The 144179-nt window shown below is 46.8% G+C and overlaps 1 protein-coding gene and 1 pseudogene across 2 annotated transcripts; both read left to right on the top strand.

Moving 5' to 3' along the window:
* The first annotated feature begins 37500 nt into the window (after positions 1 to 37500).
* Positions 37501 to 135401, top strand: LOC147669884 (uncharacterized). The gene is made up of 6 exons (XM_086948176.1): positions 37501 to 37672; positions 54308 to 54420; positions 60019 to 60131; positions 130215 to 130282; positions 131365 to 131418; positions 131962 to 135401. Exon 6 carries the CDS (start codon positions 132907 to 132909, stop codon positions 134557 to 134559), a length of 1653 nt encoding a protein of 550 aa, XP_086804302.1. The 5' UTR covers positions 37501 to 37672; positions 54308 to 54420; positions 60019 to 60131; positions 130215 to 130282; positions 131365 to 131418; positions 131962 to 132906; the 3' UTR covers positions 134560 to 135401.
* LOC147669885 (uncharacterized) lies at positions 48473 to 51763 on the top strand (annotated as a pseudogene). Its single transcript, XR_015303729.1, has one exon. The product of XR_015303729.1 is annotated as an uncharacterized LOC147669885 (transcript).
* Positions 135402 to 144179: the final 8778 nt, after the last annotated feature.

Below are 144179 nucleotides of genomic sequence, written 5' to 3'. Positions count from 1 at the left end.
AACTCTGGATGATGTTGAGATGGCTCCATTGATGGGACGCAGTAGGGAGCACGAAGATCACCATGTCCAACATGCATACAATCAGGGTACCCGCTAAAACGCTAAACGCTATAGTGCTGCAGGCGGGAGTAAAGACTTGATTGGGTCCTGTTGGACCACAGGAGACTTACTACTAACGATGCTGCAGCATCGTAGACAATTTGGACTATTTCCTAGGAGTCAGAGTAGACTCTTCAGTAAGGCCTACTAGTGAGCATTCCTGGATGCGGCTATTTGTGAATAGGGAGTAACCTAACCACATTTCAAGGAAGAGGGTGGAACAGTGATTCGCCAAATAAAAACTAGAACCTTGAACTTAGGGGGATTGTGTTATTGCTTACGAATGTCATAATACTTCTTTGAATGTGTAGAATTAAAAACAAAATACAACTTTATCATATCAAAATGAGTGTTGTACTGGACATTAACTTATTGACCTTACTGAGTGCGCTTTGAGTGATGAGTTGTGTTCTCTAACCTGTATCTACACCCGGAGGGTGACTTTGACTGCTCGCTCACAGCTCCCACTAAGAGTGAAGTGCAGTTGCTCAGTAGGTTGGGCCCCATGACAACATGAGTAAAAGGTCTCAATCACCATGATTGGCCCCACTAACCACTGCATGGCCTTTGGCCTCTGAAAGGGGTGTCGACAACATGTAACCACGCAAATTCTATCAACTGTGCCTTTTTACGTCTCGCCTATGCAGCGCGCATGCGGTACATAGGCAAAAAGACCTTTAGCTATCGCTTTGGCTTTTCAGCCAAAAACGTGCACGCGGTCCATTGGCTTCAATAGCAAAGCGTGCATGTCTGGCGATTCACTTGCGGGAGCGAGTGCCGCCATATGGATGCAATTATCGCTCTCGCAAGGAAATCGCGCAGCCCCCCTCCTCCTCCCTGCTGCCGCTTGTACTTGTTTTTTTAACTGCTCAACATGCACCAAATAGATGGAAGGTTACCCGCAGCCCCCCTCGTCCCCCCCTGCTGCCGCACACGCATGCCTCCCCCTACTGCCACTTGTGCTTGTTTATCTTTCTCCTTACAAGCCCCAGTGCATTCTACCAGCCCATGATCTATGGCACTTGTCTCAAACTGGGAAATGCCAATAATGTCAGAGAGGCCTCGCTCTGTAGGCACAAACCATATCCTATTCTGTTTGACGATGGCCCTGATTCCTGCACTGTCCACAAACCGTAAAACGGGCGGCACTGTCAGCACAGTGGGTGGCTGGGGCTCTGTGCTGTCTGCAGTCCTCTCCCTTTGTTGGTTTTCAAAGAAGAGCAGCGCTGCACTTCTCCCCAGGGCTGTCAAGAGTGTGCACGTTGACACCGAGTGGTTTAACAGGTGTTCTGGATTTTCTGGGGCAGTCCTAGATTTTCCCCCACCTGAAATTACATTTTTTTTAAACAAAATCAACACTTTTCTGTTTTTCGAGGATAAACTGAACACCATGGTTAACAACTTTTCATTTGTTCCAGCATTGGATTTGTTGTCAACCCATTATAGAAAGCAAAGTAATTAACACAGATGGGTTAAAAGTTGCGTTTAATTAAACTATCTGCCTCTTTGTTTTCTATGTTGGTGAACGATAGCAATTGTCATTCTGTGCCCTTTGGTTGATGTAAAATTGTACTTATACCTCTGTTTGTAGAATGTCACAGGTCTTGGTTTTCAAAATTGAGTTATTCTAGCCTGTGAGGTGGTCACTGGATACCTAAATGTGTGACATTTCTATTTCTGCAATGTGTTACATTTGCGGACTTCAAGTGTGACGCTTTGAGTGACACTATCGCAAGGTCAGTGATTAATAGTTAGACTAGAGGGTGCAGTGCAGGTGTGTTCTTGTGTACTAAAGACCAGGGCTCGAGTCGGGGAACCACGCGGATGGACGGTTTTCCCCCACTTATTTTACCAGGAGCTCGATAACTGAAGCAAATGGAGACACACATTCACTCTTTGGTCTCTCTGGGGCGAGATCGAAGCTCTTTCAGAACGCTGCTCATGCGCCGGCTTCTCTGATGCAATTGCATCTAAAGGGTGAGGGAGGGGAGGCAATGAGTCTGATGGGTCAAGCCACCTTTTGTGACGTCACTTCCTGTCGTGATGTCAGCGTCCCCCCACTTCTTTTTTTAGGATTTGTGCCCTGCTAAAGACCATGTAATGAGGACAGTGCTGGCAAATCAGCATAGCAAGACCCGTGCCACATTCTTAATTTGTCTCAAAACAGAGCCTGCTCACAATTGATAAGAGTTGAACACGCCATCCAGTGGTAACGTTGGCGCCAGAGTAGGGAGCGCTTCCTGCCTGGGATGGTTGCCCCATTCTCCGCCCTGCACCTGGCTCCGGCCCCGCCTCTAAAGACAGGGGCGGGGCCCCAGGAGCGCGGGCCCCTTTGCAATTGCCACCCGGCACAATCTTTAAGCGAGGTCAGGAGCTGGCATCCTCCACTGCGTGGTGTAGTGTTGCGGTCTAGTTGTTACGGGGCTGCATAACAACGTGTGGCGTAGCCGCCATTTTGTGCGGCACTGAGCGCGCGGCTAGGCGAAAACACGGACGTGTCTCCCAGCCCTCTTCTGTATATCACGTAATAAACCTGTGTATACTTACCCAGCCTCCTGTAATCCCTGGGGGATAAGCGAACGACATTACAGTGGCGACAAGGGTGGGATTCGGCAGTGGATTGGAAAAACAAACAAAACAGGCACCCAACCACCGAGTACCGAACCCCAACACCCGACAAGGATTGAGACCATTATCCAGGTTAGAGGCGGATATACAGGGAGAGCACGGCAGTGGAGAGTCCCACGGTCTGTAGCACAGACCCATGCCCATTCACAGCTACGAACGATGGGGCAAGCTTGGCCGACAAGGAGGGAAGGACAGGAACTGCCCACCGTAAGTACCAAGGCATAAAGCGCAGCGAGGAAAATATAGAGGGCTACCCTCGGCGGCCAACTGCAGGCCCCAAGACCGCACAGCCAAGCATCAGGGGCACTGGCGGAACACGCTCTGCAAAGAGAAGGGGGCGCATCCAGCACTCAGCCAGACCGTGCACACCAGAGTGGGTTGGGTGCGCCTGGCAGTCCAAGGGGGGAAGAGGAGCGACCTGAAAGGCGAGCAGAGATGAGTGCCCAAAGCTCGTCACTCACGACGCCGATTCCATTCCTTCCCAAGCCGGGTGATCCCGTGATGAAATGGGAAGACTGGAGGGAATACTTTAAGAACTACTTGGAAGCGCTAGAAGATGAAAATGGGGAAGAATTTCCAAGCAAAAGAAGAAGGAGGATATTGCTCCACAACCTAGGCTCAGAAGGCATTAGCGTGTTTCAGAAGCTAGTCCCAGCACCACAAAAAGATGGCGATGACGACGTCTTTCAGCACGCGATAGAGGCCCTGAACAACAACTACAGGCCAGCGGTGTGAACATTCATAGACCGATATAATTTCCAACAAAGGAAACAAGCGGTAGGAGAGTCCATCGAATAGTTATGCACACGACGAATTTGGCCGTCCAAGACAAGTTGTGGGCTAATGGAGACGCCACGCTGAAGGAAGTAATCGCCATGGTGAAGAAGACGGAATTATCCAAGAGGTGCGCGGAGGCGGCAAAAAGAGACGCAACAACCAAGCCTATGGTCAACAGGATCACCGATGCGGAACCACCTGAGAGGGATAAAGTAGCTTCTGTGGAAGGGAAGCCGCAACCCAAAGGGACACCCCGGGCAGAATATGGAAGAAGTCAAACCAAAGAGAATAAGAAGGAGTGCTACCGATGTGGCAGCTCTTCCCATGCAACATATGACAAACGCTGCCCGGCCTTCTGTGCCAAATGCATGTTCTGTGGAATTGTGGGGCATTATCAGAAGGTGTGTCGTCGCAAGAAGCAGAGACCGACAATCAAGTACGTAGCTCGGGAGTCACAGGCAGAAGGAGAAGAAGAAGAGGACAGCAAATTTGGCGAGCCCTGACAAGTGAAGGAAGTGTACAATAGGGCTGCGCTGCTGAGCGTTGAAAAAACGTGGTCCCAAGTTAGGATGTCTAAATGCAACAAGATATTGCAGTGGGCCGAGAGGAAGTGCAACATCAAGGAAGCCAGAATCGACAGGAGGACAGCATACCGTCAACGGGAAGTGAAGAGAACTCAAGGACAAGGGAAGAGGAAGAAGTTATGGAAGAAGCATATGACCCAGGTAGTGAGGAGCACCAGGGCAGCCCCGGCCAAGCTATGGCCAGAGAAACTCCAGTGGCAGCCAGAAGAAGGACAACAACCGCTGGAGAAGAGAGTTCGGAGAGTCATCCAACCACACCGGTGAGACGCACCTGCTCAGGGAGGACTGTGGTAAGACCAGCAAGGTACAGGGACTATGAGATGAATGGAGGTGAACAACCCGAGGGCTGACAGACTGTAAGACTTGTGTGCACCAGTGTAAAAATATAAAAGAGGGAGATATGTAGTGTTGCGGTCTTGTGTCTCCCAGCGCTCTTCTGTATATCACATAATAAACCTGTGTATACTTACAGAGCCTCCTGTAATCTTTGGGGGATAAAAGAACGACATTACACGTGGCTGAGTTACCCTGACGGGACCGTCTTTCTATTTCAGGCTCAGAGGGCAGGGTAGGCTCCCCGGGCAGCAGTCTGTCGAAGGGATTTGTTAGGAAGAAGCGGGGAACTGTCCTTAAGCTCTTCTTTCTGCCTTGCTTCGTAGTTCTCGTGTCTCGAGTATGCCGGGCCCCGGGGAAAGCAGAGTCGCAGACTAGTCTTTCCCCGGGGTCTTTCGCGCAGGGGATAGTCCAGGCAGGGAAGGGGAGGAGTTAGGGGGTGGGTACTTAAGCGCGGGGGAGGAAGGGAGCTTCCTCTTTTCTGAGCCTGGCACCATCGGGAGGGAGCTCGAAAGGAGTTGTAGTTAGTGCGTAGTTTGAGGCCTAGTGCTACTTTTTTGATTGTGCTCGGAGCTGTTCTACGGCAGCTGGGGTTTATCTTGTCCTCCTGTTCTTGTTTTTTGGCTCGGGTAGGATGTCTGGTGTGTCTGCGGAACAGGTCCGTGAGGCCTTGTTACTGCTTGCTAGGGCCGGCCGCGAGGACCTGATTAGGCCCGGGGTCATGGACCAGGCCTGGGTGGGGGCCACCAGGGGCACGAGGGCTGCCTCGGCCGGGGTGCATGCGGCGGTTTTCGCCTGCTTGGAGGATGACCAGGTTCTGGAGGGTGGGCCTGAGGTCAGGAGGGGGGGGGTGTTCCCAAGGATACGGCGCGGGGCGGGAAACGCAGGACAACCTCCGCGCGCCCCTTCCCCCCGTTGGATTTTTTGCCTGGGGCCTCGGGGGCGGCCGTGAGGGCCGCGCCTGCTGCGCTTCCGCTCCGCGGGCCCCTGTTGGCGCCGGCCGGCGCCACGCAGGGGGAGGAGCTAGAAGACGCCCAGGCCGGGCCCGCTTTGGGCCTGATTGGGTCGGTGGGTGGCGGCGGGGCCTCTGGGCCCGTGGCCCGCTTGGAGGAAGCCTCTTTTAGTGGGGATGGGCCTGGGCTTGAGCTGCGGGAGTCGGGGGAGGGGTCTTGGGGGGCTACTATTGACTTGTCCAGGGGCTCCAGGACGGGCACCCCGGCAGTAGTGCGGCCATTGGTGCCTGGGTTTACGGTAGGCCGGAGCGCTTCTCCCGCTCTGGTCCCTATTGGCGGCCCGGGTTGGGTGCAGGGTTTCCAACAGGTGGGTTTCTTCCCCCGTGGGGGCGAATTCTTTGGCCACGGCCCACCCCTTCCCCCCCGATTTGGGGTTCCGTTTCCTGGGAGGAGTTGGAAGAGGGGGAGGTGCGGGATGACCTGGAAGGCGTAGGCCGCGCGGCGGGAGATGACGACCTTGGTGTGTTACAGGTCGACCCCGGGACGAGGAAGAAGACTGGAACTGGGAAGGCCCGTGGAAAGGAGTCCAGAGGACGGCCCCGGGAGCGGACGGAGGCACTAACAGGTGAGAGTGCCTGGTGGGCGGTTTGGGAAGACGCGCCCCGGGGTGGGGAAGGGAGGAAGCGGGCCTGGAGGTCGGTGGGTGTGGGGGGTGGGTCTGTGAGGGAGGGGGGGGCACCTTCGGGCGGTCCACCTGCGGATGGTAAGAAGGTGGATGGTAAGTCGGTGACTTTGGGGGTGCAAACTGACAAAAGTGATGGGAAAGATGAAAAGGGGGTGAAGGTCCCGAAGAAAATGCCTTATATGGGACTGGCGATGCCTTTGGGGTCGCATTTGTCGGAGAAAATGAGGGACAAGATTTGGACACATGAGTTTGTGGATGTGTTTAAGTTGCTGCACCGGGAGGTTCAGGCGAAGGAGGGTTCCAAGGAGGAGGAGTGGGAGCTGACGAGGCGGCCTAGGGTGCCGATCACTATGGAGAATTGGACTTCGGCCTTTTTGATCTATGCTAGCGTGTATTGTCAGAAGTATCTGGACCGGGCGATTGCGCTATTCAAATACATGGATATCATTCGTAAGGCCCAGATGCAGTTTGGTGGGTTTGCGTGGCTGAGCTATGATGAGGAGTTTCGGGCCCGGGTCAGCGCCGATCCGGAAAAGAGCTGGGGGGAGGTGGATCAGGAGCTTTGGATGCAGTGGATGGCGTCTTCGCACTCGTCAGCCTCTACACATACGGCCAGCGGTTTACCGGTGTTGTATCGGTCTTTTCCGACGCGTCCCACCCAGGGCGGGGCGGGGGGCGGAACTGTGCCCAACACCATTGTGTCCGGTCAGCCGCCCAAACCGGCAGGGGCCACTACGGGGGTGTGTTGGAGCTACAGTAGGGGTTTCTGCTCCAGGTACCCTTGCAAGTTCAAGCATGAGTGCTCAAAGTGCGGCGGGAAGCACCCCATTACTCAATGCCTCTCGCTCGCCACCCCCTCTGAACAGTGGAGGAACGCTAGGGGCCGGGGGCAGCCTGGCCCGAAGGGCGCCTACTCCGGTTAAGGTGGAGGCGATGGCCCCGTGGCTCGCGTGCTATCCTGATCGCGAGTCCGCGGCGCTGCTCTTTTGGGGTTTCACCGAAGGCTTTCGGGTGGGTTACCAAGGTCCCAGGGAGCGTCGGTGGGCGTAAAATTTAAGGTCGGCGAAGGAACTGCCGGGAGTGGTGGCTGCGAAGTTGGAGAAGGAGGTGGCGGAGGGGAGAGTTGCAGGGCCGTTTGATGACTGGCCGCTGCCGGACCTGATCATTTCTCCGTTGGGGGTGGTGCCGAAGAAGGAGGAGGGGGAGTTCAGGATGATTCACCATTTGTCGTGGCCGGAGGGTCGATCTGTGAATGACTTTATTGCGGAAGTGGACTCGAGGGTGCTGTATGCGTCAGTGGACGATGCGGTTCGGATGGTGCGGTTGTGTGGTCCCGGTGCGGAGCTGGCGAAGTGTGACATTAAGTCGGCTTTCCGGCTCCTGCCTATTCACCCGGCTGATTTTGGGCTCTTGGGCATGCAGTTCGGGGGTGCCATCTATGTCGACAAAGTCCTTCCCATGGGTTGTGCCATCTCCTGTGCGTTGTTTGAGCTTTTTAGCACGTTTCTGCAATGGGTCATGGTGCGGGTGAGTGGGTGCCGCGAGGTCACTCACTATCTGGACGACTTCCTTTTTCTGGGCCGGGCGGGGTCGGGGGATTGCGGCAGGGCCCTGTAGCGTTTCCAGGCCTTGGCTGTGCATTTTGGGATGCCTCTAGCGCCTGAGAAGACGGATGGTCCCAGCTGTTGCCTCACGTTTTTGGGGATTGAATTGGACTCGGTGGAGTGGTTGGCGCGCCTGCCGGCAGCTAAGGTGAAGGAGATTCTGGCGTGTCTGGAGTGGGCTGTGGGGGAACGGCGGATCCCTTTGCGGGCGGTTCAGAAGCTTCTGGGTTTCCTTAACTTTGCATGCAGGGTGGTGCGGGCAGGGCGCACGTTCTGTCGGCGGCTCGGCATGGCCATGTCGGGGGCAGTGCTTCCGCATCACAGGGTGAGGATCTCTCTGGGGGTGAGGACGTATTTGAGGACTTGGATTACTTTCCTGCAGGATTTCAATGGGGTGCCTTTGGAGTTTGATGAGGAGAGGGCAGTGTGGCAATGCCAGATTTTCTCTGGCGCGGCTGGGTCAGCGGGGTTTGGGGTCTTTTGGGATGGTCGGTGGTGTGCGGAGAGCTGGCCGGCCTCCTGGATCAAGCAAGGCAGGAGCATTGCGTTTTTGGAGTTCTTCCCTTTGTTGGTGGCTCTGGTGGTGTGGGGGGATGACTTTCGGGACAGGACAGTGCTTTTTCACGTTGATAACATGACGGTGGTGGACCTTGTTAATAACCAGAGTGCGAGGGGCCTGCGAGTGCTGCGGCTGTTGCGTAGCTTCATGTTGGCGTGCCTGCAGTTGAATGTGGTGTTTCGGGCCAAGCATGTCCCTGGGGCGAATAATGACATTGCGGATGCGTTGTCTCGTTCGCAGTGGCAGCGGTTCCGACACCTGGCGCCGGGAGCGGACGCCTGCAAGACCGAGCTGCTGGCCGGCATCTGGGCCTTGGGGGAGTGAGGATGATTGGTCTGGTGGAGGGTTCGTTGGCTCCGTCCACGAGGAGGACATATCGACTGGCATGGTCTGAATTTAGTTCTTTTATGGGCTGGACGGTGGATGGTGTGGTGAGTGGGGAGTCGGAGGTGCTGGAGGGTTTGAGGGGCTATGTGCTCTCCTGTATGGACCGTGGCCTGACTGCTGCTACGATTTCTGGAAAATTGGTGGGCATTTCCTTTTATTGTGTCCTGTTTTTGGGTTTCGACCCCACCAAGGATGTGGTGCTGGCTCGCATGTTGCGGGGTGGGGCCGGGAGATGGGCGCCGGGAGGGGGCGCCTACGGGAGGCAGTGACGTTTGACTTGTTGGTCCGGCTGGTTGGGGTGTTGCCGGGGTGTTGCTATGACAGGGCCGAGGTGGGCCTGTTTCGTCTGTGCATGGTGTGGATGTTCTTTGGGGCGTTTCGGATGTCTGAATTGCTGGGCACGAGGCGGGGAGCTGGCAGGTTGTTTGAGGATGTGAGGGTTGATGCGGGGCATTTGGGGATATGGCTGGGCCGCTCGAAAACTGATCAGGTGGGACGTGGTACATGGGTGTGGTTGAATGAGTCTGGTGGGGCGGTCTGCCCAGGGCTGGAGTGGCGCTCTTTCTGCGGGTCGGGTGGCCCGGGGGGGTGAGATTTTTTGCCATGCCTCTGGTGCGAGAGTGTCGGCTGGCCAGTTGTTGGCGGTGTTGCGTATGGCTTTGGGACGCCTGGGGATTGATGGAACTGGTTTCGGTACTCATTCTTTTCGCATTGGGGCTGCGACTGCGGCGGCCCGGCTGGGTTGGTCCTGGGACAGGATTAAGAGGATTGGGCGTTGGAAGTCGCGCTGTTGCGAGCGGTATGTGAGGAAATAGTTGGGGTCCCAGGCAGGTTTGTTGGTGTTGCACTGTTTTTTGGTTTGCCTGTTCTAACATCTTTTTCTTCGTAGGTTGCGTGGGTGGCTCGGGCGGTAAGACGGTGACTTGGATCGTTGGGCACTCATTTGTGCACTGGGCGTCCAAATACGCTGACCAGCAGGTTTACGGCCGTAACCTGGGACTGAAAGGACAATTGCACGAGGTGAAATGATGGGGAAAGAGCGGAATGCGATGGGGGCACTACTGCCCTGGCTCGCGAAGATGGTCCCACAGAGGGGATGCCCGGATTTGTTGATCATTCATTTGGGCGAGAACGACCTGGTGCAATTGTCTGAACTGGCTCTGTTGCAACTCATGCAGAGGGACTTGGATGTGTTGAAGTCAAGGATGGCGGGGGCCTGCATTGCCTGGACGGAGCTGGTCCCCCGGAAAGTTTGGAGGGGGGCCATGAAACACGGGGCTATCGAGAAGGCCCGGAGGAAACTGAATCGGGCAATGCGGCTGTACTGTGTGGACAGGGGTGTAAAGGTCATTTCGCATCCTGGGGTTCGACTGGAGGAGCCTTTAGCGTTTAGGGAGGACGGTGTGCATCTGTCTCGACTGGGGAATGCGTAGTATATGATGGAGTTGCGGGATGTGGTGAGCAGGTTGTGGAACGAGTCAATTTGGTGCCGGAGGGAGTGACTTTGCAGTGACGGACGGACGGCCCCGTAGTGGGGGGGTGGGGCAGTGTACCGCCCTACAGGGGGTCCACTGGGTGGCAGGTTTCGAAGGGACAGGGGGTCAAGAGCGGGCATACCCATCCCTTGGGGGGGACTTGGCACAGGACGGACCGAAGTTTGATTGGAAGTTTGCAATGACTGGGGGCTGGAAGACGGTGATTGACGGACAAGAGAAGGGTGTTTGGAGCCGCTAGGGCTTAGTGATGACGTGGATGAATGAAACGAATGGGGGGGGAAGTGTGAATGGGGGTTTGCTGTTACTGTTATTGTTGATTTATTGTTATGCGCAGTTCTGGTCTAATAAAATGGCCTTTTACGCTGACACTGCGTGGTCTGTTTATTGCGCGATGCCGGGCCCCGGGGAAAGCAGAGTCGCAGACTAGTCTTTCCCCGGGGTCTTTCGCGCAGGGGATAGTCCAGGCAGGGAAGGGGAGGAGTTAGGGGGTGGGTACTTAAGCGTGGGGGATGAAGGGATCTTCCTCTTTTCTGCGCCTGGCACCATCGGGAGGGAGCTCGAAAGGCCGCCCACCCACCCGGCTAATGGAGGTGGTTCTTGGGCTGGTCTGTTGCGTTGCCAGTTTAGGCCAGAGCTGCGGTAGGCAGGTTTCGAAGGGACAGGGGGTCAAGAGCGGGCATACCCATCCCTTGGGGGGGGACTTGGCACAGGACGGACCGAAGTTTGATTGGAAGTTTGCAATGACTGCGGGCTGGAAGACGGTGATTGACGGACAAGAGAAGGGTGTTTGGAGCCGCTAGGGCTTAGTGATGACATGGATGAATGAAACAAATGGGGGGGGGAAGTGTGAATGGGGGTTTGCTGTTACTGTTATTGTTGATTTATTGTTATGCGCAGTTCTGGTCTAATAAAATGGCCTTTTACGCTGACACTGCGTGGTCTGTTTATTGCGCGATGGGGTCTGCCCACTTCCTAAGCAACTTCAGCCCAGTGGAGAAGTTTCTGTATGCAACACATTTAAAAGCAGCCCTTCCACTCTGTAGCACGCGCAAATCCACTTCAGGGTATTTATTTTAACCTATCTGGACAGGTGCATCATGCTTTCCAGCCATTAACACACGGAGGGGCAGATTTACAAGCACCTTGCGTCACTTTTGTCATGTTAAAATTATGCAAAGTGGCTCAAGGGGCTTGTAAATCTGCCCCAGAGAGTTTTAAACTTTGCAGAAGAGACTTTCTTTACAGAAAACCCGTTCTCACATTGAATCACAGTACTCTGTCCTAAACTTGAAGCATATGTCAGAACTGTGTGTTTACCCTGGAGTTCAGGAAGTTATTCGTGCTTTATTTCTGTGTTAGTATTTGGAGTCAGTCACAAAGGGTGATGCAATCGGTGCCCCTGACCCCACGCACTGTAGATCATTAAATCACTCTGGCAAAACAGGGTCAAGGATGCTCCGCCCACGCTTGGGAAACGCAATCAAACCATGACCTTTGAACTTTGAAATTGTTCATGCTTCTCGTAGGCACATTTTGTCAGTCGAATATCTTTAGGGGACGAAACCCAGACAGGCTCAAAACAAAGAGAACACACTGCCAGTCGCAAACTGCAAACGTTGTAGCGTGCGACGCGTGGGAATAAAGCGCTATCTAAATGTACATAAAATGCATCTACACAGTGCTTGAAATGGAAAAATAGAAGTGCAGATCTGTACCAGAGTACCTGCTGTACTCTACAATTAAAAGTATTACGTCTCTCTTGGGAAGTGCTGGTACTCCGTACTGGACAGTACCGGCCCATTTAAAGCACTGCATATAAATAAAATGCAATTCGCCGTTTTTAAAAGTCAAAAGTCATCCTGATATATTGTTTTATTTGTCCCAACTGGACAGGAAATACGTATAGAAAATAAGTTACAATGTTATGACTGTAAGCATGGTGATCTATTTTATCTATCTATATCAATAGGCAAACAAGCATTGGTATAGCCATAAGGTCTCGCCTTTCGGACCTTATAAGTGCTTAACCATGCAACAGTTCATGTTGTTGCACCAAGGATATTGTGCTGGATAATTAAACACTTATAAGGCCCCAAAGGCAAGACCTATTGTCTATGCCAATGCTTGTTTATGTTTAAATTGACCAAAGCTGATGCAGACCTGCATTTTAAAATGGCTAACGTTTGGATACTATCTTGTTTCATGATGCATGTGCATTTTATTTCTGGGAGAAGTTGAAGTACAAATTAACATGATGTGTCTCTGATTTCTTCTCATGTGAACTATTTCCTTTAGTGCTATCTGAGGAATGTTCTAATTAGTTGCATCAGTACACCCGGAGAGTCTAGACTGGTCCAATGTAACTTGTGTGTTGGAGATAGCTACGTTTGAAGGGCACTTCGAGAAGCTGTATTTGTAGAGTGTCCTGAGAAATGAATGAGCTCTAAGATGTATCTTTTTGGTTTGACCCGATTGGAGCATTTTGTGGAATCCACATGTAGGTAGAATGAATGTTAGAATTGTGTGATTTAAGCTTGTGCAAGTAGAGAGGTCAGAATTTGTTTCCAGGGCTTACTGCAGAGTAACGTCCTCTCTTTTTTTTTCAGTAATTTTTTATTGAAAAGAAAGTTTATATATACAAGGTACAGTATACAGGGGTACGTTCTGTTTTTGAGGTAGCCAACCTGCGAGCAATGTATGAGTTTGGGTAGGAATGTGTTCAGTCTGGTCTCTAGTATCTTCGCATAGATTTTGCAGTCTACATTTATCAGGAAAATTGGCCTGTAGTTCTTGGGATATTGTGTGTCCTTCCCCTCTTTTGGGATTACTATGATGTTGGCTTCCGCCATTGTGGATGTCATGCAGCCTTTTTGGACACAGCTTGTGAAGACTTCTGTCATTGTGGGTCTGAGTAGGGGTAGGAATTGCTTATAGAATCTCGCTATGTACCTGTCCAGACCTGGGGCTTTGTTTTCTTTGAGGCTTCCCACTGCCTTTTCTATTTCGTCACCTGTGATGTCTGATTCTAGCGTCTCCCTTTGTTTGTCTGTAAGTGTGGGCATTGGGATCTTATCTAGGAGAGCTGCTCCGCCGTCCTTGCTTAAGGTCTGGTCCTCCTTATAGAGCTGCTCGTAGAAGATCTTGAACACTTTGAGGATTTCTTTGTTAGCGGTCTGTGATTTGTCTTTGGCGTCTGTCACGGCTGCTACTGCGTGTTGCCTTTGCTTGCTTTTTAGGTATGAGGCAAGTGCTTTCCCTGCTTTGTTAGCGGTGCATAGGTTAATGGCTTTGTATTTGTTTAGCCATGTTCCCGCTCTTTCGCTGAGAATCTTATTTAGGTCATACTTCTTTTTCGTTAGTGTTGTGAGGGTGTTCCTGTCTCTTAGGTTGGCTATGTGGCCCGTCTCTAGGCCTTTTATTTCCTTTTCCAGGTTGGAAATCTTATTGTTCCTCTCTTTGTTTATTCGCCCTTTGATGTAGAGTATTTTACCCCTGATCGTTGCTTTTAGGGCATCCCACAGGGTACTTCTATCAGTTTCTGGGTTGTCATTGAGTTCCAGGTACTCTCTTATGGCATCTTCTATTTCTGCCGTTGCGGTTAAGTTCTTGAGGAGGTCATCATCAAACCTCCATCTTCGTGTTCTTCTTTCGTTATGTCTGCCTGATAGGGTCAGACTGATGTGAGAGTGGTCTCAGATGGTCCTCGGGGCTATTTCTGTTTGGTCTATGAGGTGGGTGTGTGAGTCTGAGATTAAAATGTAGTCAATTCTGCTGTAGGAGTTATGGGGGTGTGAATAGAAAGTGTACTCTCTGCCGTCCGGATTTTGGAGTCTCCAGGGATCTTTGAGTTTAAGTCTAGCGCACATGTTTTTCAGAGTGTTCCCTCTTTGTGTGCTTTGGCTCTGTCTTAGTGGGTGTCTGTCTATGGCCTGGTCAAAGACCTGGTTTAGATTGCCCGCCACTATTAGAAGGTCATATTGCGGCAGTGTGCTCAGTTGTGCTTCTACCCTCTCCTAGAAGTGTTTGTCATCCGTGTTTGGCCCATATATATTGGCTATGTGTATTGTCTCCTCTCCCCTGGATAGACTGATTATCAGGACGCTCCCTTCGTCGTCTGCGTGTGAGTATTTAATTGCTAGCTTAGCCTTCTTGTTAATTAGTGTAATGAGTCCGCTTTTTTTGTTGTACGCTGGTGAGCCTATTACCTCCCCTATCCAGTTAGCTTTGAGACGGCCTATGTCGTCCGCAGAGAGTTTTGTCTCTTGAAGGACGTACACATCACTTTTAAGTTTGGCAAGGTACTCAAGGACCTTCCTTCTTTTTACCGGATGGTTGAGACCCTTAACATTGAGGGACACCACTTTGATGTTGGCTGAGAGGTGGCATTGCTGGTTGTGTGTCATTCTTTGTGGTGTGGCTCTCGCCCTATGCTTGGTGATCTGTTAGTGGTGTTGTTGGTATGTCTCGTGTGGATATCTCTGTCTGTCCTGGTGTCTACGCCTCTGTTACAGTGTTGCCTGCCTGTGCTTGTCAGTAGTGGCTTGTGCATTCCCCTAGGTGGAGAGTAGTGGTCAAAGAGTGAAGAAAATTTAAAGAAGGAGAAAGAGTAAAAAATATAAGGAACCCCATAACACTGCTCCCGACCTTCCCCCCGACCTCCCTGCCCCCCTCCTTCCCCTCCCCCCTCCCCGTCACTTGCTGAGTGGGTGTGTGACAGCAAAGTTCCCTTGCTCCATAGGAGTCCCGAGGCTTAGTGTTAAGTTCTTCCCACTTGTGTACCAGAGTGCCTCTTTAGTGATGGCGGGTGTAAACATAAAGGATATGGTAGGTGTTCTGGTTGCTTCCCGCGGCTGGTTGTCTTCCGCTGCTTGTTCGTTGATCGTCATTTTAGGCACCATGGTGTATTTGACTTAGCTTGTTGTGATCAGAGATTCACCTGTGCACATAGATTAGTGTGTCTCGAGGAAGGAGACTGTAAACGATATTAAGGTTGAGGTAGATAGTCACTGAGGTAGCAATGTTGTTCGGATGCTTGCTACATAGCAAGCGTGTACCCAGTTCTAGTCTGACTTCTCTGCGCTGTACGGTGAGGCGCTTCTCTTAGCTGCTCCTGGGCTCTTGGTTACCATGTCCTCTGCCAGTGGTCCTTGTAGGTATCTTCTTAGGTCGTCCGGGTCATCAAAAAACTGTGTCTTCCAGTTGTCTGTGACTTTGAAGCGTGCAGGGCCTGCAAAGCTGAAGGTGAGGTTCTTCCTGCGTAAAGCGTCTCTTAGCGATAGAAAACCTTTCCTGGTTTCTACTGTTTGTTTCGAGAAGTCCTGTGTGAGGATTATGTTGTTGCTTCCCCACTTTAGATTTTGGTTTCTCCGGGCGAAGGTGAAAATGGCGTCTGTGTGGTTTGATCTGAGCGGGCAGCAGATTATTGGTCTTGGACCCTTGCCTTGTTGTGGTTTTACGGCTGGCACTCGATAGGCCTTGTCGACCTCGAACTGCCTGTCAAAATTCAGGCCAGTCAGCTGTGGCAGCAATTCCTCTAGCATGGCCATTAATGTGCCAGCTTTGTCCTCAGCGCCCTTTGGGATCCCCAGTATTCGGATGTTCCCCTTCTAGCCCGATCGTCTTGTTCAGCCATCTGTTTTTGTAGTGCTCTTATGATTCTGGAGATTTCTGTTAGGGCTTTGTTGTTCTTGCTGGTTACATCTTTGATATCGCTTATTCGTGCCTCTGCTGCTTCTATTCTGGTGTTCGTGCTGTGTAGGTCTGCTCTTATTGCTGTTAGTTCCAGCTGCATGTTGTCTATTGTTAATTTTGTTTGTTTGGCCACTGCGTTACCTTCATTTACCCTTTTTAGGATCGTCTCTAGGGTGGTTGTTTCATTTTTTTGCTTTAGTGGTGACTCCGGCGATTCTTTTCTATGTTTTTCAGGTCGTTATTGGGTTTTCCTTCGTGGCCTGCCATTGTGCCGATACCTCTTCTGGATTGGAAGCTGCCTAGTCTGCCCTCTTTTTGGATTGATACTAGGGCCTTGGCTGGCACAGTCTTGGGTGCGGGGACTGTGGGGTGCGTCCTGTATCTGCTGGGTTCTCTGATGTTCCTCGTCCTCGTTTTCACTTGTGCTCCTGCCAGCGCTTTTATTGTGGTGCCCCTTTTTTCCCTTTTGTTGTGGTTACTGGCTTGTTTGCTTGTGGCCGGCGGGGTGCTGAGGTTGCAGATGTCCCACTCCCTTGGCGCTTCCTCGTGTTGTTAGCCCTTTCCGTTTCGTGCGCTCCCGCTTGTTGCGTTGCCCCTCTGTTGGTATTTATTTTTCCACTTTACAGCTCCACTTATTCCACTTTAAAGATGGCCGTGCTTGTTTTAATATTGGTTTCGTTTCTTAGCTTGTCGAGGCTCGTTTGCTCTCCGCTGGGATCGCGTGCCGGTTATGCCGGTTGCTGTCGCAAGATGAGGGTGGTGGGCTTTTACTCTCTGGGTTCGTGCAGTCTCTTAAATCTCTCTCACTCGCACTTGCCGTCCCTTGTTTGCTGCCAGCCCTCTTCCCCCCTTGATCTTTTTGGCTCCAAAATGGCCGCTTCCAACGTTAGGTTTCGGTTACGTTTAGCTCCTGTACCCCGGTGTTGTCCGCCAACTGCGGGTGCTAGTTTGAGCGCTCCCTCTGGGATCTCGTGTAGGTCACTGACTTGTGCGGGCCTTTGCTGGAGGTTTCAAAGGGGTTGCAGGGTTCTTTTCGCCGGGGCTGCGCTCACCTCTTCGCTTCTCTACTCACGCTTGCCGTCCGCCATCTTGTCTGGGCTTCCGACTCCTTTGCTTCCGCTGGGATCGCGTGCCGATTGTGCCGGTAGCCATCGCCAGATGGGCGGTGGGTGGCTTTTATTCTCTGGGTTCGTGCAGCCTCTTAAAACTCTCCCACTCGCCGTCCCTTGTTTGCTGCCAGCCCTCTTCCACCCCTCGATCTTTTTGGCTTCAAAATGGCCACGCCCAACGTTAGGTTTCGGTTTCGTTTAGCTCCTGTATCCCTGTGTGGTCCGGCAGCTGCCGGAGCTACTCTGAGCACTCTCGCTGGGGTCTCGTGTAGGTCGCTGCCTTGTGTGGGCCTTCGCTGGCAGTTTAGGAGGGGTTGTGGGGATCTTTTCGCCTGGGCTGCGCTTACCTCTTCACCTTTCTATTCGCGCTTGCCGTCCGCCATCTTGTCTGGCTTCTGACCCCTTTGCTTCTGGAGGGGTAGTTTCAGATTTTGCGTCTTTGGCTACTTGTCCGGGAATTTTTCTGGGCTCATTGCCTTCCCGTGATGTTCCGATTTCTTTTTCTGTGCTTCTTGTTCCAGGATGAACTTGTTTGGCTGTCTATATTCGTGGCTGAAAACCTCGGGGCTCTGGAGGCATCGGAGCTAGACGTCCGTCCGCATTGCCGTCCAAAGCCACGCCCCCAGTAACGTCCTCTCTTTACGGTAGAACTGATTTTACTTTCCTCTTTCATTGAGGAGACTTTATAATAATTTGTGCTCTTGCTTATATGACTATAACTTTAAATTGAATAATGCATTCATGTTTTGCTTATTGATTTGACACAGATTTGATGATTTTGTGTATATAAACAATGTTATCCTTTAAGAAACTTCTATGGTTTAAAAACTTAACCATTCTCTGTCTCTCTTGAGGACCCTTAAGTGCTTCACGATATTTAAAATGTATTGATAGGATGACTAACCTAGCTGTGAATTTCGCATAACTAGATGGCTTTTGATGGGCCCAAAATTTGCACAAAGGAAAACGCTAACAAAATTGGAAGCAGAAAACGGTTCACACGGAGGCTAGAAGGATTTAAAATTTGCCCCTGAGAGTCAAAGTTTGCCCTGACTCTATCTGTATTCCTGAGTTTGCATGGTCCTGTTTGGATTAATAATGGCGATCCAGCGTTCCTGATGAGGTTGCGGTATCCCAGGAGTGTAAATATAAGTGGGGTAATGCAATTTTGATTGTGAGTTGACAAGAGTTGCAATGTTTACAGTGCTTGATGATCTATCATGTTCTGAGTTGTCGTGTCAAATATGGGTCCAAGAGGGCTCTCGTTTTAGATACAGAGATATATAAAGTGATATTTGACTTGAGGTGCCATCAGCCGCACCAAGATAGGGACTTATTAAAATTCTGTTGTGAGGTTGTACTGATGGCGATTGGTGTTCAGTTCATTCTTCTCATGCACTTAGAATAATCTGAGCATGTTCCCGCTAGTCGAGGACTCATTTTGCGCATTTGTAAGCAGTATTTAGATTTTTTAGCTTATGCAAAGTTTATCAGAGCCAGGTGAGAGGCGCTGTTTGGTACTGCAAGTTACATCATTAGGTGTCACGCTATAATTGGTTGTTCTGCTTGTGTGCCATGCTGCGATTGGTTGTCAAGTCACTGGGTGCAGCGCTGAGAGTGGTAGGTTCAGTAGTGTTTTGCTAGGATTGGATGTTTGGGTCGTTGAAGATTGCGTTGTGACTGGTTGGGAACTGCTGGTTATTTCAATTTGGGATTTACAAATTCTGTGTTGCTTTGTGAAAGGAGCAAAGATTCAGGGGCAGATTTACAACCCCATTGCGTAATTTTTGTGCCGTCGTTGCATCCCTTTTGTGACGCAGTGGCGGCGTAAAAGTTGCAGCCCATTTACAACGTGACGCATCCAAGGAGATGCTTCACGTTGTAAAGCCCTGCGTGACAATATACCTGCGTCAGGTAGAATGTATGCAGGGTAGGTTTTCCCACGCAGGAAAGCCTCATAAAAGTGATGCTGTGAAATCTACAAGATTTCACTGGGTGACTTTTAGGACGCCACTGCGTCAAAACCTTACGCCTGCTTGAAGCAGGCGTAAGGAGTGATGCAGTATATTGGGAATAGGCCACAACACGCATTGCTGGAGTTGCGTCGTGCTTGCGACACAACTCCAGCGATGCGTGACTTTTCTGTAAACAGATGCGTCAGAATTTCTGACGCATCTGTGAATCCTTGCACCATGGTGTGCCGTATTGTAAATACGGCGCATCCATGGTGGCGCAGGGAAAGTTGAATTCAGTAGAGAGAGACCCCCTCAACCAGGGGAATAGGGTACTTATCAACAGTAGAGTAAAAGTTTTCCTTGGCAGGATTATTAGCTAATCAAGCCCAAATGTTAATATTGGACATTTACATTGGACAAATATGGCAAAACCATATATGTATAAAAAACTTATATCAAATTTATTATTTTGTTAAAAACATAAAAAAATTCACACAATAAATCACACAATAAAAACAATTGTACTTAATCAAAGTTTGTGCTAACTAAAATTTTCACAGTTCTAAGTCACACGAGATTTATCAACATAAGATACTAATCTTAAAACACAACAGACAGTGCCATATAATTCATCAATTATTTCAATTTCAAGCAACCAATTCTGTGCACATTTGAATCTTGCAACATGCAGGATTGGCACGATTACTCAATTATGCAAAAAGATGCCATACAATTTGCATAATTGAGTAATCGTGCCAATCCTGCATGTTGCAAGATTCAAATGTGCACAGGATTGGTTGCTTGAAATTGAAATACTCGATGTGCTAAGTCTCAATGACAAATGATATTGTCTTTTTGTCTGTCTCTCCCTTGTGTTGTGTTTTTTAATTGATGAATTATATGGCACTGTCTGTTGTGTTTTAAGATTAGTATCTTATGTTGATAAATCTTGTGTGACTTAGAACTGTGAACATTTTAGTTAGCACAAACTTTGATTAAGTACAATTGTTTTTATTGTGTGATTTATTGTGTGAATTATTTTTATGTTTTTAACAAAATAATAAATTTGATATAAGTTTTTTATACATATGTTTTTGTCATATTTGTCCAATGTAAGTGTCCAATATTAACATTTGGGCTTGATTAGCTAATAATCCTGCCAAGGGAAACTTTTACTCTACAGACGCAGGGAAAGTGACACATCTCTACAGATGCGTCACTTTCTTGTAAATCTGCCCCTCAATTCTTTAAGAAAACAAAACCTATGTTGAGAAATGACGTGAGCTTTCCTGTTCGTGAGGTTGAGAAGGCTCCTCCAGAGCGCACACCTGCACATGATCTAGCTACTAAAGTCAGTTTACCCACTTGCGTTTGGATCAAATATTGGAATAAGATTACAGAGGAGGATAGGTGCTTGCTAGCAATCTCCCAAGAATGCCACCTTGAATGTGCAGAAAATTGAAAATCTCAGATGAGTGATGTGATGTAAGGAAATGGGTTGTTTTATATGGTGTGGTTTTCAGACCTCACTTCAGGACCAGTCAGGTTTCGGTTGTTAAACCTTAGCTCAACCTTGGGTAGCTTTGGCTCTGACCAGTCAGGATTACACAAAGGAACAAACGTAATGTATTTAAACAACACCAAAACAATTGAAGAAGGAAGAAGCAGAAACAGAAAATAATTACACTTAACCTTCCAGGCGCCACATCCTCCTAGCTCAGGTCTCCATGAGGTAGGCTCCAACGCGGGACGGAGGAAACTGCACTGAAGACTCCTGGCTTTGCTCTCATACCATCATCGTAATCATTCCCAGAATTTCGGTTGGCTGCTTGATGATTAACTCTGTTTCCTACCATGCCCATCACCGAAGCACCTTGAAATGTAGAGGAACTCAGAACACATTGTTGAGCGGATTCACCTATCTTCTGCACAGTGCGTCTGGTCATCAGCGTTGCAGCATCAGTAAGCACCGAGGCGCATAACAGCAAGACAATTATTGCCGCGTTAGCGGCCGTTTTCAGCCGGAAAGCGGCAATAATTGTATCGCCCTATTAGCAAGGTCACGCTATCGCGTTAATCTTTGCCTCAGCGCCCTTTCCCTAAATGCCCAGATTTGCATCTCTAATGAGATGCAAAGTGGGCGTTTCTCCCCAGAATAATGACAGAAATGTCGCTAAGTGACATTTCTCCTATTATCAAGCCTCAAGCTAACCTGCAGAGCAATAAGAAAAGTAGCGCTAACCTAGGTTAGCGTTACTTTACTCATGCCTGCTTTTCATCTGACTTAGCCATGATATCCAATGGAAGGTGGATATCATGGCTAAGTATGCCCTGTCCTATCACCAATGTAGCAGCAAACGTTATGCGATTATCACTGGAATCCCAGCGATAACTGCACATTTGGCAGCTAACTCGGTTGTTTTTATCGCTCCGGAGATAAACGTCGCTGATAGCGCGATATCTCCGCTATAAAAACAAACGATAACTGGCGATAATTATCCTAGCTCTTAGTGCGCTTAGCGATAATTATCGCCAGTTGTTGGTGATATGCCCCCAAGTCATTTACTAACTTAGATGGCACCCTGCCTGGTAGGTGGTTTATTATGTAGGAAGGAAATAAAGCAGTGATTGAAGGTTAAAGTAAGTAATTATCAAATATAGGCTAAAAGCCTTCTAAATGTCTCAATATGCATGGGATTTTGTTTATGGCATATGCTCTTCAAAGACGTGCGTAGTGGTTACAAGGTTTTTACTTTGTGTTGACTTTTATAAAACAGGCCACATGCACCTTTCATGAAGTTATTCGAGAGTAGTTTGCTGAATGAGGCAATGTGCTAATCTTATATAAAATGGTTATTAAAGAAACCCCTGCAATCCGTATTGTGCAAGAACTAAGGGCAGCTTTATGGTGTTGCTTACTATAGATTCAGTATTATTATGTCACTTCTGACTGATTAAATGATCATAACCACTTTCACTCACTGTAAGGTGCACTCAAAATGTCACACGTGCAATGAAATGTCAATCATCGACACACTGAAATAATGGAAAGCTATGTCAGTGTACAGTTAAAATAGCATATATAAGAGGAAATTTCCTTAAAATGTGTTTTAGACCTGCCGTAATCACCCCTGATGGATAGCTAAACAAAGCAGCAAAGCCATAATAAAAATGAATACAAACAATTTTATAAAAAGTATTTTTGAAGAATCATGTCTAGGCCTTTGCAAAATCTTAAAACAGGAGCAAAAGGTGGTAACCCTAATAAGAGCCTGTATGAAGGAGTCTGACATTTCCTAGTGGTGAAGTAACTCTTTCGGCCTTTAGGTCCGGCACCGGTCTCTCATTTTCATACCATTCACTGACTGAGAAATCTGTGTGTGGGTCAAGCCTGATGGTTCCGTCTCATACATTTATTGTGATTACAATCTACTTCTTTCTGGCTTTTTAGGTCGAGCCCTGAGCCAGCGCGCAAGCGCTGATCTGGGGTTGATATGAGGTAGCTGACTACGCAAGGGAAGCCCCGCCTACTCCCGCCCATCTTTTTCATTGGCTTGTGTCTTTGTCCTTCCTAAATGCTGGCTTCTGATTACGAAATCGGCTTGTTAGTCCCTCCTTAGTACGACCGAGTGGTCATTTGTAACCTCCCATGGCTACTGGCCCCTTTACTTGGTTATTACACGGGAATGTGTTATTTACTCTTGTAAGCAATATTTTCGCCTTTGAGTTTCTCCTACTTCAGGTAGGACGATGTTTGAACTCATGCTCTGTGCTTTACCACACACCATAGCAGCCACGCTTCGACACAGTACCTGTAGCGTCTTGCACCTATGACATGAAAGGCCCCTCCCCACAGCCCCAGCTTTTGAATGGCCTCTGCAAAACTCCTCAGCAGGCAGGGCGCAAACAAAACAAGGTCACCCCTCTGATGCTCACAAACCTGGCGAGGCTGCTGACTCGCGCTCTTGTCCGCTGGGGGTCTTGAGACTGCAAGGAAGCTCGAACCAAAGGTGCGGAGCCACCACCTAGTTTACTTCCACATCTGCACTGTAGTCTTTCTTGTTTTTGATGATTTCAATCATTGTAACTTGCTACCAGGCACTTAGCCCCAAGTCCTGAAAAATTGCTCAAACCAGGATGTCTTCTAAGAAGGTGTTTTGACTATTTGTGTGTGACTGGTATGAGAGCTTCATTAAGCTTTAGACATAATTGCTGCGGAGGAACTGCTATAATTGCACTGTTGTGCTGTGTAAACCGAGGGCGGTTCAATATCCTAGCTTGTATGGCTGCTTTCGGCAATCAACTTGTTTCCCTGTGCAGTGACGAGAGATGGCCTGTGACTCTGGCAGGATTTTGCTAGTATAGGTAAGTTTCGAAATCCCCCAGCAGCCCTCCTCGTCCCTGTTTCCGCTATATTGCAGGAACGGTGGGTAGCATGCCTTGTTCTGGCCTACTTAACATCGGCAGTGGCCTTTCAGTTTTATTTTGTTGTGTCTTCTGTAACACGTTGGCTACTTAGAGGTGATATTTATTTTCACTCACTGACTCCTCCAGTTTCTTTTCTAAGTGGTTAACAATTTCGATAGAGAACATTCACACCTGCGAGCGCTATGTGGCGTTTTTAGCAGCAGTTAACACAATATTGGCGGCCCCCCAAGAGGGCTTACACCGTACGTTTACACAAGTTATTTGTCTGGAACATTACAGTTTTTTGAGAGTTGTGAAAAAGCAGAACATTTGGGGGTGGGCGGGCGAGCTTACGTTAGACGCAAAAGGCAAAAACAGGTGAAACCTTTATTTTAGGCCTTCATGACAAAGCATTTTTTTTCTGTCGCCACAAAACAAAATACATTTGCTAGCCACAGCACCGCCACACCCATTCAATGCCGGGTGGTTACGTGCATACATCCAATCCTGGGACTTTTACAAATGTGTGCCCTTCAGCATTTGCAGAACAAATGTTCTTCAAATGACACAAGATAAAAGCCTCGGGGACCCTGATAGGTGTATATGCCATGCCCTTAGCCCCTTTCACTGGAAGATGAAGAAACATGTGTTTTCCCTGTTAGCTGGATGATTATACTTCGCAGAGTTTTGGGCTGTACAGGTTAAATCATTCCCTTGGGATTGTGGTGTCTCAGTGTCTGACAGGCTGTTACCGTTAGGTTCTGGCCTCGCATCATGTGAGCCAACAGCACCTCTACCTCTGCATATCTGGTGCTGTCAAATCCATTCACTGAATTTGAAGTGTATAGCGTATTTTCCATAGAAGCACTAGGGGGCATATTCTCAAGGACTTATCACCGAGTTATCTGCACTTTAGCGCAGTAAAAGTGCTGAAAGAATAATCGCCCCATTCTCAAGCTGGTGCAAACTGCCGATATCGCCAGTTTTCCAGCAATAGCTTCCGCAAAAAACATTGCAGCGGATGAGAGCGACAACTAACGCTAATGATATGCAGAATAGGCGTTCCCATGCAAAAACACCAGAAAACACAATTTCTCGATATTCTCAATGACCAGTCAGACCTGGATGCGATCCAAAAACAGGCGATAAGGTGCGTTAGCAGCAGGGATTCAACACCTGCCTTTTACTGGTTTAAAGCAGGACAACTACCTGCAGTATGAAAGGGAGCCCAGCCCAGAGCCACATCTGAAGACCAACACATGTCATGGAGCTACAGATCATGCAGCTCGGAGACCCAAGAGGTCCACAGCACCAACCACCACCACCCCCATGGCCCTCCGGACCACCCCCAACCCCGACTACCACTGAGGCAGCGCAGAACAGGACAGCTGACCTTCAAACAACGGCATGGCCCCTCAGCCACACAATAGCAGAATGTGGGGATAGGTAGAAACCAAGTGGTGGTGATGTGCTGGACAGACCTCAGTATGCAGAGCACACACCTGTCCATGTGGACATATACATTCTGTTGTTTGTAGTGTTGTGGACAGTGGACGCAACCATGTTACCTCAGGCAGTGGGGAAGACCTCAGTCATGTAGGTGTGTCGTCCTCCCCTGTAAGTGTAAGCAGAGTGGGCTGGTCCGGCGTACGCCAGTCCAGCGTAGGAGTGTGAATAAATAGGCCGGGGCTCTGGGAGTGGTTCACTTCCGGGATGGCCAACGTGTCTGCCAGGGAGTCCCACGCTGTGACTGCCGGCCTCCTCAGCCGATCGCTGGCATCCGCGACACAGGCCCCCAGTGGCACAGCACAGCGGAGTTGTGTCTGTGCTGACTATTGCCTTCGACCTACACTGTGGTCAGCAGGGCTCACAATTCAGATCGAGTCACGATTGCAGATAACACAGTCCAGTAGACAACATACATTGCTACCAGTGCGGCCTGCCAGGACAACGCATCATCACAGGCTGTGCACACGCTGAGCGCTACAGGTGCCACTAACTCTGTGCACCACAAGTCAACGCCACGTGGCTGTGGACCCCTGCTGACCTCTGCCTCCGGCCTACACTGTGGTCAGCAGGGCTCACACACATCAAATCCATTCCTGACCTTCACAGACGATGCATCATCGGAGGTTGCACACCCGCTGGGCACGTAGAGAAGTGTGGCTCAATGGTTAGAGCGGCAGACCCTGATGCAGTAGTCTGGCCGGGACCAGGGTTCAATTCCCGCCTCGGTGGGTCTCGGGCTCAATTTCCTCGGACCTGATAATTCTCGCTTTGGTGCCTATTCTAATCATGAGTCCCACTCTGCACCTCTGGGCAATAGCTTTCTTAATCTCTACAACGGCCCTAACAACGCTGAGGATGCCTGACTTCACCTTGGGGATGCCCAGGAGTGGGCTCCTCACAGGGAAAGGCCAGGAAGGGTTCCTCGGCGGTATTCGTACAAGCGCTGAGATGCCTACGGGTAGTCGTGCGCTATACAAGTGCGTAATCATTTCATTTCATTTCATTTCAGCACCACAGGTGCCACTAACTCTGTGCACCACAATTCATGGACACTTTGGGCCTGATTCACAGAACTAACTTAAGACAACATCCTAAACTTACTACTTTTGGTATTCACAGAAGTTAGGACTTTGTCTTAAGTTTGTCTTAAGACAAACTTAAGACAGACTTAAGTTAGGATTTTGTCTTAAGTCTGTCTTAAGTTTGTCTTAAGACAAACTTAAGACAAAATCCTAACTTCTGTGAATACCAAAAGCAGTAAGTTTAGGATTTTGTCGTAAGTTAATTCTGTGAATCGGCCCCTTTATGATTGAGTTGCGTGCTGTGGACTGTGGACGCAACAATGCCACCTCAAGCCGTGTGGAAGACCTGGGACGATGATGATGAAGACGAGGCAGGTGTAACACACCCCGCTGCAGCAATAATATCCCAAAGGGACACAATCATTGACAATTTCTTCATATGAGAACGCTTAGTTCAGGTGCCCCAACCTCAGTGCACCACAAGTCATGGCCCCTTCTGATTGAATATTGGGTGACCTCTGTACTTGCTCCGGCTATCTCCATGATGCTTCGCAGTTGTTTGTGTTATGTTGGTGTTTTTTGTTTCTGCTTTAATAGTGATCACTGTTCAAGTTGTTGCCAGCACCAACCACTCCCTGAGGGCTGGCTCACAGTCACCCACCCCATACCCATCCAGCACAGGCGTCACTGGATATGTGATGCTGGCAATAAAAAGGGGCCGGGCGCACGTACCCGTAGCCAGTTCCACTATCTATCCAAATGTGTCCGTATGATTATTATGTATGAATGAGGGCCCTGGGCCCTACCACATTACATTGTGCTGTCGACAGCGGACGCAACTATGTCACCTCAGGCAGTGGGTAAGAGCTTGGACATGTAGCTAAGTCCCCCCCCTGTAAGGGACAATGTTGCGATGTAGCATGCACCCCTGAGGGCGGGCGCGCAAGAACGGATTAATGAAGGAGCCCAAGACCGCTCAGGGTCCAGGATCATACATGCCAAGTGTTGTGTGTATCTGTATTGACGCAGCATGAGACAAATGCCTAGACATATTAGCAGAGCGAATTCAGCCAGGCTGACTCTACATCTGTGTCCGCCCTATCCTTACCATCGGCCTACACTCACGTGGCCCACCACCTTCAACGGCCAACATCACAGTGTCGATGTCAGGCTTGTGGACATGTGCAGACAGGCATGACAATACTGTGCCGTAGGAGTGCAAGTGATGTAATCATGCAGCGCACATAAGTAAATGGGTTCGGGGGAGGGAGGAGCAGCTGTGAGGCAACATAACACACAGTGATGTCGCTCATATGCCACATGCAGGGCATGTCAAAAATGAATCCCAAAGTCGCACTCATCCTACCCCACCCCCAACAAGCCACTTCACATTTCATGAATGCAAGCAGATTACAAACTCACATTAGGGGTGAATGCTCTTTTGTCTGAACTACCAGGCGGAAGAACATCTGCACATCCGAATTTGAAATTGCATGTGGCCAACACTCCCTGACAGATACGATAGCAGCCGAGGACGACTCCCACACTTTGCACAGTCTGACAACAGACCACCGTATACACACCCCACACACAGAAGTCCTTGCTAGGAGTCATCTTGCATGGAATGGCCTTCACGCTTACTCCCACACCATCCCAGGCGTACAACTGTTGCACCATTAAAACGACTCATTGATCCGAGCTGTGGCATTTCCTCCACAGAACTGGCGCAGGTCTGAACAGTGCCGCTTTAACCAGAGCCAATAACTCATGGGCAGAACATCCCGACCAAATGCACAACCTTGGTCACGTGGAACTGTACCGTGCACATATGCTGCATTTACTGAGGGCACTGCTATTGGCAGTGCTGTGGATAAGTTACCGACTAAGCCTCCGCCTATCCAACTTCACCTGCGTTAAGCCTGTGTTGCATTGTCGATCATGCATATTCGAGTGGTCCACGGCTGTCTGCCTTTCCAACAGGATGGTAGCTGAACTGGATTTTGACATGTGTGTGCGCCCCTTGTTGGACCACTACCAGAAGTGTCACAGTGTTTCCTGTTTATGGGACGCCTGGATACTTGTCATACATGCTGGCAGATGGAGCTGGGGGATTGCACAACTCCTCGTGTACAGTGACCACATTGAACCACTCCCCTATTTAGCTGTCATGCTAATTGGTGAAAGGGGGTGGACGCAGCACATCTCTCCGGACCTGCTAATGGATTACCTCTCCGTCCTGTTTGATGAAGTTGTCAACAACCTCATGTTGTAAATGATGGCCTACGAAGCTACAATCGCTTTCATGGATGAGTAACTACGTACCTGCAGCCACAACAGATTGGAACCCATTGCAAATGTACCAACACCTTCTTGCATCTATGAGATCTGGTCACATGTCCCATGACAATAGTGGACATGGCTGCATTCACCTGGACTCAGAATGCATGAGCGGACAACAACGCAGGCTAACACACACCTGTGAAAGGTGAGGCCCTCCCCCAAAGTGGACAGGGGTGCTTGGCAACGTTCCCCATTCGGACATTCTGCTGCATTGGTCTGCATGTTGTGGCACTTGTGTTGACCGTACTGACACACATTTGTTAATAAAGTCTACACACCTTCACTTCTATTCTACTGTGATGAGTGTTGATTTGAATGACAATGTGTGTCTCACTGCCTGTCAGGGTCACGGTCATACATGCACATTGATAGCATTACCCAGGGAGTATCTTTCTGTGGAATCACTGTCTCTACGTTCATCCATACTTAATCCTAGCCATGACACATCTGTGTGTATTAGAATGCTTTATTCGCATTCAGTGGAGTGTTGGAGCTGGACCAGTACAGGGCCATGCAAACCCCACTTTACATTGTTGGCTCATAGAGGGCCAGCCACAGTCCTTTAGGGATTGACAAGTTCATCGGTAGAGGAAGACTTCAGTCCGCAGTGTGATTGCTGTCATTGGTAACAAAACAAAATATGGCAATCCATGTCGAGGTCCAAGGTGAGAGTCGTTGATCATATCAAGGGACAGTGGAAGGTGATATTCCAAGGCATGAATCAGAGGGCAGAAGCAAGCAGAAACAGGCCATATGGTGGAGATGAATGCTACAACTTCATTCTTTTTTTTTTTTTAATTTTTGGAAGACCTTTATTGATAAAAAAAAGGCAATTACAAGTCAACAGGAGCCCTGGGGCTCACACATACGGTACATTATAACTTACTGAAAGCACAGAGGATTCATTACAGAAGGACTGAGGTCTAGTTTTAAAGTTTTCCTTGTAGGATAGACATAAGCAGGATATCGTAGCACAGCAAGTCAATACTGGTGTAGGACAATCAGGATAGACAATCTTGTAACATAAGAGAACACCAGAGTTGCTGCGCAGCACCCAGAAAAGAAACGTCTAAACCCCAGGGAAGGAAAAAAGGGGAAAAGAATAGAAGGCCCATAGAACAAAAAAGAAAAACAAAAAGAAAGCAGCCCCACCCCCCAAGTACCCCCCACCCTGCACCCCTGCAGCTGGCTACGGCCTGTCCCCCCCTAGCAGTGTGCCTGTCGCCCAAGAAAAGGAGTTCCGAAATATAGAGAGTAAGAAAAGGATAGAATCCTAAAACTCTCATAAAATAAAGAAGGGTGGGGAGGAGCCCACTATCCGTCCCCCAGCTCCGCCATCTCGTACCAATAGTATCAGCAGTAGTCTGACGCCCAATAATGGTAACATGCCCAATATGCAGAGAAAACTGGAGTCGCAGCAGCAGCGCACAGTGTATGTAAGGCAGCAACACCCAACCCAAGCGTAGGCCCCCGCTATAGTCTTCTAGCACCACCGATACATTTCCGGGTCACTCAAAGAAACTAGGTCCCCCGCTGTCCCACCCACAAGAACGGTGCAAGAGCAGGAGTTAGTAGCCTGATGGCCATAAAACGGTCCCAGAGCACAGATTGGAGCACAGCGGCAATATCAATAAAACAGATTACCGACAACATGTCCCCCTCCGTCACAATCAGTAACCAGAAATCCACCAGTTCGATAAGGGAAGTGTCTATCCTTGTCCCGTTTTCTCCTTACCACCGCAGACCCGTATGGTTGATGTAGGTGAAGACGGCAGTCCAGGGAAATAACCGCGGTGCAGGTGACTCGGTGCATACAGGGCAGTTAAATCCAGGAGTCCCAAAGAAAGCGCCGAGCACGCCATCTCAAACTCCCCGGGTATAGCCAGGGCAGGGAGGGAGATCTCTGCGTCCATCACCTCTCGGGGCGAGTCTCGGGGATCCGCGAACATGGCGAGGAGGGAGGGCTCACGTCGTGGCGGAGGCTCCGGAGGGGTATACGATTTCGGGAGCCAATCTCCCGCGACTGATGGTAGTGACAGGCTTGGGGTCACGAGGGTGCCACCGACCCCAGTGGACGCCATCGTAGCACAGGTGAAGGTGGAACAAAGAGCGGCGCCGAGACCCTGCAAGTCGGCCATCTTGGGGCGAGTCGAAGCACTGAGGATGTTCTCCATCTTGTCCAACAGGGCGCAGCCAAAGCGTAGAGCCTCAGATCGGAAGGAGAGGACCACTTCCAATATACTCCCATAGCTGTGAGAGGTAGCACACAGTATATCAGGCATGTCTTTCCACTCAGTGGGTCCAGAAACACCAATCACAGCCAACCCGTCAGGATACATAACAGCATGTCCACCATAGCGTCAGGCAGGGATTCCCCGGGTAGGAACAGGCTGCGCACCCTAGGAGAACAACTGGGCGTGCTGCGAAGGCAGATGTATGGGCCTGGGTGCAGACAATAATTCAGTCCGTCCAATACGTCGCCCCGCTTAGTTCCGAGTACCTGGCCAGGTCGGAAGCCCATCACCAATAGCGGGACGAAATGCAGGCAATAAGCACACAAACAGCAGTGCAAGTGCCCGTAGCATTACAGTTGTAGCCTGGTGGAATTGTCGCAGCGCCAACAGTGCAGCGGGACATGGGTGCAGGGTCCGCTGTCCGACGATAGCTGCCAATCGGGACCTCACAGTCACCAAGCCCGGGAGCGCGCGTCTGACGACCGGCCTCGATAGACACACGAGGTCCCGGTCTTTATGCCGATGCGGGCCGCCAAATGTGTCCAAGCGTTTCTTTAACTTGCCGAAGAGCAAATACTTCAGGATTTCGTGGCGGGTCGGCGGAGTGCGTCTGCTGTCGAAATCAGCCACTTCGGTACAGGATATCTGGCAGGAGAGGCTCGAAGGCGGAGACGGTCCCCGGAGCCGAGGGACTACACGTCCGATCCGAGCGCCATTTTGGCTCCTCCCCCCTACAACGTCATTCTTATTTCATAAAACAATGGTCCTAAGCATAGAAGGGATAATCACAAACGTTTTTATAGACTTCAATAAGCACTATAAAGTTGATTCTTGTGTCCAGCCGGACATGGAATGTTTATTAAATCAATATATAGATACGAAAAAATTAAACCACAAACAAATACAGTAGGGCACAGTCCTGTACCCAACATGAGGGAAAGAAAATAAAGGAAAAGGTAGGAATCAAACAAAATATCAGGCAATAACTTTGAAGCCAAACGTGGCTTGCACCTCATTACGTAATACGGCAAGCTCTAACTGACAGTAACCACAATACATAAACACAATGGTTAATTTGCAGCACAGTTTGTGAAAGTCGACGTTTTGATCCCAAGCTCCTACATTAACGGGATCATCATCAGGACTATTAATATAATTACCTGGTTGTAAACATTTTGGCCTGTTGGAATAAGGGGAGAGAGAAAACAGATAGTGACCCAGGAGAATCACCTAAAGTTCAAGTTCAAGCATGTCAACAACAATTGGCTGATCCTCCATGTGGCTTGTGGGGTTCTGGTTGTCTTCTGTACTTGCTCCGGCTACCTCCATGGTGCTTCACAGTTTTTTGTGTTTTGTATGTGTATTTTTTTGCCGCTTTTATAATGAATTTTGCAACCTGACTTGTTGGAATTGCAGGCCTAGCGCTGCTTATCGCTGACTTTTTTATCGCAGATGGGCCCATCACAACTTTTTTCATGTTTGGGTTTGGATTTTTATCGCCATCCCGGTAATGTTATCGCGGACATTTGATGCCTTATCGGGTAACTAGAGCATGTTACCAACGTGTTGTGAATGTGACGTTAAGACGGAGTTATTTTCCTGCGATAGACGGCGATATAAAAAATTGCGTTCGTATTTTTTAGCGATGATTATCGCATGTTCTTGAGAATATGCCCCTATGTGTAAATGTATTATGTGCCATCTTGAATATCATTGTGTATAGAACCACAAACGAGTGCTATTTTTTAACATTAACACGTTTTTTTCAGTCTGCAGTTGTTTATGGACCAAATAAACATTGTACTACTGTGTGAGCAAGTGGCACCCAGTTAGCCATTATGTTTCGCACTTGTGCTCTAGTTTTGTAACTACTTCTAATCTTGTGCATTAGCCATAGTTCATCATAGGGGGGCCGATATGACAACTTCTAGAGTGCTGCAGATTTTTTAAAACTGCGCTGGTGACAGCTTTTTGCCATCCTCTCTCCTAGTTTGTAATATGCTGTATCAGCCTGATATGAATGTTTACAGGGCTTCGAAGAAACGTGTGCTTTATTATGCAACCTTGAATGAAAACCACTATTTTCTAGCTTCTGACGTATTACTAAATCAGTACCTTGTTCCGATGTCTCCAAAGCCACCTTCCGCATATTGGTATCTTATGGAAAATGTGCAAGTTTTGGATACATGATAATAGACCCAAGTTAGACTGGAGACTGTTAATCTTTTAACCAAAAAGTGCTTTATTTTGGAATCCACCCCTTCAAATTGCCTCTGCTTCAGTAGTCAGTGGGGGAAATGCATTATCCCAATTCGTTATCCTTCTTTCCTCTATTAAAATATTCACATGTTTGGTTATGTGTGCCAATTTTGAAATTCGTTTCACTCTTGATGCTCACCAGTGCTTACGTGCTTAACCAGAGAACCGTCGGCATGTGATTATTTTTTTTACTTTTGTTTTACACCTTGATATGTAAACCATTTGAAAAACAGTTGAATTAATTGTGTTTATGTCCATTGGTCTTTCTCACATTACTTTAATATGGAAGGGCTGAAGAACCGGGCCTTTGGGCCTGGCGGCGCAGGGCACGCCTGAAATCTTCGAGTTCACCTGCCTTGTTGCACAGAGACACAGAATACTCTGTTGGCGTAGAAAGACCAAGTTTATTAGCTGCTGCTAAGCACAGTTGTCCAAGAAGTACATCAAGTAGGTTCTCAGGAGACTGCCACTTTACTCCGTGGCTCACAAACTTTTATATCCAAAATACATCTGTACAAACATACACCCAATGCACAAAGTTTTAGCCAATCAGAAGAGTTTAAAAACAAGGTGTTGTGCAACCAGAATGCTTTCTGATTACATGTTTGTGTGTTATCCAGCCCCCAGAGTTAATCAATACTGGTACCCATGGTTCAGTGTTGCAATGGCAGGACATGTCTTTATGCTTCAAAAGAAAGGTTGTAAAATAGGAAAACACAAGGAGAGAATGGCGAAGGCCAAAATATAAGATACGGCTAGAGAAGAATACTAAAGGCTAACAGATAGTTAATTTAGAGATTAGGTAGTCCAGACAAGGATTAGTTAGGCCGGCTGGTGTCTGAGATTGGTTTCAAAACAAGGAAGGAGGGGGTTTTCGACGCGTTGCAGTCCAAAAAGGCAGAGATACTTCGTTCATCGAGCAGCCTGTGTAAAGGCAACACAAAATGGCGGCAAATGTAAAATGGAGTCAAAATTAAAGAACCTCAGGGCAACGTTTTAGCTAATTACCACTTTGATTTTTTTTTTTAACAGGCACCATGGTGCGCATGAATGTTCTTGCAGATGCTCTTAAAAGCATCAACAATGCAGAAAATGTGGAAAATGCCAGTTTCTGGTCAGGCCATGCTCCAAAGTGTTTGTGCGTTTTTTAACTGTGATGATGAAACATGGTAAGTGTCTTAATTAGCAAGTATACTGACAAATGCTGACAGTCATATTAGTTGGATGGCATATTACCTCACCGGGTTGTAGTTGTTTTTGTGTGTTAAATGGGTCCGGTATAAATTTTGTATCTAGTACGGAGTGGAAGCTCCATGGAAGCTCCACCCATGTTTTTAATTGGCTTGTGTCATTGTCCTTCGTAAATGCTACCGTCTGATTGATTATGAGGCTTGTTGGTCCCTCCTTATTAAGGCCATGTCGTCATTTGTGTTCTTCCACGGCTACTGGCCCCTTTACATCGAGTGTTGCACCATATGTGTTATTTAGATTGTGAGCACTATTTTGTTCCTGTGGGTTCTCCCCCTTCCTGCAGTCCATGACTCCTTGCCCCCTGCTCCCTACCCGCACTCCCGTTTGCAATGCAATAGGTCTCGCGTAAATGTGAGTCCTATTGCATTGCAAATGCTTGTTTACACTGTGTTCTATTTTGGTCACTCACTGTTCTCGCGCCCGCACTAGTTTTCAGTCGCAGCGAGAGTCACACTCTGCGAGACACCCCACCAGTGCCATCATGGCGGTACGTTTTTTACTATTATTTTATTTCCGTCGTAGTGGTAAGACACACCTGCTTTGTTATTGTTTATTCACATGTCAGAATTGCATGCGTTTAATCCCACTGTCATCAGTTTCTTGTGATGCTGGTTACTTACCACGCACGGCAAAATGTGTGTGCTATGCAAGTTTGGCTAACCCCACTATTCACTTTAGATTACAATGAGGCACGTTTGGCTATTTTCACTGAAGGGCATATTACCAACAACTAGCAATATTTATAGCTAAATGGGCTTAGCAAGTTTTTTTTATCGCCAAGCATCGCCGGATATTATCGCAGAGATAACATACTATAAGCAACGGTTATCTCTAAAGCGATAAAATATCCGGCGATTGCGGCAAAATCTGTGAATATCGCTGAGAATACAGCGTTATTCAAGCATTAACGCCAATAGGGTCTTAGCCATAATATCCACCTCCCATTGGATATAATGGCTAAGAACTGGTCTGAGCAGGCTTTAGGTTTTGGAGATATTCACGTTTAGCGCAAATAATTCCATCGCTACCCCTGCGTTGATAATAGGCAATAGCGATGTTAGCGACTGTTTTTAGTCACTAACAGGTTGGGTACGCCCACTTTGCATGTCATTAGCGATAAATATTGCTGATATGCAAATCGGGCCCCAAACCGCTTGCTATCACCTGAAAGCTGTTGCTAACTGATGTTAGCGACAGCTTACTAATAAGGAGATAAAACGGCCGCTAAATCGGGGATAATTAAATTTCGACCGCCTTGATAATCTGCCCGTGAGTATCTCCCTTTTGCATGACCTTTTCTTCGCACAGAGCCCCTGATTACTCGCTTTTTACTATTTTAAAATCCCGTACACCAGTCGTGTGGATTAGTGCCTTTACTTTCGTCCCTGGTTTGGATTTAACACACAGCCTTTTTCTCTCCATCTTTCACCATTAACCTTTCGATGTACTTGTGAACAACAATGGCCGTAAAAGGAAACTAAAGAGTAGGCGAGCCCAGGCTCCAGGCAGTGTTCGAAACACATTTGTATAAACGTAGACTCCCTCTAAAGTGCTTTAGTGCACACCGCAGACGTGTTCCTGTGTGACAGGGGGTATAGGTGAATAAATGGCCCCGGGGGTGGAATGTTATGTTATGTTATGTTATGTTATGTTATGCGTTTTTATTTGGCGCATAGATGCTCCAGCTAAGGAGCGTCCTGGCGCCCGACAAGGCAGCTGCACAACACAACTAAACAAAAGAACAAACATATGTATACAAACTAAGGAAATAAAAAGGTTTTCACCGCACGACGAAAGGAAAGCAAATCGCTCATAGCGCGAATCGCCGGGGGCAAAGAGTTCCAAAGGACAGCTGTGCGCACTCGAAACGAGCGTCCACCGGCCCTACTCCGCTTAAAGCGCGGCACCACGGCCAGTTCAAGGTCTGCAGATCTTAAGGGTCGCGCTGGGATGTAGTTGGCCAGGAGGACCGTAAGGATCGTTGCTGGGGACCCCTTCAGAATTTTATAGGCGACGCAGAGGACCTTAAACTGAATCCGCTGGGCCACCGGAAGCCAATGCAGTGACCGCAGGGTACTGGAAGTAGGACAGAATCTTGGGAGGCCTACCACCGCTCTAGCTGCGGCGTTCTGCGGCGTTCTGCGGCGTTCTGAATCCTCTGAATGTGCACGTAAGTACAAATTTCTTCCAAAAGTCGGAGGCTGTCCACAAACTATGACAAGTTCAGACTCATCATCACTGCTGGTGAGCCCCTGCTGTCTGCTCCATATTTCACCAGGTGGAATTACCAGATGTTAGCAAGCGGCTTTTGCACTTGTAATATTGCCCTTGAAAAGACCAGGTTCCTCCTCCCCCACCTTCCCCTGCTGCAGCAGTGGTTGTGAGCCCAGCCCGCCATTTGCCAGCAGCTTGTAGCTGTCCTTCCATCTCACTGCATTCACCAGTAGTGTAGCAAAATCTGGGGGGTTGATAGGGGACCTGACGCTGCAAGGTACGCTGATGGCCAACCCTGAATTATGGCTACCAGGTAGAGCCGGTGTCAGGCTTCTGAGGCTGGGCGATCCAGTGCTTAATTTGTGCCGGTGGCACGCTACTGAGGGCTGGGTGATCCATTTCCACCCACCAAATATTGGCATCTTGTAGTGAGGAAGAGCTGAAATGAAGTTTAGATGTAGGAGTAGAGGGAGACTTTTTACTACAGGAGCTGAAGCTGGCACACGATATTTTTATTGCTTCATGGGAGAGATCCTTTTTTTTAAAGTATACAACACCCTTCCTGGCCCACAGCCATAAAAGCAGTATGTCTTTTCATTCCAAAGCTTAAATCTTCCTCCTTGTAAGAGTAGGCATCGGTTGAGTTACAATATAGGTCTGGATTTGAGTGCAGAGGGACTGATTGTCTGTTCTGGCCACTATATATTTTCCCTTCAACTGTAGATGGAACTGCAGTGCTTTCCACTTCACCACCAGTTATCTCCAATTGTACTACCAAGTTTTCTGCACTTCGGATCAAGAACCCTTCACTTCCTCATCCTCCAAAGTTGCACCCCTCCCCCAGATGCTGACATTTTTCTGTTATCAGAACTGAGCATGGATATTGAAAAAGAACTCCCCGTATTACGTTGTCCTTCACCAGCCATCATATCAGATCTTGCGATATCTGTGGCGTAACTGGAATCAACTGTGCGTAATTGAGGGGGTTTGGGGCCCAGTGATCCAAGACATGATTTACCGTGAGTTTGGGGTGGTATTGTGAAATGCAGCTGTTGATACCAACTTCATCCCTTGCACTTTCAACAACATTCTTGTATACACTTGGGTCTATGGTAACAGAATCATAAATTTGCAACATTTTATTTGGGGCAAAGCCTCTGGATACTGTTTGAGGCTACACAGCCGTATTAAATATAACAAATATCTCACAGAAACATGAACATTAGAAAAACGCTGTCCGGTTAAATGCAGCAGCTGTTTACATTTTCATTTGTTGAATATCAATTTACTCCTGGAGACTGGAGGCAGAGGTTCTGTAAACGGCCACTAGGGGCGCACTTCGCCTGTTTATAAAATCTACGGAGAACATTGTACGAGAGAGAGGAGGGTTTCCTCTTCTGGGTCAGTGGCGGTAGAGACAGCACCAGCTGCGGATGCTGACATCGCTTCCAGCTTCCCTGTGCACTTATTTTCATCCTCAGACCCCCACAGACAGCTTTTCAGAACCCAAATCTGCACCTACCACACTCTGGGAGGAGGATAGAGCCTGGGAATATCTGCACAGGCTTCTGCCCAGGTAGGAGATTGTCAGCACCTTCTGCTGTGTTTGTAGAAATAGTCTTGATAATCCTGGAGGAAATCTCTGCCAGGAACCGGGCTGAGCTCTGGGGGCCTTTCCTTCAAGCCCTGGGGTCGTTTATGATCATCGTTTGTGTTAAAGAGGGGATCTGTGCAGTGCACTGCATCCAACTGCACTGTGAGGAGTCAGTGCACACTGCACTGCATCTTCCTGTACTATGAGGAATCTCTGCAGAGTTCACTGCATCTCACTGCACTATGGGGAATCAGTGCATACAGACTGAACCCTTTTGAAGTCTGCGTTTAAGTGTTAAGACACTTGGTATTTGTGCACTTAAGAACATTATTACTTGCTTACTACACTGCATCTTACTGCACTATGAGAAATGTGTGCACTGCATCTTACTGTAGTATGAGAAATCTGTGCACCACACTATGAGGAATCTTTACACTACACTGCATCTTACTGCACTAAGAGGAATCTGTGCACACTACTACTTCATTTTAATGCACTATGAGAATTCTGTTCACACTGCACTGCATTTTACTGTACTACGAGGAAAGTATGCACACAACACTGCATCTTACTGCACTATGAAAAATATGTGCACTGCATCTTACTGCTCTATGAGGAATCTGTGCCCACTACACTTCAGCTTACAGCACTATGAGAAATATGTGCACTGCACTGCATCTTACTGCACTATGAGGAATTTGTGCACACTGCACTGTATTTTTCTGCAGTGTCAGGGATTTGTAAACAATGCAGTGCATCGTACTGCACTATAAGGAATCTGCACACTGCACTGCTTTTAACTACACTCTGTGAATTATTGACAAAAGAGGAGGTGTGTGAAAATGGCTCTGCTTTTTACTACTTTGTGAGAAATGTGTGCACTTCTGTTCACTACTGTCTGTGGACTGTTTTACAATGAAAATCTGTACATTGCATTTATTTTTCCTACTCTAAGGTGGATGTTGACAGGAAAGGAAATGTGTGCACTGCACTGCTTTTTTACTACAGTATAAGGGGGATTTAAAATAAAAGAGGACATCTGTGTAGACTCCTCTGCCTTTGACTAATCTGCCAAGGCTGTTTGGAGCACAGCTGTAGTCTGCATACTGAGCTACTTTTTACTACACTACGAGAGGGGGTTAAAAAGAGATATTCTGAAAGAACAGTTAGTTATAAATTCCTTACCTTAGAATTACCCCGAGGCGTCAGACTGGAGCCAGAAAGTTTTTTGTCAGTAGTACTCCTGTGCGTTGAAAGGTGGCCTTAGTCGGCTTCGCGTTCGTTGTTGGCGTGATGGACATTGCAGTAGCTATTTTAGACGACGCCCTTGCGGGCTGATGTCAGTTCTTTCTTTTTCCGCACCTTCCAGAGCAGATCCGGAGAGAGCGGTACCTCCAGTCACTTTTTGACTGACTTTTTGCCGACTTTTGTTGACCCTGTTTTCAAGTCTTCGACTCCTGGTGCACGTCAGGGATGCCCGGCTTCAAGGCTGGTGGTTCCTGTACCCGACTGATGTTGGTGACGGATCCGCACCGCATGTGCCTCGCTTGCCTGGGGCGTGACCATGACCCAAAGTCGGGCGCTCAGACTGCCGGACAATGAATCCGAAGTCTTTGCGGGAGCGGTCCTGAAAGCTTCTCGAGGCCTGGCAGTCTGTTCCAGTGCCGTCCGAGGTACCAGTCATGTGGGAGTTTGAGGGACCGGTCGCGGAGTCATCATCATCATTCTTCTTCCAAGTCTTCGCTCTTGGGGTCAGATAAGTCGAGGCACAGGAAGAAGTCAACGAAGCATCGTCGCTCTTTGACTACTCCCTGTCTCTGGGCTGACATGATGAGGGATGCAGGTGGTGCCCCTCCTGCGGCTCCTCATGCGGGTCCCGAAGGGTCGACTCCGAGATTCCCTCCCTTCCCGGGACCCAGAGTGACCCCTGCCCAGCTTCGCCAATTTTACAAATCGATGCATGCTATCTTTGGGCAGCCAGACTCCGCCAGTGCACCTTCAGGCACTGGGGACTCAGCTGGGGGCCCTGGGCCTTCGATGCCGGTAGCTTTGGCCCCGGCACGGTAGGGTCCCCTTGGATCCAGGCCTGGATCCGGATCGGCGCTGGTTCCACCGGCACCACGTCTGCAGCTAGCGTTGGTTGTGTCCCCAGCCGACATCGACCCCTGCCTACTCCTCGATGTAGACATGGAGCCGGACCAGCGTCAACTGACGCCAGATCCGGTGCCGATGGGTACTTTTGTGCCCTTGTCCTGCCCTGGCTCTTTTAGACCAGATTGGCACCCAGAAGAGGGTGAAGAGGACTGGGAGGGGTCTGGAGACCTTTTAACTGACCAGATAGGTTATGAACCGGACTGGAGAGGGGAACTGGGGGGAAGCCAGTGGTCTGAATACCTCACCAGATCTTGGCATGTTGTCGACTCTTACGCCGTGGTGTTGCGTAGGGCGGCTGAGGCTCTTCACCTCGAGCTACCTACGGTGGCAGTAAGGAATAACGTCCTGCAGGAGATGCTTCAACCGGCAACGAGCTCTTCAGAGCCCCTGCTACTGTTTAATGAAGTCCTCAGTGACATTTTTTTGGGCATCTGGTCCAGGCCCAACACAGGGGCTCCTGTGGATGGATGGTTGCCCGACGCCACCGCCTGGCCCAGGAAGACCCCACTTTCCTCTCCCAACACCCCACCCCTGAGAGCTTTGTGGTCCAAGCCCCCACCTCCAAAGGCAAATTCCCTACCGCACCACCTGATAGGGAATCCAAAAAGCTGGACCATCTTGGGAAGAAGATGTTTTCTTCCTCCTTCTTGGGACTGCGGTCGGTAAACACTGCATGTCTGTTGGGCCGTTACACCCACTCTGTGTGGGATACAGTGGCACAAGTGCTGCCCCAGTGCCCAGAGGAGGCCTGGGCTGTAATCTTCCATGTAGTTGCAGAAGGGAGAGACACAGCAATGTTTACCACCCCTGTGGGCTGGATACTGCTGACTCACTAGGCAGGATGATTTCCATGTCGGTAGCCCTTCGACGCTAGGCCTGGTTGAGGTCGACTGGTTTTCAGTGGATGTCCAATTCACTCTTATGGACACGCCCTTTGATGGCCGTCGTGAATTTGCGGCAAAACAGACAAAGCGCTGAGCGCTTTAGGGCCTCTCAGCCTACGGCCAGGTCCCTAGGCCTCTCCACCACCCGCCCTGCAGTCTGCCTTGTGCCCCTTTTGTGGCTGTCGTCTCCCACCTCTAGAATACGGCCAACCTCCTGCATTCGCTGGGGTTCTCCATCAACATGCCGAAGTCACACCTGACTCCCTCCCTCTCAGAAGCTCCTCTTCATTGAAGCGGTTCTGGACACAACGCAGTTTCGGGTCTATCCTCCCGAACAGTGAGTCCAGGATTTTCGGCCTATGATTCCGATCTTTCAGCCTCTATTCCGGATTTCGGTCAGAATGACCCTCTGGCTACTAGGCCTGATGGCCTCCTGCATCTTGCTGGTGGACTATGCCAAATGGCATATGTGGACTCTGCAGTGGGACCTGAAGTTCCAGTGGGCACAGCATCAGGGGAACCTGTCCAATTGCATCCAGATCTTGGAGGGCACTGAACACCATTTGCAGTGGTGGCTAATGAACCAGGATTGCGTTGATGGCAGCTCCCTCTCCCTTACCCAACCAGAGTTCACGGTGGTGACCGATGCATCACTTCTGGGATGGGGCGGCCATATGAGGGAGGCGGAGATCAGAGGCCTCTGGACTCCGGCGCAGTCCGGGCTCCACATCAACATTCTGGAGCTTTGGGCGATTCATCTTGCATTCAAGGCATTCCTTCCCTCTGTCCGGGGAAGAGTAGTGCAGGTGTTCACAGACAACACCATAGCCATGTGGTACTGCAACAAACAAGGCGGGTGGGGTCTTGGACCATATGTCAAGTGGCCATCCACCTCTGGACATGGCTGGAACATCAGGGCATATCCCTGGTGGTTTAACACCTGGCAGGTTCACTGAACGCCAGGGCAGACAAACTCAGCCGCAGGTGCATTATGGCTCACGAATGCAGTCTTCACTTGGAGGTGGTGCAAGGTTTCTTACAACAGAGGGGGGGACCTTAGTTAGATCTATTCACCACCGAAGAGAACGCACAATGTCAACAATTCTGCGCATAGGAATTTCCAAGGCGGCACCCACTAGGCAACGCTTTTCGTACGGTCTTCTGTACTTCTTTCCGCCTATACCACTACTGTCCAGAGTGCTGAAGAAGATCAAGCGCGATCGGGCCCAAGTCATTCATGTGGCTCCGGAATGGGCACAAAGAGTCTGGTGTCCCGAGGTGCTACACATGGCCATCGATCCTCCAATCAGACTGCCTCTTCGGAAGGATCTTATGTCGCAGCAGCTGCGAACCTGTCCAGTCTCCATCTCTTTGCGTGGAGATTGAGCGGCAGCAGTTGACGTCGTTTGAACTGCCTCCCCAAGTCTGTGATGTTATCTTGGCAGCCAAGTGTCCCTCCACTAAGACGGTGTACGCCTGTAGATGCAACAAATTTGTGGCATGGTGTGCAGCAAAGGCTGTGGTTCTCCTTTCTGCCCCTCTTTTCTGAGGTTTTCTTGTTACTCCTTTTTTTGGCCCAGCAGGGCTCTCCTCTAGACACACTTAAAGGCTACTTCCTGGACATTTCAGCCTTTCTTAGGCTCCCTGTTCAGCGTTCTCTTTTCAAGTCCCCTGTTGTAAATCGCTTTCTTAATGGCATTACTCATCTTTTTCCTCCTGTTCCCTTCATAATGCCTCAGTAGGACATGAACTTGGTTCTTACCTACCTTATGTGCGCTCCCTTGTGGCCATCACCTCTGCGCTGGGTGAGTGAGCTCCAAGCTCTTTCTTCAGAACCTCCTTTTCGGACTGTTCATCCGAACAAGTTTGTCCTGAGAACTCATCCATCCTTCCTTCCATACGGGACAGACCATCACTTTGCCCACCTTCTTTCCGCATCCTTCCAAAGAAGAGAGGCTCCACCATCTTAATCAAAAGCGTGCGCATTCCTTGTACTTGGATCGCACAAAACAATTCTGGGTGGATGACCAGCTCTTTGTTGGCTACAAAGGGCCCCAATAAATGTTGGGCCGTGCACAAACTGACCATCTCTAGACGGGTCGTTTTGTGCATCAAAGCTTGTCATTCCTTGGCAATGAAGGAGCCATCAGTGGGGCTGCATGCCCATACCACCAGGGCGATGACAGCTACCGCTGCTTTGGGACATGGAGTCCCCCTTAATGACATCTGTCATGGCAGCTACGTGGGCATCGCTGCACACATTCACAAGATACTACTTCCTGGACAGTCAAATCCCGAGAGACAGCTTATTTGGCCGTTCTGTTCTCCAGGACTTTCTGGTGTGAACTTGGTGTGCAGACCCACCTCCGGGGTTGGTATTGCTTGGGTAACTGTTCTTAGGTAAGGAATCTATAACTGTTTCTTTCAGATGAACATGTTACTTACCTTCGGCAACGATATATCTGTAAGAAACATAGGTTAGTTATAGATTCCTACCACGTCACCCACCCTCCCTGTTCTGCGAACTGACTTCTAGGGTTAAGGACTTCCTTTCAGGGCCCTAGTTGTGTGCACCAGTGCTCAGTGTCTGGCATGGCTCTGCGCTTCTGGCGTGGAAAGTCGTGTACAGAACTCTCGTCAGCGCACGAGGGCAGCGTCCAAGTAGCTACTGCGACGTTGTCCTGGCGACCACAATGCCAACAATGAACGTGGAGCCGACCGACGCCAGCTTTCGACGCTCAGGGGTACTGCTGACTAAAAACATTCCGGATACAATCTGACGCCCGGGGGAAGGAATCTATACCTAACCTATGTTTCTTACAGATATTTATCGTTACCGAAGATAAGTAACTTGTTCATCTGGGCACACAGCACTGCTTTTTACTCTTCACTGTGAAAAATCCGTCCACACTGCACTGCCTTTCACTACACTGTGTGTGGTATTTTCAGAAGAAATGATCTTTTTGCACTGTATAGTTTTTTACTACATTATGAGCGGCATTTACCAAAGAGGAAATCTGTACACTGCACTATTTTCTAACTGCAGTAGAAGCAGTGTTTACATCTACAGGAGGAAATCTATTTTACAACAGAATAAGAGGTGGTTACAAAAGAATTGATCTCTTCACACTGCACTGTTGATTACTGATACTATAAGGTACCTTTACAGAGAGAATCAGTAAGCACTGCTCTGTTTTTACCTATACTATGAGAGGCAGTAACAGGAGGAAATCTGTGTACAGGGCATTGCTCTGTATTACACTTTGAGGGACATTTACAGAATAAAACTGCAAACTGCACTGCCTTTTTACAAAACAGGGAGGGTTGTTTACAAAAGAGGATATCTGTGTACATAGCAGTAATTTTTACTACATTAGAAGGCTATATTATAGGGGTACTTACTGATCTGTAAGGCGTACTGATATTTACTCATACTAAGAGGCGTTCTTTGAGTAGAGAATATCTATACATGACTTTTTACTCGCACTACGAGTGACATTTACTGTGGAACGTTTTTAAACTGCACCACTTATTAATGACATTGTTATGGGTGTTCATTAAACGAGGGAATCTGTTCATGTTGCAATGCATTTTACTCAAGTTCACACTGTAAGGAATGCAAACAGATGACAACATTTCTACTCTGCACTTCTTTTTACTTTACTTCACTTTGAGGAGGCATTTGCAGATGTAATTTTTCCACAAAGTGCTGCTTTTTACTGTGACTGTGGAAGAGAAGTTAGGATGTGGATAATCTCAGTTAGCTATTGATTTGTTCCGATATTCTTTCCATGTGCTGCACAGTCCTACAACTCCCTAGTAACAAACTGCTAGCTTCTGGTGATTCACCTTATATAGTTCCCTTATATTAACAGGAGGCTGGTTCACTATAATTCCACAAAAGGTTTTCAGAACCACTGGTACTAAATGCTTCAATCTGTGTGACTCAGAACCTCATTTATCTTCTGAACGTCTGAGAAGAAGATGAAATTGGATTAGTCCCTACATGAGGGTCAGCGTCTGTATATATGGCCTTCTTCAGAAAGCAACCCCTGGTAGCATCCCTGAGCAACCTCCTTGTTGTTAACTAGTTGTCTGGCATAGGGTGTGGAATAGACATTCAAAAATATCCTCTTTTCTCGTTGGCTCCCTTGGTGATTGGAGACTGGTTGAATGGCAAATTAAAGAAAAGTCTGGTTTAGCTAATGGTAGAATCCTGCCTGTTGCACTGGGTGATGTGGAAGAGTGTGTTTCAGACATCATTTCACAGAAGAGCTCAGATTGGTAGTTCCAGTGCTTGGTATCCATTGTTTGCATCCGATTCTCCTAGTATCTGGCCTGTGTTCTTGCATTGTGTGCTCTGTGTTTATGTTATTATTCTAGTAGATGCTGCTGTTCTAAAAAACAAGATACTTTTTATCCCAATAAAGTGTATCTTATTGCAGGGATCTGGCGCGGATCCTGCAGCAGTAATCCATTTCCTATTAATGTACCAACAGACAGCACTACTTGCCTATCAGAGAAGTTGTAAGGTACGAAACAGTACATACCTAAGTAGGTATGATGAAAAACAAACTGTTGAGTAAGGTTTTAAATAAAGATAATGCTGTGATAGACAACAAAACATTCATTTTGAAACAACAACAGTGAAACAATGGTACATGGAATGATAATAGTAGTTTTATGTACAGTGTGTGCAGTATGTGGCATGTATTGTTCTTGTCTTCCATTCTCATGAGATGGCTTTACATGGTAACTTTGAGCTCACTGCGTGTGGAGCATCCGCAAATCTCAGAGACAGGCAATTCCAAAGATGGTAACATAGAAGTTTGAAATATTTCAGTCTGGATGCTGGTAGATAGTGTGAAAGATTGGAGTCTGGATTGGACTACCAAGTTCTGTAAAATAGATCGGTAATCCCTGGAGAGTGTGTAGTTGGTCTGTGTGTTGGCACAGCTGCCCACAGGGTGTAAGAAAATGTCAGCAATTTGTGGAGGGCCCAATTTTGGGTGAGAACCACCCAGCTTCCTGCAACATGAACTTGAGGGTGTGTGTCTGGGCATGATGAGTTACAATCTTATAGCAGAATGGAGGACCTTGTCCAATGGGGATAGATGTTACCAAGAAGTACTATCTTCAGTTACACTTACAACAAATAGAGAAGTCCACGTACCTCGAGATTCCCCTTCATCTCACAGCTTGAGCTCTGTGACTTGACCAGTTGAACTCCATTAAAGAATATGGCCTAGACCAGTTCTGCCTCACCCGACCTTTGAACTGATTGTTGAGGAAATAAGCCCCAGCCTGGAAGGAAGATCCACACAAGGCACAGCTGATAAAAGTCCTGTCTGGAAGGAAGATCTGCACAAGGCACAGCTGACAAAAGACCTGCCTGGAAGGAAGATCTGCACAGGGCACAGCTGACAAAAGGCCTGCCTGGAAGGATGATCTGCACAGGGCACATCTGACAAAAGACCTGACTGGAAGGAAGATCTGCACAGGGCACAGCTGACAAAAGACCTGCCTGGAAGGATGATCTGCACAGGGCACAGCTGACAAAAGACCTGCCTGGAAGGAAGATCTGCACAGGGCACAGCTGACGGAAGTCCTGCCTGGAAGGAAGATCTGTGCAAAGCACTGCTAACAAAAGTCCTGCCTGGAAGGAAGATCTGCACGGGGCACAGCTGACGGAAGTCCTGCCTGGAAGGAAAATCTGTACAAAGCACTGCTAATAAAAGGCCTACCTGGAAGGAAGATCTGCGCAGGGCACAGTTGGCGGAAGTCCTGCCTGGAAAAAAGATCTGCACAAGGCACAACTGACAGGAGTTCTGCCTGGAAGGAAGATATGCACAAGGAGCAGCTGTCAGAAGTCCTATCTGGATGTGGCCTTAAAGCAGTGAGAAACCCACAAACCACATGTTCCTTCAAGCCCAACTAGCCACAGTCACCAAAGCAGCAACAAGCCTAATCCAGTTCCCGGAGCTATAGAGCATCCATGTATCTCAGGGACAGGGAGTTCCAGTGACGGGAATTTAGAAAGTTGAACGATTTGAGACTGAATGTTGGTAGATAGAGTCTGGATTGGACTACCAAATTCTGGTAGATGGATTGGTAATCCCTGGAGGTTGTGTTGGTCTATGTGTTGGCACGGCTGCCCGAGGAGTGTCATAAAATGTAAGAAATGTTTAGAGGCCACACTGGACACAATGTATACCTAGGGCCTGATTTAGATTTCGGCAGATGGTTTATTCCATCGCAAATGTGACAGATAACCTGTCTACCCTATAAAAGTGCATTATATCCTTGTAATAAGGCAGACAGGATATATGTCCTGATATGAGTCAATAACCTGTCCAACAAACTCTAAATCAGGCCATCTGTCTGCAACAAGTGTTGTAGAAGGATCGAGAGCCATGACCTCTTGGCTATCAGGCCATTTTCTGACTCCTGCTGAACATTCAGAGTGAGTGCACAGACAGAGGGGAGTACGGGAACTGAAGGACAGGTAATGAGGTAAACTTGAAAAGAAGAAATGTTTAAACGTATAAATGCTGCAACAGACACCTCCTCCCGCTCTACCAAATGCCCATCCAGTCACAAAGAAGCATCCTGGGCACCAAACAGACAACATTAAGTCAGATACCATGTAAAGGTAGAAAAAGGAGGAAAAAAAGATGAATGTGTACACAACCGTTGCGAGGATATGTTAGGTAAAATATTGATTGTGATGGATTCTCTACCAGGACTAAATGACTGATATCTTTGCATATTAAATTATATCAATCAGTGTTTATTTGCCTTGTCCGCATGTGTAATGTAATGGTCGGGCATTACAATGAACTCCTCATTGTGTTTTGTAAAAAAAGCACTGCTTTGCTTTTTATGTTGACTTTCAGGGCCAGAATCAGGTCCTGTAAGCAGTACTAGTACTAAACCCACCTCAATTTGCAATAATGAACACATCTTCTAGGTTAGAAGAAACCAGAAATGCTTGAACCAGGGGAGCTGTTGAAAGTGTCAAAGGTGACTTAATGAACAGCAAGGTAAAGACAGGAGTTGGCATTTGGGCTGATCTAGTGTGAACAGGAAAGCACGAAGAAATGTGTGAATGAAGTTACTTTGGTTATATACTTCCTGGAGGGATACCTTTGTGATATACTTCCCGAAGAGTTACCTTTGTTATACACGTCGTGAAAGAGTTACTGAAATAAAACAGCTGACCCTCATCCCTCTCTTTTTTCCACAATTTGTTCTTGTTTAAATGAAATCTTGTCCATGTGCGTCTACCTAAGGCTGTAGCAGTAGCATGTGGGTGCTCTGTGACCGCCCTTTCTTTACTAAGTTACGCTGTGAACAATGGTAAATCACCTCCTTTTCAGAAGTCAATGATATGTGACATGATCAACAGAACTTTTAGTTAAATATCTGTGTATGATGAAATATTCATTGCTAGGTTTCAAAGATGGTAAAGGAGAAATGTATTTTACAACGAGTTAAACATTGTGAATTCAAATTCCATCATGTTTACATTTAGTAATGTTAAATATCTTTACATCCAACAGAAAACAAACCTTGAATGCATGAAATGATTATGAATAATGAAGCTAATGCTGAAAAATCTGCAAAAAAACAAGAAATAATGAGCTCCAGTATTCAGGAAACATCATGGCAATCGGAGACAGAAGAAACTGCACATAAACTAACCGAGCCATGAAGAATCAGTCAAGGGCATTTTAGAGGACGTAAGAGTCTGAGCTATGCACCTCCACTCCACAAGACTAAAAAATAACCTGTAGAACATTTAGACAACAAAACTGACAAACCACCTCCATTATAAACAGGTGTCCAACACCAGCTTTGATCGTGGGCTCGACATGATGTGGTACTGCAGTGCTCTGTTTTCTATAATAAGCCATCATTCAGGGTTCTATGTATCTTGTAAACTCTTTCTGCCCAAACCCCAGTAACCAGAGAAAAGCACAATAGAGTGGAGCCAGACAACTGAAGTGTAAAGGAAAGAGGGGGTCTGCTACCTCCAAAACAATGGGCTGTCCTGATTTGCAATGGGCAGAAGGAAGATTAATCTTTACCTGCAAGCGTGCAAAACCATTATCCAATCTAAAGACCCAATTGCCTACAAAAAAACCTTATACATTTTATGAGTGTGGCAAGTATTTGGATGCTATTGGATGTTTCTGTTAAACCAGAAATCAAACGTGCAATATACCACACAGAGAGTGAAAATAACACAAGTGCTTTATCAGCCATGTTGGCCCATCAGGAAACACAGTCTTGGGATATAGACGAATATATACTCAACCCAGAGACATTAACCATGAAAAAAAATCATACGCATGCAATGAGAACTTTAGTTTGTCATCATTACTAAAGTGCAATCAGCAAATACACACAGGAGAAAATCAATTCAAGTGCAGTGAATGTGTGAAGAGCTTTAGTCAATCAGCACACCTAAAAGAGCATCAAATAACACACACAGAGGAAAAGCCATTCAGGTGCAGTAAATATGTGAAGAACGTCAGTTGGTTATCGCAGCTACAAACACATCCCCGAATATACACAGAGGAAAAACCATACCAATGCGATGAAAGTGTGAAGTGCTTTAGACAGATTTCGCATCTACAGAGACATCAGCGAACACACACAGTGGAAAAACTATTGAAGTACAATGACTGTAAGAAGAGCTTTAGTCAATCAGCACTCCTAAAAGAGCATCAAAAAACACACGCAAGAGAAAAACTATTCAAGTGCAGCAAATGTGTGAAGAGTTTTTGTCAGTTATCAAGTCTACAAAGACATCAGCGAACACACACAGGAGAAAAATCATACGATTGCCATGAATGTAGAAGTAGTTTTAGTAGTTCCTCAACATTAATGAATCATCAGCAAAGACACACAGAGGAAAAACCATTCAAGTGCAGTGAATGTGAGAAGAGTTTTAGTCAGTTATCACACCTACAAGGACATCAACGAACACACACAGGGGAAAAACCATACCATTGCAATGAATGTGGAAGTAGTTTTAGTAGTTCCTCAACATTAAAGAATCATCAACGAACACAGACAGGAGAAAAGCCATTCAAGTGCAGTGAATGTGCAAAGTGCTTTAGACAGTTATCAGACCTACAAAGACATCAGCAAACACACACAGGGGAAAAAACACATCATTGCAGTGAATGTGGAAGTGCTTTTATTGACTATTCATCCTTAACGATTCATCAGCGAGCACACACAGGGGAAAAGCCATTTAAGTGCAGTGAATGTTCGAAGAGCTTTATTACATCTGGACACCTAAAAGATCATCAGCGAATACACACAGGGGAAAAACCATTTAGGTGCAGTGAATGTGTGAAGAGCTTTTGTCACTTATCAAATCTATATAGCCATAAGCGAACACACACAGGGGAAAAACTATACCATTGCAATGAATGTGGAAGTAGTTTTAGTAGTTCCTCAACCTTAAGAAATCATCAACAAACACACACAGGGGAAAAACCATTCAAGTGCAGTGAATGTGCAAAGTGTTTTCGTCAGTTTTCACACCTGCAGACTCATCAGAGAACACACACAGGGGAGAAACCATTTTATTGTAGTGAGTGTGGCAGTGCTTTCATTGACTCTTCATCATTAAGGACACATCAGCGAACACACACAGGGGAAAAACCATTCAAGTGCAGTGAATGTATGAGGAGCTTTATTCAATCAGGACAACTAAAAGAGCATCAACGAACACATACTGGGGAAAAGCCTTTTCGGTGCAGTGAATGTGTGAAGAGCTTTAGTCACTTATCAAACCTGAAAAGACATCAGCGAACACACACTGGGGAAAACCCCTACACCTGTTGTGAATGTGACTGTAGTTTTAGTGACTCTTCAGCATTAAGGAATCATCAGCGAACACACACAGGGGAAAAACCATTTAGATGCAGTGAATGTATGAAGAGTTTTAGTCACTTATCAAACCTATATAGTCATAAGCGAACACACACCGGGGAAAAACCATATAAATGCAGTGAATGTGTGAAGAGCTTTAGTCACTTATCAAACTTATATAGTCATAAGCGAACACACACAGGGGAGAAACCATTCAAGTGCAGTGAATGTTTGAAGAGCTTTAGTCAGTTATCACACCTACAAAGTCATCAGCGAACTCACACAGGAAAAAACATTTTAGTGGAGTGAATGTATGAAGAGCTTTATGCAATCAGCACACCTGAAAGAGGATCAGCGAACACACACAGGGGAATAACCATTTAGATGCAGTGGATGTGAAAATAGGTTTAGTCACTGATCCCGGAAAAGACATCGCGAGCACACACCAGGGAAAACCTCAAACATTGCAGTGAATGTGGAAGTAGTTTTAGTTACTCATTAGAATTAAACATTCATCAGCAAATGCATACAGAAAAAACCTTTTAAGTGTGCTTAATGTGTGAAGAGCTTTTGTCATTTATCAAACCTACAGAGCCATCTGCGAACGCACACTTGGGGAAAAAAACATATGACTGCAGTGAACATAGAAGTAGTTTTAGTGAATCTTCCACATTAAGGATTCATCAGCGAACAAGCACAGAGTAAAAGCCTTCCAGGTGCAGTGAACGTGTAAATATTGTCAGATATTAAGCCTACGGATACATGAGGAGACACACACAGAGGAAAAACAATATCATTGCAATGAATGTGAGAAAAGCTTTTGTCAATTATCAGATCTCCAAAGACATCCGCAAACACACAGCGGGAAAACCATACAAGTGCACTGAAACTGTAAAGAACTTTGGCTATTTTCAATCCTACACAGCACTCAGTGAGCACACACCTTCAATTAACTCACATAGAAATAATCCTAGAGATGCAGTGAATCCGCGAAGAACTTAAAAATAATAACAATAATATTGAACCTTCTGTGAAAACAGACAGGAGCAAAAAAGTGATGTTATTGTGAGATGAACGAATTACAGAAAAAGATAAAATTACAATTATATGGGATATTCAAATACCAGATGATAGAAGACCCGAATAGCAGGAAAGAAAAAAACAGATAACAATATTTGTAGAATTATAAAAGTGTCTGTTGATAAATAACTTTTTTACACAGTAAAACAACATGACATACCAGGAAACACATAGGAAGACTAGCACAATGTGGAATAAAAGAAAATAAGCATGGGTTAATTTTATTTGGTGAAGAAGAGATACAAAGAAAAACAACCAAGCACACCTGATCATACTAGATGTAAAAGCAACACTATGAACAGTACTGGGGCTAACATGGGTATTTTCAGCTAACTTGAGGTATTTGTGATAAAACCTATAAACCGAACACACCCAGACTGAGACCCTGCAAGAAGAAAACATTTAACAAGTGCACACTGGTGAATATTCACAACGGATTGTGGTGTTTTGTTATTTCATTCAACATTGATGATTCAGTGACAGTGACCATTAAGCAGTGTCCAAAAGCACAAGAAGTGAAAGTAGCAAAAGTGAACTGTTAGGGTGAATGCTTTCTGTGCACAACATTTAGCCCCCAAGCCCTGACGTGAAAGAAGTGAAAAGAACAGAATGTGACCTGTGACTCTCAGAGTTGATGCTTGCAGTGCACAACATTTACCACCCATGCCCTGACGTGGAAGAAGTGAAAGGTACAGAATGTGACCTGCAACTTTCAGGGTTAATGCTCGCAGTGCACAACATTTACCACCCAAGCCCTGACGTGGAAGGAGTGAAAGGAACAGAATGTGACCTGTGACTCTCAAGGTTAATGCTTTCAGTGCACAACATTTACCACCCTTGCCCTGACGTGGAAGAAGTGAAAGGAACAGAATGTGAGCTGTAACACTCAGGGTTAATGCTTACAGTGCGCAGGTTTACACTCAAGCCCTGACGTGGAAGAAGCGATGCTACAAGCGTGTGGAAATGCACCCATCATAGTGGCACTTCCCAGAGGTGTCCAACATCGATCTGAATCTTGGCTCACTGCTGACTATGTAAATGACTCGCGTTTACATTAATTGTATATAAATATATTTTATGAGTTTTTCTTATTTACAAAGAATCATTCAAACAAATCCTTACTGGTTAAAGAAAAGAATCAGTGCATGATGACAAAATTATTGATAGGAATTATTGTGGAATGAATGAGGCCAGTACAAAGAGTTTCTCATAAACCTATGAGCACCATGAAAGGGTGAAGGTGAGCAGTTATGAAGTTATGTTTATTTGAGGGTTTTAGTTTGTTGAAACGCTCCTGCAAATATCATATCCAGAATGTTGCTCTTCCTATTGTCATATGGTTACTACGTTTCTATATATTGTGTTAAGTTAGCATGGGCTTATTAAATGTTTAAACGCCATATTTTCTTTCTGCTTCGGTTTGCACACGACACCTAATTGTTATTGTAGCTTCTAACCTAGACGAAAGATGTGATTTACTTGAGAATAATATGTTATTGCGCTGGTATCAGTCGTGCATGGTACACTCGGTACAACTGTCTGCACACTGAGAACTGCACACTCTAAGAATAACCTAACACAAGATTGCTGAAGGCCTGATCCTCGCACCACGTTAGTCATAACACAAATAATGTTGTTGCCAATATTGGGCTCTACGCGGGTTTAAGATAGAGTTACAGGGAATGAATCAACACACTTGATGCTTCGCATGCTGAGAGCTGGTAGCGGTTGATGTGATCTCCTTCTACTGAGAATTAGAGGTATGGGTCCGCCCTGCTAGGAACCCAGATGAGACCTTCTTAGATATAATATAATATGCTAATTAGGGTGCGCGAAATATAGGTGATACAGAATTCTATAGATCTTTGCATCATAACATGCTATCACCTTTTGCTTATTATGGATTAGTGACTATGCTGCTAACTCTGATTTTTATAATATGTATGTTGATATTATATAAGATACTGCGTTTGAGAATGTTGCAATGAAAAATAAACATTTCAAACTTGCACGTGTGTTCTCTGCCTCCCAGTTTTGGTTTGTAATGATTATATAACGAAAGAGTGTTCATGTGTTCCACGATACCTGAGGTATTCTAAGTTCATGTTCTGGATTGTCTGGAAGTCATTGGGAAGTATTTACTACCGATGAGACACTGTAGCTAGCTAGGTAAGGGGATTTCTGAAACAAAGGTGAGTTCTGGGTCACCCTGTGTCAGGATCCGTCCACCCCCTCGCCAGAAGGGTGGATCGAGCAGAAGGTGCAAGCTAAAAAACCCTTGTTGGAAAACTTCATTGAGATTCCTAGTGACAGCGCTGCGGAGGTCCGCCATCTTGGGAGTGCGGAAGTCATTCCGTTTCCTGCGTGGCGGTTTACTTTGCAGTTGATCCGAGAGTGTCTGCATATCGCGCACGCGCGCAATTCGTGCTGCGCACTTCAACTGAGGAAAATACCGGAGACGCGTGTTTACCTCACGCTCTCTTCAGAGAAAGTTCTTTTGACCAGAGTTTTGTATACAAGGCCGCTGAACTGAAACCTTAAGGAAAGTAACAAGTTACGCTTTGTATTATAGAAAAAGACTTTTCCTAATTCGCCTTTTTCCCTTCAGTAATTGTCAAAGCTGGAAGAACCCCGTCGTCGGAGTTCAGGAGAGAAGTTGTGTGGAGGAGTCGGAGCTTGGGAAATACTTCAGTCAAGAGAAGTTCCCCCAAAGACTTTCAAGTAAGAGTAGTATTTTTGAGTTATCTGAGAGAAGTCTCAAGGCAATGAACTAAAGACGCGTTTGGACTCACTTTGGCAAGGAAGCTGATGAGCGTTGCGTCAAGAGCCTTACTGTGACATCTTGAGGAGAAAGACTTTGATTAAGAACTTCAATTTCCAAAAGGTGTCAAGAGAGTAAAAACATGTGAGAAAAGACTACTCCCTATGGAGTTTCCGGAATAGTCTCAGAGTTGAAAGACATTTATATTCAGAGTTAAAGACTTGAGTTTCACAGATTACAGAGTGTGTTCGAAGCATTGTTCTAGTCACGAAAATTCCAAAGACCAAAGATTGTTCTTCCAGTGAATCAGTAGTAATTCTCCAGACATCACTTATAGAGAGTGGCAATCTTCCTAGTTTGCTTAGGTAAGACATAGAGGGTATAGTAATAATAATAAGACAGAGTAACTAAAATATGTTAAGTAGAGAGGGCTAAAGAATTGTCTTTTCCTTTGCAGCAAGTTCAACCTGAGGGCTATCGAAGCAAACCTGACGAGGAAGAAGTCTCTCTTGTTTTGTCTGTCCACTTCCCCTTTCCCTTGCTGGTGAGGACTGAAGACTGTTATATCTAAGCGGTCTTGGGTCTTGGCTAGAGGGGGACTGAGGAATTAGCGTCTGTTCCTGAGGGGGCCGAACCAGTGTATCCTTTATGGTTCTGACAGATTGAAGTGCCTGCCTCTATTGAGGAATCAGGTCCCCTCCCGGACAGAATGGCGGAAGGCTTCGATTTAAAAACCTTGAGTGAAGTTCTAGGTAGTATGCAGGTGCAGTTAAATAGTGCCTTAGAGGAGAATAAAGCCTTAAGGGAGGAAGTTAAAAGATCTAGTTTAGAAACCATGCAAATTCGTCAGAGGTTAGAAGGTCTAGTGACGACAGGACCGTTACCTAGAACCGCGACACCACAGCAGTCATCCCCGTCGGGGGTTTCGACTCAAGTAATTCACTCTATTTCCCCAGTCATTCCTTTGGCACCCCCAGAGAGGTATGGGGGGGATCCGATGAAGGCCCAAATTTTTCTGACGCAGTGTTCCCTACACTTTTTGTGTCGTCCGGTAATATTCACAGTAGATCAGGCTAAGGTAGCGTTCATATTGTCTTATCTGACGGGAGATGCGGCTGCTTGGTCCATGTCATTGGTCACCAAAAAGGATCCGATCCTAACCAATTACGAAAACTTCAAGGTGGAGTTTGCTCGAATTTTCGATCGACGATCTTGTGCTCAATCCACTGATAATGAGCTGTTGGACCTTAAACAAGGAAATCGAGATTTGGTGGGATATTTGGCTAACTTTAATAAGTTGGTAGTGGAAACTAATTGGCCAGAGGAGAAAAGAGCGGCAATTTTTTACAGAGGCCTTCGGGACGAGTTGAAAGATGCTCTTGCTCAAATTCCACAGCGTCCCACAGAAGTCTCCGCTCTCATAGACTTGGTGTTACAGTTGGATCACAGATTAAATGAGCGGAAACATGAAAAAAGAAAAGACTTTCGACCCATACCTCCTCGATTTGATCGAATGAGAAGTGATTCTCAAAAGAGTTCAGAGACAACGTCCGCAGAAGAGCCCATGCAAATTGGATCCATTCGAGGTCCGTTGTCAAAGGAAGAAAAGGAGAGACGGAGAAACTCCCTGTTGTGCATTTATTGTGGAGGTTCTGGGCATTTTGTCAGAGAGTGTCCGAAAAGATTAAAGACATCGCAGCCAGTAAAAGATCAGCTTCGCCCGTAGAGAGAGTTGCACGGGTCGAAGCGTCAGAAAAGTCAACTCCAGAATCTCAGCATATTATGAATACCCTCCAGTCGGCTGCTCCACATTTAATCGCGACTTTTGTGCTGAAATTTCGAGATCAAGAAATCAAAGAGGTATCTGTCATGATTGACTCAGGAGCAACAGGCAATTTTTGTGATTTAAAATATGCCAGACGACATGGCATTCAGTTTGTGAAGAAGGTTACTCCAGAACCTGTGCGAGCAGTGGATGGCACCAACTTGTCCTCGGGGCCCATCACTCATGAAACAGAGCTAATTCGATTAACAGGTTTAAAAGGGCATTCAGAGTATATCACCTTTAACTTGATCGATGCTCCGCAGTTCCAGTTGATATTGGGACTTCCTTGGCTAACAGAACACAATCCAAGAATCGATTGGAGTCGAAGGACAATTGAAATGACTTCACCTTATTGTGTCGAACATTGCTTTGGTAATGAGAAGGTTCCAGAAGAGGAGTCACAGGTCAAGATTTTAGCCTCTGTTCATCCGGCCCAAATCTGTGCAGTGGAAGTTAAGTCAATTCCAGCTGAGTATCAAGACTTAGCAACGGTGTTCGATAAAAAGAAAGCAGAAACCCTTCCTCCACGTCGACCCTACGACTGCAAAATCGACATCGAGCCTGGAGCAATTTTGCCCTGCAGTCGAATCTATGCGCTCACAGAGACGGAGAATCGTTTCCTGAAGGAATATTTAGACAAATACTTGGCCAATGGATTTATTCGACCCTCACAGTCTCCGGTCTCCTCGCCTCTTTTTTTTATTCCGAAACGGGATGGAGATCTGCGGGCTTGTATTGATTACAGAGCCTTAAATCAAGTAACTGTCAAGAATCGGTACCCGCTCCCCTTAATCTCAGTGCTGTTGGACCAGGTCAAGAATGCTAAGGTCTATACCAAGTTGGACCTTAGGGGAGCATACCATCTCATTAGAGTGGCCTCAGGAGATGAGTGGAAGACAGCATTTCGGACTCGATATGGATTATTCGAATATCAGGTGATGCCATATGGCCTTTGTAATGCTCCTGCAGCCTTCCAACATTTCGTAAATGACGTGTTGGGGGAGTTTTTGGATCGAGTGGCAGTGGTTTACATTGATGATATTTTGATCTTCTCCAACAGTTTGGAAGAGCACATTCCTCATGTGAGAGCAATCTTGAGTAAGTTATTGGAGAATCACCTTTACGTTAAGCTGGAAAAGTGTGCCTTCCACGTCACCAGAGTAGAGTTTTTGGGTTTTGTGTTATCCCCTGAAGGAGTGAGCATGGATGTCACGAAGATCAAAGCAGTCCAGGACTGGCCCTCTCCCAAGTCGGTAAAAGAAGTGCAGAGTTTCTTGGGATTCTCGAACTTTTACAGGAGATTCATCTCAGATTTTTCACAGAAGGTGACCCCCATTACTCGACTCTTAAAAAAGGGAGTCAAGTTTGAATGGAAGGAAGAAGCAGAGGAGGCTTTTCAATTTCTGAAGGATTCATTTACTCAAGCTCCCATACTGTTGCATCCGCGAACCGAAGACCCCTTCTATGTAGAAGCAGACGCTTCTGATGTTGCCATTGGAGGAATTTTGTCACAGCGGCATCCTGATACTGGTCAGTTACATCCGGTGGCGTATTACTCTCGCAAGCTCAATCCTCTTGAGTGTAATTATTCAATCGCTGACAAGGAGCTTTTGGCTGTAAAGAGTGCCTTTGTGGAATGGCGCCATTATTTGATGGGAGCGAGGCATAAAGTAACTGTTTTTACGGATCACAGAAATTTACAGTTCCTCAAGTCAGCACGAACCTTAACCGCCAGACAATTACGATGGTCATTGTTTTTTGCGGACTTTGATTTCGTCATTACCTTTCGCCCTGGAAGGAGTAATGCCAAGGCGGATGCGTTGTCAAGGATAGATTCAACCACCTCAGAGAAAACAGAAAGAGAGGAACAGAGCATCATTCCGGAGGAAAAGATTGTTATGGTAACCACGGCAAGTGATCTGCGTGACAAGGTGCAGGAAAGTATGTCCATTCAGGAAATGCAAGATTGGTCTCAGGAAGAGAAGGGTCGAGAAATCAGAGATGGGTTGCCATATCAGGATCAGCGTTTGTTTCTACCGACATCAGAGCTCCGAGAAAAGGCGTTGGAATCTTGTCAAGATCATCTGTTGGCAGGACATAAAGGAATTCTCAAGACCACAGAATTGGTGGAGAGGAACTTTTGGTGGCCTGACATGAGACCGCAGATCCGGCAATATGTAACTTCTTGTGAGAGGTGTTTGCGAGGAAAAGCTGATAGGAGATCACCTCAGGGGAAGTTAAGACCACTACCGGTACCACCTCACCCCTGGCATACGGTGTCAATGGATTTGATAGTGGAACTACCCTCTAGTTTAGGCTACACTGTAGTTTTAGTGTTTGTCGATGTATTCTCTAAAATGGCACATTTCATCCCTTTGAAGAAGATTCCTAATGCACCCACTTTGGCACAGCTTTTTTCCCAGCATGTTGTGCGGTTGCATGGAATCCCCAAGGTCCTGGTTTCTGATAGGGGAACTCAGTTTGTTTCGCATTTCTGGAAGGCCTTTACCCACAGATTAGGAATAGACACTCGGTTTTCTACAAGCTACCATCCAGAAACAGATGGCCAAACGGAAAGAGTGAATCAGGAACTGGAGCAGTACTTGCGACTATACCTATTGGATCAAAAGATGGAATGGTCTGAGATGGTGTGGGCAGCAGAGTTTGCTTATAATAACTCCGTTCACTCTTCCACTGGTTATTCGCCTTTCTACATAAATTATGGTAGACACCCTACTTTGATTGTAGAAAAAGAAGAGAGTTCAGTCCCTGCAGTGGATGATATAGTCTCTAGAGTGCAGAGGTCCCTTGCCCAAGTTAAAGAAAACCTGTCCAAAGCCAAGGAATCTTATAAAAAACATGCAGATAAAAGGAGGAGAGAAGATCCAGTTTTTTGCCCTGGAGAAAAGGTGTGGTTGTCCACAAAAAATTTGAAGTTAAAAGCTAATCGAAAATTCCAACCCCGTTTTTTAGGGCTCTTTACAGTGGAGAAAATGTTAGGACCTGTAACGGTTAGGCTACACCTGCCCTCTTCTCTGAAAATTCACCCCACCTTTCATGTCTCTTTAATTAAGAAAAGTCCAGAGCATTTGAGAGTAGGCTTAACTCCTAAGTCAGTGCAGGTAGATGGTGAGGAAGAGTTTGAAGTACACAAAATCCTAGACTCAAGGTTCAGAAGAGGCACACTATACTATCTGGTTGACTGGAAGAATTTTGGTCCAGAGGAAAGATCTTGGGAGCCAAGTGACAATATACATGCCCCCAGGTTGCTCAGAGACTTCCATAAACTTCATCCTTCAAAACCCCGGCTGGGGAGAGCATCCTTGGTGGGAGGTACTGTCAGGATCCGTCCACCCCCTCGCCAGAAGGGTGGATCGAGCAGAAGGTGCAAGCTAAAAAACCCTTGTTGGAAAACTTCATTGAGATTCCTAGTGACAGCGCTGCGGAGGTCCGCCATCTTGGGAGTGCGGAAGTCATTCCGTTTCCTGCGTGGCGGTTTACTTTGCAGTTGATCCGAGAGTGTCTGCATATCGCGCACGCGCGCAATTCGTGCTGCGCACTTCAACTGAGGAAAATACCGGAGACGCGTGTTTACCTCACGCTCTCTTCAGAGAAAGTTCTTTTGACCAGAGTTTTGTATACAAGGCCGCTGAACTGAAACCTTAAGGAAAGTAACAAGTTACGCTTTGTATTATAGAAAAAGACTTTTCCTAATTCGCCTTTTTCCCTTCAGTAATTGTCAAAGCTGGAAGAACCCCGTCGTCGGAGTTCAGGAGAGAAGTTGTGTGGAGGAGTCGGAGCTTGGGAAATACTTCAGTCAAGAGAAGTTCCCCCAAAGACTTTCAAGTAAGAGTAGTATTTTTGAGTTATCTGAGAGAAGTCTCAAGGCAATGAACTAAAGACGCGTTTGGACTCACTTTGGCAAGGAAGCTGATGAGCGTTGCGTCAAGAGCCTTACTGTGACATCTTGAGGAGAAAGACTTTGATTAAGAACTTGAATTTCCAAAAGGTGTCAAGAGAGTAAAAACATGTGAGAAAAGACTACTCCCTATGGAGTTTCCGGAATAGTCTCAGAGTTGAAAGACATTTATATTCAGAGTTAAAGACTTGAGTTTCACAGATTACAGAGTGTGTTCGAAGCATTGTTCTAGTCACGAAAATTCCAAAGACCAAAGATTGTTCTTCCAGTGAATCAGTAGTAATTCTCCAGACATCACTTATAGAGAGTGGCAATCTTCCTAGTTTGCTTAGGTAAGACATAGAGGGTATAGTAATAATAATAAGACAGAGTAACTAAAATATGTTAAGTAGAGAGGGCTAAAGAATTGTCTTTTCCTTTGCAGCAAGTTCAACCTGAGGGCTATCGAAGCAAACCTGACGAGGAAGAAGTCTCTCTTGTTTTGTCTGTCCACTTCCCCTTTCCCTTGCTGGTGAGGACTGAAGACTGTTATATCTAGGCGGTCTTGGGTCTTGGCTAGAGGGGGACTGAGGAATTAGCGTCTGTTCCTGAGGGGGCCGAACCAGTGTATCCTTTACGGTTCTGACACCCTGACTCACCCAGGTTCTAGATCTCTGTGCACAGTTCTGTGGGAGAACGGAAACCCTGCTACATGGCGCCCATACGTTGGTTGGCCTTATATCATGACACTCGAGTAGTATAACATTCAAACCTTAACGCCTTCATTCCAGTTTCCGGAAAACGGCAGTGTCGGAAAAACCTACCTATTTTTGAAATAGGTCTTTTTCAAGCTTGAATCTAACTGTAAAAGGTTTCTTTGAATTACTACCCAGTTGTGCTACAAAGTAATCTTTGTGTTTTCACTTTCCTGTGCTGACATGGCTCAAGCCGTGGACATCCCGCTGCATAGTCGCATTGCGGTGCGTGACCATTTGCGGATGTATGATGTTCCTTTAGAAGGCTTGGCTGTGGTTCTAGTGTTGAGTGCGGAACATGCTTACCCATACGAACTGTTTTATTCGTGGGTGACATTTCCGCCGGTGGACGCTAATTCTGGTGTGTTCCACTCATACACTGCTTCAGATGTACCGGCTGCGTACGCTCCGTACAGAGCACTGGAAGTTCCTATTGACGCTTGGCAGCATGGAGTTTGGTTTGGTGGCGCCCTACCGCACGCTTTAACCGCTCCGAGGTTAGGTCCGTTGTCCATTCCGGGCACTCCTTGGCCCGCTTTGGCTGGATTTACTCCTCACCCCCGACGTGCCACTTGTAACGTGGGAGAATTGCGGCGGCTTCATGAAGTCGCGGTGGAAGTGATTAGAGCGCTTGTTCATTACACTAGCCGTAATGTTCAGGACGCGGCCCCTAGGGGCGCACAGCTTCGTGCAGAACATGCTGGTCTGAAAATCAATCCGGTCATGGTAAATTCAGTGATGGGTAAGAAGCCCCAGGAGAAGGACGATTTTCCGTTCTGGCTTGCTGAGAAATTCGGCCAGCTGGAAGCTGTGTTTCCCAATACGAGTCCGGGTGAAAAACACCGGATTCTTACACTAAGTTTGCCGAAAGATCTGGCTCCTGACCTTGTTGACTGTGAGACCTGGGGCAAAACTTTTGCAGCGGTCTATTCAAGGTGCTATGGCTCCCCGTCTGTGACCAATCTAGGTGGGGTCCTTAAACGTGTTCAAGACGAACACGGACCAGAGGCGGCTGTTGAATTGGGCATGCGCCTGTGTGGCTCATTTGATGTGGTTTGCGATCTGATCCTTGCGAATGTCAAGGGGGATGCAGTGAACTTTCAGGTGGCTAACGCGTTGGCGTTGGTTCAAGAGGCCGACCGACCCCGACAGTTGGCAAAGATAATTGTGACTGCTTACAGAATGGTGGGCCGCAATGCGAAGGGGGTTAAGGCTTTTCCTGAGAAGGAGAAGAAACAGCCCCAGGGTCAGACATCGGAAACTAGTGGTCAACAAAAGTCCAAGAAGCAAAATTGGCCTAAAAAGCAGAATCAGGGTAAGCAACAACAACAACAAACACAGGTTTCTGCTCCTGCGTCTCCGTTGCCTGCGCAGTCGGATCGTGTTTATGATTTGCGCGACCGCGCGATGATTAAATCGCCTGAGAGATTTCAGGCTTCTGACCAACGCTTTCCTCGTTCCTTTCAGGACTCATCGGCTCCGTCAACCGGTGGGGGAGGGGGCGGCAGGGGCCGGGGTGGCCAGCAAGGACGTGGTCAGCCCCGCCCGCGAAACGGTGGAGAGCAGCAGGAAGGCTCTACGCCCAAGAGACCACAGTTTGCAACGAAGAAAGTCGCTGCCCTGAACGCGCATCGTTATGCCCCAGATAGTGAGAACGCGGCTTCGGAATCTGACGTGGGCTCTGACCTTGCTGGACAGCGCAGCAGAGATTACCATAGTGAGAGAGGCCCTCTGTCCACTGTTGAAGGTGACAGCGACTGATTCTTATGTTGTGATAGAAACTGCTGACACGCATGTTGCTCCCCCTGAACGTCTTTTTGAAATTGTCCTGTTAATTGAAGGTGACATGCAGCGAACTGTAAAAGGGGTATTTTGGGAAAATCTCTCGTCTACGTATGACATTTTGCTTTCGGAGGCTGACTGGCCCCCACCTTTTGTTCTCGCAGCTCCGCGAGGGGAGGAGGTAATCCTACCCAGCTTCGCGCACACTGTGCCGAGGGTGGAGGCGCTGCATTTTGCAGAAGAGTGGGCTCTGGCGCTTGCGCCGGTTGTGTACCGCAATCAGTGTGGCTGGGATAAATTGTCACCAAGCCACGAGATTCCTTTACGGTCGCAGCCACAGCCTCAACCTCAATATCCCATACGGCGTGAAGTGAAAGCTTCGGTCGCAGCTATCCTTGAACAATTGGAATACCAAGGTCTAATTGAAACGTGTGTGTCACCGATGAATAACCCCCTTTTTACTGTGAATAAGCCGGACGGCTCATATCGTTTGGTTTTGGATTATAGGCATTTGAACTCGCATTGCCGTAACTGTGCAGTACAGAATACGCATGGCTCTGCGTTAGTGAATAGTCTTGAGCGTAAACGGTTCAAAACCACGCTTGACATTTCCAATGGTTTTTATGCCCATAGATTAGACGGTCTAAGTTCCCAATGGACCAGTTTTACATGCGCCGGTGTGCAAAAAATGTTTAAACGACTCCCAATGGGCTACACGAACAGTCCTGGAGTTTTTTCAGCGCGCATTGTCTCTCTTTTGGAGAGCTTCGACCCAGTTGCTTGTTCGTATGTGGATGACATTTATCTCACAGACGACGATCTTTGGGAGCATCTGTGTCGAGTAAATAGCATAATTTGTTACTTTGCTGACATGGGTTACAAGTTTAACTTTGCAAAATCGCACATTGCGGAGTTCACAGTGTTGTTTCTGGGTTACGAGCTTAACCATGAAGGAAAGGGTTTAGCACCCCATTTCCTGGAGAAATGCGCACAATTGCGCTCTCCGACAACACTGAAAAAATTACAATCTCTTCTGGGCTTTCTGAATTTCGGGAGGACTTACATTCCGGAATATGCCCAGCGTATCAAGCCTTTGTATGCTTTGATAGAACCAACTTTTTCCAAATCATGCTGGCTGCCTGAGCATTCAGCCATTCTGCAGTCTTTGCAGGCTGATTTGCTCGCTTCTGAATACTTACAGACTCGTGATAACCAGACCAACCTGGGGATAAGGATTATCCCTGGGGCGGTGGGTTTCACGTACCTGACTTTTAATGAAGGAGATACAGTACCTATTGCTTACAAGTCACACTTGTACACTTCGGCTGAACTGCGATTTTCCACTGTTGAAAAAGTTTTAACGACTGTACAGATGGCAATTCTTAAAGAACGTGCCCTGTCTCAAGGAAAACGCATGTTGGTTGTTACCCCGTGTCCAGCCTTAGAGGCGGTTACGAAAGCCAGTGTACCTAATTCCAAAGCTTTGCACCCTCGGTGGATTCAATGGGCTGCATCCTTGACGTCCCAGGATGTCACGTTTATTTTTGACGCCACTTTAAGGTCGCAGGAGTATTTACAGTATGAATTTGTTCATCCTGCTCCATTAGCAATGCGGCCGTTGGAGGATTTCCATTGCATCATTTACACTGATGGTTCGGCGCAGGTTGCGCATGGCTCTAAACATGCCTACGTTTCCGCTTGCGCCATTGTGGTCGGTGCCATGGTGAACGATGAGTTCAAGTCCAGTGTCGTGCACACGCAGACGCTTGGGGACTGCACCGCACAATTAGCAGAGCTTCGTGCTCTGATGCTTGCATTGGAGTACGCAGATCCTAGTGTGACGACTTTGATCGTAAGTGACTCTTACTACTGTGTCCAGTCTTACAATGAAAACTTGTTCTTTTGGATTCAAAATGAATTTCGTGACTCCAAAGGTAGCACAATAAAACATAAAACGATCTGGGTCCGAGTGGCAGAACTTAAAGAGAAGTTGCCACTCGTGTTTGTGATTCATACTCTCGGTCATCAGCGCGTGGGGGTCCACGCTGTTGGCAACTCGCTTGCTGATGAAGCAGCGAAGTCAGCGGTATTGAAATACTTGGTTGCAGCAATCACGAGATCCAAAAGCAAAATAGATGATGACATCTTGGCAGCTATTGCTGCAACGGAGAAGGGGAGTAAATATCCTGCGGGGTTCCCTTCCAAATACACATACCACTTAAGTCCCGATAAGGTTCCTTATGTGAAAATCCCTGAAGTTGGCGAACGTCTAGTTCCCAACTCGGATCGCAGGGCTGCTTTGATTACAGCGGCTCATGAAGGTGTGGCTTCTGCGCATGCGGGCATCTCGGCCACTGTAACTCAGCTACAACAGAGATTCTGGTGGCGGGGACTGTACAAACAGACGTGTGAATATGTTCTTCAATGTGACATTTGCCAGCAGATTAAGCCTTCGACTGCTGCGCGTCCGCCTCAGACACAGTTGTACATCTCGAATAAACCTCTTGGATGTGTTTATTTGGATCACTGCGGTCCATTTTCTTCTGATACTGCGTATAAGTACATCTTAGTCGCAGTTGATTCATGCACACGCTTTGTGTGGGTATGGCCGCATCGGAGCGCTGATTCACGGACTGTCATTAAGGATTTGCGAGTCTTTGTGGGAATTTTTGCCTGTGGTACCTTCCATTCGGATCAGGGTCCGGCATTTGCCTCTAAGGCGTATAAGGATGCTATGGTTTCGATGGGGGTCCAAGTCAAATTTTCGAGTCCCTACAGACCCGAGGGTAACAGTGTAGTTGAACGAATGAACCGCGACTTAAAGCAATCTTTGACAGCTCGAGTTATAGGCACTGGCAGAAACTGGTTAGCCCACCTCATAGGCGTGCAGCGTGCGCTTAATAATCTCCCTAGAAGGTCTCTGGGTGGGCGGACCCCATACGAAATGCTCTTTGGTATCAAGATGTATGTACCTGACCTCGATGGGCTGGACTACAAGGCCCAGGCCACAGCCTTTGACGTAGATGAACATTGCAATGTTTTACAGAATCTACAAAAGACCAGAGACAGTCTTGCAAAGGAACATTAGCCCTCCACATCGGATGATGCGCTGCAGATCCCGGTAGTTGGCTGGCTGCCCCAAGTTGGAGAACTGGTTCGAGAGAAGATCGATAACAAGAAAGAGTTTGGTCCCTCATATCGAGCACCGGTTCGAGTTCTTGGAGTGAAGGGCACAAGAACAGTCATTTTACCACCACTTCCTGGTCGTAAGGAAAACAGATTTATTTCTATTGACAATGTCAAGACACACAGGGTGGCCGATTCTTCATAGCATGACACCGGCTGTATCCTGTCCTTCCATGGTGAGGCACTCTGTACTAGCAATAACATCTGGCGCAGAACAGGAGGTTTCCCTCGAGATGCCTGCCATATCCAGTCCTTTATTAAATACTATTCCTGTTACTAACATTGATGAGCTAAACTACACTTATCCTGCTGATTTATCGATGCCTGATGTGCAGACCCGTTTGGCCAACCAGTCCAGATTCTCTTTTGACTCTGATTCGGAACCTTCAAAGAAACCCTCAAACATTGCAAGATATGCCACGTTGTTTAAAAAGCATTTTTTAATTCCCCCTTGGACATACATTTGGTTGATCCTATTTTCATTTTATCTTTTTATGTCAATTGGTTTTGTGTTTTATTTTTTCCGTCTGATTGATGGTCACTACGTTAAAGAAAGAACAGGAATTCGGTACCTTAATGGAACATTGGCCCCACTTTCCTCTTCACATTCAGCACACAGACTGAAACGAAACTTAAATACAGTTAACATTACTGCTTGGCCCGTCCTTGATGGGATTGTGTGGGATGCGGTTAGGTTTCAGATACATGGGCCCACTGAAGTGATTAATGTTCCAAATGTGCTTAGAGTAAACATGGGAGATGTTATTAAACAGAATATACGTTCTGATGATTGGGATATTCAGGCCGTAGAAGCGTTATTCTCTGATTTGAAGTATTATGCTGCCTTCGATGCTGAGGATCTGTACACAGATTCTATTAATTATGGTGATTTGTTTTGTTTTCAACACTATGGTAATCATTTTTTACATAAGACAAATTCCAGGAGGGTTGCTGTAAATTATACACAATGGGAACATTGCCCTGCTCCATTCGGTGGCAGTTCCAATACATTTCTGAAAAAATATACCTATTTTACAGACTTTAATCAGTCTAATCCCGAGTCATTTTATTTTAAAATGACACAAAAGCCCATTTCCAAAGTTAGACTTACCGATACAAAATTGCTGTATTCGAAGTCCTTTCTAGACAGGTTGGCTGTAGATGGATACGAGTTTTGGAAAGGAACAATTGACCTTAAATCGGTTTGGGGTACAAAAGATTGGCAGGTACAAGGCACTGAGGCTTTGCACCGTGCATGTCTCATCCCGAATCACATGTTGTTTTTAAATTCGACCATTTCCCAAACAACATGCTTTGGATTGGCTACTTCTAAAAAATTAAATACACCAACCATCCCAGATTTAGATGAATATACAGGTTGGGGTAATTTTACTGATTTCTCCATTCATGAGTTGCAAGCTCTTTTACACAATTCATCCTTTAACATTTCCAGTTTGGATTCCAAGGGTTGGCTGGTATGGCAAAAGAGTGCTGATTCTTGCCAACGCCGTTTTATGGGTTTGGCTGAAGGGTTCACAAATGTCAGGCCCGATCCCCGTTTTGAAGAAGATTATACTGTCACAACCTATTCTGTGGGGAAGCTGTGTCAAACTTGGTTACAACATTCCACGTTAACTGCAGTTAAACTACATCTGTCTCAATTAAATGACAATGTGGATTTGAACGATTTTATAAAAGGCCCGGCTAAAGGTAGATCTAAACGATGGCTGTATGCAATTTACAATGAAATATGGAAAGTTACCCAGGTTGAGGCTGCTAAACGCCTGAGAGCTATTGATCAAGCAAATTTAGAAAAGGTTCTTGCAGTTGTTGATAACAGTATTAACACGCTTTCTTCCCGAATTTACACATTAAACAATATTGTGTCTTCTGTTGTTGACATTGTACATGATGAAGTGTCCGTTTTATATCATGGTCAAAATCAATTACTATTATTATTACTTTATTTCGGCCAGTTTGGCCATAAAAGTCACATACATACATAAAAATCAAACATTAATATAAAAGTATTAAAAAAGTGTTGGGGGAGGGAATAGCTTTTACAATTCATTCTTTAGGAACAATCATGCAGTATATTTCATTTCAAAGAAGTTTTTAAAAGTTATGTAAAAAACTGTTACAAATGTAAGGGTTATGTAAACATATACACATTTCCAACTCAGAGACAATGACCTTGTTTTTTACGGATTATGTAAGCAGAATATAGAAATTTACTTATACTGAATACAATGAACTGGGTTGAGTTACTTTTCATGATCCTAAAGGCTGTTGAACAGGACCTAGTTCCCAGAAGGTTACACATTGGTTTCAGCCAATTCTTTCTCGGTTTCATGTATGCCCTACAAACAAAAAACATGTGAACCTCATTCTCAGAACAGTCATTGGAGCACATAGGGCAACACTGCGTTTTAACAGTTGAAGCTCCCAGTCTTTTTTGTGCCCATCTGTCGGTGTTGTAATTCAGCATAAGTATCCCATATCTGAACTTTAGGTAAAGGGTTTTTGCAATGGGTGGCTCTATCTCGTCCAGGAATGATTCAAAGCAGAACTCATCCTTAAATGATAAGAAAGCCTGAACTGCGGAACCAACACTGCTTCCATCTACTAGTTCTCTACTCATGTGGGTCCAGAAAGCTCGCTTGACTACTAGTTTGGAAAAAGTAGGCATTTTGTCTGGAGTCTCCCACATTGAATATAGGCCCAGGAGTGTAAGCCATTTTTTAATATGCACTAGCCAATGGATGGAGTTAAAAGAATCAAGAGACATCAATTCTTGCAGACCATTTCTATAATCTATCAACTCAGGGGTAGTCCAAAGCCTAACCCAGAATAATAATGGCCTTAGGATAACTAGATGGTCTGTTCTCCTAAAGTTTAGGTCGAGTTGGAGCGGTAAAAGGGGTGTGCTATTAGGAACCCTTACAGAAGCCCGCATGAATTTATTGTCCAAGATTTGAAAGCTATTCTTTGACCATGGGCCCCATATCTCTGCTCCATATAGCACAGCAGATTGTATTTTAAATTTAAAAAGTTCTAAAACCGGGGTTACACTTTTGCTTGTACTAGAATTCATTTTGCATAAAATAGGTTTGACATTTTGGGCATATGTTATCTTACTTTTCTCGATTTGGGGTTTCCAGCTTTGCTTGGCATCGTGTACAACACCCAAATAAGAGAAGTTATCCACAGTATCTAGTTTTTGGCTGTTCAGGGTCAAAAACCCTCTATCTGGTATACTGGGATTTAATGACATGCATTTGGTTTTGTTTGCATTAATTTCCAAGCCCTTTGTCTGGCAATAGCAGCTGAAGGAGTCAAGGAGTGTCTGGAGGCCCCTCTTTGTTTGCGATATAAGAATAGTATCGTCTGCAAAGAGGAGCGCAGGCACCCTTACCCCATTGAGCTGCGGCGAATCATTAACACAAGCATTTAAATAATCTGGGACATCATTAATGAACAGAGAGAACAGAGTAGGGGCCAGGACACATTCCTGGCGAACCCCACGTTCAATGGGAATGTTACGTGTCAACTCGCCATTTGGGCCCCACCTGATGTTTGCGAAATTATCAGCATGCAACTCAACTATTTGGGCTAAGAGGCATCCTGGTAAACCTATTTCTTGTAAGGTTTTCCAAAGTAGACTGCGAGGGACTAGATCGAATGCAGCCCTCAGGTCAACTAAGGCTACATACAGGTGACCTTTTTTCAACTGGACATATTTCCAAATCAAACAGCAGAATCGAAAAATTTGGTCTGTTGTGCTGGTCTTACTCCTAAAACCAGCTTGGAATTTGGAAATTATGTTTGAGACTTCAAGCCAGTCGTTGATCCTATATAAAAGGTGTTTGGCGTATAATTTTTGAAGCGTGTCCATCAGACTGATTGGTCTGTAGTTGGAGGGTACCAGTCTATCCCCCTTTTTAAAAATTAGCACAACCTCCGCTGCCCGCCAACTGTCTGGAAAGTTGCAATTTGTGGATAAGACGTTGAACAGACGGTTCACATAGGGGGCCCAGACGTCAACTTCATGTTTATATAGATCCCCCGGTATTTTGTCCGGACCAGGGGCTTTAGAGTTTTTAAGTTCGTTGATCGCCCTTACTGTCTCTTCCAATGTGAAATTGAGGGGTTCAATAGGAGGGGGGGACCTTAGGCTACATTGGCTATCACTATCGTATTGTTTGTACAAATTTGAAAAGTGAGTTACCCAGGTCATCTCGTCCAGGAATACATCTTTCACAGCTCTCCCAGCATGACCCCCATTAGCCACTAGCCTCCAGGAGCCAACATTGTCATTGGTTTTTGCAGCGGTTAGCATTTCGGCCCAGATTGATTCCTCCCAAAGTTTTTTGGACACTTCTAATGTGCGTTTATATTCCACCCTTGCAAGTTTTACTTCTTCTTTTGACTTGTTTTTAATGGCAAACAATAAGTTTGATTTTGCAGTTCTACACGAGTGGTCATACCATAACTTTCCGTGGTTTGCCACTCTTGAGTTTTGCTGCTTCTTTCTCGGCATTTTGGATAGATGCGTTTTTAGTTCGGAAAAGAAGACTTTGTGTAGATCGACAAAATGTACAAAATGATCAGGTAGGAAGGCGTGGTCAGCTATATGTGCAAATGTTTGATCAAAAAGAGAATACACCAGCGCTAAGGCGTTACCATCCGCCAAAACACGTGGCCATCTTACTGCACGTCTGTTGTTACTTATGTGGACGTCCTCACTTATGCTGACATTGGATTCAGTTGTAATTAAAGTGGTGTCACTGACCATGTTCATATTGATGTAAAGTTCCACAGGGTAGTGATCACTTTCACCCCTGCTTACTACTTTCAAATCAATCAAAAAGTGCCAGATGTTAAGAGAAACAAGTATGAAGTCTAAATTGCTTTTAGCTTTAGAAAAGGTTGGTAATTTTTGCAGGTCCGATGGGAGTCGGCCATTGCCTGCTCTAAGGCCGTGGTCTGCGGTAAGTCTTAATAGTTGGCTGGCCAATGTTGAGTATTTGACAGGTTTGGTGGTTTCAAGCTGGGGAATGTTGTACGCTATGTCCTCTTCTTCGAACACATCAGAGATTCCCAAGACAGGTTCAAAGTTACAATTTAAGTCTCCTCCCAAGATGACCGGGGTGTCTCCAATTACATTTTTCAATAGAAGATCCAGAGCTTCAAGTGTTGTTGACACCTTGGAGTGACTAGTCGGTCTGTTGTAAACATTGACGATGTAACATTCCTTTCCACATGGTGGAGTGACCCTTAGGACTAAAATATCCGGAGAACCTGTATCAACAATGTCAACCCGCATGACCAGGGTGATTTTTAGCCAAATTAATAAGCCCCCTGATGGTCTTCCTCTATCAGACTGGGCTGCCTTGATACCATAAGTTTTATATCCTACCCGATGAGGAACTTCTAAAGCCCAAGTTTCTTGTAGAAGACACATGTCACAGGTGTCAATATAGTTTGCCCAATCAGGGTCTTTTAAGTTCTTACAGACACCTGCGATGTTCCATGATAGAATAAGTAAACAAGGAGCAGTGCTCTGATTGTCAGGGGGAAAATTGGCTACACACTGATTGGGTAGACTGACTACCTGCACATTTGTTGTATTTTTTATATTTTTCTCTGCAGCCTTTGCATTTTCTCTAACTGCGGTATCTAGTCTCCCATCATGACCACACTCAGTTGTGCATACATTTCCAGCTTTGTATGATAATTCCATTTTCTGGGGATCTAAGATAATCATGAGATTCGTGTTTCTTTTAGTCTGCTCATCATCATGCAATTGGGGGACATCTTTAGGTTTGGAATTGCCTTTGCCCAATCTACAGAAGGTGTCATATAATTCATAGATGCAGTCAGGCATGGTGGCAAGTCAATCCACAGCATCTAGACAACTAAATCTATTGAAGGTGGAAATGCCAGACCACATATTATAATCACCATGTCTAGCCAAGTTTGGAGCACCAGTCCACATATTGTAGTCACCATGTCTAGCCAAATTTGGAGCACTGCCATAGTACTGGTTGACAGGGTTCCACTTAGGGCCGTGATGAATAGGTCTGGGTGTGTTGAAAGTGAGCCCATAATTCTATCAATGCCCAGGCTGCTGGCGCAAACCGCCTCTTAGTTTCCATACCGAATAATTTACCAAATAAAGAGACGGGCGCTGGGAGCAGGAATCAAGAACAGAGTTTATTTCTCATGAGGAGAGCCAGTCATTTCGGACACGAAACACAGTGTCTTTCGGGAGGTGCTCTAACAAGTGAGCGTGAGACTCCGGCTTTTATACATTTGCAGAACATTTGATGATACAATCAGGTCAGTGTGTCGCAAAAGGAAAACATTCCTATAATCCTCGTGATGATCCTACTCCAAATACGTTCACAATGGGGACCCTTGACCTGCTGATAAGAGGGAAGGGCGATCGTGCAACTGAGTGTGTCATAGGATGTGTGCGCCTGATCACGGCCCAGGGGGTGGGGTGGCTAGGCATACAATAAGGGCAGTAAATGGTATCTCCTGGCTTAGGCGATGGCCTCGGACATGTGTGGTCAGCCGAACTCGGGGGAAGGGGTCATCAAAGGAGTGGTATTCATGCCTGCGTGGACAACCGAGCGCGGAGGGAGGGCTCGTCAATAGAGGGGCATTCATGGAAGGGAATGAGGTGCTGGTCAGGCGCGGCCGTGACTCTCAAGGACAGGGCTTTGCGAAAGAAGAGGGTTTATGACTTGCTCATATGAGGAGAAGGAGGGGGGGGTCAGGGTGCATGCAGGGCCAGAGTCGCGCAGAGAGAGAGAGAGAGAGAGAGAGAGAGAGAGAGAGAGAGATCTTATGACCTGTATATGAGAGAACAGGGGCAGTCAGATACAACTGGGGGGCTATGTCAGCTGAGGCGAAGGATGCCTCTTCAAGAGGGAAATAGGGGGGGGGGGGTGCCTGGGTCAAGCAGGAGGGTTGCCTTTCATAGCAGGGTCGCGCAGAGTGCTGGGTTTCATGGTCTATGTATGTGAGAGTGGGAGAGGGGGGGGTGCTCAAATGCGCGCAGGAGGGAAGCCAGTGATTCTAATGAGTGGGCAAGAGGCCAAGGTGCCTAAAATGGCTGTCATGTACACATGGGTACAGGCCTTTGCGGGCTGAGGGATGCAGTCAATGTTTTACAATATTCATGGTGCGTGCAGGGAGGGGAGTGGGAAAAGGGAAATGAACGTTGCCTATGTACATCAATACTTCTTATTTTCTACAGTCGCCCCTTTTTACATAGCAAAGTTCATTTTTGCAGTCGATGAAGGTACATATAAACAGGTGCGATCGAAGAATTTGCATTTGTCAATACTAACATATGTCATATAATCATGGACAGTTGATGTATTTGGCAGAACGCAGCACATAGGGGATGGCATTTGTCGAGTTCCTATCATTTCAAATCACTACACAGCATAAATTTTTCTGACTTAAAAATGTGACCAATGAACATTTTGACCAAGTAGTCAAGGGAGGAATTCAGTTCAATACGCAAGATCTCTTCGTCACAGTGTCTTTTATCAGTGAGCCATCACTGGTAGGCTCTAGTCCGTGTCCTATCGTTGGCGCTGTTGAGCACCCGCGGTGGAGCTATAGGTCCAGCTCGGTTCTATCCTTACGCGTTGCAGGGTGCGGTCAGTCCTCTGCTGTTAGACCACAGTCCTGTTCCCTAACCAATCCTTTGAGTGGCGCCTTAAGCTTGGCACCTATATTTCCGTGGCGTAACCCCATTTCCATCTAGATGCTGTTCTTCCTTTCAGCAGAGAGTCGCATGGAAAAGAGGGTGTGCGGTTTCGTTAGTCGATGGGAGTGAGAGGGCGGAGTGGGGGCACATTTTCCCGGGACACACCAAAGGGACCAAGGGAGCAATGGGTAACAAGCAAGCAGGCCCATCAATCGGGCTTGAAAAGAGGGACGGAGGCTCCAGGCACACGTGGGTTGGCGGACAGAGAGCTTCAGGACAGCCCTTCATTCTTTCTTTTACCGCCTTTGAGAGTGCTGCCTCGTCCCGTTTCTTGTTGTCCTGCGGCTCCACCTTTGGTTGAGGTCGCATGTGTCTCATGATCTGCAGCCACGCTGTGCGTCACGTCCGGCCCTTCTCCTCCGGTGATTGAGTATCTTTAAATGGGTAAAAACAAGTTTTAGAGAACTGGCAGGAGAAGAGATTTTTACATATGAATTCCACTCGCAATCCTAGCACCTGGCGTTATGCTCATTGGTCATAGTCAGAAGTCTATTACCATGAAGTAAGTAGGTGGGTATTTCTACTGCGTTCGCACCTGGTCTAATCGGCGTTCGTTCATGACATATATGGACAGAGGTCGGACTCTTATCACCTGCGTATTTCAACAAAAACCCCAAGATTGACAACATTCAGGAGAGACTCGTCCTTCTAATTCGAGCCTTAACAGTCTTACATTTCCCTTTAGAGCTGGCTAACTCTTTAAAACAAGCGGGGGTGCAATCATTGAAAGACAGAGTCAAACATTTTTTTCTCGAGGGGCGGCAGTTACTCATGGTCATCACATATATATATCGGGGACAGTAGCTGGGGTCGATCAAGTGGGGCGGGGATGTTTCGGGCATTCGTGCTTGGGTGCAAAGGGGTGGGGCAATCTGGGCATTGGGGGTCAATCTGGACCTTGGCGCTTGTCTCTAACAATAAAAATTAGGATGCCATTGACATATAGTTCCCCTATAAAAGGCCAAATTGGGGGACCTTAGCCGTCTTACCTGTCCTTTCCTTCTCAGCCAATTCAAGTTCATTCATTTTGCAGAAAGGAGAGGCAGTAACATGGCGAGAAACAGTCGTTTTAGTTTCGGTCAATTTCGCTGAACACCTTCGTGTTCAATATGTATCAAATCAGACTGGTGCCGGTGGGGCACAATTTTACCAAAAAGAGGGAGAGAAAATAGAGAGACTCTCATAGAGAGTGAGAGTCGTCCGCAATCTAAACGAGCCATTCGGTACACGTATGACATGTAGATAGAGAGAAAAAGGGTGGAGAGAGAGAGAGACGTGTACGAAAATAGGTCATTTAGTGCGCTCACAACACAGAACAGCAAAGGTCGGGTATCATGCAGATATAGACAGAGGGGAGACATATATTCGTACGTTACACACACACAAACTCAGACAGGGAAGACGGCACATGTATTACATATATACAAGACATTCACAACAAGACAGGAAACAATTGTTAGTCTACAACATCTGTTTTTATATATATCCTACGTATCTTTACTATCCTATTTATCTATGTGCTTAGCTCTTTCTGCCCTTCCCCCCTTTTCCTTCTCGTTTGTCACGCCTGCGAGCGTTCCCAATTACCAATACTCACACCTCGGTCGGTTGATCGGAATTTAACCTGGTCGCGCTAGTTACCCATGGTTGGATCTTAAACCATTTTTCTGTTCCCTCCTTTGGTGGGAAGTTCTCCAGGCTGAGGCAACGGCAAGTATTGATCGGGAAAACAGTCGGACAGCTTGGCTATATCTGTAAGAGTGTGAGAAAGGGGGCAGTGCATTTTGAACATCGGCAACATTTCTAGCTTCCTAGGCGGGTGGTGCCGTGGCAACCCTTACCCGTACAATTTTTCTTTGTCCTTTCCCTACCTAGTCAAAACGTCCAGTTACATTATTTAACGCGTCGTTTCTAGTCAATTTTTTTTTTTTTTTTTGTCATTCAGTACTTGTCCAGCCTCTATGTCAGTCCATCCTCCCGTTGCTATGTTCTAAGGAGGAACAGTCATGTTTAAGTCTACGTCTTTTCAAAAACTTTTATTTGTCCTAAGGACCATGCTCATATTCCCCTTTTTCCCCTCTCATCGGCGGTTCGGTCGTCGTCCATCCATACATCAGCCAGTGTTCCGACGTGACCTGCAGAAGGGAGGAAAAAGAAGGGGTGGGGGGCAACATTCAAAACCTTATCAACGTGCAGTAATCCGGAAATGCTTTACCTACCACATACTCGACCTATTTTCACGTAGTGCATTTCCCTACCATCACGGCGTTTAAGCCCAGATGGACCAGAAAGGTCAGACAGATAGTCATTGACGATCTGTGCGACATGAGCTACTTGGTCGTAACCCCTTTTGATCGGGTACAAGGGTGGCGGTCAGGTGGCATTTCTGTGGTGTCGTTTTAGGGCTTCTAAAGCACCTTTCCGGCTGCCTGTCACACATAGTGTGGCTGCTAAATATCGGGTCCTTTTTAACCTTTAGCCTTCATCATACTTTCTCGTTGCTCATAGTAGTAATACATTCAAAACTCATTAATGCAATCCGCTACAACTATGCTTTCGTTTCCAAAATACCTTTAATAAAGAGGGTTGACACATAAATACAGGCCTACAACCCGGTGGGCTAGCCACGGAGCAGATTGGAACTGTACATGGGAAGAACGAAGCTGGTGGCAGTTCATTGCATAAAGTGCGGCAGTGCAATAATATCATATTAAACTCCCCTACAGAGCAAGCATGATGCATGTCAGTAATTCATCTTTAATACATTCATAAATACATCATCCAATGTTCATTCATTACCTTAAATTACACCAATTCATTTTCCAACTCATAATCAGTACCCACCCTAAGCCAATTCATTGTCCAAGCACATGCTCAATATCCTTCATATCTACTTTCATTATCCAAAACGTTATATATATCTCGGGGCAAAAAGCTTGCGCAATCAGGGTGCAACAAAGTTCATTAAAAACGTCTCATTTTGTGTCGGCGCCATTTTGGGTGGGGTCAGGCAAGTTCCAGCACAGTCAGAGTGTCTCTAGTCTCACATGGTTGGCTCAGACTTTCCGTTGGCAGTTCAAAAAGTCTTGTGCTATGTGGTTAACAGTCTAACAATATGGACCATGAGTCAAAGAGTGGGAAGGGCGGCAACAATTTTCCTACCGGGTCATTCTGGTGTTCCTCCGGAACTGAACAAGCCTGTGCCGTGGCGGCATCTTAGCCATTTCCGATCCGAGTCTGGTGCCGGCAGGAGTAGCACCGATGTCGTGGTTCCCAGTGAAGGGGGCGGGGGCACCCATGCAGAGGGTCGGGGGCCCCCCGGCTCTTATAGAATCTTCAAGGTCGAGGAGAGGCGAGATGGAGCGGGTGCCCGTCCTGGGCAGAAGACCTCTTTTTGATGTTGACCCTCTTTAAGCAAAGAGTGTTGGGGTGTCGCTGGAAGCCTCCACCTGGAGGGAGGTGGGGGAGGGTCGTTCGCGGCACCTCCCCCTTCCAGCGACCCCGCGCCGTTCCCCGGCTCCATCGTTTTCGACATTGGCCGTGCCAGCCATTGATGATGGGGGGGGGGTGGTCGGCGGCTGAGGCAAGACAGCCCCCCCCCTTCCCTTGGCGACATGTGGCGGGACTACCTTCAACTCTCCAGGGAGCGTGGAATGTGGCGGGACTGCCTGCACCTATGCAGGCAGGCGGTGAATTTGGCATCTGGCGGGACTATCTGATTTGCCGCCGTTCTTGCCTTGGCTTCGGCTCTGGACCAGCAGGCGATGGCATGCGGCGAATTTGAAATGTGGCGGGACTACTTGATTCGCCGCCGTTCTCGCTTTGGCGTCGGCCTTTGGCAAAAGCCGGATCGGGTGAGAGAGAGGGGTGGTCGGTGGCCAAGGCAAGACAGCCCCCTCTCTCCCCGCGGCCTGCAGGGCGGCAGAAGGGAAAAGACGGAGAGGTCCTTGTCATCCTTTGGACCGCCTGCCCAACGTCATCTCCTCCTGACCGTGGCCAGGCGAGTCCCTCGTGCCTCCAGGCCTCGCCTTCCGGATGGGCGTAACCGCGGACCTGTTGCACTTCGGGAGCTTCCGGAATGGGGGTAGGTACCTATTGAGTTGTTTCTATTTCATGTGACCGTTATTTGGGCGGGGCGGGCAATGAGGCAGACATGTTGGGAACAGGAACAGGCAGTGAAGCCTAGCTACCTCGTGGCTATGTTCTGATATCGAATCTTTTCGCCATTTTACATTTCTTATTACGAATTATTTCTAATGTTTCTTATTTTTGGTGAAGTCAAAAGCTCATCAGGGGGTTACTGACTTAGCCTGATTTCTTTTTATTTTTCTTTCTCTTCCTTAGCGTGTTTCGAGCTAAAGCTTTCTGTTAGTAGGGAACGGTGATCACTTCATATTTTTATGTGTCCTTTTCACTAGGGGGGGGATACATCTAGACGGACCAGACGAGTCCCCTCCAATAAATGGTCCGGGGTGGAACGAGATTATCGATCAAAAAAGGGGAACATATATTCCTTCATTAGGGTATCATCCTGGACAGACCGAGCGATGTACTTCCACTTACTAGGGTAGCCTCCTGGACGGACCAGTCGGTCTATTTCTATTAAATGGCCCATGAGTAGAGAGCATATGTCCTCCATAAGAGTAGTCTCCTGGGCGGACCATGCGAGCTACCCCACAATAACCAACCAGTGGGGAGTGGGTAGGACTGACGAATTCACAAAGGGGCATAACCTACCCTTTTCTACTTGCAAAGACTAGACAGAGTGTTTCTATTTCACGTTGTTTGCAAATAGAAAATACCTCAAACGAAACAATTCCTGGAACAACAATGTCCAGGCAACCAACCAATCAGTGGGGAGAAAAACAGGCATGACGGATTACAACGGGGACAAATGTCTGCATTACCTGCCCTTCGCTATCCAAAAAGGAAGACAGAATATTTCTACTCGTCTCAGTTTGTAGACAGGGAAGATCTCAAAGAGCAACAATCGATTATTAATCGACTTCAAACAATCAGTGGGGAGAAAAGTAGGCATGACGGATTACAACGGGGACAAAAGTCTGCATTACCTACCCTTCTCTACCTGCAAAGAGGGACGACGTTCCTATTCGCCGCTGTTTGCAAACAGAGAATGTCTCGTTCTCAAAAGAGAACCAATATGTCAAGTAGCCCTCAAAGCTAAATGAACCAATACCAACCAATACAATATCAGTATACAAATACCGATTTCAATACAATCAATCAATCAATCAGGTGGATAGAACCACCCTACCAATCAGGCGTAAAAACACCCTACTTAATCTTACCCGGACCGGACCATACGGACAGTTCTTCGACTCCCTCCTCCAGCGCCCGATCGTTCTCTTACTCCATGTAGCATTCCTGTGGGATTCCAGTCAGGACAATAGGTCACTCAAGAGAGGTCCGTTCAGAATTGGTGAAGTTCTGTCGATCGGCAGCCGGGCTAGGGCCCTCTCAAGGCAGGTATACTCCGATCATTTTAGACGTTCACTTCTTCGTCTGGATCTCTCTTACCGAACCCTATGTCACTGATGGACCCCGCGTTGGGACGCCAATTGTTGAAAGTGAGCCCATAATTCTATCAATGCCCAGGCTGCTGGCGCAAACCGCCTCTTAGTTTCCATACCGAATAATTTACCAAATAAAGAGACGGGCGCTGGGAGCAGGAATCAAGAACAGAGTTTATTTCTCATGAGGAGAGCCAGTCATTTCGGACACGAAACACAGTGTCTTTCGGGAGGTGCTCTAACAAGTGAGCGTGAGACTCCGGCTTTTATACATTTGCAGAACATTTGATGATACAATCAGGTCAGTGTGTCGCAAAAGGAAAACATTCCTATAATCCTCGTGATGATCCTACTCCAAATACGTTCACAATGGGGACCCTTGACCTGCTGATAAGAGGGAAGGGCGATCGTGCAACTGAGTGTGTCATAGGATGTGTGCGCCTGATCACGGCCCAGGGGGTGGGGTGGCTAGGCATACAATAAGGGCAGTAAATGGTATCTCCTGGCTTAGGCGATGGCCTCGGACATGTGTGGTCAGCCGAACTCGGGGGAAGGGGTCATCAAAGGAGTGGTATTCATGCCTGCGTGGACAATCGAGCGCGGAGGGAGGGCTCGTCAATAGAGGGGCATTCATGGAAGGGAATGAGGTGCTGGTCAGGCGCGGCCGTGACTCTCAAGGACAGGGCTTTGCGAAAGAAGAGGGTTTATGACTTGCTCATATGAGGAGAAGGAGGGGGGGGTCAGGGTGCATGCAGGGCCAGAGTCGCGCAGAGAGAGAGAGAGAGAGAGAGAGAGAGAGAGAGAGAGAGAGAGAGATCTTATGACCTGTATATGAGAGAACAGGGGCAGTCAGATACAACTGGGGGGCTATGTCAGCTGAGGCGAAGGATGCCTCTTCAAGAGGGAAATAGGGGGGGGGGTGCCTGGGTCAAGCAGGAGGGTTGCCTTTCATAGCAGGGTCGCGCAGAGTGCTGGGTTTCATGGTCTATGTATGTGAGAGTGGGAGAGGGGGGGGTGCTCAAATGCGCGCAGGAGGGAAGCCAGTGATTCTAATGAGTGGGCAAGAGGCCAAGGTGCCTAAAATGGCTGTCATGTACACATGGGTACAGGCCTTTGCGGGCTGAGGGATGCAGTCAATGTTTTACAATATTCATGGTGCGTGCAGGGAGGGGAGTGGGAAAAGGGAAATGAACGTTGCCTATGTACATCAATACTTCTTATTTTCTACAGGTGGAGGATAGAAGAATGATAAGGGTCTGGCTTCAATAGGTGGATTCACACCGTACGATTTCCAATTGCAGATTTGTTCAACACTCTGGGGTTCTTCAAAGGATATGACAATACAATCACCCATGATTGTTTTGGCCGTTGGCCCTACCCAAGGTACCCTCCTAACCATAAGGATCTTACTTTTCATCTGGTTAGGAATGGGTTTGTATTTATTTAGCCAAAAAATCACTTTATTTTTTAGCGATTGAAAGTTTTCTTCGTATGGGCTATCCAATTCAGGCACCCCTGTGAGAACAGCTACAAATGGACTAGCGTCTGGTGGCAGATCTATGTACCCTCCTCTAAAATTATTGTGAGTGTGACTAATCTGGTGGTTTGGCTTATGGGTGGTATTTGAAAAGGATTTGTCAGGCAAAGATTGAATGCCTGCGGCAGTAATGTAGGGGTAAATAGGGGGATTGGATTGAGGTTTGTTTGAGGCTAATCCACTCTGATTGGAAGAGTGGGAAGAAGAAGGAATTGGCGGTTGGGAAGTATTAATGTGAACCTGATTTTTCTGCGTGAATTTGCTAGTAGAATTTACAACTGAGGAAGTTGAGGGGGTTTGATTCAATTGAGATTTAGTGCTAGTTGATTGATTAGCATTTGTATTACTTGCTACCCCCACCTTTTTTTGCTGCACATCCAATAGGCTAGTATGTGAGTTTGTTGATGTACCCGGGACAGGGACTAGAGCTTGCTGGGTGACTGTAGGCGCTTCGGTATAGTTGAGACTTATGCTTGAAAGAGTGATAACACTTTTCTCAACTTCAAGAAGCTGGTTCTCAATACCAGTTAACCTAACTTCTAGTGGTTTCAGTAGTCTCTTAAGCGTCTCCCACACTCATTTTAAAAATTCTTCCCTTCCACCATCTTGATCTGCCATATGACAGGAAACTCTTTGCCCCTCGCTAACTAGATGATCAGACATGGCAATAGAGATTTGCTCATCTATGCTGTTGTTAGTATTTTCTGCAGTTACTAGCGCTACATCGTGTACAGAGATCTCAGATGTTGCAGTGGGCATATTTGGTGTTCCCCCCTTAATGTTATGGCTAAGTGCTACTTTTGCTTTTTTCCTAGCAAATGCGGTTAGATGTTTGCGCTTCCGTTTGTGCTTGGATGGTATCTTGGCGGGTGATTTATTTTTGGTAAACTCTGTCTCAACTGGCAGCTGACAGGTAGGTAATGGGCTTATGTTAGGTATCGTCTCTGCTAATGACTTACAGGGCGCCCCATCTGGAAGGACCTCAATACTCTCTTTTAAGACAATCAACTCTAATGGACTTCCTGGCTCGGCCCTAGCCGAAGGCCCATAGGGTTCGTAATTGATAGGAGGAATTGGTTCCTCTACTATTGAGTGCACCTCGGCTAGGGCTATAATTGGTTTTGGGCCAGAAATGCGTTCAGGAGTTCTGGAGGTAGCAATGCTGCCTAGGGAGGATTTTTTCCTGAGCGCTAATTCAGTTGAGAGCCTCCTAGCACATTCGAGTTCGAGTTATACTTTGTGCTGGAGTTTAGTTATTTCATTATCAATGGAGAGGCTGGTCCTGGTGATAAAGTCGTCTAAGGTGCCTGTAGCTTTTTTAGAGGTCTTAGTTGCCTTGCTCCGGGTTTCTCGTGAGGACATTGTGGGAAAAGGGTATTGCAATAAATATATAAAAAAAAAAATAAAAAAAAAATTCAGGTGTACTAGCTGCAGAGACTCAAAGAGAAAAAACCAAGAGAAATGGCCCGGTCCGGTCTCAGAACGGTCTCTAACGGCCTAAAACGGCCCTGTCTTTGCCCAGTCTTAGCCCGGGCTGCGTCCCGCGCTGCGGGAGTGTGATGTTGATTTGAAGCCTCAGGAGGGCGGGCCAGCAGGGAGAGCGGACCGGAAGCTCTCCGTCGGTCTAGCAGGGACTTCTGGGAATTGAAGTCCCCGCACGCTCGCAGCCCCGCTGCAGCCACACGCCCGGTTCCGCTTTCTCCTTACCGCTTCGGTGAAGGTCTTCCCAGCAGCAGGTGTAATTCCCTCCTTGACGCAGGCGATGGGGCACCCGCGGAGCGGGTGCGCCGAGAGGTGAAGGTTGCGCCTGGTTGAAAAACGGGTAAGCCTGCAAAGACGCGCTGGCAATACTGTACTCCTCTGTTCGCTTTGGTGCTGTTTAGATAAAGTGTCCCACTCGTTTTGGGCAGCTGCTGTTGATTTGAAGCCTCAGGAGGGCGGGGGGCGGGCCAGCAGGGAGAGCGGACCGGAAGCTCTCCGTCGGTCTAGCAGGGACTTCTGGGAATTGAAGTCCCCGCACGCTCGCAGCCCCGCTGCAGCCACACGCCCGGTTCCGCTTTCTCCTTACCGCTTCGGTGAAGGTCTTCCCAGCAGCAGGTGTAATTCCCTCCTTGACGCAGGCGATGGGGCACCCGCGGAGCGGGTGCGCCGAGAGGTGAAGGTTGCGCCTGGTTGAAAAACGGGTAAGCCTGCAAAGACGCGCTGGCAATACTGTACTCCTCTGTTCGCTTTGGTGCTGTTTAGATAATGTGTCCCACTCGTTTTGGGCAGCTGCTGTTGATTTGAAGCCTCAGGAGGGCGGGGGGCGGGCCAGCAGGGAGAGCGGACCGGAAGCTCTCCGTCGGTCTAGCAGGGACTTCTGGGAATTGAAGTCCCCGCACGCTCGCAGCCCCGCTGCAGCCACACGCCCGGTTCCGCTTTCTCCTTACCGCTTCGGTGAAGGTCTTCCCAGCAGCAGGTGTAATTCCCTCCTTGACGCAGGCGATGGGGCACCCGCGGAGCGGGTGCGCCGAGAGGTGAAGGTTGCGCCTGGTTGAAAAACGGGTAAGCCTGCAAAGACGCGCTGGCAATACTGTACTCCTCTGTTCGCTTTGGTGCTGTTTAGATAAAGTGTCCCACTCGTTTTGGGCAGCTGCTGTTGATTTGAAGCCTCAGGAGGGCGGGGGGCGGGCCAGCAGGGAGAGCGGACCGGAAGCTCTCCGTCGGTCTAGCAGGGACTTCTGGGAATTGAAGTCCCCGCACGCTCGCAGCCCCGCTGCAGCCACACGCCCGGTTCCGCTTTCTCCTTACCGCTTCGGTGAAGGTCTTCCCAGCAGCAGGTGTAATTCCCTCCTTGACGCAGGCAATGGGGCACCCGCGGAGCGGGTGCGCCGAGAGGTGAAGGTTGCGCCTGGTTGAAAAACGGGTAAGCCTGCAAAGACGCGCTGGCAATACTGTACTCCTCTGTTCGCTTTGGTGCTGTTTAGATAAAGTGTCCCACTCGTTTTGGGCAGCTGCTGTTGATTTGAAGCCTCAGGAGGGCGGGGGGCGGGCCAGCAGGGAGAGCGGACCGGAAGCTCTCCGTCGGTCTAGCAGGGACTTCTGGGAATTGAAGTCCCCGCACGCTCGCAGCCCCGCTGCAGCCACACGCCCGGTTTCGCTTTCTCCTTACCGCTTCGGTGAAGGTCTTCCCAGCAGCAGGTGTAATTCCCTCCTTGACGCAGGCAATGGGGCACCCGCGGAGCGGGTGCGCCGAGAGGTGAAGGTTGCGCCTGGTTGAAAAACGGGTAAGCCTGCAAAGACGCGCTGGCAATACTGTACTCCTCTGTTCGCTTTGGTGCTGTTTAGATAAAGTGTCCCACTCGTTTTGGGCAGCTGCTGTTGATTTGAAGCCTCAGGAGGGCGGGGGGCGGGCCAGCAGGGAGAGCGGACCGGAAGCTCTCCGTCGGTCTAGCAGGGACTTCTGGGAATTGAAGTCCCCGCACGCTCGCAGCCCCGCTGCAGCCACACGCCCGGTTCCGCTTTCTCCTTACCGCTTCGGTGAAGGTCTTCCCAGCAGCAGGTGTAATTCCCTCCTTGACGCAGGCGATGGGGCACCCGCGGAGCGGGTGCGCCGAGAGGTGAAGGTTGCGCCTGGTTGAAAAACGGGTAAGCCTGCAAAGACGCGCTGGCAATACTGTACTCCTCTGTTCGCTTTGGTGCTGTTTAGATAAAGTGTCAATTACGTTCTGTGATGCAGTTTGCTTGGACACTACAGACTCTTAAGGCTGGTCGAGTGCCGTGGAATTTTATGAACGTATCATCACTGTTTGCCCCATTTAATTTGACTGAAAAACAGCGCATGTTATCAATGAGAGATGCGACATTTTCTATGTTACATATTGAAAAATTAGAATCCCTGCCATTTTCAGTGGCTGAAGTGACTGCGGCTACATGGCTTATCCATGGTGTTATTACCTTACCTTTTGCTTTGTATAAATTTACGAATTGTATGAAATATATTGCTATAGGGCGATATGAACCATTAGGCAGTGCTTTTCTCCATGAGACATGGTCTTTACCATACACTTATAGATGCCTGAAAGAGGGAAATGAAGTGAATTTGAATGGTGAAGAATGTACACAGTCGCCTGACCGCTCACTAATATGCAGACACATCCAGTTGCATGGTTCTTGTAATCAGGACAAACCTAATTTGGCCTGTGTTTTGAAAGGGACACCAGTTCCTGCAATAGTTCCCACGTTCACTTTGTTGTCCAACGGTAGTTATTTGCTTTTGAATAACGAGTTTTGTTGTGGGTTAGAGGCCGGTATCGCATATGTGGTTACCGTGTCTGAAAGGGTGGTTTGCTGCAAGAATGTGTTATATCCACCCACGCATGGAAACTCAGATGTTTTAATTTGGCCAAGAATACCAACCTTGAGAGCTGAGTTCAATGGTTTAGGCCGTATAAGAGCCCTATTGTCTCAAAAGCAGGTGGCCCTGAGCTCTGCCCGCGAAACTTATGTCCTTCACATAGCAAACACACGCACAGAAGTACAGGCACTTTTAAGTACTGATTTGCCGTTTCATTTTTGCGAGCTGGTTCATCAAATCTTCAATGCCTCCTCCACAACGAGCCTGGCTCATTTTTTTAAAATGGTTAGCAGTGGTCTCGTGACTACATTTGAAAAAGTATTTGGTATTATCCCTGCGTTCTTTCATCCTATATTCGCTAGCCTGTTTGGCGGATTTCCTGTTTTGCTGGCTTTGGCTGCAGGCGTTCTGGTGATATTTTACTTTATAAAACATGGATGCCCATCCTGCGCAAGGAAATGCTCAGCCCCTACTGATGCAGTTTCGCAACCGGATGCTTGATTATTATGGATCCCTGCCGCTTGCGACTTTAAGCACGGCTTTTGGATTATCCTTCAGATTTTCCTATTTCACATGTGTCCAGCCCGTGTTTCATTGCCTGAGCTGTGATTTCGACTGGGCCATTGATTTGCGTCTCTGTTTACCGACTTCTCCTGACGTCAACTTTGATCAGCTGATGTACCCCGTAGTGGCTCACGAGCTGGTCTGCTCTGGCGAAAGGGTTATGGCTGTGGCAGCGATGCATGGACTAATGGGTCAGTGGGACATATTCGCAGCGGCACATGACTTTCTGGCACAGAGCGTTCTCGAGAACCCACTGAGTTGTCCTCTGATGTTGCTAGAGGAACCGGTGTTGGAGGAGCACGTATGTTCTTTCCCATTGCTTAATTGGATGGCTGAACTGTTTTCGGATGATGACAGTAATTTCATGTTGGAAGCTGTGGCTACCTATTTTGCATATTCATTCAACCATGAGTGACTTTGAATACTTCCATCGTTATGGCACGTGACTTTTTAGTAATTCTGAATGGTGCCCAATTTCAATACGAACATTCGATTTTCCGGATGTTCTAGGCCTATTAACTGAGAGTAGGCCTTAAGTTCGAATTTTTATATTTTGTGTGGCCACTATAGGCATTCATACATAAATGTTGTTTTTGAATTTTACATATATTTGCATACATTTAGCTTGGCTCAATATCATTGAACTCTGCTTTTATGTCTTGCCTCTCTTAGAGTATTGGCTTATATTTTTGGTTTTTAACCGTCCTCGGATCATTGGGGGGGTGTCATATGGTTACTACGTTTCTATATATTGTGTTAAGTTAGCATGGGCTTATTAAATGTTTAAACGCCATATTTTCTTTCTGCTTCGGTTTGCACACGACACCTAATTGTTATTGTAGCTTCTAACCTAGACGAAAGATGTGATTTACTTGAGAATAATATGTTATTGCGCTGGTATCAGTCGTGCATGGTACACTCGGTACAACTGTCTGCACACTGAGAACTGCACACTCTAAGAATAACCTAACACAAGATTGCTGAAGACCTGATCCTCGCACCACGTTAGTCATAACACAAATAATGTTGTTGCCAATATTGGGCTCTACGCGGGTTTAAGATAGAGTTACAGGGAATGAATCAACACACTTGATGCTTCGCATGCTGAGAGCTGGTAGCGGTTGATGTGATCTCCTTCTACTGAGAATTAGAGGTATGGGTCCGCCCTGCTAGGAACCCAGATGAGACCTTCTTAGATATAATATAATATGCTAATTAGGGTGCGCGAAATATAGGTGATACAGAATTCTATAGATCTTTGCATCATAACATGCTATCACCTTTTGCTTATTATGGATTAGTGACTATGCTGCTAGCTCTGATTTTTATAATATGTATGTTGATATTATATAAGATACTGCGTTTGACAATGTTGCATTGAAAAATAAACATTTCAAACTTGCACGTGTGTTCTCTGCCTCCCAGTTTCGGTTTGTAATGATTATATAACGAAAGAGTGTTCATGTGTTCCACGATACCTGAGGTATTCTAAGTTCATGTTCTGGATTGTCTAAGTCATTGGGAAGTATTTACTACCGATGAGACACTGTAGCTAGCTAGGTAAGGGGATGTCTGAAACAAAGGTGAGTTCTGGGTCACCCTGACTCACCCAGGTTCTAGATCTCTGTGCACAGTTCTGTGGGAGAACGGAAACCCTGCTACACTATGTCTCAGACAAACTAATTTTTAATGTTTTTTTCCACAATATGCGAGGCTGCTCCTCTGAGACCCTGTGAGGATGTACAGTGCTAAAAGTCTAGCAAAGCCAAATTTATGGTGCTACTCCACTGGCAAACTGAGTAGGACCTGCTTCTGCTGTAGTCATATGTTACCTGTAAACTAGAATGTTGTGGGTTTATCTGGGAGCTAGTACTTCCATAGCACTATGGGTGTGAAACTACAAATATTATTTATAATGGAATTAAGAGCCCTCCTGGACTGGGCCAAGAAATGGGCAAGTACGTGACATGTATGGATGGATGTGTTTGTTACCCAGACCCTGCTGAGATTCTGGGGAGAATGTTCACAGACGGCCCGATTCACAAAGGTAACTTACATGTAAATTTACAAGTGTGGAGTCTCTACACTCGGGGAAGAGACTCCGCATAACTTTACGACATGTAAGTACCTTCGTGAAACGGGCTTTGAATGTTTTAGAAAATATTTGTTGTCATTGAGTGTAAGTGATTGGCATGGGGATCTGGGATATCTCACAGTTTATTCTGCTAATGGAATTTTGTTAAAGTGCCTTCCTTTTATGTGCATATTCGCTCCAGTACTTCTAAAGGTATGCAACTACATCTAAAAATTAATGCAATTGAGTATGTTTACTAGATTGAGGCATTTCATAATGGTAGTGGACCAAAAAGGTTGACATTAAAAAAACTTGGATATCAAAGTGAATCTATTTATTTTTGTAAAGGGGTAAATCAAAGAATCTTGAAACCTTTTTATTTTTCTGACCCTGGTTCACTTGAAAACAGCTGCTAGTCGATATGTTTATAAAGCTGGTGTGAGATAGAGATGCATCAGTTACTGCACTAGGTTTATGTCCAGTAGTCTGGGACGAGATCCCTTTCAGACTTTGTGAATTAAACTATTACTTGCTGTTGAATGGCAGTATGAGCACAGCACATCTATGGAGCCAGTGCTCTGTTCATCCTGGCTTGTTTGGTATGGAAAACAATGGGAGTAAAGTATGGCGAATTCCTAGACTCATGGCTACCTGTCCTGCATCTCATTGCGTGGTTTCACTGAGAATTGTGTTGGCCACCCAGGCTGGGGGCACTGGGGTTATTTAACTAATTGAAATGATCACTTTATTGATAAGACATCTGTCCCTATCTTTCACATGTACAGTATAAGGAGATGCAATCATTAGCTATGACTTCGAGGCAGTGTATTTGTGCCCCTAAAATGAAAATAATTATTTCAGGTGATGTAGAAGTTCTGGAGTAATAAAACATATTTAAACTAGAGAGAAATTGTCTAATTCTGTGAATTTTAGCTCATAAATGACTTCATTTACCTAAAAACTGTATCACCCATAGGTTGGTGGATGCTGCTGGTACATGTTTCAGCAGGTTTCGTTTAACTATTGACGAGATAAACTAACAAATCATTTCAGTTAGTCTGTGTATCTTTGAATGTTTAATTCAAATTGACTCAGACCTCTCAATGAACTCACAGATTGGTTCAGGTACCTAGGCCTGTTTTTTCAAACTTCGGAAGCTGCGGAAAATCAGAAGTTTTTTAGCAGAGAGGCCAGCATCCAAATCACTATTACCTTGATTTTTTTCTAAAATTAACTATGCTAATGCTATTTACCTCGTCCCTCCTGAAATGAGAAGCATCGTTTGCAGCTGATCCAAAACCAAGCATCCAGAATGATTTAACAACAAGGCAGACGTTGCCATGTCAAGCCAATACTGAAGGAACTCTGCTGGCTCCCAGTGGAGCACTGTCCCATGTTTAAAACTTGATGTATACTGTTTAAAGCTATACATGGTACTGACCCGCAATATATAACCTCAAGAATTCAGAGATACTCTCCACAGCGCACTCTAAGATCCATGCATATGAATATTTTGGTGGTGCCTAGACGCAAACAAATAGGAGGGTCGCGCTTTTCAACACAGTGTCCCCCATTCTGGAACTCTCTTCCCCCTCTGTTGAGATTAGAAACGGACCTCTTGGGCTTCAGGAAAAAACTGAAAACCTGGTTGTTCACCTAAGCCTACAGCTAGATATGGACCTGTCAAAAACGGTGCCTTGAAAAGGAAAATAAACTGTCCAGCGGCAAGAGACCTGTTGTTAAACATGCGCTCTACAAATCCCCATTAACATAACATAACATAATCAAACGTATAATCAATTTTAGACGTGTGATGAATAATATTATTTTGATGCACTGGGTGTTTGCTTCCCACCAGTGTTTATGAATTGATTACACTAAGAAAGTGTGTTATTGGTTGAGTGGGGGTGAGATCCCCACTCAGGCAACAACCACAATCCTTATGAGGGTGACAGAAGTTAGGATTTTGTCTTAAATTTGTCTTAAGACAGACTAAAGACAGACTTAAGACAAAATCCGAACTTAAGTCTGTATTAAGTCTGTCTTAAGACAAACTTAAGACAAAATTCTAACTTCTGTGAATATCAAAAGTAGTAAGTTTAGGATTTTGTCTTAAGTTAGTTCTGTGAATTGGGCCCAGAGTCACTAAATTCATCTGTGCTCAACCCTCTGATATCTTCTCACAAAGCAGTCAGGTTTCACTTAGAGGCCAAGCATAAAGTATTTCCACAGCAAACAAGCAGTAATAAAGTGAAAACACAACACAAGAAAAATCCCAAATCGAATTAGACAACTAGATAATGTTTTAATAAATAAATTGTGATCAGAAATACAATACTCCAATCACTAGAGCCAGAGATATACAATTTAAAATGTTTAAGTAAAAATAGTGTTTAGAAGTGAAAAGCACTGTCTTTGGTTATCTAGTTGCGTGACTAGGACAAAGTCACAGGTTTAAGCCGACCGTGATGGAGCTTGGGCTGCGTACAACACCAAATTCAGTTTGCTGAGGATTATAACCTGTATCTTTTGCGTCAAGATGCAAGGTCTGCGTCTGCCTATGCTGCGTGGGTGTCACTGAAGCCTTCAGACAGGAGATACGATGAGAGATCCTTCCTTGAGATATGTTGCATCAGGTCCACAAAAAGCCATAGAAATTCACCAGTTATAGTTATCTCACATATCTATGACTTGTGCCCTAAGGTAACTATAACGCCCGCCATGCACAGTTTTCTCATCAATAATTTTATTTCAAATGTTGCAGTGATAATATCAGTGATGTCATAGAAGATGTTATGAGTGATGTAATACGGGAGTAATTGGTAGTTACTGGCGAGGGCGCGAGTTATGGTACTTTTGGGCACGAGCTATAGTTACTTGAGAAAACTATAATTGATGAATTTCAGTGGTATTTAGGAGTTTAAAAGTTAGTTTGCTACTAAAATCTTCACTTAACTATAAAGTTAAGTTTTTTTCAGTGAATTTCTAGACGTTTGGCCGTGCCTGGCGAGGGCTTTTGCACTGAAAAAAACAAAAGTTAAAGAGACGTTATAGTTGGATAAAAATATCAGTTAAACCATACCATTTTAAACGAACAATACCACTGAAATTCACAGTTAGTTATCTCATGTAACTATAACGCGTGCCTTAAGATAATTATTACTCACACCCTTGCCAAGCACTGCAATTTACTCCACATATTACATCAGTTATGACATGGGGTATTATCAGTAATGTCATAGAACATTACGAATGACCTCATTAATGACAATCAGTACATGGCGAGTGCACAAGTCACAACTCCGTTAGGGCACAAGGTATAGCTCCTGTAACTGTGAATTTCACTGGTTTTGTTCACTTGAAACAATCCATTTTAACTGACATTTTCACCTTTATCCTTTGTTTCTTGACACTCTAATGTTTTAAACTGATAATTTTTTACCACTTATAGTTATCTCAATTAGCTATAACTCACGCCCCACCATACATTTTTCTTCCCAATAATGTCAATGCATATATTGCTGTGCTATGTCATAAAAGATGTCATCAGTGATTTAATATGTGGGGTAATTAGCAGCGTATGGTGAGGGCGCAAGTTATAGTTACTTTAGGGCACAAGTTATAGTTTTTTTGAGATAACTATGACTGTTGAATTTCTGTGATTTTTAACAATAAATATGACCCTCAGGGTGGGCCAAAGCACGGGGGTCAATGTATTGTATTATTTGAGGTTTTCGTTCGGACATGCCACCCCCATCACCGAGCCGATTACAGCCTCCGGGATGCCATCCCCATGAAGCCATCGCCCGGACCAGACATATTCATGAAAGGGGATGGAGGGATGCATGGCATCACAGCCCTGGGTAGCCCATTCCCTGGGGGCCCAGCATAAGTATTAAAGGGAAAGGAGCAGCCCTCCTCCTTGAGCCTCAGGGACCCCATCCCCCCAGGGCCTGCCATAAATAGTAAAGGGGTAAATGTGCATGCCCAAACCCCCGGCCTACAGATAGCTTCTGAGGCGGAAGACGGGAGACTAGTCCTGATTCTTAAAAAACTTACTGTATTTGTACTGCTTATATTAACTGTTGTCCTCACTCGGCAAGGAGCACTTCCCCCCCACCTCAGTCTCGCCGACATCACCGCGCAGCCGACTTAAACGCTGCCGCGGACTTGACAAAACTTACTTTGGCCGCCATTACCGAGGCCACATAGGCCACGCCCACCTGATGGAGGCCACACCCCCGCCCGCTAGTTAAGCCGCGCCAGCCCACGCATGCATTAGCCTACAGATAGCTCCTGAGGCGGAAGCCGGGAGACTAGTCCTGATTTTTAAAAAACGTACTGTATTTGTACTGCTTATTTTAACTGTTGTCCTCACTCGGCACTGAGCACTTTCCCCCCACCTCAGTCTCGCCGACATCACCGCGCAGCCGACATAAACGCTGCCGCGGACTTGACAAAACTTACTTTGGCCGCCATTACCGAGGCCACATAGGCCACGCCCACCTGACAGAGGCCACGCCCCCGCCCGCTATTTAAGCCACGCAAGCCCACTGACGCATTAGCCTACAGATAGCGCCTGAGGCGGAAGCTGGGAGACTAGTCCTGATTTTTTAAAAACGTACTGTATTTGTACAGCTTATTTTAACTGTTGTCCTCACTCGACACTGAGCACTTTCCCCCCCACCTCAGTCTCGCCGACATCACCGCGCAGCCGACATAAACGCTGCCGCGGACTTGACAAAACTTACTTTGGCCACCATTACCGAGGCCACATAGGCCACGCCCACCTGACGGAGGCCACGCCCCCCACCCGCTATTTAAGCCGCGCCAGCCCACGCACGCATTAGCCTACAGATAGCTCCTGAGGCGGAAGCCGGGAGACTAGTCCTGATTTTTAAAAAACTCACTGTATTTGTACTGCTTATTTTAACTGTTGTCCTCACTTGGCACTGAGCACTTTCCCCCCCACCTCAGTCTCGCCGACATCACCGCACAGTCGACATAAACGCTGCCGCGGACTTGACAAAACTTACTTTGGCCGCCATTACCGAGGCCACATAGGCCACGCCCACCTGACGGAGGCCACGCTGCCCGCTATTTAAGCTGCGCCAGACCACGCACGCATTAGCCTACAGATAGCTCCTGAGGCGGAAGCCGGGAGACTAGTCCTGATTTTTAAAAAACTTACTGTTTTTGTACTGCATATTTTAACTGTTGTCCTCACTCGGCACTGAGCACTTCCCCCCCACCACAGTCTCGCCGACATCACCGCGCAGCCGACATAAACGCTGCCGCGGACTTGACAAAACTTACTTTAGCCGCTATTACCGAGGCCACATAGGCCATGCCCACCTGACCGAGGCCACGCCCCCGCCCGCTATTTAGGCCATGCCAGCCCATGCACGCATTAGCCTACAGATAGCTCCTGAGGCGGGAGCCGGGAGACTAGTCCTGATTTTTTAAAAACTTACTGTATTTGTACTGCTATTTTAACTGTTGTCCTCACTCGGCACTGAGCACTTTCCCCCCACCTCAGTCTCGCCGACATCACCGCGCAGCCGACATAAACGCTGCCGCGGACTTGACAAAACTTACTTTGGCTGCCAATACCGAGGCCACATAGACCACGCCCACCTGACGGAGGCCACGCCCCCACCAGCTATTTAAGCCGCGCCAGCCCACTCACGCATTAGCCTACAGATAGCTCCTGAGGCGGAAGCCGGGAGACTAGTCCTGATTCTTAAAAAACTTACTGTATTTGTACTGCTTATATTAACTGTTGTCCTCACTCGACACTGAGCACTTTCCCCCCCACCTCAGTCTCGCCGACATCACCGCACAGCCGACATAAACGCTGCCGCGGACTTGACAAAACTTACTTTGGCCACCATTACTGAGGCCACATAGGCCACGCCCACCTGATGGAGGCCACGCCCCTCCCCTCTTCCCCCCTCTATCAAAATGTGCCTTGGTCGGACGCGCAGCGGGCGCGCCGACAGCGCGCCAAAGGCGCGCCAAAGGCAAGCCCGTCTGCGCCCGTCATCGCCAAGACATCGCCTCTCGCCTGTCCCCCTGGCCAAACTCCAAGGGAATCCCACTATTACGATAGGGAGTTTCTCCTCACCCTGAACCCTGGCCAGAGCTGTGACGAGACATCAGGCTGCCTCGTACAGACATGCCTACAATGTAAGTCATGTAACTTCGCAACACCCAGCCCCTGTCTATCTTGCTAAAGTGTTAACTCACCTAAATATACCCCTTTTACTGTCCTCCAACTGAACGTTAGGTCGCTCGTGAAACACCATCTAGAGGTAAATACCCTCCTAACTGACGAGAGCCCTGATATTCTATTTCTATGTGAAACTTGGCTCCGTGATGATATGAAAGTAACAACGGGGGGAGGTAGAGTATAGAGATAGGATTCCTACTCCACAGGCACTGATAATTAAACAAGAAGAATCCTACTCCCAGTGTACACCGCAAGGATGGGGGACACTCAGTGTTGTGTAAAATACCCCTCACACACCAACAGGCCCCTTGGTGTCCGTGATGATATGACCAGTCTTCCGAACCTCACGTTGATAGACGGCTTCTTAATGAAGACTCTTAACCGAGATGCTAGAGGTGGCGGCATAGCAGTCATCTATAACAAGCATTGGAAATGCAATAGGTCTCGCATTAGAAAAGTTGGAGCTATTGGTCTTGTAAATGACAAATATTTTATTTATTTGTTGGTTTTTAAAATAGCTAAATTGATAGCTTTGTCATTTACAACACCAATAGTTATAACTTTCGCGAATGTGACACCTATAGCATTTGGAATGCAACATTTTTTGTATTTTCGTTACTTAGATGGCAGCTCTGGTCGTTAGGCCACATCTCTAGAGAGCAGGAGAGTGCAGCAGGGGAGAGAAGCACAGCAATGCAATAGGTTTCGCATTAGGAAATTTTGAGCTATTGGTATTGTAAAGGACACATTTTTTCTTTATGTGCTTGTTTTGAAAGTAGCGAAAGTAATAGCTTTGTTATTTACAATGCCAATAGTTTTATGTTTCGCAAATGTGACACCTATTGTAACACAATATGTGTTGTAGCACTGAGTGGTGTGAGGGTGAGGGGTGTGAGGGTGAGGGTGTGTGAGGGTGAGTGAGGGGGTGTGAGGGTGAGTGAGGGTGAGTGAGGGGGTGTGTGGGTGAGTGAGGGGGTGTGTGATGGTGTGTGAGGGTGTGTGAGGGTGAGGGTGAGTGAGGGGGTGTGAGGGTGAGGGTGTGTGATGGTGTGTGAGGGTGTGTGAGTGTGAGTGAGGGTGTGTGAGGGTGTGTGAGGGTGTGAGGGTGAGGGTCTGAGGGTGGGTGAGGGGATGAGGGTAAGGATGTGTGAGGGTGAGGGGGGGTGATGGTGAGAGGGTGCGAGGGTGAGGGGTGGTGTGGGTGTGTGAGGGTGAGGGTGTGAAGCGGGTTGAGGGTGAGAGGGTTGTGAGGGGGGTGAGGGTGTGAGGGGAGTGAGGGTGTGTGAGGGTGAGGGGGTGTGAGGGAGAGGGGGTGTGAGGGAGAGGGAGTGTGAGTGTGTGTGAGGGTGATGGTGAGTGAGGAGGTGTGAGGCTGAGTGTGTGTGACGGTGTGTGAGGATGAGGGTGAGTGAGGGTGTGTGAGGGTGAGTATGAGTGTGTGGGTGTGTGACGGTGTGTGAGGGTGAGGGTGTGTGAGGGTGAGTTAGGGAGTGTGAGGGTGTGTGAGTGGGTGAGTGTGAGAGTTAGGGTGTGTGAGGGTGACTGAGGGTGTGTGAGGGTGAGGGGATGAGGGTAAGGGTGTGTGAGGGTGAGGGGTGTTGATGGTGAGAGGTTGCGAGGGTGAGAGTGGGTGAGTGTGTGTGAGGGTGTGTGAGGGTGTGTGATGTTGAGTGTGTGAGGTGTAGTGAGGGTGAGAGTGTTGTGAGGGTGTGAGGGGAGCGAGGGTGTGTGAGGTTGAGGGGGTGTGAGGGTGAGGGCGTGTGAGTGAGGGTGAGTGAGGGGTGTGAGGGGGTGTGAGGGTGTAGGTGTGTGAGGGTGTGTGAAGCTCCAACTTTTCTAATGCAAGACCTATTGCATTTCCAATTCTTATGATTTACTTCCCTGTCAGGCCTACGCTGATATCTGCGTGTTTTTAGGGCGGAATTAAAACATGAAAAGTAAAATAAAGGGAGACACGGCCTGGCGGCCGTGAAACTGCAGGGAGAGAGTGGGGAGGTGCTGTCGGCTGGGGAAGGGGAGGAGAAATGCGAGCCTGGCGGCCGTGAAACTGCAGGGAGAGAGAGGGGAGGTGCTGGCGGCTGGGGAGGGGGAGGAGAAATGTGACCCTGGCTGTGTGCGGGGAGAGAGAGGGGAGGAGCTGGCGGCACCAAGCTGGGGAACAGATGGCAAAGACTGGCGATTTGATGCTGTGCACGCGCATTTTAACTCATTGCGCTTGTGCATTGAGCAAAAAAGCGCACATGCACTGCATCAAATCGCCAGTCTATTTAAACTTCTGTTTAAGCCCCTATAGTCTCGCTCCGCTCAGTGCGCATGGGCATTGACAGGCGAGACCTAAAAACCGCTGACCGTCAACTACCATATTCGATATACAGAAGGAGCCACAGCCAAAATGGAGGGGGTGTCCTGCATGTGACAAGCACTGGAGACTGCCATGGTAGTTTTTGTTCCCCAGGTCAGTCAGTCAACAGACACCGTTGAACCCAACAACTTTCTTTTTTCAGGATATCTACAGGGTGAAGGAGCAATACTTGGGTTTGCAGGAGGAGGAGGAGTTTCTCCATGTGGAAGAATTATTAGATGAACATTTTTGAATTTTAAAGTGCAGTTGCACTAATGCGTCACATTTATGCACACTTAAATGGGCACCATTGCACGATTATGAAGGCAAAGATTCTTTCACTTTGGTATAAACGGGAATTAAAAAAATAATCTGGACTCTCCTGTAAACCCCTGACTTCCCAAAGTACTCATCGTATTGTTTGTGAGTTCCAAAAATAAATCTGAAATTTACTCCACATGTAGGAAGAAATTAGGAAGAGTACATTTCCATCTTTCTGTAAGCTTTGCCCTTGTAAATTTTCCTCTTTTCCAGGGGCAGTTTTGTGAATCGGGGACAGAATGATGACCTGGTTACTGTTGAACATTGATATTCTATGTTTTGTTCGCTACTCCTCTTAGTAGTGGCCTCTGAAGCCATTAAGATAAGGAATTTCAATGTTACTTCTGCTCTCGTAATTATTTAATAATTGGCCATTACTAGCATACTGTGCAGTATCAGAGATTTTGCTAATTTACAACTAGAGGTCTGAGTAATCGAGTTTTTCTGAAGCTACTTGTGTTTTACTTAATGAACGTTCTGAATTACTCCTGAATTTTTGGTCCTTATTCCTAAAATGTTATTCTGTGGGTAGTTATGTCTTACCACAGACCGGTTTGTGGCTTACAATGGTTCATGGGCTTGTTTCACTACGTTTTTTTGCATGTATGAATATGCTAATGCTGGGGATCTGTGAGGAGATTACACCAAAGGTTGGGATAAATTAGACACAAGTACTCGCATACTTTGAGTCAGCCTAAAATCAGAGTAATAGTTACCACCTAAAAAAGGAGTAAAACGAACCTACTTATTCGTTGGAAAAAGCTTAGCTCGCCTTCAAAGCACCCCTTGGATGGGTATTTGGTTCTAATGTGTTCCACCATGTAGAAGAAAACAAAGTAACTTTGAAAAGGGTAACTTTAAGATAATCAACCTTGGCCCAAGAAGAATATTCCCTCATATAAAGGAGTTAATTTTACTTTTTTCGTCCAAAAGAAAACTAAAATATTCGTTAGGGGTTTGATAGATTTGGGATTATCGATACGTAGAGCAGTCTTGTGTGGCAGTGACTCCTTGGTCACATAGTCCTATAAACAATGCTTTCGCTCATAAGTTTACAAAGAATATGCCCCTCCGATACCAAAGCATATTCAGATATTGTGATTTTTTGGGGAAAACCGCCTCGCAATAACTCTTTTTACTGCGCTTGGTGTTTATAAAAAGTTATCAGTTCTACATCAAGCGTATTGTTCTTCCTAATGGAGCCAGCAGTTGGCAGTCTCTACTCCGTTGTACGTAAGCAGTTCGACGAAAACTTGTTTTTTAAGATCTCATTTTGCAGCAGTTAGTTTAAAGAAGATGGAGTGTATCAGTGATGGAATTGGAGAAAATTATCTCCAGGAAACCATAAATTGGTTGTCAAGGTGTGGCAAAGAAAGTGGGTGGACTCACGAGGGGCAAAGTTTAACAAGCAAAACAAGTCAAATAAGGAGACACGGCAGGCCGAGCGGCCGTGAAACTGAAAGCACGGCCGGTGGCCGTGAAAGCCTTTGATCCGGCAGGGGGTGGAGCGGCACCAAGCTGGGCAACAGATGGCTGGCGATTTGATGCTGTGCACGCGCATTTTAGGTCAATGCGCTTGCGCATTGACCTGAAAGCGCACGGGCACAGCACCAAATCGCCAGTTAGATAAAGTCTGTTTAAAGCCCTATAGTCTCGTGACCTCAATGTGCATGCGCATTGATAGGTCACGAGACCTAAAAACCAATATATCTGCTCCTTTACCAAGGAAGATATCTGGGGTTGCGAAAGTGCCCGCTTTAAGATCACTACGGGCCCCCACTTTACCCTGTCAGGGCTTTACATCTATCGACCCCCTGGATCTGCTTCCAAGTTCATCAAAGCACTCCTAGAAGTGGCAAACTCCTTGGTGGTGAGTTCGGCCAACTTCACCATACTTGGAGATCTTAATCTCCACTTCGACTCGACACTAGACCCTACCATTAAAAATCTCTTGGCGGACTTTGCTGCGTTACAACTAAACTCGGTAATTCAAACTGCCACTCACTCAGCTGGACATATATTAGACCCTGTCTTTACTAACATCCCGGAAGTCAGGACTGACCTGCCCAAGCCTATGGGTTGGACAGATCACTATCTCATCAAAATCACTATGATGGTTAGGGAACTGCCCAACAAAGAAGAGCCAACTCGTCGTCTAAAAAGACCTTGGCATAAACTCTTAACCAGAGATGTCCAGTCTACCCTAGGAGAATTTCACTACGAGGCAAATAAGGATATTAACACGACAAATGCTGCCTTCCATGACTTGATCACTAGAGGATTAGACGCTCTCATTCCAGCCAAATGGACTAAGGGGCGCTGCTCCCCCTCTAACCCATGGTACAACGGCACTCTGAAATCCATGCGGAAAGAATGCAAAAAAGCCGAGCGAACCTGGAGAAGGGAGTACAATAATACGAATAAAGTATCCTACGTGTCTAAATTAAAACTCTACCACAAAGCTATTCGCTCTGCGCGCGCCTCCTTCTACGCTGAAGAAATCAATTTCAGCCTGAATCCCCCCAAAGTCATTTTTAAATTGGTGCAAGAACTGCAAAATAGTAGAACCCCTGCCTCCTGTATTACCTCCACGCAACAGTGTGAGGACCTTGCCACTTACTTTATAGAAAAAGTGCAATAAATCTACAGCTCATTCCCGCATAACTTCCCTGCTCCACCTAACTCCATTAATGCTAGCACAAATGGCACTATACTGACACTTATACCTGAAATCTCTTACGATGACCTAAATAAACTTTGCAGGAAAGTCAAGTCTGGTTCTCCAGCCGACCCCATGAGGCCATCCCAATTTCTTGAATCTTTGGATTTCTTCATACCCTCCCTTGCCTCAATACTCAATAGTTCCTTTTCCTCGGCTGAGGTCCCAGCTGTCTGGAAACAAGCATGGGTTTCCCCCATCATTAAGAAGCCGACTCTTGACCCTACCAAACTAGAAAACTACAGACCCATCTTGCTGCTCCCATGGGTGTCCAAAATTGCAGAGGCCTATGTAAACAATGTGCTGTCCCACCATATGGCTCAAAATAACGTCTTGGACCCATCTCAAAATGGGTTCAGGCCGGGACATAGTACTGAGTCGGCCCTCCTGTCCACTAATGTTAATGTTAATGTTAGCCACACTTTTAGAGCGCACGGCTACCCCAAAGGGTGTCCCGGCGCTTTAGCAAAGAGGCCCCTAGAAACAGAAAAACCAAAAGGTAAACAAACTGCAGAAACGCGGGTTACTGGGTGAAGAGCAGAGTCTTCAGCTCCTTCCTGAAGGTCAAGAGATTATTTGCTTTCCGGAGGGAAAGAGGGAGTGCATTCCACAGGCAAGCTGTTACGTGTTGGAAGGAGCGACCTCCCATCCGCACACGTTTGGCCACAGGCACCTCCATTTTGGCCAGGTCCGCCGACCGCAGAGACCTCCGTGGCACATAGAAAGCAGTACGCTTCCTCAGGTAGAAAGGGCCAGTCGCATGGAGAGCTTTAAACGCCAATGTGAGGAGTTTAAATTTAATTCTCTCCGCGATTGGTAGCCAGTGAAGCCTGGCTAGGAGCGCTGAGGCTCTTGCTCTCCTCGGCAGGCCATAGATGGCTCTGGCCGCCGAATTCTGTATGACCTGCAACCTAGATAACAAATATTTAGGTAGGCCCGCGAAGAGCGCATTTGCATAGTCCAGGCGTGATCCCACCAACGCCTGAACTATATTCCTGCGGTACTGCAAAGAACATCTCCGGACTATCCTCGATGCCAGTCAGAGTGCTGCGCTGATATTGCTCGATCTCAGCGCAGCCTTTGATACGGTTTCTTATAACATCTTGTTAACTCGTCTGGAGACAATATGGATAAACCGTCTTGCCCTGGAGTGGTTCCGCTCATTTCTGAAGGACAGATCCGTCCGGGTATCAGCTCCCCCGTGTCTCTCCCAGCCCCATTCCATCGGCCAGGGAGTTCCTCAGGGCTCTGCACTTAGCCCATCCCTTTTTAATCTCTATGTGCAGCCACTTGCGGCAGTGGCTAAGGAGTGGGACCTAACGCTGGTGTCATACGCAGACGACACTCAGCTGGTCATCACCCTCACCGAAGGCCCTTCGATCTCGGCCTCGAGATTTAGGGATGGCCTGGCTGCAGTAGCCCAGTGGATGACTGCCTGCAGCTTAATGCAGGCAAGACGGAGGTGCTGCTCCTCGGGAGGAATACCAGTTATTGGAATGAGCACTGGTGGCCTTCCTCGCTGGGCGCCATCCCGCCACCCAAATCCTTGGTCAAGAATCTGGGTATCTGGATGGACTCCTCGCTCAATTTCCAGACCCACACGAAAAAAGTGGCTGCTACTTGTGTGGGCCTGCTGAGGAGCCTTAACCCGATACTCATATTTTTTACGCAAAAATCCGCCAGCTCATTGTTCAGTCCATCATCCTTTCACGACTGGACTATGCCAGCGTTCTACTTCTAGGCGCCAATAAAGCGGAGATAGCTCGATTCCAACACGTACAGAACTCAGTGGCTAGAGCCCTGGTGGGTCTCCCCCGGAGGTGCTCAGTCAGAGCTACAATTCGGAAATTACATTGGCTGCCCATTGAATCTCTTATTCAATTCAAAACCCTGACTATGGCCTTCGGATCTCAAATCCGGATGCCCAGAACTCCTGCGCCCGCTCTTAACACCTTATGCGCCACAGCGCAACCTGCGCTCTTTAGGACAGCACCTAGTGACGATACCCCGTACTAGGCTCTGCCGTATTGGTGGCCGATCCTTTAGGGTTCTGGGAGCTAAGCTCTGGAACTCCTTGCCGCTAAACATTTGTTCCCTGGATAATCTGTCTGCCTTCCGGAAGGCTATTAAGACCCATCTGTTCCCCCCCTCCTAGGACTCCCTCCCCCTCCCTTTCCCCCCCTTAGGATAGCTTCTGTGGTTACTCAGCGCCGGGACGCCTCGTTGCTGGGGCAGCTGTCTGCGCTTAACCAAATAGATAACATAACATAACATAACATAACATTGTGTTTACCTATGGAACCCACCCACTGGACACTGTTTATCTGAAGCAAGGGCAGGGTCAGGCAAACTCAGATTGCTTCCACCCAGTGGAAGTTGTGAAAAGTACCTGCTCCTGCTTCACCCAGGATGGGTGAATGCATGTAGCCAAAGGTGCTACGGAGACCCTGTGGCTCTCCCAGCTGCCCCCCAAAAGATTTCTTGTGGGTACCTTAGGTGGGTACTGGGGCAGCCACATTAGGCCCTGGGGAAGACTTCATGGGGCCTTAAAGGCTTGGTGGGCAGGGCACCCCATCTCCTTAATAAAAAAGGCCCAAAAGGATTGAGTCTCTGGGGCCCATAGTTGCCCAGGGAGGGGGCATGCATGGACCAGCCCCCTAATAAAATGTCCTCAGGGCCCGTAGAGGCTCAGGGAGGCTTGGGGAGGGGGGAACGTAGCCCCCCTCCCTATTAAATAGAGAAGGCTCAGGTTGGGCTCTCCGATGTCCTGAACGCGCTTGCGCTTCGTTGTTAGATTATCACTGGTTTTGGCGATCAGTTGACTCCAGCCTGCCGGTCCCGCCTAGCTGGGGCGACCAATAGTGAAGGGCAGGGGGAAGAGTCTCAGCCACTCTTACGGCACATATGACAAAGGCAAGCCCGTCTGCGCCCATATGCACCCAGCCGTGCCCTGGGCCCTGTCACTTTGCCCAAACTCGTATCTACTCCTCCGTAGAACTTCGAAAGCTTCACTTCATCTCCCTAGCACTAAATCTAGACACCAGCATGAATTTGCAGAATCACTTAATCTGGCTACCACAAAACCCCTTTCCAGAGGTTAACAAACCCCTACATCGCAGTGTAGAACACCTACAAAAATATAAGTGTTCAAAGCTCTCAATTTATTATTTTAACACGTGATCACTGGTTAAGCACCAACTTGATATTTTTACCCTTCTGGATATTGAAAAACTGGATATTCTTCTACTTACGGAGACATGGCTCACCTTGAACTCCTCTCCTGACATACTAGCAGCATTGCCTAATGAGTACTATATCCTACACACCAACCGCCCTCAAGTTAAACAGGGGGGCGGGGAGTCATGGCCATCATACACCAAGAGTTTAAATTTAGTGCCCTTACCCCACTTTGTCTCCCTGCAGTTGATAATACAGTAATCAAATTGGAATCAGATGTGGCCCCGTTAGTATATATCGTTCTTTATAGACCGCCACAGCATATGCCCTAATTTCCGTACTCTTTGGTTGAACAAGTCGCCAAGCTGGCATTTGACATCGCAAGAGTTCTACTGATAGGCGACTTTAATTACTGGGCAAATGTTACTCACGAAGGGCCGCAATCGGCTGAGCTGACTGAATTGCTAAGTAATTTGAACTTTGCTTAACAAGTATCATCAGCTACGTATGTTAAGGGACACACTTTGGACCAAATCTGGTCCATTCATTTGGTATTATCTGACCTATATGTAGTACCGTGCATCTGGTCAGATCACAACTTGATAAAATTTACTTTAGAGGTCCCCATCATGAACAAAACACAAACCAAAGGGGGGCGTTGGGTATGTTAATGGAATACTATTGATATGACTGACTTCAGTAGCACTTTGGCAAACACAATACCTCAGTACACTTACGACAATAACACCCAAGAGGAAAATATTTCAGCTTGGCTACTGGATGCTAGCAACAAACATGCACCTTTGAAAAAATCTAAATTGACTTGCCGTTTCGATGCTCAGAAATGGTTCTCGCATGGACTAAAAACTCAAAAACGTACTCTCCGCCAATTGGAGAGGAAGTGAAGGATGAGCTATTCATCTAAAGACAAAGTATCCTATCAAACTGCTATGAGAGAATATAAAAAATGCATCCTAAATGCAAAAGCTGCTCACTTCTCATCCAGAATTCTAACCTCCACCATCAATCTAAGGAAATATTTAACATCGGAGAGGAACTGTCTAGTCCAGACAGAGTATTAAGTAAGCCTACTCCCTCACAAACTCTATGTGACAAACTGAACAATTACTTTATTGAGAAAATCTCCCTTATCAAGGTTAGCATTCCTACTCATATAGCCCAAGAAGTTTCCCCATCCATATATAAAAACCCATGTTCCTTGGACACTTTCTCTCCCATTGATTCTAAGACCTTTCATAGCCTACTGCTTAAAGTCAGCTTTGGCTCTCCTACAGATCATTGCCCTCAACATGTCTTGAAGGAGGTCTTTACTTCCCTTCAAGGCCCTGCTCTTGCCTTGCTAAATGACTCTTTATCTCAGGGCTATGTACATAAATCTTTTAAAGAAGCAACTGTGATCTCCCTCTTGGAGAAACCTGGAGCCGACCCCCTGACACTGTCCACCTATCGACCCATTTCCCTGCTCCCATATCTGCCGAAGATGCTGGAGGCTCATGTGGCAAAGTGTCTGTCCAGTGTTCTGGAACAAACTAACTTTCTTGATCCTCACCAAGCGTGGTTTCGTCCCGGCCATTCCACGGAGACAGTCATTACTGCAGTAATGGACGCCCTACAGGAGAAGGCTGATAAGAGGATTCCTCAAGCCCTGGTGCTGCTCGACTTGTCCGCGGCTTTTGACACAGTCGGCCATGGTATCTTTGTGGACCGTGTCAAGGAAGCGAGCCTTAAGCTGGATTTGTTCCTTTCTAGAGGATCGCTCCCAGGCCGTTCAACTGGCTCAGTTTGTGGCGCCCAAGGAAAGTACCATGTGAGGGGTGCCACAAGGATCCTCGCTCTCTCCACTTTTATTCAACCTATATCTCCTTCCACTGATCAGGTCATTGAAGGAAAGACAAATGGTTACCCTCAACTATGCTGATGACCTGCAGCTACTCTTCACCGTTGATAACTCACCCCTCTCAGTCTCGGAATTTCAGTCAACCTTGTGGTTTATCAGTCACTGGATGGACAGAAATCATCTAAAACTAAACCCAGGAAAGACTGAATTAATCTTGACAGGTGGCAGCCAGAAATTCAGGGGCTCCCACTACTGCCCAGGAGAACTGGGTCCATCTCCCACCCCTTCCTCTTCTGCCAAGGTCCTTGGAGTTAAGATATCCAGCGACCTGTACCTAAAAAGGCAAGTGGGTTCTGTTATATCTTCGTGTGCTCACCAGCTACGTAAAATCAGAAAGATAAGCAATCGCTGACCCAACCCGCGCTGGTACAGGTTGTAATGGCCATGGTTCTATCGCAGCTCGACTACTCTAATGCAATTTACCTTGGATTACCAGCTGTTTTTCTGAAACGGCTGTAGATAGTCCAAAACTAGGCAACCAGACTGATATACCGGCAACCTAGGTGGCATCATGCTTCCCCCTTTTTGAGGGAACTGCACTGGCTTCCTATACTCCAACGCTGTGCTTTTAAGATTTGTTGCTTGGTATTTAAGTCATTGCATGATCAGAGGCCTGGATTCATAAATAATCTTATTTCTAGTTACACTTCCTCACGAAACCTTTGATCAGCTCACCTTCAGCTACTTTCAATCCCCACTTACAAATTAAAGCAACATGGAGGCACCAGGTTTGCTACCCTGGCCCCTAAGCTATGGAATTCCATCCCTCTGTAAATCAGGTCCACTACTGACCAACTTAAATTCAGAAAGCGGCTTAAAACCCGGTGGTACTGTCAGGCTTATAATTGAACTATCTATTTCTCTGGCATTTCCTAGATCCAGCGCCAAGAAACCTATCCGGTTAACGAGCGCTTTACAAAACAGTACTAACATAAGATAACATAACAGAGATGCAGGTAGTGGGACTACGTGCCCCCCTCCCTAAATACATGAGTATGGCCCTGGGGGATGAGTCTCTGGGGCCTGTAAAGGCCCTTTGGAGTTGGACACAACTCAACCAAAATAAAAAGAATTGTAAACATAATGAGAGGCAGGAGCCACTCATTTATTATTCACTGCTCCTTGAAGGGGTACCTCTTTTTAAGCATTTCTTTTTACAGTTTGGTGGTGTCCTAGAAGGCTCAGGAGCACCACCAAGTATCTTCTTAACCCCATGCATGCGGTGCATTTTCCCACTGTGTGCTGAAAAGTGATTTTCCCCATTGTTCATGACGAGCTTAGCTCGTAATGACCACACGACCAGTGTACTGCATGACGAGCTGAGCTCGTCATGAGCATGGAAGGGGTTAATGTTGTGGGGAGAGCTGCATGGAGTGCAGCAGCCTTCAAGCAACATTTAAAAATGAACACTAGCTATCTGGGATATTTGAAGACATGACCCCATGAGAACTTACCATATTTTTCAAAAACACTCATACCTGGAGGTCTACGCTTTTCTTCAACTGCAGTGCAAATCCCTCTTGTGATTTTGGCTTTTATTCCATTTTGTGGGTTGAAAAATGTTAAAAGAAAGACTCCGGGGCCCATTAGGATGCGGGCGGGCTTTAGTCCGCCCGCCATCCTCGTGGCGCTGGGACCACCCGCCAGACGGTCGCATTTCGCATGTTTGACATTGCGGCGGGTGCTGCTGCTAAATTGACATGTTGTGCATTCCTATGCACAACATAGCAGGCACCCTGCTGTGTCTGCCACCTTGTGCATGGTAATACAGGGGGGTACCATGGGTACCCCGAAGTGCACCCCCCTCCCTCTCACCCCCCACCGGTGGCCCGCAACAGGCTCCCAAAGCACATCCCCGCCAGCCTTTCCATGGCGGCATCGCCGCCACATAAACGCCAGTTACCGTACCCAGCACCGCCACCATATTAGTGGCCAAGTCTGTCTGGCCGGGAATTTCAATGATTGCCGACCAGCGGAAAAGTATCTGATCCACTTTGAGTCCACCGCGAAAATTAAGTTGCGATGGCGGGCGGATCACTAATGACCTCCTCAGTCATGTTTTCTTTTTTAAAACACTTCTCTGAATATTTTCTTAACAATTTTTCATCCCACTAACTCCAGTAATTGAAACTATCTTAAACAAAAGACTCACAGACAGGTTGATTTTTTTTCCCATTAAAACATTATCAAACTTTTTTTAATAATCACTATTATTAAACTTTGTATTGTGTGAATTGCTGAAGTATACATTTGAGGAAAAACATTGGTGATTTTTTGGAGAAAGATGATGGATCTGCCCTATGTGTATTTATATGCTCACCCCTTGATGAAGCCAATAGGCCGACTTGTTATGTTTGGTGTTATGACTCTTTAACAAAATCTAGCTGAGTGTGGCCACAACCTGTGAGACAAACTGCAACCCCTACTGCTTGCAAGAAGTTAGAAGCAGGGTCTGACCACAGGCCAAACCCTGCAGCCAACCTCATAACGTGCACCGCTAAAGGCTATTTGTGGCGTGGGGCTCCTTCTGTGCAAAGGGTTGGATGCAGGGCCTGCCCGCAAAACCTTTAACATGATGATTGTCTGTGGCGGGTGTTGGCTGCCATCTAGGAATCTGGCGTTAGGCTTTATGTACTGTAATGAAATATTACTTTAATGTAAAAAAAACTAGAAATTCACAACAACAAAAAAATATATTGTTATTATATTTTTTATAATTTTCTTGACACAGACAAATCAAGCATAGATACATATTGCACTTACATACAAAATCAATATCACTGTGCCATTTTCTTTGTAGGTCCAGGTGTTACCACTTAGTGAGCACAGCGTAATGTACCTCTAGCTCGCAAAAGGTGACGTGCATTGGCAGTTTGGTATATGTATACGATACCCACGTATACTGTTACCTCTAATTGAGGGGCAGGACATATGTATCATATGGGTCCTCTTCCTACAATAATTGGTCAGATGTGAACACGTCTAGTAGTCCAATTTCGTACAGCTTATGTGCCATACAGTCGTTGAATAACAATAGACAATAAGGCACAGGTAATATGAAGTGAACAATTTAGCTGATTGCAAGGTATCTTCGTTTTTCAACTCTTGGACCAAAACTAGGAAACTTAAAAGAAATGCAACAGTAAAGGAGATATCGGGTACATAAAGAAACATGTGTCTAGACTTTTCTCCTACTAATATGTTCTCGGAAATCCTCTTATACCGTCCACCTGGAACCTTAGGAGATTTTGCCACCAACCTCCCCTCCATCTCGGCCAGCTTAGCGAGCACACCAGCAAATTTTACTCTACTGGGAGATCTTAATATTCACTTCGACGACACTACCAATCACACTGCTCTACACTTGCTAGCAAGCCTATCGGCCTTGCAACTGACCCAATTAGTATCTGAACCAACCCACACAAAAGGCCATCTACTCAATCCCATTTTTAGCAACTCTATAGAGCTGGAAGTATGTACCCCCTCCGCCATTCAGTGGTCTGACCACCATTTGATCCCCTTCATCTGAACTGCTCCTAACCTACACTCTCCGCCACACACTACTACACTTATTCATAGAAACTGGTCCAAACTCCTGCTGGACGACTGGCGGATAGCTCTGGACAATACCAGACCACGCAACAATCCAGACCCTACCTCAGCAAACGAGGAATACAACAGCTGGATCTCCGAATCCTTAGACTTAGTACTTCCCCTGAAATGCGCGGAAGAAGCTTAGCTCAAAAACCGCTCCTTGGTACTCTCCCAGCTTACGGGAACTAAAATGTAAATGCAAACGATTAGAAAGGAAGTGGAGACTGGACTTTTCCCCCACCAGTAAAAGTGACTACAGAGAAATGCTTAGAACCTACAAAAATTAGATTAAATCAGTAAAATTGGCCTTCTTTGTAGACAAAATCAATACAGCAGCCTCCAAACCGAAAGAGATTTACCGCATTGTTAAAACCCTCCTTAAACATCCAGAACAGCCCCCTGACCCTTTCAATACATAAGCCCGCTGCAACAATTTGGCCGAGTTCCTCCTCCACAAAAATCAAAATGTCTACACCTCTTTCTCCCTTATCCCCACTACCACCTAATCAGTAACCGTCCCTATCACTGACACCCAACCCACCGCTTCCATGCAATCCTTTCCTCCTCTCGATCTCACCACACTAGATTCCATCCTGCCACAGGTAAAAACAGGCTCTCCCAATGATTCGGCCCCCCTAAGTTCTTTGAATCTGGTAAACAACAATATTCTTCCAACGGTACTCAATCTACTCAATGCCTCCCTAGACACTAGCTCCGTTCCACCTCCTTGGAAGTGCTCCATGGTTAAGGCCCTTCTTAAAAAACCTAACCTTGATCAGAAAGATCCTAACAACTACCGGCCAATTTATCTACTCCCCTGGCTGAGTAAGTTACTTGAAAAACACACCAAAACCGCACTAGTAAACTTCCTCGAGACCAACCACTTGCTTGACATCTCTCAAACTGGCTTCCGCACCATGCATGGGACCGAAACCGCGCTACTTGCAGTGACGGAGGAGGCAAGGAAGATCTTGGACCAGGAGGGATCAGCCGCTAAATCCTCCTTGACCTAAGTGCCACCTTCGACGCTCTTTCCAAGTGTTCGAGGGTAACATCACCTCCCCGAGCAAGCCTCTTGTCTGCGGTGTACCACAGGGCTGTTCCCTGAGCCCTACGCTGTTTAATGTTTATATGGGGCCCCTAGCTGAGGTAGTCCGTCCGTATGGAATAAAAATCATTACCTATGCAGATGACACTCCGGTAGTGGTGGCCCTCAATCAACTGGACACGACCCCGACAATCTCAGGACCTGCCTGGCAGAGGTCACCAAATGGATGACTCTGTTGTGCCTTAAACTCAATGGCGAAAAAACGGAGCTAATGCTCCTAGGCAACCCCTCTCCCCTCGCGCTCAAGTCACTGTGGCCCCCCTGCCTCGCGCTCCCCCCACCTAAGGATAAAATCAAGAGCCTAGGCATATGGCTCGATAAATCCCTCAATTTTAACGCCCAAGCCAATATACTATCAGCAACCTGTTTTGGCCTACTCAGGTTAATACGGAAGATCCTCCCTTTACTGCCTTTCCAAGCCAGGAAAATTATGATCCAGGGACTTGTTCTCTCCAGGGTGGATTTTGGAAATGCCTTGTACTTAGGAGCCCCCCAATCTACCTTGAACACGCTCCAGATCGTACAAAACTGCGCAGCGCGTACACTACTCCAAATCCCCCTCCGACTCTTGGTAAAAACTGGCCTGAGGAGCCTCCACTGGCTTCCGGTGAGACAAAGAATCAAGTTCAAGACCCTCTATATAACCCACCGAGCATACTGGAAAACCGGAGCTGCCATTAACCATTCTTTGATCACTGTTTACAGCCCCACAAGACATCTCAGATGATCGTCCTCTCTCCTGGTGACGGTACCTAGGATCAAGAGAACCAGATGCGGAGGTCGGTCCTTCTCGTACAACGCATCAAGGCTCTGGAACTCCCTCTCCCACCACCTGCACGCAGAACCTAATCTCCTATCCTTTCGCAAGCACCTAAAAACCCTGCTCTTCTCAAAACCAAATAATCTTTAATACTGCTCCCCACAATGGACAAGTATACAGCGCTAGGACGCCTCAGGGTAGCTACCGCGGTCTACAAACTATCTTTTAATTTAATTTAATTTCTAGTGCGGTATGTGCCTTCCGAGGGAGGTCATGCCGAGGGTCACGCGCATTGTAGTGGATTTGGTTCTCTGTTCCTAGCCAGTATGTAATTGTGTGGGTGCCAAGGCATCATGCGCCTAGGATCGTGTCTATGTAGCATCATGATGGAATGTGGGGTCGTTGCCCAGCCTAACTGCCATGTCCAAGGGTGCCCTGTGTACACGGCCCATCCACTCCACCCAGGCCTCGTGTAAGGCATCTCCCAATCGCTGTGTCGGGGGAAGCACGCAATGCTGTGCTAGTTTGTACAAAGGTTTTCAGCCCAGCCATTTCTTCTCTATGAAGAATGGTGCCCTCCGCCTGTGCCCAATTTTCTAGAGGTTTTAGCCACTGGGGTGCCTCCGTCGGGTCTTTATGTTTCCATTGGTTATCAGTCGTTTTGCAGTGATTAAACCTAGGTCACAGAATCTAGAGCTTACTTTGTTGGCTTTCGTGCGTTTTGTAAATCCCCAGGATGCAAACCTCCCATGTGTGTGGCACTTTGGTATTAATACTACTGGTGAGAGTTGCCGTTATTGTGCGCCAATAGGAGTGAAGTAGGGGACAGGACCACAGCATGTGCAGTAGATCAGCGTCTAGCTGATGACATCTTGGGCAAGCAGTGGTGGTGATGTTAAAATATTTATTAATCTTGTCTGGCGATAGATACGCTCTGTGTATTATGTATGTTTGTATGAGTTTGAAGCGTGAGTTACGCGGTATGCCTGTGGCACTGGCCAGGACACGTTCCCAGTCTTTATCTGTCCAGGGCTGACCTCTGTCTTCAGCCCATCGCGCCCGGAGTCTCTGTGGTGGTTTTAACACGTGTGTAAGTAGGGCCTGCACTACACAGTGAATCACATTTGTCCCCTCCCCCATCACATGCAGGTACTGCAGCAGCTGATGTGTTTGTGGCTCAATTGTCAAATCTCCCCATGTCAGTGTCAATGTCCGTATGAATGCTCCGTGTAGGAGGAACTGACCCACCGGCAGGCCAGTATCCGCTGTCAAGGTTGCAAAGGGTAACAAGGTACCATCCGCCTATAGATCTCCTAATGTCTCCACTCCGGCCTCAGTCCAGGGCGTCAACGCTACATCTGTTACAAAGTCTCTCCCTCAGGGCGTACCGACCAGTGGTAGTATTGGGGCATGGGGAATAGTGTCTTTCGTAAGTTGTAGGCTCCTTCAATAGCATCTGTGGGCCAACTCAATATGTAACTGTGTCAGCGAGGATATTTTGCCAGTGGGTGGAATAAGCTATAGATTTGTGTCTGTGTCCATGAACATGACTCCGTGGCGGTATCTGCCAGGTTCTTGCCGCTTAGCCACTTTGCAACCCACTGCAACTGCACCGCTAAGTAATACAATTCTAGATGAGGAACTGCCAAGCCCCCGCATTCCAGTGGCGCATGCAATTTCTGTAGCGCTATTCTGGGCCGCCCTGTATTCCATTAAAGCTTTGAGTAACCCGTCCAGCTCCCGAAACAGCAGCACCAAGACATATACCGGCAGATTTGCAAAATAAAATAAAAGCCTGGGTAACACTATCATTTTAGTCAAGGTGATGCGACTCATCACATTGAGTGGCAGAGTCTTCCAAAATGTTATCTGCGCCTGTATGGAGGAGATGGCGTGCACCAGGTTGCCCTCCAGTCCGCTGGGGATCTGTAGATGTATATGCCCAGATATCTAAACATTGTTCGGTACCAGGCAACTACTGTGCCGTTGATTGTTATATCAGTTGCGTCCACATTCTCCTGAGACTTCCTCAAACCTTCGAAATATGTTAGATATAGCTAGCTGGCGGTATATCATGTAAGTCTCTCATGTACAGCAACAGGTCATCAGCACCGTGTGGAGACCATCTTCCAGGGGAATACCCCAGTCTGCTCCACTTTCTCGCAGTAGAGCCACCAGAGGTTCCATGGCAAGGGAGAAAAGCAACAGGGACAAAGGGTACCACGTCTGACCCTGATTGTATCAGACATGACCTTGCCTATGCGAGCCCGTATCATGGGCCGCTAGTACAATAACAGCACCATTTGTAAGTACCCATCCCCTAGCTCGTATTTACGTAGCAATGCTGCAAGATAGGGCCACTCGACCTAATCAAAGGCCTTCTCCAAGTCTAATACTAAGGTGATGTTATAGTTATGAGTTGTATTTATATCTTGCTTTCCATTAAAAAAAAATACCTTAGAAATTCACTGAAGTTTAAAGTAATGTTATAGTTGAGTGAAAATTTCAGAGACACCGTAACCTTTTAAACCAGAAAAAAACACTGAAAGTCACAAGTTATAATTATTTCTGGTAACTAATACTGGTGCCTCAAATGAACTATATCCCACACCCTCACCATGCACAGGCAATTACCGCACATATGACATCACTCATAACATGCTCTAGAACAACATTGACCCCATCACTGAAACATTTCAAATGACATCAACTGTGCATGGCGGGCATGAGTCGCTAATATATTATTAAAGCATCATGTAGCAATGCACTGTCATTTACAGATGACACATTCTCTTTTCAGATGTCCACTAAGTTTTGAGAGATGCAGTTTTACTGATACAAGTATTCAGCAGGCAAATTATAATGTATAGAAATCGAGTTTCAGTCAATATCATTTGTACATCACCCAAAACTGTCTTGATTTGTTCTGATCCTTTGAAAAGCTTTGTTCTCATCATACCTAAGAATTATAAAAAAAAATGGGGTTCATTTTTGCTTTCCTAACTGCTGATATATTCTGAAATATATCAGCAGTTAGTAGAGCTACAGTACATAGCTGTACTGTATGTTGCAAGAAATGACATCTTATGACCTTTCCTTTCACACTGCATGTAGGCCAGAGATATTGACATAATATTGAATTGAATTGAATAACTTTATTGTGTGATTACTTAAAACCATTACATTAAAACCAAAGTATAAAATTACAAAAGTTAAAACCAAAGGTGTTTCTGCGGGCAAGTTGTCAAAGTTCAGAAAGACACACTCAGTCCGTGATCGGGGCGGGCCACCCGATGCCCCACAACAAAGTCTCTATTCCTGCGTGGCCTTGGCGGCCATCAACTCGGACCGAGTCTGTTGTATGAATTTTCCAAATGAGGCCATCTGTTTTGGTATACTCAAGGTGAATAGTTGATGGATTGCTTCCTTAGCTGTACGTGACCCGGCGTCCCTAAGAATGGGCCTGAGGTAGAGGGTGCGGGGTACACGTAGGGCAGGGCAGCAGAATAGTAGGTGGGCCAATGATTCACGTTTATAATTACAGAGCCTGCATTCCCGAGGCCCCCTGCCTGCTGTTCCCGGATGATATCGTTCTTTGAGCGGCAGTGGGTGCAGTTGACATAATATGTTCACTTTAAAAACTACCATCGCTTTGCAGTAAGAGTAAGAAAAGTAAACACCAATCCACAGGGTAACAGACTAAGCAGGGATTTGGCAGAAGATATATCTTAACGTTTGACATCTGCCTTTCAAGCACCGCAAATGTAACAAGATGAATACACATATAAAGGCATCTTTATTTACACTCTTTCGTGACCCAGCAGAAATTGGATGGCGCGCAATTTAGGAAACGCTGCTCTATAATGTTGATGTATCGATTTAATGGAATATACATTCATTCTAAAATAAATGTCAATTGATTCATTCACTCACATTCTGTCGACTCTTCAATGCGTTTCTTATTTATGGACAGAGAGTGAGGGATCCCACAGGAGTGAGATAAAGGAATAGGGAGTGTCTGGTGGTGCATTAAAGAATTTTGAGAAAACAAGCTTTTTGCAGGTTTTCCCTAATGTTTTTTTTGCCCCATTTTGGACTACTATCTACCGGTTTTCGACTTTGAAAGTGCACTGAGGCCTGCTGGTGTAATTGGGTGTCCCCAATTGGCATGTGCTGACTAACTTATAAGTAACTAGTACATGGTACTCAGGTACCCAGGGCATGTGAGGCTGGCTGTCCACTCACGAGCTTCAGCACTGGTTGTGCCACTCTGTGTGTTACAGTTGCAGACTGAAGAGGCTGTGCATGCACTGCACGCATGACGTTGCCACTACCACTAGTGTCAAAGTGCACAAGTCCCTTTACTATATACATGTCTCCTCTACGGCAGATCTATGAAGCCCTAAGGCAAGGAGCTGTATATTGTTAAGATAGACATATATTTTTGGATATGTCTATGCAGCACAACCCTAAAGAGTAGTGTTTGCTGAGGATAAGTAAGTAGCCTTATAAGGTAATTACAGGGTTAACGGTCAGCATTCCTGATAGAGACTACCTACCTATGTCATGTAAGGTGTCAAATTAAAGGGGACATTAAATGCGACTCAATGGTGCAGTCAACATTTATGTCAAATTTATTGCTGAACACTTTTGCGAAAGTTGCCATTCTTTGACCCTGCTGCTCCAGTGACTTTGCAGAGGTACTGGGGCTGAGAAAGGCTGTTGTAGTGATGTGGCTTGCTCCCCTCCCCACAGGATAGCCTGCAAAGAGTGTTAGCCCAAAAGGCACACATCAAAGGTGATGGCGCCTTTGAAGGGCCGCGCGACAATGCTCCCATTCAGGAAGGCTTTTGTTTCCCCCAGACAAGGTAGAGCCAGGGGCAAAGAAGGGAAAACCAGTTTTAGAACCAGTTTTTCATGGCGTGAAGGCCATAGTAGCCACACCTCCAGGAGTACCAAGGTCTTTACACTCAAGGAAGACCTCAGCCATATAGGTTGAAACATGCAAGATGCACTCCGTATTAGCCAGGTGCCACACTTCACCGGAGCTGTGTTACCAGATAGAAGGGCACCCACCAGCCCATTGGCTAGTGACCGCTTTGTCCCCTGGAGACACTTTACTGGGATATAGTGGGCACCCCTGCAACCTGAGACTTCTGTACTCGCTGGACTTGGAAGGAAGACGAGAAGAAGACCACTTTGCACCCATTGGAAACTCACAAAGGCTGACAAGTCAGAGTGTCTGCACCACCTGCACTTTGGGCTAGCAGTGTTTGGACCCTGTTGTGTGTGCCTGGCTTGGGGAAACGTTGATTCCCAGTCCAAAGTAGAGACTCCAAGGGTTTTGAGAGCCCAATTCGTATCTCTGGTAGCCACCACAGACATTTTGCCTCTACCAGATGCCAGGCACCCCAAACGACAAATCAGAAATAGCAAAAAGGTGCACCCTTGTCTGCTGGACCCGAGAGTGTTTGTTATGACCAGATTTGTCACCCAAGAAGGACACCAGCCCCCACCAAAGATGTGCACAATGACTGCTGTGATGCAAAAGCGCATGGTCTGCATTGGCAGTCTTTGAAAGCCTGCATAGATGGCTTTGTGAGAGCCCAAAATCTATGAGTCACCCTCACTCACTTGTGGACCAGGAATTTGGCCGTACTCCATCCCTATGGACTGCACAGCATCAGTGAGCATATCTAAGTTGGCATCCCTCAGCATCAGGACCACTCCGTAGAAGTCAATGGCGGTTGTCCTGTAAAGTTTGGAACTCGCTCTAAAACGCTCTGGTGGCCAGATAACTGTCCAAAGTATTACTTTTATCCCCCTAGACCTTGTCCATGCTGGATTTGGTTACCCTAGTAGGGTTGGAACACACACTAACTTTTACAACCTTCGTAAAAGTTTTCAAACTTTGCATTTGCCTATGCTTGTTTGCGCTTGCATTCAGAAGTTATAAAAAGTTATAAAATCTGTTTCTCTGGAATCCTCTGGTGGGATTAAGGTCTCTAAAAATTCATAAAAATATGTTTTATTATTATAAATTGTTGAGCCTCTTTCTTGCTTGGTGATTTTTAGGTCGAGCCTAGCATTGCAGCGCATGCGCTGCTAGCTCTGCAAAGCATATTATAGAAGGGACAGATGTGTAAGTGCTGTGGAATCTCCGCTCATATTTTTCATTGGCTGGTGTCATTGTCCGTGGCAAATGCTGGCTTCCGATTGATAATGAGGCTTCTTAGTCCCTCCTTGTTACCGCCATGTCTCCTTTTTGTAACTGCCCATCAGGTCTGGATCTTTTACTTGCGGCGGTACACGGTCTCCTTCATTAAGTCAGAAAGCATTATTTTCTTTCAGTCGGCTTTGGCAATGGCGGCTGCGTGGTTATTTTTGCATCGCACTTTCACTTTAACAATAGCTGCTGCACCACCCCACGAGCCCTGTGTGGGGCGGCAGCTATTATTAAAATGAAAGCGTGATGCAAATATAAACATAAAAATATAAACAAGTGGCTGCCTTTGCGCTTGTTCTCCAGTGAAACTAAGTTCTGGATCCATGCGATGGGTTGAGATAAAAATAGCCCTCCCATAGCACTCCCTCGTAACACCGAGACAGGCAGCCAGACGAAACTTCATCTTCTAACAACAATACCCAGGCAGGGGAGTGTGCGCCGCGTGCACATTTGTCAGCATTTGAAAAGTGAAAAGCGGAGCGCAGATGAAAGTAAGGGAAGAGTGCTTCGCTTTGAACTGCTTTGACATCAGTGCCATGATGTAAGTGCAGTCCTGGTGATGCCACTCGCTGTCTCCCAGACGCTCACTTGGGTGCATGTGATCTTGCACTGTCAGTTATCTACTGGCCTGACGTCACAGTTCGATCCACCGAGACTCACTTCTGGTGATCCAAAGCTGCTTTCAATGGAATGGCATGTGGGCTGAGTGGACTCTCGTGTTAAGGTGTGCCAGAGGCTCAAAACCTCCACCAGCATGCAAGGGCAATCTCGCTGTTATTAAGCCCCCTTCACCCCACCTTTAATCAAGTGTTGCTGTGCTCTTTTTTCCATCCTCGCTTCAGCACCGGTGACAATCATTAGACTGTAACAGCTGATGGCTTGATATTGTGAAGTGTGTTAGTGATCTGAACTTGTGATCTGATGTCATAGCCAGATGGAGTGAGGACATTGTTTGTCCGTGATTAATGCTGTGATGTTACTTAGTGTGGGTGTTGTTAAGATTTGCAGAACTAAGGGGCAGTGGGCGTTTCCACTAAATTCTATTACCACACAACAGTTTCAGTGAAGTGTAAACTGACTTTATAAGGCAGTTTACACCAAAATACTCAGTTAACACTGACTCTGACGTCACAGGGTAGTTTACGTGAGGATACTCAGTCAACACTTGCATCACAGGGAAGTTTAATTCCTGAAATTCAGTGAGCTTTGAAGCCACATTGCGGTTTTAGCACAGATGCCACAGGATAGTGTTTAATGACACTTAGGGGCCCATTAAGATGTAGCTACCGCCGGCCTGGCGGGGGCGATCCGCTGCCATTCTACCCTTAATCACCCCCGCCATATTAGCATGGCGGGGGTGACCACTGCGGACGGAAAGATCGTCTACCGCTTTACCGCCCCGGTCGCCTTGCGGCCGGGGCAGAAAAGGTTTAATATAGTGACGGTGTCTATTAGACACTGCCAGCCATATTAGCATTGCCCAAAACAGATGCTTTTCTGTGGCGACAATGCCGCCACGGAAAGGCATGCGGTCTTCACTTCGGGGACTCCCGAAATGTGAAGGACAGGTGGGGGGTGCACACGGGGGGTACCTGTGGTACCCTCCTGCATTTACATTGACAAAGCGGCAGGCACAGCGGGGTGCCTGCCGCATTGATGATGTACATTTTTAGCATTGTGGTGGGAGGTGCTGGGAGCGCCGCCCGCCACAATGATAAAAATGCATGATGGGCCCGCCACTGTGGCGGGCACATCCTTATACCTCCCACGGGACCCCCGCCCTTATGTCGGGCGGTCCCGAATTCCGATAGGATGGCGGGCGGACTAAGTCCGCCGGTCATCCTAATGACCCCCTAAGAGTGCGCTCTGATATTGACGTCACAGGGTTCACTTAGTAAGGGTTTCTTGTGACTTGTGATTTAAGGGGGCAGTTTCAGTAAGGATATCCAGTGAGCTCTGGTCTTCGTGCTTTTTCACTTCACAGTGCTCTCAGTGAGGCTATCCCGTGAGCTCTGGTCACTGTGCCAGTTCATCTCACAGTGCTCTCAGTGAGGCTATCCTGTGAGCTCTGGTCACTGTGCCATTTCATCTCACAGTGCTCTGTGATGGTTTTCAGTGAGTTCTGGCCACTTTGCCATTTCAAGTCACAGTGATCTTAGCTAGGCTATCAAGTGAGCTCTGGTCACTGTCCCATCTCAGTCTTCTTTCAGTGAGGCTATCAGTGAGTGCTAATGTCGCTTTACTCTTTCAGGTCCCAGTTTACAAAGGCTGTTTTTGTGAGCAGGTGTGTCTTTTCCTCTTTTGGATTCAGGCTAATAAACAAAACTTTTAACATTTCTTTTGAAAAGTATTTCTTGGTCTGAAAATCCAAAAGTAAGAGACGTTTGCCTCTGGAGCAGGAGTCAATTACTCTGAGAAACAAGCATTTGCCATGCTATAGGTCTCGCAATTACGCGAGTTTGAACTATTGACATTGCAAATAACAATGCCTTTTATTTTTGTTTTCCTTTTTAAAACATAAATAAAAGGCATTGTCATTTACAATGCCAATAGCTTAAACTCGCGTAACTGCGAGAACTATTGCATTGCAAATGCTTGTTCTTATGCTGTTGTTTGGTGTTGAATGCTTTACACATTGTGCCTTTCCGAGGTCTTTCTGCTTAGTGCCTTAACTTTCAAAGGGTTGGGGTGAAGGGTAATTAAATGACCCTGACTGGACTCAAGACAGTATCTGTGAGTGTATTCCGCGATAAGGCCCCACAGCCATATCATATCTCTTCTCATCCATCTATCTCTCCCCTTCTCTCCTCCCTCTCTGATCACGGTCTCTCTACCTCTTCTTATTTATTTATTTATTTATTGACATTTATAGAGCGCGGCGAATACCAGTGGGCGTCTCGGCGCTAAATTCTTCCCTCTCTTTCCATCCATCCATCCACCTTTTTCCCGTTCTCTCCCCGCTCTGAACATTTTCTCTCTTCGCCCCTCCTCTATAACGCTCTCCCCTTCTTTCCTTCTTTCCTCCTTCGCTGATCGCTTTCTCTCTTTCCTCTCCTTCTCTCCTTCTCTCTATCTCTCACCTCCCCTTCTTTCCTCCTCCTCCGATCGCTTTCTCTCTTCCCTCTCCCTCGCTCTATCTCTCTCCCCTTCTCTCCTCCCTCTCTTTATCAATTTATCTCTTCCCTCTCCTCTCTATCCCCTTCTTTCCTCCTCCTCCGATCGCTTTCTCTCTTCCCTCTCCCTCTCTCTATCTCTCTCCCCGTCTCTCCTCCCTCTCTGGTCGCTTTCTCTCCTTTCTCCTTCTTTCTCTCTTATCATCCTTCCAACCCTCTCTCCTCTTGTCCCCTATTTGATTGCTCTCTCTCTACCCCCTCCCTGTTTTTCTCCCTCTCTTTCCGTCCATGCTCGCTTCCCTCTTCTCCTCCTTCCTCCCTTTCTTTAAGGTCTCTTTTTTTGGAGATGGGTCATTGAGGGAGCCGCTGCATCAACGGAACCACGTACCGGGGCTGAAAGATGCTAAATAGATCAGGATATTTCTGTCCTATCCCTGTGCCTGCGTGATTAACAGGTGTCTCGTATGTAGCGCTTAGTATCTGGTATTAAGTTAAAGCGCTCTTGGCTCAGAGCCACAGTCCTCCTCCATCCGACTCCTCTGAAGAGGTCAAGGAGTAGTGTCTCTCTTCGGGGCCTGTGCATAGCGCGCCGAGGCACAGTGCGGAGTTGGAGGCGCTACACGGGGTGTAATTATCTGTCCTTAATGAGGATCCTTCGCCGAGAGCTCCTGTCAGAAGCCGCTGCAGCACCCGAGAGGCCTGGTCAGGGGAACGGAGGAGGCGAGGCCTGATCAGGGGGAACGGAGGAGGTGAGGCCAGGTTAGGGGGTACGGAGGACGTGAGGCCTGGTCACGGGTACGGAGGAGGTGAGGCCTGGTCAGGGGGTACGGAGGAGGTGAGGCCTGGTCAGGGGGTACGGAGGACATGAGGCCTGGTCAGGGGTACGGAGGACGTGAGGCCTAGTCAGGGGGTACGGAGGACGTGAGGCCTGGTCAGGAGGTACGGAGGACGTGAGGCCTGGTCAGGGGGTACGGAGGACGAGAGGCCTGGTCAGGGGGTACGGTGGACGAGAGGCCTGGTCAGGGGGTACGGAGGACGTGAGGCCTGGTCAGGGGTACGGAGGAGGTGAGGCCTGGTCAGGGGTACGGAGGAGGTGAGGCCTGATCAGGGGGTACGGAGGACATGAGGCCTGGTCAGGGGTACGGAGGACGTGAGGCCTGGTCAGGGGGTACGGAGGACATGAGGCCTGGTCAGGGGTACGGAGGACGTGAGGCCTGGTCAGGGGGTACGGAGGACGTGAGGCCTGGTCACGGGTACGGAGGAGGTGAGGCCTGGTCAGGGGGTACGGAGGAGGTGAGGCCTGGTCAGGGGGTACGGAGGACATGAGGCCTGGTCAGGGGTACGGAGGACGTGAGGCCTGGTCAGGGGGTACGGAGGACGTGAGGCCTGGTCAGGGGTACAGAGGAGGTGAGGCCTGGTCAGGGGTACGGAGGACGTGAGGCCTGGTCAGGGGGTACGGAGGACATGAGGCCTGGTCAGGGGTACGGAGGACGTGAGGCCTGGTCAGGGGGTACGGAGGACGTGAGGCCTGGTCAGGGGTACGGAGGAGGTGAGGCCTGGTCAGGGGTACGGAGGACGAGAGGCCTGGTCAGGAGTACGGAGGAGGCGAGGCCTGGTCAGGGGTACAGAGGACGTGAGGCCTGGTCAGGGGGTACGGAGGACGTGAGGCCTGGTCAGGGGTACGGAGGAGGTGAGGCCTGCTCAGGGGGTACGGAGGAGGTGAGGCCTGATCAGGGGGTACGGAGGAGGTGAGGCCTGGTCAGGGGTACGGAGGAGGCGAGGCCTGGTCAGGGGTACGGAGGACGTGAGTCCTGGTCAGGGGGTACGGAGGACGTGAGGCCTGGTCAGGGGTACGGAGGAGGTGAGGCCTGGTCAGGGGTACGGAGGAGGCGAGGCCTCGTCAGGGGTACGGAGGACGAGAGGCCTGGTCAGGGGGTACGGAGGACGTGAGGCCTGGTCAGGGGGTACGGAGGACGAGAGGCCTGCTCAGGGGGTATGGAGGACGAGAGGCCTGGTCAGGGGGTACGGAGGACGTGAGGCCTGGTCAGGGGTACGGAGGAGGTGAGGCCTGGTCAGGGGTACGGAGGAGGTGAGGCCTGATCAGGGGGTACGGAGGACGAGAGGCCTGGTCAGGGGTACGGAGGAGGCGAGGCCTGGTCAGGGGTACGGAGGACAAGAGGCCTGGTCAGGGGTTACGGAGGACGAGAGGCCTGGTCAGGGGGTACGGAGGACGTGAGGCCTGGTCAGGGGTACGGAGGAGGTGAGGCCTGGTCAGGGGTACGGAGGAGGTGAGGCCTGATCAGGGGGTACGGAGGACGAGAGGCCTGGTCAGGGGTACGGAGGAGGCGAGGCCTGGTCAGGGGTACGGAGGACGAGAGGCCTGGTCAGGGGGTAAGGAGGACGTGAGGCCTGGTCAGGGGGTACGGAGGAGGCGAGGCCTGGTCAGGGGTACGGAGGACGAGAGGCCTGGTCAGGGGGTACGGAGGACGTGAGGCCTGGTCAGGGGGTACGGAGGACGTGAGGCCTGGTCAGGGGTACGCAGGAGGTGAGGCCTGGTCAGTGGTATGGAGGAGGTGAGGCCTGGTCAGGGGGTGAGAGGAGGTGAGGCCTGGTCAGGGGGTGAGAGGAGGTGAGGTCGTTCATGTGCTGGAGGGGGGATAAAAGGGGATAAGGGCATGAGGCCTGTCCAGGGGGGTGCAGAGTAGGTGAGGGCTTTCCAGGGGGGTGCAGAGTAGGTGAGGGCTGTCCAGGGGGGTGCAGAGGTGGGGAGACCTGTCCTGGGAGGAGGAGGGGGGGGGGTGATAGGAGGTGAGGCCTGTCCAGGGGGTGCAGAATAGGTGAGGCCTGTCCTGGGAGGAGTGTGTGTGTGTGGGGGGGGGGGGGGGGGGGTGATAGGAGGTGAGGCCTGTCCAAGCAGGCCGTGTAGAGTAGGTGAGGCCTGTCCAGTGTGGGTGCAGAGTAGGTGAGGCCTGTCCAAGGGGGTGCAGAGGTGGGGAGACCTGTCCTGGGAGGAGGAGAGGGGGTGATAGGAGGTGAGGCCTGTCCAGAGGGTGCAGAGTAGGTGAGGCCTGTCCTGGGAGGAGTGGGGGGAGGGGGGGTGATAGGAGGCGAGGCCTGTCCAGGCCGTGTAGAGTAGGTGAGGCCTGTCCAGTGTGGGTGCAGAGTAGGTGAGGCCTGTCCAGTTTGGGTGCAGAGGAGGTGAGGCCTGTCCTGTGCTGGAGGTGCAGAAGAGGTAAGGCCTGTCCATGCTGGTACATTGTAGGTGAGGCCTGTCTTTCCTGGGAGGAGGGGGGGTGATAGGAGGTGAGGCCTGTCCAGGTAGGCTGTGCAGAGTAGGTGAGGCCTGTCCAGTGTGGGTGCAGAGGAGATGAGGCCTATCATGTGCTGGGGTGCAGAAGAGGTAAGGCCTCTCCATGCCGGTGCACAGTAGGTGAGGTCTGTCCATCAGGGAATAGGAGGTAAGGCCTGTCCAGGGGCTGTGATGTGGCATGTTCAGGGAAGTGCAGAGGAAGTGAGGCCTGCCCTGTCCAGGGGAGAACTGAGGAGGTGAGGCCTGTCCAGGGGGTTCAGAGGAGGTGAGTCTTGTCCAGTGGGATGCAGAGGAAGTGAGGCTTGTTGAGGGCGTTGCAGAAGAGGTGAGGCTTGTCCATAGGGATTGCAGAGGAGGTAAGGCACATCCAGGAAGGGTGGACCGGTCAGAGGTGAGGCCTCTCCAGGAGGGATGTACAGGGTGTCAGGCCTGTCCTGTGCTGGGGATAATGAGGAGGTGAGGCCTGTCCAGGAGGGTGCAGAGGAGGTGAGACCTGTCCAGTGGGGTGTAGAGGAGGTGGGTTCTGCCCAGGGGATGTAGAGGAGGCGAAGCACGTCCAGGGATGTAGAGGAGGTGAGGCCTGTCCTGGTGGGTGCAGAACATGTGAGGCCGGTTCGGGTGTGTGTGCAGAGGAGGTGAGGCCTGTCTGTGGTATGGGTGCAGAGGAGGTGAGGCCTGTCCAGGGGATGCAGAGGAGGCGAGGTCTGTCCAGGGGGTGCAGAGGAGGTCAGCCTGTCCAAGGGGTGTAGAGGAAGTCAGGCCTGCCTGGGGTAGGGGTGCAGAGGAGGTGAAGCCTGTCCAGGGGATGCAGAGGAGGTGAGGCCTTTCCAGGAGGGTGTAGAGGAGGAGAGATCTGCCCAGGGGGTGTAGAGGTGGTGAGGCCTGTCAAGGTGGTGTAGAGGAGGTGAGGTCTGTCCAGGGGTTGCAGAGGAGGTCAGGCCTCTCCAGGGCCGTGTAACGGAGGTGAGGCCTGTCCCGGGGGAGCAAAGGAGGTGAGGCCTGTCCAAGGGCCTGCAGAGGAGGTGAGGTCTGTCATAGGTGAGTTTGGAGGGGAGGGGGGTTCATGAGGAGGTGAGGCCTGTCGGGGGTGGTGGTGGAGGGGGGAGGGGCTCAAGGGGAGGTGAGGCCTGTCCAGGGGGTCCACAATGAGGCCTGTTCTGTGCTGGTGGTAAAAGGGTAAGAGACCTGTCTGTCCAGGATGGTAAAAGGAGATGAAGCCTGTCCTGGAGGGGTTCCCAGGAGGTGAGGCCTGTCCAGGAGGGTGCAGAGGAGGTGAGGCCTGTCCAGGGGGATGTAGAAGAGGTGAGGCCTGTCCAGAGGGGTGTCGAGGAGGTGAGTCCTTTCCAGGGGGTGTAGAGGAGGCGAGGCATGTCCAGGGGTTTAGAGGAGGTGGGACCTGTCCTGGTGGGTGTAGAACAGGAGAAGCCGGTCTGTGTGTGTGTGTGCAGAGGAGGTGAGGTCTGTCTGGAGAATGGGTGCAGAGGAGGAGAGGCCTGTCCAGGGGATGCAGAGGAGGTCAGGCCTTTCCAGGGGAGTGTAGAGGACGAAAGGTCTGTAAAGGAGGATGCAGAGGAGATGAGTCCTGTCCAGTAGGGGTACACAGGAGATGTGGCCTATCCAGGGGGTAGAAGGAGAGGCCTGCCCTCTGGGTGTGAGGAATGTGTTCTGCCTCAACTGCTGCTCTCACCCCGAGATGCTTCTTTCCAGGAACTTTCATTCTATTTTAAGAGCTCATAATTCGAGTTTTTAAAACATATCCGAAGTTACCATAGGGTTTTCTGATGGAGAGGTGTGTGTGTGTGGTGGGGAGGGGCTTCTCTTGACCAGGAGCTCCCCTGTGCTTGATGGGAGTAGGAGGTTACCATAGGGCTCATAACAAAGGCACACATCTTCTCCAGTCCCCGAGTTTTACAAACCGCATTTTACACTGAAGTAATCAAGACTACAACTCCCAGAATGCACTCACTTGTTTAAATGAAAGTACAGGCATCAATATTTGGGAGCTCATTTTACGGAAATATTTGGTGGAAGGGTAGAACGATCAAAATGACAAATGTGCAAGGACTTTAATTCTCAGCATCTTTCTGCAAATTGTGAGTCCAGGGAGAGCTCGGATAACGTGATTCTCCCTTATGTAGATTTGACAAATTTCATGAAGAAATGCAGTGAAAAACTGGGGGTGCGGGTCTGGCACCCCAGTCTCTGGTGTCCATAGATACCCATACTGACCACTGTCTGGTCCTGCACGAGAGGACAATCCAGCTGTTTAGTCTGGTCTTTTGGAGGGAGTGAGAGCGGGCTCAGTATGCTGGCTCACACCCTGATTCTCCAGGCCCTGGCTCAAACCCTGCTCCCCACCATGCTCAGCTCACATCCTGGTCCTCACCATGCCCAGCTCACATCCTGGTTCCCACCATGCCCAGCTCACATCCTGGTCCTCACCATGCCCAGCTCACATCCTGGTTCCCACCATGCTCAGCTCACATCCTGGTCCTCACCATGCCCAGCTCACATCCTGGTTCCCACCATGCTCAGCTCACATCCTGGTCCTCACCATGCCCAGCTCACATCCTGGTCCTCACCATGCCCAGCTCACATCCTGGTTCCCACCATGCTCAGCTCACATCCTGGTCCTCACCATGCCCAGCTCACATCCTGGTTCCCACCATGCTCAGCTCACATCCTGGTTCCCACCATGCCCAGCTCACATCCTGGTCCTCACCATGCCCAGCTCACATCCTGGTTCCCACCATGCTCAGCTCACATCCTGCTCCTCACCATGCTCCGCTCACATCCTGGTCCCGACATGACCTGCTCACATCCTGGTCCCCACCATGCCCGGCTCACATCCTGGTCCTCACCATGCCCAGCTCACATCCTGGTTCCCACCATGCTCAGCTCACATCCTGGTTCTATTATAAGCGTCTCCTTTCTTCATGCCCTTTAGGCATTCTTTGCTAGCATTGTCACTCTCTGCTCTCCTCACACACCCTCTCTCCTGAAGTGTCAGTAATAGCAGCCAATTCTCCCTCCCATCATGTCTCTCCTTCCTTCCCTCGCTCTGTCTGTAAAGCGTCACTGCTTCTCCCGCTCCTGCCCGCCGGTGGCTCCTCCCACTCCTTCGCTGTCTGTCTGACAACCTCTCTCCTATCCTGCCATCTCTCTCATCCTCTCTCTCTCATCCTCTCTCCCATCCTGCTATCTCTCTCATCCTCTCTCTCTCACCCTCTCTCCCATGCTGCCATCTCTCACCCTCTGTCCCATCCTGCCATCTCTCTCATGCGCTCTCCCATCCTGCCATCTCTCTCATTGTCTCTCCCATCCTGCTAGTCTCTCACTCTCTCTCACATCCTGCCATCTCTGTCCGATCCTGCCACCTCCCTCATCCTCTCTCCCATCCTGCCATCTCTCACCCTCTCTCCTATCCTGCTATCTCTCATCCTCTCTCCCATTCTGCCATCTCTCACCCTCTCACCTATCCTGAAATCTCTCTCATGCTCTCTCATCCTGCCATCTCCCTCACACTCTCTCCGATCCTGCAATCTCTATTACCGTCTCTCCCATCCTGCCATCTCTCTCCAATACTGCCATCTCCCTCATCCTCTCTCCCATCCTGCCATCTCTCTCCAATCCTGCCATCTCCCTCATCCTCTCTCCCATCCTGCCATCTCTCTCCAATCCTGCCATCTCCCTCATCCTCTCTCCCATCCTGCCATCTCTCTCACCCCCTCCCCTCCTACACCCTCACTCACTCACTCACCCATCCTACCACCTCTCTCACCCATCCTGCCATCTATCTCATGAATGTGAAAGCACTGAATGGGCGCTCACCATGAATGTGAATGGCCCGCATGGGCGCTAGTAATTTGCAATGCAATGGGTCTCACATTTGCGAGAGTTTAAGCTATTGCATTGCCAATAGCTCAAACTCTTGTAAATGCGAGACCTATTGCATTGTAAATGCTTGTTTGAGTTGGTTGAACTTTTCTTCTTCTGATTTGAAATTTACTTCTCATGCAAGTAACACCCAGGTTTGACTTTCTGGACCTGATGATTTTCCCTTATGCAGGTAGATTAACAACAAAACTATTTACTAAGCCTACTGCCCGCAATACGCTGCTTGAATATTCAAGCAACCATCCAAGAGGCTAGAGAGATGGTCTGCCTTTTGGGCAGTTTCTGCGTATTCGCAGAAACTGTTTCTTTAGGGAAGACTACTTCAGAGAGGCAGAAAAACTGGCAGAAGATAAGCAGACTCTAGGTCAGTTTAGTATCTTATATCATAGAAGAACTTTTTTCCATTTCTTTTACAGACAGTTGTTGTGTTGATCTGTCTATTGACTTTACATTTCGAGTTCTTTCCAATTCTGACTTTTGATATACTTTAGATGTTAACTTTATGTGATCCTCTTGCAAATATTGTGGTGATTATTTCTCTGACAGAGTAACCATGTTTTTTGTCCTCTGTAATTATTTTACATCTTTAATGTAGCCTTATAGCTTATTGTAAACCCAAAGGTAAGGGCCTTTACCATGAGAGCTGTCCTTTAATGGCTGGTATAGCCTGCTACAATGAATGAATGAATGAATGAATGAATGAATGAATGAATGAATAACAGCATTTGTAGAGCATGCAGCTACTCAGGAAGAGTGTCCCGGTGCTAAAATGCCACTGTCAAACCAGCTGCAGCCACAAACAGCGGGAGATCAAGATTAAATTGTAGCTAGAGAAGAGGAGAGCTCAATTATTTGCGAAATAGCCAGGTCTTAAGCATTTTCCTAAAAACGGCTAAGTTGGTCACAGATCTGAGGGGCAGGGGAAGAAGGTTCCTGGATTGGGCTCCCTAAAACACAAAATAACGACCGCCTGATCGGGCGTGGCAAATCCTGGGGTCGGATGTTGGAGGACCTCAAAACTCTAGACAGCACGTAATGCGAGACTCTCCTTCTGCGGTACTCCACACTACTTCCATGAAGGGCCTTAAAAAATAGCACCAGAGTTTTAAAGCTGATCCTCTTTTTACTGGGAGCCAGTGCAATGCCTTATGGTGTGGGGTAATATGAGTCCTGGGCCTAAGCAGGAGAACAGCTCTGACTGCTGCATTCTGGACTACCTGTAAATGGGGGAGCAGATACTCCGGGAGACCCAGGTATAGGACATTGACATACTCCAGTCTGGAGGTAACCTGCGCCTGGACTACATTCTTCCTGTGCTCAAATGGCAGAAGGGAAAGAAATGTCTTGAGCATCCACAGCAGCCCAAAGCAAGTGCCCGCTAACGACTGGACCTGGGATTTCATCGAGAGAGTACCATCACCCAAGATGCCCAGATTTTTATCATGGCTTTGCGCCTTGAGAGGAGGTGACATATACGCAGGCCACCAGCGTTTCCACTCATCAACGGGAGGGGAACTAAAGAAGATTACTTCAGATTTCTCTGGATTACATTTAAGCTAGTTCCTTACGAGTCATTAAAACACCTTTGAGAGGCAGGTGCTGATCTGCTCTCCCTTAAAACCAGCTCCCTTGCCACAGGTGAAAAGGAGTTGAGTATCATCAGTTTAAGAGATTTTTGTAGCGCCACAGGCCTCCGCCAGCGGTGCCAAAGGGGACACATATAGGTTGAAGAGGATAGGGCTCAGTATCAAGCCCTGAGGAACTCCAACTTTCAGACAGGGAATCGATTACCCGAAAGGAGGAGTACAAACTTCCTGGACTCTATCCTCAAGAAAGGAGGAAAACCATTTCAGAACAGGGCCACCTAATCCACAGTCCTGCAGCATGTCTAAGAGTCTGCAGTGGGGAACAGTGTCAAAGGCCGCAGGCAAGTCTATTAAAATCTGAATAGTTTTTCCCCCCTGATCCAGCTTCTCCTTAATAAGTTCTGAGACTTCCAGCAGGGCGGTCTCTGTACTATAGTTGGCTCTAAAACCCGACTGGCTCGGATGGAGAAGATTTTTTTTTCCGGCATAGTCTGAAATCACTGTATTGACATACTTCTCCAAAGCTTTGGAAAAAAACAGCAACTGTGAGCTGGGTCTGCCGTTTGACGTCTGTGGGGTCAGCTGAGGGCTTCTGTAGCAGCTGGAGAATTTCGGCACGTTTCTAAATGGCCAGCACAAAGCTGGTGGTTAGAGAGAAGTTAAGTACCTTATTAGCCACAGGATTTAATGTCTTGGCCACCAGAGCCAACAGATTTGCTGGGGAAGGATCTGCAGCGGACCCTGACTCCAGACTCTTGATGATATCAACGGAAACTTCAGGTTGTAACATAGGAAACAGCCGGGGCTGAACAGTCAGCAGACTCAAAGTCTTCAGGAGACACCCTCTCCCTGAGAATGAGTACTAAATCCTTACAATTTTTTGATGAGAAAAACTCGCTAGTTGGTTGGTCCATTCAGGAGAGAAAGGTAAAACCCTAGCGATGGATAACAGAGGACTTTAGGGCTACTACAACATTTGCTCCTTGAGGAATGAATGTGTCAACTAATTAAGCAAAGATGTCCCTAAGACCGAGGGAGTTGAAACTCCCCTCCTTCCTGCTGCACCAAAACCTTTGTTTCACAGCTGTTACTAGGAATGTTCAATAGTTAACAGCTGCTTGCAGGACCGGAACGGTTAATTGTTGAAAAATCACAGCTATGAAAGGGAGGCTGAAGTCAGCCCTGGGTTCTCACTGGGCTCAGCTAAACTGCTTTTCATCATTCAGGTGAGCCAGTGAGATGCAGGAGCTGAGCGGAACACCTCCCTCTTCCTTCTGAGATGCCAGTGACATTGCGGGCTATGGGAGGAAGAGGGTGGTAAGGCTCCTCTATGTCCTGCTACGGGCACTAACTTTTTCTTTCCCCTGCCCAATTCAAATATTTTGGAGAGGCAGGGAAAAGAGATAGAGACAGAGGCTGTGTATTTGGGCATTGTAATCTCGAGTACAGTAGGCCTATATCAGTTTTTATAGGCTGCTGCTGCTCCATTGTCTTCCATGGAGATCTCAACTTTCCAGTGTTGGGTTGCCACCCTATGGGACTAACAAGACTCCGATCCTGTGCATTTCCCCTTCAAATAATTTACAAATAAAAAGTACCAACACATTGATGCCTTGTTGCTTCCCTTTCCCAGCATTCACACAGTGCATCAGCTTGAACTTGAAATTCTGTTGCTCAGAGAGCATGGTTTCTATAAATGTAAGAGTGTTGTAGACTGATTTATGAAGGGTGGGCAGAATTATTTACAAGGACTTTAACATGCCTTTTATGAACCCGATTGTTTTGATTCATAAGTTTCCTGAGCTGTAAATGGAAAGATGGAGGTTATGAAGAAGTAGACTGGTTTGTTAGGGTCTGTTCTCTGACACTGTGTGTGCGCTCCATATTCACAGAGACCTTTCCAGCAACAGGGCATGGTTCTTGGTGTGTTCTTGTGGTATAAGGTTTGGATATGGAGGAAGATGTGTTTTGTGGGTTTGATCATAGATAGATAGATAGCTAGATGGATAGACAATAAAGTGTTTTTAAACCCTATGTGCTTTAAAATTATTTCTAGAGAACAAGAGTTCCTTTTGTTTCGTAAGTTCAGGACAGTTATTTGGAAGATGGGATGAAGTGTGATTGTCGTCTGATGACAATAAGCTTTGGTTGAAGCATCTCTTTACTTCCTTTCAGGGTATTCTGGGATAAACAGGTGGTGTGGTGCGGCTGCCACCCTGAAGGATTATATAAATAACTGTCAGGTGAGGTTTACTATAACCCTAAGTTTCCTTTTCCCTTGTTTCTTCTTTCTCTCTTCTCACTCTCAATAGTTTCTTTTTTTAATGTCTCTTCAACTTTCACATTAGATTCCCTTTCTACAATATTCCTATTTTTATCAAATAATGCCTGATTATAAAAAAGGATTTGCTTTTATGAAATTCGCGTTCTAATATTTCCTTATAAAAGTTAGCATACTCAAGCGCCCAGCTAATTATCTCCAATTTCATAAATTGTGCTATTTATGTTTTTCTGTCACATACTTTAGGGTTGTTATGAATTGTAAGATTTCTCTGACAAAGTGCATCATTGCTCAAGGTTTTGTAATGGTGTGCTACCTCCCTGTATTCCATCAAATGTCCTTGTTGTAAATGAGGACAGTTCTCCAACTGTAGATGTTAGTATTTATTGGTCAGCACAGCATCAAAGGACCTTTTCGCAGCTCCTGGAAATCTCCCATACCAACATTCTGCATTCCAGATGGTTACAAGAACCACAGATACAGTACATTCAAAAGATAATAAGAAAAACAATTAAACAATAACATCATTGCTACATATAAATACATATTTACAATCAAGAAAGCATATAAAATAAGATCTAACAGTCCTCCTAAGATTTTTGCTTTGCTTCTAATTTGGCTGACCACCTGTGTCCCCTGGCACCCACCTGAAGGAGCCATATTCCTCCTGGAACATGTGGAAGCCTGGTGCTAGTGCAGGTCCTTTTCAAGTTAGAAGGTACTGGGTAATGAGTACTTGCATTCCGTGTTGCTCAGCAGTTCCTTGACTATCATCCCATTCATCTTCTCCTCTACACCACGTGATACTATCCTCCCTTGGTCTGTTCTTTCTGCGTCTTTTCTCTCTGCATTGAACTTCCACCTCTTCACATCCTCCCATCCTGCCCTTCTCTGTCTTGTCTGCCACTTCAGGGGCCATGCTGAGTCCCTGTCATGAGACTGGAAGATAGTCTTTTTTTCTTTTCAATATGTTTGTTTTCTTTGCCTTTTCTCATATGTTTTTGGTTTCCTTCACTGTTGTGAGGTTTTGTCCCCCCTTTTCAGGTGTTGCAGTGTTCGGGTCCTGTCGGAGGAATGTGATGAGTTCTGGGCCACCAAGTAAGTCTTTATCTTCCCCACAATTTGAAATGGTGACTTCCACAGATCAAATTGGACATAGCCTCTCTCTAAGTTGGCATTTAAAACAGTGATTACAACAAGGCCAATTCCTCTGGTCAATAAAATGTCCCTTCCTAGATCAATGGAAAAAAGAAATAGATGAAAAGTCTAAGTGGTTATGGGAGTAAATACTATCTGATAATTCATTAAAAGTATTACAAATATCTCACTATTAGGCCAGTTGTTGCTACAGAAAGTGTAAATTGATGGTGTTGGCTGCTTCTGACAATCTGTGTCACAATATATGTGTAAATTGTGTTTCATTTCATTCTTAAATATGTACTTCTTTTGTTCTCACTGCCTTGATTTCCAGTGGTTCCAAGCTCCCTATCTACACTGTGTCCCAGAGCTCTTTCAACACTGTCAGAAATGCAACTCAGACTGATTACCTATCTTGTTTCTGTAAATGCTTTTTTTCTGCAAAGTATAAGGTCATTAATATTTTTTGCATGTTTATTTACAATCTCTAACTTTATTTTACAGGTGACTGAAGCATGAATAAAAATAAATCTTTAAATTCAATGAAACCCAATTAAAAGGATTGTTTTAAGGAAAGTTAAAACATCATTGAGTTATAACGAAGAAACACATTCCATGTGGCAGGAATGGTGAGGAACTTCGAGTGCAAGTTACTGATGAATGTGATAGCTGTCAAATCCTTAAAGTAAAATGGCCATAAATGTTTACCAAATATCAGAGAGGCTGAGTAGAGTAAATTGAAAGTCTGCACCTACTAATTATAAGAATAGTTTCACTTAAAGGAAACAGTACAAGATTGGTAGAACAAACAACATTGGCAACAATTGATACCCACACAGTGAACTTGAGAATACTCAGTGTTGTAAATTCTGCCCAATGGTTTATGAGAAATGCTTTTAGAGACCCAAACCCCTCCCCAACACATCAGAATCCGTACAAATGATGTCTCAGTCTCTTAGGTTTATCCGAGTCGTTTTAAAGTGTCTCGGACCTCCAAAGTTGATCATGTGCCTGCCTTAGCCTTTGAGTAAAAAAAGCATACACTGGCACAGAAAGCTTAAAAGGGACAGTGCTTTGCTATTGATAATTCATAAAACCACCCTGGCATGCCCTAATCTCCTGTCAATACTTGTATGAACAAATATACGTAACAGGCAAAGACTAAACCTCAAAGACCCTATCAGTGTTTTTAAAACTCCAAATTCAAATGTAATGAACTGGAGTCACACAATGAGTCTAACTCAACTTGAGAGAACTCTCCTGGGCATAACTTGGAGAAAATGAATCCATGAGGGGCATCCTAATAAATGCAAGCGGCTCCTCAGTGAAAGTTATAAAGACACGTTATATAGGCTGCCTTTAAAGGTAGGACGATGATCTCCAGATAAAGATTATGACTAGTTAAATACAAATGTTAAGAAGAACATCTACAGTGTAGTTTAGAAGTTAATGCCGAGTGTAACAGAAACAAGTACAGACTCTGAAAACAGTTTCAGACTTAAGATGGCATGTATCCAGGAACAAACCCAACTTGGAGATTCGTACAATTTGAATAAGAGCAATGAATGTGAGAACCACTTTAGTTATCAATCCCACCTCACTAAAGAAGAGAGAACTCACTCTAGACGAAAACCTTATCAGTGCCCTGAATGCCAGGAATCCTTCACTCACAAATCCTCTCTCCTCGAACATGTGAGAATCCACACTGGGCACAAACCTTATCAGTGTTCTGAATGCCAGAAAAACTTCTGTAAGAAAACCTCTTTCATTTTACATGTGAAAATCCACACCGGGGAAAAACCTTATCAGTGCAATGAATGCCAGACAAGCTTCAGTCAGAGAGCGCGTTTAATTCAACATAAGAGAATCCATACTGGGCACAAACCTTATCAATGTTCTGAATGTCAAAAAAGGTTCAGCCACAAAACCAGTCTCATTGCACATGAGAGAATACACACTGGGCAAAAGCCTTATCAGTGCTCTGAATGCCAGAAAAGCTTTAGTCAGAAAAGCAATCTCACTCGACATGAGAGAATACACACTGGGCTAAAACCTTATCAGTGCACTGAATGCCAGAAAAGCTTTAGTCAGAGCGAGCATCTCACTCAACATGAAAGAACACACACTGGGCTAAAACCATATCAGTGTACTGAATGCCAGAAAAGCTTCAGTCGGAAAGGTTTTCTTGCTCAACATAAGCGGACACACACTGGGTACAAAGCTTATCAGTGTTCAGAGTGCCAACAAAGCTTTGGTTATAAGTCCAATCTTATTCACCATGAGAGAATCCACACTGGCCAAAAACCTTATCAGTGCTCTGAATGCCAGAAAAGTTTTAGTCACAAATCTAGTCTCATTCGACATGAGCGCATACACACTGGTCAAAAACCTTATTGGTGCACTGAATGCAAGAAAAGCTTTAGTCAGAAACGTAATCTCACTCAACATGAGAGTACACACACTGAGCTAAAACCTTATCAGTGCACTGAATGCCAGAAAAGCTTTAGTCAGAAACCCAATCTCATTCAACATGAGAGAACACACACTGGGTACAAACCTTATCAGTGCACTGAATGCCAGAAAAGCTTTAGTCAGAAAGAGCATCTCACTCAACATGAAAGAACACACACTGGGCTAAAACCATATCAGTGTACTGAATGCCAGAAAAGCTTCAGTCAGAAAGGTAATCTTGCTCAACATAAGCGAACACACACTGGGTACAAACCTTATCAGTGTTCAGAGTGCCAACAAAGCTTTGGTTGCAAGTTCAGTCTTATTCACCATGAGACAATCCACACTGGCCTAAAACCTTATCAGTGCTCTGAATGCCAGAAAAGCTTTAATCAACAATCTCTTCTCATTCGACATGAGAGAACACACACTGGTGAAAAACCTTATCAGTGCATTGAATGCCAGAAAAGCTTTAGTCAGAAAATCAGTCTAATTCGACATGAAAGAACACACACTGGTCAAAAACCGTATCAGTGCACTGAATGCCCGAAAAGCTTTAGTCAAAAACACCACCTGATTAAACATAAGAGAACGCACACTAAGGTCAATATCTTTCAACACAAGAGAATCCACACTGGGGTAAAACCTTAACCGTGCAATGAATGCTGGAAAAGCTTCAGACAAAAATCTGGTCCTGCTCAACATGAGCGAACTCACACTAGACAAAACCTTGACATTGTTCTAAATACCAGGGAAGGGAGGTGTAGACAGTTTGCAGACAGCCACAGGATGGAAAATACCATTTAATATTAGGACCGTGATTTCGGGACTCCTCCCCATGCCCAAGACCTAAAAATTGAGCAGGAGATTTCTTCAGTTGTGGTTGGTGCTAGCAAAACGAAGAATAGCAATTAAATGGCTCAGCCCGGACCCCCCTGCGGTTAAGAGCTGGGTTAAAGATACATACAAGTGGGCAACGGCAGAACTTCTAAGAATGAGAAAAGTTACAAAGAGATGAGAAACATGAGGAAGACGCGAGGGCCTGGTATGTCATGATGGCTGATATGTCTAAAGAGCATGACTCTTTGGGAGAAGAGACAGACCCAGTCCAGTCAGGAACAGGGGAGACAATAGTTATGTCAAAACTACAAGACTCTTCCGTGGTTGAGGACGCCATAGAAATGAGAACCACACAGAATTATCTCCTCTATTCTTCCTAAAATGACACACTACAACACGACCTTAGGTGAAGGGAGGGCGGGAGGATAAGTTACCATTCACATGTTGTGATAATATAAAAGTTGACAATTGGTATATATAGAATTATGCTATAATTTTTATCGTAAGTACATTGAGAATCAAAATATGTGAAATATAAGGGTTGTAACACGACAAGCAGCAGAGCTTTTGAGAATATTACTGTAATGTATTTGACTGCAAATGTACTGATGTAATGAGAAATGCCAATAAAAACATATTTTTTTAAATGCAAAGGATGTGTCAGCTGGAGATTCAGTTAGATTCAACATCATAGAATCCACAACGAGAAAGAAAATTATCAGTTCTCTCAATGTGTCAAAAATCTCATTTTAAATGTAGCCTCTTTATAGGAGAGAGACAACGTGGGGTACTTACTATCAAACCTGGTAGGAGGTTTCAGCATCGCAAAACCCTTAGATGAAGCAGCCACAAAGACACCAATCCATTAATTGTCCACCAACTTGTCTACCACAAAATGTTCTCAGTGAGGGATGGAAATGTTTGAATTAACCTCATTGTTTAGCTACTATTTGCGGCCTCATTCCATTCAATTTGTTTTGCTCCCTGAGTGTTAATAAGTCATGGCTCTGACCCACAAGTTCTAGTCGATCCAGAACTTTGAAGCCACATTCCGTCTGATTAGGAATGCAAGTAATCTTAAATTGTTTCCAGCCTTAATGAGCCTCACCAGGGAGCTGCAGCAGGAGTGCCTTTGTCATGGGTCTTGTTGGGACCAACATCTGTGCATACATGTAGCACTTCAGTTTGATCATCGAGAAAAACTAACAGTGATGGAAGGACTGTGGTTAATCTAAGCAACATCCCACTACATCATTCTCTTGTCTTTTTACTACAGACAAGGTCAACCGTATGCAAACCATTCTTGGCCCCACCCTAAGCATAGGTAATAAATTCCGCTCCGCTAGCGGAAGTTGTGGAGATTTGATAACTAAGCATTTCATTAAAAACACGGAATTCATGCAAGAATTCCCACTCCGATACGCAACAGAGTTATCTACTGTATCCACAACCATTTTGGTAAATCAACTTTACGTTTACATGCTCAAAAGCATATAACCAATTGACTAAAGTGAACTTTAAAAGACATCAGGCAATGAGAGAGGTGATGCTTTTGGGCCCCCCCTAACCTAGGGGGAGGACCAAGCAGGTGCCTTGCACACAAAGAGCAGATCATGCTCCATTATTTTGTTGGTCCCATCCTCCTAGGACCACCCCAAGCAAAGTTATGGGCAAAAATGCAATGCCAACCAAAGGCCCAGCAAAGCATTATGGGGCAAGAGTCTAGAGTTTAGTGAATATTATAGTATTATCTATTGAGGAAATGTTTTGATATTGGATGCTATAATATTCACTGCACCCTAGAATATTGTCCCATAATCATTTGCAGGGCCTTTGGTTGGGATTGTAGGTGCGTGGGGTGGTCCTAGGAGGATGGGACCACCACCAATCGTTCAGCATGATCGTTCAGCATCTGCCTAGTTCTCTCCCTAGGTTAGTGTGGACATCAACATCATCACCTCTCTCCCTGCTTGTTGTATTTTCATTTTCACTTTTGTGAGATGATTATATGCAATTTAGCATGTAGTATTAGAGTTATTTGTAAAGTTTCTGTTTTTTAAATTGTGGTGAGACGGAAGGGAGTTGCGGAGCAGAATTCACAGAGTTTTTGATCAATTCTGCAGAATTCTATGTAGTGGTACTCCGCCAACTACGCCCACCCTTACTAGATTGTCCTAAACACTTCTCTTAAGAGGGGACACAGCCTAGTATTACAAATATCCACTTTAGTGGCATCTTCCCATTTCCTTTTTGCTACAAATGGAATCTGCTTACCTTCTGCTGTGGACAGTTTCACAAGCTTTAGAATCGCATCACTAACATCCTAGAGAGGCTCACAGATAATCAGGCCTATTCACAAACTGGGCTTTGTTGTACATTTATAGCACTAAAATAGGAAGACTAAAATATTACAAAACGCCATTCACAAACCAACTTATGGACGTTCCACCTCGCCTATCGCTTTCTGTGCATAGATCTCCACACCGACTGCAGAGTCTCTGCACACTTAAGTATTCGTCTTAGTAGTAAATGCGGGAGGTACAGAGGGGAGTAACTGGAAAATGGGGAATACTTTAGTAGTTTGGCCAGAGGCCAGGACCCCTGGCCTAACCACCATAAAAAGGTGAGCTACTCTGCCGATATGCTTCCTGAACTTAGGCCAAAGATCCCAGTTTTTTTAATGCCCAGTTCTAGGTCTTGAAAAAGGAGTACAACAATGCTCCCAGTGTTTTTAATTTGACACTTTGTAAAGGAGGTTAGGACCATTAACTGAAAGGTTATTACATCGCACATAGGGCAATAAACTGTAGGTCCCTCCCCTGCCATAAATACTAGGTTCTTACCCTAAAAAAAGGAAGTTTGATGCATTGTTCCTTACATAGACCTGGCTCAACCAATGGTCCACACCCGATATTAATCAGGCACTCCCCTTAACCCCCCTCCCTGTTATATCTGTAAACAAGATCAGCTACACAAAAACAGTGGAGGTATTGCCATTATTTTAAATGAGGCCTTTAAATGTGTGTGCACACCTCTTAACATACCTGATTGTGAAAATGTGGGTTTTACTATTCTCCCACTTTCTCCTCTGATATTTTAATTTATAGCCCCCCGGGCTCTGCACAGGGTTTGTGGAAGCCATACCAGAGCTAATAGCTGTATTGATCACAGAGAAAAATCATTTCACTTTGCTGGAAGACTTTAATTTACATTTGGAAGAAACCAAAACTCCATGGGTTACAAACCTTCAGGTTCTAGATTGTATGCTTTTGAAGCAAAGGGTGGATGGACCTACTCTTGTGGAAAGCTGCCCTTTATACCCAGTCTTTAGCAATGAGCCCAGCTTTATTGTTAAAAGTCCTCACCCAATGGCTTGGACTGGCCATGCTCTCATTTCCTTTACTCTAGAAGGGCCCGTTTCTCTGGTTGGCGTCAAACCACCAATCAGTGAAGTCCAGACATGGTCAAAACTGAAGAAAAACTCCTGTCTAGAAATACTTGCTGATTCCAGACCAGCATTGGGAATTGATCCTCAGGTAGACAATAACATGGTGACTGGGAGGATCAATAATTCCCTTGATATTTTGATCCCAACAACACTCTAAAAAAGGGAAGTAAAGGGAAATCAGCATCTTGGTTTGACGATTTTCTGGTCTCCTTTTTATAAATCCTGAACTAGTCCAGAGAAAATCGGGTATCAGAGCGCTTTACATGAGCACCGAATTCGTTACAGATGGACACATTCATTTTTGTAGGCACGGGTGATTAAGTGATTTGCCAGGATCACAGGATGTTGAATCTCACCCCATAATGCTTTGCTGGGCCTTTGGTTGGCATTGTATTTTTGCCCATAACTTTGCTTGGGGTGGTCCTAGGAGGATGGGACCAACACAATCATTGAGCATGATATGCTCTTTGTGTTCAAGGGATCTGCTTGGTCGACCCCCTAGGTTAGGGGGGACCCCAAAATCATCACCTCTCTCAGTGCCCGATATTTTTCAAAGCTCGTTTTTGTGAATTGGTTATATGCTTTGTAGCATGCAAAGGTAAAGTTGTCTTATCAAAGGGTTGTGGGTACAGTAGCTAATTCTGCTACATGGAGAAGTCGGAATTAGTGCATGAAATGACTGCATGAATTTGTGTTTTCACTGTAATGATTAGCTAACAAATCTCTGCAGCCTCCGCTAGAATCGAAGTTCATTGCCCATCATTGGTTGTAAATACAAGACTAACCATATCCTTTATTTCCTTTTGGACAGTTGTATTTGCTATTTAAACTCCTTAAATCACAGACCTGCTTTTGATTTTGCTTCTGAATAATTAATAAATATTCTTGTTTATCAAAACATGGTTTGAATTTTGAAGGTGCTTGTCTCTTTTTACTACACTGTATTGAAATTTGTGACATCTACTGTTTTTTTTCTTTACCTTCGAGCGTGGCCATACTGCTCAAGCATTGTTACCAAAAGAGACCTAAGGACACTTTAGTGGAAGACTCATTTACCTTTGCTGACGGAAGTATGAGATATATGCAAAGCAGGCTGATTCCTGAAAGCAGACAACCTAGCTGAAAAGGTTACTGTTGTAGATGGAATCTGCACCAACTGTAGATGCAAAAATTAAAAACCATTAGGGGACTGTTGGTCAAAGTCAAAGTCAAAAAGTTTATTTGTTCTGGTACTCAACAGAGGACCACAAAATATATTACACAAGTTACATGTAAAAAGAGATTCAATTTTGTCAATACAGAGATAAAAACGATTTTAGAAATTTATACAAGTTAAAACAAACAAATTCATTCGGAGGTTGCTTGCAAAGAGCGATAAGTTCTCTCACTGTCGTTATTCTACATGAGCAATATATTGGTGCTAAAAATCTAGTGCGGGCAGAAATTAAGATCTGGTTCGGACATACAAATAGAACATGTTCCAGAGTCTGATCACCCCCAGCGCACAATGTACATAAAGCAGATTCCCCCGGGGACCATCTTGAGGTAAATGAAAGTAAAGGGAGGATGCCCAGTCGAAGCATAGCAATTGTTCTCCTTGCACCATGTGTTAAGGTTAGCCCAATATAAGGCCGACTTTGTTTAAATTCTAAGGAATCAACAAATGGTTTATAGGTAGGTAATTTGGTGCAGTGACGAGAGTCCACTTCGTAGCTAAGCTTTGGGGTGAAGCATTTTAAGAATAGTTTTAGTTGTGCTGGTGACCAATTTAGCAGCATTTCAACTGTAATATTTGCTACACGAAATGCTTCAACCATGTTCTCTCTGAAGACTTGCTTTTTAGCATCATACTCAAAGGTTTCTTTTTTCAACAGCGACCTTAGTGTGTTCTCTTTTGCGTGCAATAAGTTGTAGGCCCACCTTATTACATTTGCAATTGCTACTGCATAGGAACTTGTCACTGATAGTTCCAGTCTCAGTGCTTGGACAGGAACTGCATCTGACAGTTTCATAATTTTTCTTAAAATCTTCCCCTCTTTTCGATCCATAAAAGCCCATTGTTTTATGGGGATGTACTCCGTCGCGTAAGAAAGTACAGGAGATATTTTTACTTTATAGAGGTTTATCAGAGAGGAAAAATGTCTATTCCCTGTTGCGCTATAGAGTCTCAGGAGGGCCGCGACATGTATATCTGATTTCCTTGACAAATTATTCAGTTGCGCGGTGTTAGATACGTTTTTTGAAAGGATCCTGCCAAGGATAGTCCTTAACTTCTTCTATCTTTTCCCCTCCTAATCTCCAGGTATATTTTGCGCTTTGTTTCCTCCCCGAGAAGGCCAGCACTTTTGTTTTTTGAATGTTTGGGACTAGATAGTTTTCTTTAGAGTATTTGTGCAGAATGTCAAGTGACGTTTGTAGTCCAAAGGGGGTAAGATCCAACAACACTATGTCGTCAGCATACAGTAAAGCAATTATTTTTTGATCGGCAATTTTTGGAGGTAGGTTGGAGCCCAATTGCAGGTAATGGCACAGGTCGCTTAGGTAGAGGGAGAATAATATTGGGGCTAGGAGGCACCCTTGCTTTAGTCCGTTTTCAGTTTTAATTCTTTCCGTATAACCTCTTTCTCCCCCCATTTGAACTTGACACCAAGTATTGGTGTGTAAGCTAATTATAGATTGTAATAGTTGTTCGTTTATGCCAAGTTTCCTCAATTTTTCCCACAATGTTGGTCGGTCTACCCGGTCAAATGCTGTAGAATAATCTATGAAGGCAGCGTATACAACCTGATTTTTTTGTGTTATATATTTGTCAATGATGGTTTGGATAACTGCGATGTTATCAGTTACCGAATGTTTAGGTCTGAAACCTGCTTGAAACATCGGTATCTGGCCAGTCGTGAAGGCCCATTCTTTTAGACGGTGTAAGATTTCAGCTGCAAATACCTTGCCCACGGAGTCCATAAGTGCTATTTGACGGAAATTGCTTGCCCGGGTTTTACTTCCCTTTTTATGGATCGGAATGATTATACTTCCCTGCCATGATTTTGGAACTTGGCCAGTATCTAAGATATAATTGAAAAGGGGATATAGCAACTGACTCCATTCCTTTGGGGCGATTTTTAGTGCTTTGATCAGAATCTGATCAGGGCCAGACGCTCCTGTTGATCTTGCTTTACGTATGTTTAGTTCGACAGATGTTGCAGTGATTTTACTTAATGGAAGTTTAACTTTTTCTTTATTGTAGACCCCACTGCTTTCCGATGGGACTATTAAGTTTGGTCTGTAAAGGTCTGTCAGAAAACTTTCCCAGGCATCCGGAGGGACCGGTATTGATTGTAATTTCTTTTTGGATCCAGTAAGTTTTCCTATTAGGTACCAATATTTGCGCTGGTCGTTCTTGTTTGCCGCTATCTGGATATCTACCCAGTTACGATCTTGTAAGGTTTTTTTATGTCTCAGATTCTCGCGTCTTAATTGATATTGGGCACGTATGTATTTGTTTAGTTTTTTCTTTACTTCAGAGTTCTTAACGGTGCGCTGATTTTTATCTTTATTCTTGCTGTTGCCTGCTGAATCCTTTGCTGTCATATTAAGGATGAGAGATCTAAACTCTTTTATAATGGATTCAAAATTTTCGATGGGATTTTCTGAGTATATTCTCGTTAAGAATTGTGAATGATCAATCAGAGACGTAATTTTGTCGATGGTATGAGAGTTCCAGAATATGCGTCTCTTTTCATTGTTCACCACTACATTGCTTTTTTGATATATTATGTGACAGGCTGCAGAAGATTTAGGTAACCAATCTGTTGTCAGGTGCATCATGGTATGATCGCTTTCTTGACAGAACTGGTTGAGCAGATATGAGACTGTTTCTAGCAAATCATTACTTGTGATTATATAATCAATTATAGATGATGTCCCATTTCCCTGTCTGGTATAATTTGCAGGGATATCCCCTTCCATGCTACCATTCAATATTACTCCATTTATGTTTGTTAGTGTTGATAATAACAGTTTCCCTCTTTTGTCAGTCAGTATGCCCTCCGGGAATTGTGGAGCTATGATGTCCAGACCTTCTTCTGAGTGTTGTTTTGCCCATTTATTAATTTCAAAATTAGAAATTTTACTATTGAAGTCGCCGACAATTAAAAAGGATGAGTGAGGATCGTTTTCTGTTATGATCTCAATCCTTTCCATGATATTTAAGAGTATTATATCATGTTTTTTACCTGGGGGAGCGTATACATTAAAGAGGAGAATTGTTTTAGGGTGAGCTGTACTGCATGTTTTAGCGGAGATTTTGATGCACTGTAGGTTTTCTAAGTTGGTATCTAATAGTTCCTGGGCCCACAGATATTCTTCACTTAATAGAATAGCTAAACCGCCTTTAGCATGACCTCGATGAGTGTTTATTGCTGGAATTTCGTAAACATAATAGTTTTGAACAGTGATAGGTTCGGTTGCCCATGTTTCTTGTAAAATCAAGATATCCGGCCGATTTCTGGTAGCCGTTGACAGTTTGTTCTTAATTCCACCTGCGATGTTCCAGGAGGTTATTTTTATGCCAGTGCTAAACAGATTGTTGTTGAGATCTCTTGGGTTTATTGCTATTTAGAGTCTCTGAAACCCAAGCCCAAGATTTTGTGCTATTATCGTTCACAGGTATCTTAGGAGCTTGATACCAGACGGCCCGTTGACCTTTGTTCACCAGAATTTTTAGTTTTTCTTGCCCTACAGAATAAGTATCTGAGTGCATGATTGCTTGATCTTCCAACGCTTCATAATGTTTTGGAAATTGTTTCCTGTATGAATTGGCGAGTGCACTAATTTGGGCATCATACCCAATTGGAACTGTACTGACCATTGATTCTTTTCTTTCCACCACATCATAGCCTTGTTTGTAAAGTATCTCCTTATCATTCAGGATGATTTCTGGGATAACAGACGACCAAAATGTTACCCTTGCTAATTTAGTGTTGTCTTTAATGGGAAAAGTTACTAAATCAAGTTTGTTAATACTCATATGGCTGAGATACCCGCCACCCCCTCTCAACACAATCCCCAAGGATGGGAAACCGGAAACAGTTCTGAAGTTTTTGGAGACGGGAGGGAGTGACCCTCCCGGGCCGTATTTATTAAAATATGAAACAAAATTAAAAACATTAAAATAAACAGTTTCATATTATGTACAATTTCATTACCACATTGCGATGTTGGGCTAACCTTAACATATCCTCTAGTACAAAGGTTCTCCTAGCCGAACTAACATCCTACCAAACATTTACTTAACTTTTGAAATTGTACATCCTAACGTTTAAGGGCCAACGGCAAGGTTGTAATCGGTGTCAAGATCCCTAACCCAGACATATCCCCCTCACTTGAGAGGGGCGGCACGGAGGCTTACCTCAAGTGCAACTACCAATTTCCCTTGACTTGACGGGGGCCCCAATAAAACTCGACGCCACTTAAAGGTCGTACGAGGACACGTGTGAGGTATCTAGAAGGTAGCGTAGACCCCCCCCCCAAACCCCACACAACTTACCACATGTGCCGTCGCAGACGTACTGGCCCCGGGAAATTCCCCAGGAGGGGGCTGTAACCCCTCCTACCCATGAAGGGGCCTTGACCGCCTTCCCTTTCCTTTCGGCGACCCATCCTTAGAAGGGACCGCCTCCCCGTTGAGGGGCCAATGGCCACCTCCCCCGAGCGCCCCCATCCGTAATGGGTGACGCCCACTCATAGGGATCTTCCAATTAGTGCTCACCGATCATGACCTTACCGCCCGACCAAAATAAATACGACAATGATAATTAAATAACTAAAGACTAAATATAACAGACAGTAGCAACAACAACTTTATTCAAAGCATGCCTACTGATGAACACTAAAGCAGAATTACTTTATTTGCAAAACATAACACAAAACGATCATTCTTTATTGCATACTCAAAATCTTCACTATAATACCGCAACCTGTAAAC

Source organism: Lissotriton vulgaris, unplaced genomic scaffold, assembly GCF_964263255.1.
Source record: "Lissotriton vulgaris unplaced genomic scaffold, aLisVul1.2 SCAFFOLD_888, whole genome shotgun sequence".
Lineage (NCBI taxonomy): Eukaryota > Metazoa > Chordata > Amphibia > Caudata > Salamandridae > Lissotriton > Lissotriton vulgaris.
Note: the sequence above shows the minus strand (reverse complement) of the source record. Positions and strands in the feature narration are given on the sequence as shown.

Coding starts and splice junctions, on each gene's coding strand:
- LOC147669884 (XM_086948176.1), top strand. CDS start 132,907: ATGCCGAGTGTAACAGAAACAAGTACAGACTCTGAAAACAGTTTCAGA.